We start from the raw sequence: 102,519 nt of genomic DNA on the forward strand, positions 1-102,519 counted from the left end.
GAAAAGCAAGAGTGTTAAAACTCTGAATAAGATCAAGTCATTTGACGAGATAGAGGCAGTATATCTCTGGAGATGCCCAGCTAAGCGAATGTAATTGTGTGGTCGCAATTAGAGGATAGGGTTAATCCTTGAAGCATTCGACGAACAGGATCGAGACATGACCATTAATGTCTCAAAGCCGTAGATTGGCACCATAACCTTTGACTTGTCGTCGTCTATGGAATATGGTTATACTAAACGGATTAAGATTCAAGGTGAAACATTCCATCTGAGTCCGATAGCCATTGAAGTAGAGAAATTAGGAGGGTTCAAACCCGGAAGGGTACCGACTCTGAAAAACAAGTCATGATGGGAAATTGATCACATTTCTGTATGGATTTGTGGGGGATTGTTAGAAAATTAGGATTTTAGAGCTTAATTTAATTATGTTCTTGATGTTAATCCTAAAATCTAATAATTGGAAATTGTTCAATGATATTTGAACTTAAATTTTCATGTATGGTTTTAGGAATTTTCTTAATGAAATCCATATGAAATGAGAGTTGAAAGTAGCTTGGAAAAGATTGGAAAATTTGAGAATGTTTGTCCCATATTGAAATAAATAAAGGGGGTTGTGTGCTTTATATGGTATTACCCACATGAGTAGTATACAACTACTAAGGTGTGTGATGGTCCATTGTGTTGTTGTGTGCTTCACGCGCACACACACACACACACGCGCGCCCCGCACCGCACCGCACCGGACCGGACCGGACCGGGCGGGTCGAAGGGCGATTTGGGCGAATGTCTCGGCGTCTCGCGTACGCGAGGCGACCTGGGCGATGATTTTATTTATTTGAGAATTATTTTAATTCGAATTTATTTATCGGTGATTGGATTATTGGGCTGGGTTCTGAAATAGGCTAAGTAGTCTAAATATATTGAACCTGCAAATAATCTGATCTGTAACAAGTTCTGATATAAGAATCAGAACTTAAGAACTGATGAATAAAATCAGAACTTAACAAGTTCTGATATCAGAATCAGAACTTAAGTACTGATGAGTCGAATCAGAACTTAAGTACTGATGAGTCGAATCAGAACTTAACTTAAGTTCTGATAATAATGTGGGTGTTAATGTGAAAAGCTGTTACAAATAATTTAAATTCAAAAGCTGTTCAGTTTTGATTTTTTCATTTATGAATTCAAAATCTGATCAGTTTTTATTTTTTATTAATGAAGCAGTTTAATTCAGACATTAAGTGTGTTGACAGTTTCATTTTTCCTCTCCTATAAATAGAGGCTAAACTGAATGAATAAATAATACAACACACTACATTCTCATCTCTTCTCTTCAACCTCTCTGCATTTCTCTCCCACAAGAACTGAAGTGCTGATATTTTCCGGCGACTGAGGTGCTGGTCGAAGTGGAGGTTTTGTTGCTGCTGTTAACATAAACTCCGAGCTGTTTTATCCTGGTGGAGATATTGCGCACATCCCAAACGCAGCAGGTAGGGGGCAATAATCTTTTCAAGAGCAGCCAGGACTTCAAGCAAGGCCTGGTGACTCAACTGTAATCATTTTCTTGGCGTTTTGTATCTGTAAACCTTTATTTCAGTCACTGTTGAAAACTATGGTTTCGGGTACATCTTTCTTTCTCTCTACGTTATTTCAGTTACTGATTTTGTTTACCTGCATGTTTTGTTTTGTTAACTGTGGTCTTGGCCTAAACTTGTTAAATTCTTTATACACTTGCCTCTATGTTGCTATACTTGTTAGTGAGATTCTCAACATAAGTAATATCCATGATGTTGTACTCGACAGAGAAATTTAAATAGTTCAATTTCCAATATTGTGCTTGTTGGAAATAATTTAGTAAAATAAGTAAATGTAGAAACTTAATGTAGTTAGAAGAGAAAAGATGAAAGAAATGTGCGGGTAAATTTTTTTGGATAAAATTTGTATACAGGGAAAGAAAGGAATGGAGCATATTTCACCTCAACAGGGGTTAATCCCAGGTTTATCTGGTTTGAAAATATTTATTCAAAAAAATAAAATTATCCTAATAAATATTTCCATAAAAGTTATTATACGTACTTTTCACTTTAATTCGATTATAAGTCATATTAGAAAAGTAATATTTTATCCAAATCTCAATAATCAATGCATAAGTGTATCCATTTTTCTCAATATTTTTCAGCTTTTCTATCATTTAGTTAAAGGGATTTTTTTACCATATATCCATGAACAAATAAGTACTCAACTTCGTTTCAAAATAATCGTATATTTTTTTTAAAAAAAATTCAAAATTATTGTCTGCTTACACTTTTAATGTCACTATTAAAATTATAAAATTTTAGTTTATATTTTAATGATGAATTCTACGCCACATACGATTATTGTATCACTAATTTTTATTTGTAAGACTAACTATGTACCATAAACAATGTTGCGGTTAATATTTCAATGCAATAAATATAATAACTAATATAATAATGTTAGAATTTTTTAATATATGTAATTTTTTAAAAGTGGGCTGTTATATTGAAACGAAAAGAGTATTATGTAGATAATATTTTCTGATCGATTTTTGGGTCATTAATAATGATAAACCCTTATATTAATTAATGGACACTGTATATACAACAATAACCCCAATAAAAATAAGGCAAAAGATGTATTCAGAGCTCTGTTATAGAAATCGGCCGATTTTTAAAAAATCGCCGATAAATCGCTCAAAAATCGATCAAAAATATTTATCCGATTTGACCGATTTTCGATAAATCACCGATTAATCATCGAATTTTTTAAAAATCGTCCGATAAATCGTAAATCAGTACCTCAACCGTATAGTTCCGATTTCCGAAATCTGTATCAGTGATTCAGAGTGTACCTTGAGCTGTAGAGAAGGGTTTAATTAATTGCTAACCGTGGTGAAAGATTATACTATTATTCTCAGCTGGCAAATCATTCAACGAATTTCTATATAGGCCCATTACATTAGAAGCCTAGATAAAATATACTCCTTAGGCCCATTCCTTATATGAACTTCATTAGAAGCCTAGAGAAGTTAGAGTTTTTCTTTGTCAAACAAAAAGATGATATTAAAAAGGAAGCTGATCCACGATTATTGATTGTGAGCTCTGTAATAGAAATTGACTGATTTTTCAAAAATATATATTACTTAAAAATCGATTAGAAATATCTTTCCAACTTGACCAGATTCCGATAAATCGCCGATATATTATCCGATTTTTTAAAAATCGTCTGATAAATCAAAAATCGGTACCTCAATCGAATAATTTCAATTTCCGAAATCTGTAATACTGGTTGTTAGCAATCATCTATAAGCTACATTTTTTGCAGATAGAGTATGTGTGACTCTCTTGATTAAAAAAAAATCGATGTTAAACTTATCCGCATTCAACAATTGACTGTCAGTGATGAAGATCCTATTAAAAAACCTAACTATTAATAATTTAGGTGGAGAGGAAATAAAGTTATAATTTGTTTGTCTTCAAACCCAAGCAATAGAGATGTGTAGTTGGTGCCTGGTTGCGGTGGTGTAGGTAAAAAGGCTGATGTCTCAGTATATGTAACTTCATTTGAGTTGGAGAGTTTTTTCTTTTTTTTGAAGCTAGGGCAATGAAGCTTAATTTACAATTTACATGTTATTGCCCTCAAATACTATTACTTCTTACTCCCTCCGTCCGTCCTACTAAATTCTTTACATACTTTTTACTCGTGTTTGATACGTATTTAAGACTCTTATAAAGTATAGTTATATAATTTATTTTTAAAATTTTCTTTTTCAGTATAAAGTTTAAATATTTTATTTTTATTTAAAAGAAAAAATATTTAAAATTATTCGTGTTAAGTTGTCATCATTGAGTTTTGGAACCAGAACAGACTGTCGGTATCTTACGGGAATCTTAAAATGCGTGTTAATTCTCCGTTACTAATGTAAAGAATCTAGTGGAACGGAGTTCATAATATATTATCAAACTAGCTAGGAATATTTGCTTAAGAAGTTTATGTGCTTATGTTAGTTTTTTTTTTTAAATGGAGTGCATGTACAGGGTAATGCCATAAAGGTATCTAACTTTTACATAAAGTTTACAAACTGAAACTGTTCAAGTTGTCAACTGTGTAGGATAGAAAGCAGGAAAGAGCAAGGGGAGGAGTACTACTAGCCTGGTTAATAATCAGCAGTCGCACAAGGCCATTCCACTAAGCACTGTGTGCCCTAGTGGTACTCCCCGTGGGCTGTGATTTTGTGATAAAAGAGACATGAATAGGTATCATTTCAAGTAGCCAGCCTATTTATTGTCATGACTCATCATTATGCTCAAACAATGATTCACCCTCCAAAAGCCCTCTTGCTTTTCTAAAGCCCTAGGTCCCCCAACAATGTCCTATTGTAGAGTATGATCTTCATCTCTTTCCCTTTGCCCCTCTTTCACCCTTTGTTAAGAATCCCGAAAATCTACTCCCGAGTCTCACAGTATTGTTTACGTTACTTCCGACATGTTTTTTAATGCTGGTTTCAAATATAATTTTACAATTTCTTTTAGAAAAAGTTATAAATAAAAATTTTATGTTTAAACTTTTATCAAAAAAAATATTATAAAACTATTTTATAGAAGTCTTGAAATACATACAAATAGTGAAAATAAACATTTCAGTTGGACCGAAAGAGTATGATTTTTGATTTTTATCGAGATCCGGCCATGACAAGAAAATGTTGGAATCATCTGTTCACGAAATTTTTTCATGAACGATATTTAAAAATGAGAAATTCATATTTAAGAGGGCACGTCACTTTATTTACACTTAAACTTTTGATTTTAGTATTCCGCTAATCTAGCGAAAATACTATGCGGACGGATAATTCAATAATCAATTTTTACGGATGATCCCTCTTTTTCTTATAGATGATCGGTGTTGCATGTGTTTAATCAGGGTTGATGATGCGGGGAACTTTTACACTAAGTATTTGCATATTATTAAAAGAGATACGGGATTCTTGTGCACTGGGTATATATTTGACGAACGTGGTGCGGGATCTAGGTGCAACCAACAACCAATTTATGTGACAGGTTGCTGATGAGAATACACTCACGGAAACTCTTCCCCATCACGAAAATGATTCAACTCTTTTTAAAAAACATTTTTGTTTAATAATTTCCCCATCACTTCCACCTCCAACCAAGCCCATATAACCGAAGCATCATTACTACATTCATCATCATAAAACGTAAATGAAAGGTGCAAAATTAAGCTATTATCAAAGTTTAAAAAGTTCATGATCTTTCAATCAGTAGAATGAAAAAGATGATTGCCTTTAAGATAGAGATCAGTAAATATTCGAGTAAAGTTTGCTACTTTGTAATTGTTAAAAGGAACTCAAAATCTTTCCCAATTGATTTTGTTCCCCATAGATTTTACCGTATCACCAATTCACCACCATACGCGATATTGATTCTCTTAATTCATGTAATCAAGCTTGAATGTGTCACTTTTCATAAAGGAAAAAAGTGCCACACATGACACGCCAGAAGAATCAATGAGAAACTGAGAGTGCTCTAAAAGATACTCCCTCCGAGAATCGCACTCAATTATTTATATTTGGTTTGAACTTCTTATATATAAAATGGTGAAAAAAAAAAGTGGATGAAGTGGTGGGACCCATTAATTTTTAATGTAGGCGATAGTGGAGTAAAAGTAGGGTGAAAAGAGAGGAAAAATGATAAAGTGATAGTACTGGCTATTTTTAGTAAGTTTTAAAATATAAACAATTAGATGAGACATCCCGAAAAAGAAAATCAGAGCGAGTATGATAAGGTTTTGCTTCAAAAATATTAGATTAAATACTCAATCACATATTTCTTGATTGAAATTTGGATTCTCCGTTTCTCATTTGTGTCAAATAACTGTTACGTTACCGTTTAATTCAAAATCTTAAGAGTATCAGATAAAGATTTCAATGCACGCATGTTAGAAAATGGGAGAACTCAAACTCGACCCGAGAACATCCTTATTTCCAATATGATATCATGTTACATCTAAAATAATAAGATGGTAAAGAAAGGTCCAACGCGACAATACATAACTAGCTAAGCTCAAACTTTAATTCTTGATCAGTCGTTTTGTCATTATCCATAAAAGGATATCCCTAGTGGTGACAAATTCAGAAACGACCCGAAATCTAACACAAACCCAACCCGCAAAAATACGAGAACCAAAATTTTTGTCAATTTTGGGTTGACCCGAAATACCAGAATCCGAGCTTTGTAATTAAATAATTAATATTTTATATTATATATGTATATACATGTATGGTTAAAATTTATAGAATATTTGTAATATTGTGTTTTATTATATTTCATTTTTATGTTACTTTGGCATTATGTTTTATTTTGTAATGTTGAAAATTAAGATTTATTAATTTTATTTTTATTGATTTATTTTAAATTTTAGGTCATTTCAGGTCAAATACAGTTTCGGGTAATTCCGCTACCTACAAGATCGGTTTCCTGTCACAATTTTTAAACCCGTTTTGAATCGGGTCATGTTGGGGTCAAACTAAAAAAAAGTCAGGCGCATGCAACACGTTTTTGAACCCCATTGCATTATCCATGTTAAACCACTTTGGTTTATGTATTACCAAGTAGAGTCAAGCTTACCAAAGAGCTCTCAGTTGCATCTCAAGTAATTTTTAGGTTAAGTTGAAGTTTTAGCGAGTCGTAGCATGTGAATTACAAAACCGTTTTCCATGACAAAACTACAGTGTATAGGGGAATGGATAAAGCAGATATAAGAGACTAGTCTACAGTCTATAGATGTAAAAGCTAGGTAGCTCCGTATGTTAAAAAGCCGATTGCATTAATGGAGGATATCTTGGAAGTAAGATATGTCAACGGAGTTGCTTCATATACAATTAATGTACATACCATGGAGCAACTATTTTCTTTATCTCTTGTACGACTATATATTTTATGTTACTTTGAGTTTCAATAATCATTTCGCATTTAATATAGAAAATGAGTAATTCTCCATGTATACGCAAATTACGCATCCTATTTGTTATAACTCGCAACTTGAATCTTCACGTGTTATAATAACCTATATCTAAAATTCCATTTGTAATAATTTGTAAACATGGTACATTTTCATTAATTATCTTATTACTTATACTCTCTCCATTCCATTTTAATAGTCAAATTTCACACATATTAAAAAATAGATAAAAAAAAATTCTCGTTTTCACACAACAATATAACTTAGTTTTTATATATTATATTAATTACATGTTCTTCAAAAGGTAAGTAAGTGTATATAAATATATATACACACACAAAAGTTATAAAATAATGTGCATTTTAAATTTCTAGGCAATGATATTTATGAGAAGGGTGTTGTGACTTAATTTAATCAGTATTGAAACTATAAAATTTGCATGGAATATAGAACATGACAAATATTTTAGGAAATATTTTTTTACAAAGTGGACTATTAAAATGGGATGGACGGAGTATGAAGGTAAACTGATTGTTCGTAGATATGACTAATTGAGATGTGCTCGTTCTGTCCCTCCCATTTGTTTACACTTTCCTTTTTGCGATAATCCTTCCAATTGTTTACATTTCAAAATTTTCCAAAAATAGTAAAGTTTTTATAATTTTTTAAAATAACTATATCCACTACTTCTCTCCACTATACCCACTTTATATATAAAATATTAATCGTTTCCACTACTTTAATCACTTTTTTAACTTTACTCCACTACTTTATCATTTTTCTTTAACTCCGTATTCAACCCAAATGTAAACATTTGTGAGGGACGGAGGGGTATATCATTCGCATGACCGCATGACGACATGACTTCTTAAATTCCAAAGATATAGTTCAAAATTATATATTTGTAATTTGCGAGAATGATTTTTTGTTTCCGAAAAATGACACTCCTTAGAAATATTTAAGTTACTATATTGATAAACGCTAAATAATTATCAAAATCGTTTTCAAATATTGATATGTAAGTGGCATCTTCTATAACTTTTTCAGATAATGAAACTAGATTTTTTTTCTAATAATAAAATGTGACTCACGCATATAAACATATCTATACCTCCACAAATTAAAATATTATAAATGTCGTGCCACAATATTAAGCAAATATTTTAACAACGGATACCTAACATTATTAATTTTATTCCATGGGATAACATTGATAGATATTATTAACCTATGCCGAAAATACCATAATTTAGTGAGATTGTTTTTCCACTTCAGAGATGATTTTTTTGGTGATTAAGTTACATTTATTAGATGAAATAATTTTTAAAAAAGTTAGATAATATTAAAATTAATAATGTAGAAGGATTTTCGATACATATTAAGGGTGTAATAAATACGAGAGGAGTAAAGATATAATTACGCTAAATATTGCATGATCACACTTTTGAGCATATATGATGACATGCCTATGGCGTCGAATGCCATGATCGCCAAAACAAAAGGTGCTTTACTTGGTCATTTGGAGATTTTATATAATTATGTTAAATACTGCATGATCATACCGCTTTATAAGTAATATATTATTTTAGATAGGATTTGTTTTTATTTCGTTTTACAATTTTTTATTTCTATATAAAAAATATTATGATGTAATATATGAATATTAATCTTTTATATAAAATCAAAACCCTCGAGGATTTTCTTTTATCTCGAGAATTTAAGTTTTCTCTTGTTGATTTAAGCTATTAATTTAAGTTGTTGTCTAAGAGTACTTGTAACAATTAGTGCTTGATTCTTGTACGCTTTCGTGTTGTGTCAATTAAAGTGCTAATAATTTCAAAATTATTCAAAAAAATCCATTCAAATAGCGGTCACGCTGTAATTTTCTATTTTTTTTCTTTAATAATTAATAATATACCAGAACTCTTCATCTTGATAAATAGGACAAAAAATCAACCACAACAAGAGACCATCCTACTCGAGACTAGCGTTACGTGTACTAGACTTGTTTAGAAAAAGGTACGTGTTTTGGCATTGCTTTAGTGCGGGGTTGAATTTCAAACTGATCAGATGATGCAAGTAGCACGCACTATAATACTTAAAATTAGCACTAAAAAAATAGTAAACTCAAACTGCTTTAGAATTTTGAATGAGAGTTCCGACAAATAAATGAATTTTGAATGACAGATTGCGGCGGCTAAAGCTTCCTCAAATCCCGGCGTCAATCTCTGCGTATTTCCCTATATCTTTCTTTATTCTTTTCTTTCATTTTTTTTATTATTTTTTCCACGCTTTGCACTTGATTTTTAGCCCAAAATGATCTTGTACAATTTAAAATTCAAAAGTCCATATTCAGAAATCGTTTTTTGACAAGTCTTCTAATCTTATAAATAAGTAGTTCATCTAGGATTAGTATTACAGATTTCGGAAATCGAAATTATTCGATTGAGATATCGATTTCCGATTTATCGGATAATTTTTGAAAAATCGATTGATTTATCGAAAATTAGTTAAATCAGACAAATATTTTTTAACAATTTTTTGAGCAATTTATCGGCGATTTTTGAAAAATCGGTCAATTTCTGTAACATGAAATAATAAAGGATAAACTTTTAATTATTTAAACTATGCAATCGTATCGTGCTCGTCAGAAGCGATTTAAATCAAAAGAATAACATGCCCTTAACATTTTGAAAGTAACAAACTATATTATTTATAAGAGTTTGAAAGTAATAAACTATATTAACTTCTACATGGTAATTAACGATCGACCAATACTACTTGCCACAAAAATAAAGATTTTAAAAATGTTTCCAAAAATAACATATGACATATATGACATGCAAGAAAAGTTCATCTAATCTACGAGAAAATAGCTAATAAAATTGTGACAATTTGGTATTTTAAAAAACCTTTTTGAGTTGAGAACGAATTCAATAACACTGGTATTTCTCTTAACGATTAGTTAACTACAATGCTTTTTCTTTGAAATAACCTTGCATTCTTTAAATTTATTTAACGGTATACATTAATTATGAAGATTGAACGAAAGAGGATGAACAAAGTTACAGCAACAAAACCTATTTAATCTATACTAGCTAGTTTGTACTGACTGTATTATAAACAGAAAATTACTAAATAACCAAAGCATTACAATAGGGATTATATATAGGTATATTAAACATTGGTTATGAAAGTTATGCAGGGTTAATTAAGATTTGATTACACAAACAAACTAATTAACCACTTGATTGACAAGAATTCATCATTTCACTGTCTCCTCCTCTATATGCTGTAATCATTTCATATTCCCTAATAATTCTTTGAAATGAAAAAGAGGAGTAATAATTAATCTGAAGAACATATCCATGGTTCCATTATACCCTCAGACGTACCTCTTGTTGCAGAACTCGACACGTCATCCCTCGTCCTTTTTCCGTCGTGAAAATTCGTTGCTGGATGATTATTTTGCTTCTCGTTTGTCACAAAATTGTTACGGTTTTCGGGGGAAATGAGGTCAGGTAATCCGGGTACTTGTGCATTATTGATTTGATTATAGCTTAAACCGAATTCTTCTAGGGCATTTATTTTGAGATTTGATTGTGAAGGCATTCCGAGAGAGAAATCTTGTCCCGTCTTTGACCCGAATATCGATGAATTCGAAAATTTGAGATTGGACTGAAGAAAATTCGACTGGTTAGGGTTTTGCATTTGAGGCTGCATAAGTTGTTGATGTTTTAAAAACCCTAGTTCAGAACTGTTGGAAAAAATAAGAGGATTATTGTTGTTAGCATCTTCGAAGAAACTCGAGGAAGATCGCGGGAGCTGGAGTTTTTGAGGAAGTGGCCTAAGGAGGAGAGTGTGATAAGAAGATGGAGTTTGAGTAATACTGATGTTGGATCTGATAGAGGAAGGTGTACTAAAAAGATCAAGCCGACTTCTAGGGAATGACGAAGATTGCATAAAAGGAGGCGCTGGAATGCCAGTGAATTCTTGAACCATAGCTCTGAAATTTGATGTGTCTGTGGTGAGTACAGTTGTTGGTGCACGTCTTGATGCTCTTGATCTTTTCTTGGGGTTTCGCGGTCCTTGAGTCGTTTGATCCTGATCATTTGGGGTTTGAGATGGCTGAGATTGTGAAAGTTGTACTCGTGTTGGTTCGTTTTGGGGTTTCGGGGTCTGGTTTTGTTTGTAAGTGTGGGGATGAAATGCAAGGGTTTGGGATTGAGAGGTGTAAAAAGAGTTGGTGAGTGGTGGGTTGTAGAAGTTGGATAAATTAGTGGTGGGATCGTAGATGGTTGGTGGTGGTGGAGAGAAATGGTTGTAAATAGGGTTGAAGGATGAATCAGCGGCGGCGCGTGGATCGTAGTCCTCCTCGCCCCCGCTTGATTGCATGCTTCCGCTGTTTCCGGAATCCATTCAGGGAGATGTGGCAGGGGGATCGGAGAGAGAGATGTTCAATGTTGAGGGGGGAGAAAGAGAGAGAGAGAGAGAGAGAGAGAGAGAGAGAGATGAGGGAGGGAGAGATGAGGGAGGGAGAGAGAGAGGAAGAGGGTGAGAGGGGAGAGGGAGAGAGAGAGAGACAGAGAGAGAGAGAGAGAGAGAGAGAGAGAGAGAGAGAGAGAGAGAGAGAGAGAGAGAGAGATGAGGGAGGGAGAGGGAGAGGGAGAGGGAGAGGGAGAGATGTTCTTTAGAACTTGGTATAAAAAATGTTGAAGATGTGGGAGTAAGAGAGAGAGAGAGAGTTGTTGTTGTTTAGAACTTGCTAAAAATGGTTGAATTAGGGTTTGATTTTCATATGCAGAGAGAACAGAGGAGGGAGAAAAGGGTAATAATATTCAACCAATAATCCAAGTGATCTCTAATCTGTTTTAGGAAGGAAGGGTGAGGCGGCTTCAACTCATGTTTCCCACTCAAAAGCTCAGATCAGTTCAGTAGGGTCCACATTAATACTACTTTTATCTAACACGTACATTTGTATTCGTATTCTCCTTGTTCTTTGTTCATTTTACTACTATTTCTTTGTTGATTATGTATTTAGGGTCCTGTTAACCACAGCCCTCGTGGCTCGTGTTGATAAAAACATAATTTTCAATACTTGGCAATTTCTGATTTGTGCTCATATTGTATATATAGGGGGTCCACTTAAATTTATGAAAGTAAGAGTAAATTTTGATAAAAAATACACATGTATTTAATGCTTAAACATAGTCCTTAGGGCTGTGGTTAGCATTTTGCATATATTTAAAGTGTGTTTTCAACATAGGATGTTGTTATTAGGTCTGTTACAGAATTCAGAAATTGAAATTATTCGGTTGAAATATCGATTTACGATTTATTCGACGATTTTTAAAAAATTGAATAATTTATTGATAATTTATCAAAATTTGATTAAATTAAATAAATATTTTTAACCGATTTTTGAACGATTTATCAGCGATTTTTCAAAAATCGGCCGACAGAGATTACGACTAGTTAGTGAAGAAATAGTGGGTACTACTTCAAAACTAAATCATGATTGCATGTTGTTGATAGAGAAAAAATTATTACTGCAGTTAAATATCGACGAATGAATACACCTTCATCACAAATTTTATTTATTTAAAGAAACTAATTATATTGAGATCATAAATAAATATTCAATTTGATGATATTATTTATTTATCAAATATTTATTTATCGAGTCAAACAATATAAAGAAAAGATAAGAAAATATAGCATTGTAAGAAGTTACTATTGTACTTTAAAGAAATAAAATTTATATTTTATTTAAGTTCAGTTCAGAAATAATATTTATATTTCACTTACATTTATAATTATGCTCCCGAATTTTAAAAAGGAGCGAAAGCAAGTGATAATAAATGTAAATATAACAAATTTATAATTATGCTCCCGAATTTTAAAAAGGAGCGAAAACAAGTGATAATAAATGTAAATATAACAAATTTTCACTCCAAAATTTTCATTTCAAAAATGGGATAAAAATATTTTAACTTCTTAACACTTACTTCCCTCCCTTTAAAAAACTCGGGAATAAGGTCTAAATTACGAGTTTTTCAAACGGTAACCCAAAGCTGTATATAACCGTTTACAGGCCATTAATAATAAACCAAGTAAATTAATTTGACCAAGTCAAAACGTAGAAAAATTGAGCACATAAAAATCATACCGCAGTTATAATTGAGAAGCCAGAGAAGAATCTCAGAGTCATCAACTGTAGGGCGTGTGAATAATGATGATCATGGTGTCGTTTACATACAACCTCCAGCTATATATAGCTGATTTATGTAATCTTTACTTTACCTCCATAAACCAATACAGTTTCGTTACAACATTCGACGAACTAGGTTTCGAATCGGTTCCGAAACATGAGTTCCGAAGCTATATACTTTTTCCGTTCCTTTTAGTTGTCATTTTTTTACTTTTAATTGTCAAATTAATCGAATTTTGACTGAGATTTAAGTATATTATATAATAATTGAAATTATTTTAAAAAATTATATTATTAAAAATTACATAAAATCTATTTTATGATGTAATTTTCAATTTTTTAAAATAATAAACAAATAAATTCTAATCATTGATCAAAAGTTGATTAATTCGATCACTAAAAAGCCGGATGTGACATCTAAAAAGAGACGAAGGGAATTATAAGTATAATTCATATTAATATCCGTATTAAATTATCAAATATTTTAGCTGATCAAGTTCGGACTTTTGGATTTTAACATATTAAAATGTTACTCCCTCTATTTTTTAATATATGACGTTTGACTTTTTGTCACACATATTGAGGATGGTTGACCACATAGCTAGAATTATTATTTTTAAGAATTTTTTTTTTTGAATAAAAATATGAGATCAAAACTTTTATTTATAAAAAGAATTTAAAAAAAAATATTTTAATTATACGGTCAAACCTCCTAAACATGTGTGTCAGAAAGTCAGAAAGTCATATATTAAAAAACAGAGGGAGTATGAATTTAAAGTGAACATTCAAATATAAGTAGGGGTTATAACCGATATGTTAATCGAACTGTACATTAATTGAGCCTAAGTCCTGGTTAACAACATGTAACAAATTTTTGCTATACAAATAATCATAGATCCAACTATGATAGAATGACGATGTTTAAATTTTGTTTTCAAAGAATCCTTGATCTACACGCGATGCATTTAAAGCTTGTGGTTTAACTGTGACCTCTTATAAACTTTGAAAGCCATTTGCAGTTCCTCGTGTCTTCAGAAGAAAACCAAATAGGAGTACAAGTGTAGAATATTGTCATGATGCTAGAAATGTCTTCCGTAGAAGAACTTGCTCCTGTAAACCGGTCAACATTTATGTAGTAAAACTTTTGACTGTCTTCTCTTGGACGATGTTTTCCGTGATCCACAAATGCATTTTGATCGTCAATTTATTGATATTTTTACAATTTGTATAATCGGGAGCGGAACTAGATTATGACATTGGGTGATAAGGATGTTAAATTTGTACTATAATTTTGTTTTAAATTGACTCTGACATCCGGCAGCAGCTAAGGACCTAAGATCACATTAGAGCACTTCTTCTAACCGGTCCAAACCTGTTAGCTGTGTGTGCATATAGATAATCAGATACAAACCATTAACCAACACCTGCACGTATGTTAAATAGTATAAAATTATGTTCGTTTATTTCTCTACCATCATAAAATTTCAAATGAATCGATTACTTAACATGATATCAGAGCTCGATTTAGGGAGGGGTTCGAGTTTGAGTCCTCTCACCCTCATTTCATTTATGTAATTTAAATATCTATTATTTGTATGAATATTAGTATTTATTATATTTATTGTTATCAATCGTAACAAAACGTATCGTATGATTAAGTCGGATAGTAAAAAAGTATAACATCATGTTCGGGTTTTTCTTTATCACTTTAATATTTTAGACGTATCCTTTACTTAACACAAACAACAGTTATAACTGATTCCTTTGTAATCAACATTTCATTTTAAGAATTACAAAAAGAATTTTGGTAATACCTCAAATTTAAGTTTTTCAAATAGTCTTGCTCTCTTGCAAGTTTTTTGTCTAGTTCATGTGATAAGGGTCTTTAGTTATTCATTTTTAATCTATTTGTCTGTTCCTATATCCATGGCGTCAACACAGATCAATTTCGAAGATTTACATGCAAACTTATCTTTAGAAGAGGGAGATGATGGAGGCATTACGGTTGGAAAGGAGGAAATTATAGAACATAAACAGGTATATATCTTGGTTCGGAGGCTGTTAACGGACAAGAATATCAATTTTCATGCAATGCATAATGTCCTGGCTGCATTATGGCGACCCAAGGAGGGGGTGGAAATATACGACTTGGGTGGGCAAAGGTACTCTTTTGTCTTCTATCACGTTCTGGATATTCAAAAGGTAATAGAAGGGGGACCGTGAACCTTTGAGCATAATCTTTTGTTTTTCATAAATTAGCCGAGAATGAAGATCCGCATATGGTTTCGTTGAATAAAATGAATATTTGGGTACAGGCTTACGATCTTCCGATAAGAATGCAATCAGAGAAGATTATACAGAGCATTGGAAATTTCATGGAAAGTTTTGTTAAGGCAGATCCGATGGATTTGAATGGAGCATGGAAACCATACATCAGGATACGTGTTACAATGGACATTAGTAAACCATTGAAGCGTCGAATGAAATTGAAACGGGAGGGTGGTCAGTGGAACTGGGTAAATTTTAAGTATGAACGGCTGAGCATGTTTTGTTTTGTCTCTGGCATTCTCGGACACTCTGATAGAGATTGTGAAGTTGTTTATGCGAACCCTGATAAAAGCATTGAGCGGGCATACGGAGTTTGGCTACGTACCCCAAATAAGAATGGGAAGAATCAAAATATAGGATGCAAATGGGTACGTAATAGCCAAAATACGAATTCTACAAGGAATTCCGGTAACTCAAACAGCCAGGACAACCATGGAAGTACAACGCATAGTGGTGGAGATGTGACAGCGAGATTTATGGAAACAGATGGAATCATGTCCGAAATTCCAATAAAAGAAGTTGGGGTGCATATCAAACAGCGTGTACAGGGGGATTCTGTTCCAAAACAGACTACTACATTATTGGGGGAGAGAAATATGGGTGAATTTGATATTCAAAATGAGATTATGATTTTGGAATAAAAAAAAGGAGTTTGGATAATGAGCTGGATACGGAGAATCAGGAAACTGATATAGTTGTTACGAAAAATATTAATGGGCCAAAAAATGATTTAGAGGCGGGTACTAGTCTCCAGGCCCGCCTAGAGCAACGAGCCTTTTATCTTGGAACTGTCGTGGGGTGGGTAGCCCACGTACAATTCGGTTCCTTAAAGAAATTACCCGACAAAAAAAACCAAATATTATTTTTTTATCAGAGACTCTAGCTAAAGAAAATAAAATAAAGGAGGTGTGCCAACAGTTAATTTTTGCTGGATATTGGAGTATTGACGTGGAGGGTCAAAGTGGGGGGTTGGCTCTGTTGTGGAAGAATGAAGGCAACTGTTAGGTGATTGGGGCTACACGTAACTTTATAGACTTCGAAGTTGAGCATCAAAAAGTGGGAAGATGGCGTTATACCGGGTTTTATGGAATTCCTGATCGGTCCAGGAGACGACAATCATGGGACATATTAAGAACCCTTGCTACAAGAACAGACCTGCCTTGGTGCGTAATTGGTGACTTTAATGATATGATGGCCCAGAAAGAGAAGAGGGGGGGAAGGGAGCAACCTCGGTTCCTACTTGAAGGATTCTCAGAAACGTGGTTTAAACGATCTTGGATTTGTAGGAGAGAAATTTACATGGGAAAGATCTAGGAGGTAGCATAATTGGATTCAGGAGAGGCTTGACCGAGGATTGGCTAATCAAGCGGGGAAGCATTTATTTCCGTTGGCTGGGGTGCATGTTCTGGAAGTGGCGACATCGGATCATTTACCTCTCTTTCTTCATTTGAATAAGCAGACATATGTGCCTAAACAAAAACGGTTCCGCTTCGAGAATATATGGTTTAGGGAAGAAGAATATAAATCTTTAGTTCGTAATAGATGAATAATGGCTGGACGATTGGATATAGTGGGGAAGATACGACTTTGTAGTATTAAATTACCGGAATGGGGTGGTGGCATGAGCAACAAGTATAATATCAAATTGCAGAATTGTAGAATGAATCTAAGGAAACTGATATCAAGGAGGGATATAAGGGGAATTCAGAGATATAATGAAATCAGGTGAGAGTACTTGAAGTTGCTAGATCAACAAGAGGTCTATTGAAATCAGATATCTAAGCAATTTTGGTTACAGGAAGGTGATAAAAACACACGGTTTTTTCATCGTTATGCCTCAACTCGAAAACAGAACAATCGAGTGGATAAAATAAAGGACGATGAAGGAAACTGGAAGGCGCACCTGATAAAATTAAAAGAGTTATTGATGATTACTTCTCTCAGTTGTTCACAACCTCAAATACGGATAAAAAGTTATGAGACAGGGACATGATTAAACGTATCTCGGATGCAGATAATGAGAATTTATTGGCAGAAGTGACTAATGAAGAGGTTAAGTAAGCAGTGTTCTCTATGCACCCGGATAAAGCCTCAGGTCCGGACGGCTTAAATCCTGCATTTTTTCAAGCTTTCTGGAGTATAGTGGAGATGGATGTGGTTCAGGTTTGCCGAATTTTTTTACACACAGGAACACTACTGGATGGAGTGAATGAGTCGATGGTGTGCCTTATTCATAGGGTTAAAGCTCCACAAATAATGGGGGACCTACAACCAATCTCACTTTGTAATGTCCTCGTAAGAATCCTCACCAAGGTAATGACAAATAGATCGAAAAATTGTTTAGGAAATATTATATCGGAGAATCAAAGCGCTTTTATTGAGGGATGTTTTCTGACAGATAATGCGTTAATAGCCTTTGAAATTAACCATTATATGAAAAGGCGTACTCAGGGTAGTAATGGAATGGCAGGATTGAAGTTAGATATTTAAAAAGCGTATGATCGTTTAGAATGGGCGTTCATTCGCAATATGATGGAGAAGTTTGGATTTCATCAAGTTTGGATTCACAGGGTTATGACTTTTATTAGCTCTGTGTCATACACTTTTCTTCACAATGGTGGGCAGTTTGGGAGTGTGGTGTCAAACCGTGGAGTTAGACAGGGTGACCCAATATCCCCATACATATACATTATGTGTGTTGAGTGATTGAGTGCTATGATTCAGAGGATTGAGGAGGCTGGCTTGTTACATGTATGTCGAATCGCTAGAGGAGCACCCGTGATCTCGCATTTACTATTCGCGGATGACTGCTATCTCTTTTTTAGGGAAACCACAGCTGAAGCCAATGTTATGAAACGTATATTGAGTAGATATGCTGACATCTCTGGTCAAATAATTTATTTTAATAAGTCAGCAATCACTTTTTCACCGAATACAAGAGTTATGGAACGGGAGGAAGTGTGCAGGCAGCTGGGGGTGCAAGAAAGTGATAGCCCATGAAAGTACTTGGGTTTGCTAATGCGCATTGAAAGTAAGAAAAAAGCAGTCTTTGATTTTATAATTGACCAAGTTGAGAAGAAGTTGCAAACTTGGAGTCTGCAAAATATTTCAAAGGCTGGAAAGGTGACATCGATTAAAACATCGGCTCAAACTATCCCAAATTTCTGGATGAATTTGCTGCTGATCCCAGTAGATGTGTGTGATGCAATAGAGAAAAAGATAAATGCGTATTGGTGGAGGGGTGGAAATAATAATAAAGGAATTAAATGGATGGCCTGGGATCTATTATGTGAAGTAAAGGAAGGTGTAGGATTGTGATTTAAAAAATTACGGGAATTTAATATAGCAATGTTGGCTAAGCAATCATGGAGGCTGGTGAATAACTCAAATCCTCTAGTGACAAAACTCATGAAAGCAAGGTATTATGCCAGCTGTGATTTCTTCGATGCTACGTTAGGTGCAAACCCAAGCTAAATGTGGCGGAGCATAATAACGTCTCAGGAAGTTTTAAAAAAAGGGGGGAGGAGGAAGATTGAGGATGGACGAGATACAAGGATCTGGCATATCCCATGGCCGCCTTGTCGAGAAAATGGATGTCTTACAAATAAATTTCAACCGGAGTTGGCAAAGACCACAGTGAGTAATTTGATTCATGATAATGGGTGAGAATGGGATGATGACATCCGAATAGATCTGTTTAGTGATAGAGACAAACAACTTATACATCAAATTCCATTACCTTCTAGATCAAGAGATGATTCTTGGTATTGGATTTTCAACAATGATGGAGTATTCTCTGTCAGGATTTGCTATAGGAGACTTCGGGGTGAAAGTGCTTGTGTGGATAGACCTTTCTGGAAAAAACTGTGGCATTTGAAATTGCCAGGTAAGGTGGTTAATTTTTTATGGAGGGTTTGCAGGGGCGTACTGCCAACAACAAAGGCTTTAAGGCTTAAACATGTTAATGTGCAACGACTTTGTTCCTGGTGTCGCCTGCATAATGAGGATACGATGCATGTACTGTTTAAATGTTGTTTTGCAAAAGAAGTCTGGCAGAAGGCAGGTTTACAGGGACTTTTCTCAGTAGGAGATGAAAATACAGTTCTACATGTTAGTGTTTGTGCCCTAGAGACAACACTATTATGAAACATTTTAATTATTAATTATGATTCTATGGATTATTCTTTAGTAATTTATTATATCTTTATTTTTTGCGATAAAATGTTAGATTAATAAATATCCTTGGAATATGATATGTAAATCTATATCTCTAAGTACGTGACTTAAAAATGAGATTATGAGAATAATATTATTATTCCTAAAGGTCATTAGTCAAGTATTGTTGTTAAGGGACGATAATAAATACGTTGAGACTAATGTGTTTGTTAACTGATGATCACATCTCATTGATCATAGGTATGGTGATACTAAAGTCAAAAACACAGGCACATGTATTAAATACATGGTGTTGGATTGACCCGTTGTAAGATACTACATGTTTAATGTGTTATAAGTTAATCTCACAGTGATAATGATGTATTGGTCCTTAGATCTGAAATCATTATATTTATATACGAGAATTAATATACTTTGATATTATTGAAAGTTATCATTGACCGGGTTACCATAAAAGTAGACATTGGGTATATTATGAATCGTATGAGAAATATGAATGATCTAGATGGGATTTAGCCCTCCTATATTAAAGGAGTGATATTATTGGCCTCTTGATTGAGTAAGACTATAAAATGCATGGTCGTGCTCAAATACTGATTTGTTTAATAGTTGACTCATTGATCAAGGAAAGAAGGATAAAACGTTTGCAGAGGATGACACATTACATGCCTCGAGTTTGATCTATAATATAAGGCTAAAAGGGATTATATTACATTGTATATTATTCACGAAAGGTTTAATTGAATCACCAATTATTATTACTTGGGGAGCAATGATGTATTACTAGATGACACTCATTGTATATATATTAGAATTTAAATTTAATAATAATATAAAACCAAAAATCAGAATGGGTCTTTTTAGAAGCCCATTAGGTTTAGGGTTATGCCTTAATCCTCTATCTCCCCTATATATGCTTGAAGATGTATATTTTAGGGGGTGCGGTTGTATCACGTTTTAGAGAAAAACCCTAGCAGATCTACTTCTTAGAGAGAGAGAGAGAGAGAAAAAGAGAGATAGAGAGAGAGAGAGAAAGAAAGAAAGAGGCAACCAAATCGGCTAGTACCGGCTCCGGTGATCGTTGGACGATCGGACGTTCGTGTGGATACCTTTGGAGAGCAGATTTTCGAAAGGAGGGCTTCTGTGTTGGTTGATCAAGATCAGAATGGCCATTACAGTCAGAAGGAAAGCTTTATTAAGGTAAATATCTATTATCCATAATTATCCGTTCATTATACATAGATCTTAAGGTAGGGATTCGAAAATTTAATATTTTCCGCTGCGTTTTATGCTCGAATCCCTAACAATGGTATCAGAGCTATGTGTATAATGGGATAATTTGGTTACGTGTTTTGACAGTTTTTCAATATATTAAGCATGAATCAGATCTGCCATGTATGTTTGTGATACCGTTATGTGAGAGATTTAATATGCATGCTGTTATGTTGATTTATGATCGAACTGTTATGTAGAGCTTTTTGGATATTCACGTGATGTATATGCATATGATGATACGAGCACGTTATATTTTGCCATGACTGACCAGTATGCGATTTGTATGTTATGCTTGATGTCTGGTTTAAAGATAGTGATCTAAACTGTTGGATAGATGGTGTATTGACATGATCTGTTCTACGGGGAATGATTAGTGTGTATATGGTACATACTTCTAAAACTGCATATGATGCAGTAGGGGGAGAGACTGGTTCAGATATTATCTATTATTTTGAAATTGAAATTTCTATACAAGACTGCTCTTCCGTTGATGCACAGAACTGATTATCCGTTGATGGAGTTATCCGTCAATGGTTTTTATCCGTTGATGGAGTTATCCGTTGATGGATTTATCAGTTGATGATTTCATCCGTTGATGGATTTATTCGTTGATGGAGTTATCTGTCGATGGATTAATCCGTTGATGGATTTATTCGTTAACAGATGGTTTTATCCATTGATAGATTTGTGCATTATCCGTTGATACTGCATTTGATATAGTAGTGGCTGAGGCTGGTTAAGATATGATCTTTAGTTCCGAAATAAAGATTTCTGTACTAGACTGGTCTTCTGAAATTAAAAATTTCTTTTTCGAGCTGACCTGGCAGCTCGACCGCAGTCGAGGTCTGCCGCTCCCGGACCCCGCCCGGGGGCTGCCGCCCCCGGAACCCCGCTATATTTTATTTTTCTCAAGTTCTTTATTTGTTTACTTGAGCATGGTGCTGGTTATGGCCTTAAGACCTTTATATTAAAGTTTAAAGTTTTGGTTTTAAAAATGCGACTTGCATGTCATTTTTCATTATTCTTGTAATTATTTAACCTCGAATGTAACTCGAGTTTTCTTATGTTAGTACATGTTATTCCTAGAAATCTAACAATGAGATTTACAGAAGGGGGGTTGAATGTAAATCTCAAAACTTTTTCAAGTTTTGAGCAGTTTATAAAGTTGTGTGTTCAAGAAGAACAAGTGTGTGAATTGCTTTAAGCTAATACAGACAGATATATATTCAAGCACAAATGTAAAGAACACAACAGACCTTAAAAACTTTTCTGGTGGATTTGTTGTTCCACCAGAGATGGTATATTAGAAAATCTGTGTTCAACAATGTTGATCACAGCTGCATCCTAGTACAAACTAGATGAATTTTCTCTCAAGATATTTCTTAACAGCTCTGGAAAAAATCTCTCTAATTACTAGCTTCTTCTTGGTTCATATATATTACCAAGTGTACAAGTGAAAAACAATATAAAATTACAATAGTAAAATAAGTTCTTCACTTGCTTCTTTTCCTGTTCACTCAAGTACTTTGTTGACTATTGCAACTTTGTACAAAAGAAGAACGGCTGCTTTTTCTGTTGATCCTGAAATTCGGCTACCACATCTCAGTTTTCTCTGTCAACCCACGTGCCTCTGCTTGTAGGTACAACTACCACTTATCAACGGCTGATTAGCAGAACATCCGTTGAAGCTTTCATCCGTTGATGACTTCATCCGTTGAAGGATGTTATCCGTTGAAGCTTTCATCCGTTGATGCTCTCATCCGTTGAAGGATGTTATCCGTTGAAGCTTTCATCCGTTGATGCTCTCATCCGTTGAAGGATGTTATCCGTTGAAGCTTTCATCCGTTGATGCTCTCATCCGTTGAAGGATGTTATCCGTTGAAGCTTTAGAGACATCCGTTGAAGCTTAGCTTCTCATCCGTTGAAGGTCTTTTAAGTCATCCGTTGATACCACTTCATTTATACAAAATTACAAGGCATGAAATATTTACAATTGGCCTTCCTATCTGCATATCATCTAGTAGTCAACATGACTCATAGTTTCTCTCAACTTCTAAGAATTACAATTTTAAATACAGAGACTGAAATATGCTACAATACTAGACTTATTTCTAAGTAAAGCTACACCATCAACGGATAGCCAAAGTGGTCTTATCCGTTGAGGCTACAGACACTAAATTTCTACTTAAGTGTTTTGTTAAACATATCATCAAACTAATGCACATATATTCCTAACAATCTCCCCCTATTTATGTCTATAAGAACTGTAGGCATAAATTCAGAGTTAACTTGATGATAACAAAACACTTAACAAATATTTGAATTGAAACTAAGTAGAAATATAAAAAGTGCTGCAAAAGTGTATGTACTAGGAGGTAATTGAAGATTTACAGTATTTCCAAGGGTGCTCCTCTAGCCTGAGCAAAACATCATTTTCTTCTTTGTTCCCTGGTTTTCTTTCCTAGCCCTTTGTCATTTCCCTCAATTTGGAGTTGGAGTTTTCTGAAGAATTCAGCTTCATCTTCATCACTGATATCCAACTTAGATTGCATTTCCTTGAGAGTTTCATTGCTGGCAATCTTGAGTTGGTCTTCAAGTCTGAAAAATCTTCTGACTCCTCTGTCATCTCTAAATTCCATCAACCAATGAGGTGATTTGTGAATTTTAGTTCCCCTTTCTTGTATGAGTAAGGTTCTGGGCAAAGCATTTGGTTCCCTCCAAGTCTTCCTTATGTTGGCAATCTTGTTGAGAATTTCAGTCTTGGCTGTTCTGGTAAAGCCAGAATCCTTTTTGATGGCTGAAAAGACTCTGATCAAGGTAGAGTAGCCTTCATTTAGAATCCTGTGGAGAGGCCATGTTCTTTCCCCAGCTCCTTTATATCTGAACACTAATCTTTCTGGTAACTGTCTGTAGGCAGCTATTCCCCTTACATCCTCCAGCTCATCCAGATAGAGTTCAATGTCTGAAATTTCTTTTATGTCACAGATGTGAACATAATCATCTTTAGAAATGGGTGACTTAGGTTTAGGTTTTTGTTTTTGAGTGAATTTCTTAGAGGTTGTGGGAGGTGTAGATTTTGGTTTTCTTTTCTGTTTCTTTGGTGGTGGAAGAGTGGTTAGAAAGGTAGGCAATGTGATGTTGTCCCAATCAATAGGTTCCTCTTTTGGAATGATTGGTTCACCATGGATATTTATAGAGGGATCAGTAACAAAAGGTTCAGGTATGGAAGGTAGTGGTTTAGATGTAGATTTGGTATCTTCAGGGTTATCTTCACTCCTTCTGTGTGCCTTGGCCTTTCTTCTGTTTCCCTTCTGCCATTCCTCTCTTTCCTCCATATTTTCACCAAATATGCTCCCAAGAACCTCATCTAAGTTAGCAATCTTTTCTTCACCCCTGACTTCAATTCCTTTCATTTCTTCAACTTGGCTTGACTTTAGCTGTTTTTCAAGCTTTGCTTGTGCTCTTTTGTCAGCCTTTAATTGCTTGGCTTCTTCTTTCTTAGCTATTGAGAATTTGGGATGTCCTTGCATCACACATATGCTCTTTCCCTCTCTAATGATAATAGCTCTATTTCTCCTTACAGCCTCATCCATGGACTTTTTGAGATAGGCAATACTCCTGCCTAAGATCTTGTTCTCATCATCTTTTGAAGGAGGAAAGTCCACTTCTTTTAAAGGATTCTTTGTTGAGTCCTTATTGGATCTTTCATTGGGCTTGAGGATTATAGCTTGTAGCTCTTTGGAAGAAGCTTCTCCATCCTTAAGACTCCCTACTGGCATGAGCTCCATGTTGATTGGTTCAATCTTTGTGCTAAATTTCACAGATGTTGATTTGTTTTGTGTAGAACCAAACACCAATTGCAACCTTTCATCAATTCTCCTCCATTGTTCTTTCATTTGTATTTCAGCTGCTGCTAGCTGAATCAAATCAATTCCATCAGATTTTCCCTTGATTTGAATGATTGGAGAGGTAGTGATGGCAGGAACTAGCACTTTAGATATCTGAATCTTTGTAGAGGGCTCTCCTTCCCCTTCCCTGTTATTCTCCCCCTTTTTGTTATCATCAAGGAGAGGGGTCAAGCCTTGTGCTTTTGCCAGCTGCATTAGGAGATTGGTTTGAGATTGTTGGTTGAGAAGAAGGGTGGCCACAGAATCTTCAATTCCTTGAACTCTGTCTTCCAACTTGGCCAGCCTTTGTTCAGTAACTGATTCCTTTTTCAATCTCGAAACCAAGTCCTGCAAAGTACCATAGGGCATGACTGAATCCAATTTTTCTGAAGTGAAGGATTTCAAGTCAGCAATATCTTTCCTGAGATCATTTAGACTCATATCTTGCTTTACTTTCTGCAACTTCATGAGATGCAGTGAGTCCAGGTGAGCTTGGAGGATAGCCTTGATATTTGCATTTGAAGTGTTCTGAATGGCCTGTTGAATAGTGATGATTTGTTTGACCAGGTGGACATTGAATTCACCTGTTCTATGCTCCTTAGTCAGGGCCCATTCAGGTAGATTAGAAATGGAACTAGGGTCTTCATCTCCCCCTATGTTCATGCTTCCATCAGAAGAAATAGAGTCATCATCATCAGAATTTACTCCAAATTCCTCAGATGGCTCACCAGCTGTAGAAGGCATCCTGTTAATAGCAGCTTTATCCCTTTGAAGAGATTCTGTTGAGTGCACTAGATGTAGTGTCCTCTCTGCCTCCTCATTGCCCTGAGCAGCCAACAGTTGATAGGCTGTCACAGGATGAGTAAAAGTGTCAGCATCCAAGGAAATGTTATCAATTACAGCTTTGTAATGTTGCTGAAATTGTCTTTCCTTTTCAGCATCATCCACAATCATTGACTCATGAGCAATGGCTGGTTCCACCCTTGTATCAACTGTACCTGCTTTTCTCTCTTTTTCTCTATGTTCTTGCATCAGGGGCTCCCCCTGGCTCACACATCTCACTCCCTCACCTTCACCTTCTAAGGTGGTACTCCACTCACTGACTTTTGCCATGCTGGAAGAAATAGCATGCATTTTTGTGCTCTCAATCTCTCCTTTTGCCTGGGAGCAACCCAGCCTCTCACTCAAATTTTCACTCCCTGCCCTCAATCCTAAAAGTGATTGCACAGTATTCATGTCTTCTACACTTGGAATCATTTCAGTTGTTTGTGTAGAGACTATCAACGGATGTGGAATATCCGTTGAAGTTGAAACTGTTGTTATCAACGGATAACTGCTGTTAAGCTTATCCGTTGAAGAGCAACCACTTGTCAACGGATGAGTGATATCCATTGAAGAAGGAAAAGAAGATGAAATTGAAAGTGATATAACTGTTGAATCTGTATAGATTGATTTGATATGTGTTGATACAGATCCTTCAATTATATCTGAAAGAATTTGCGGGTGATCCAACAAATCATCTAAAAGATGATGATCACCTGTATTTGAGTGGGGCTCCTCCCTGAGTTGTAAAGAGGGAGAATCAGGAATTGATGGGAATAGCATATCCACATCCAGAGATGGTGAAGAAGCATTTGGTGATTGATGTGTAGTTATTGTGAGAGAATGGGGCTGTGACTCCACATTTATTGGAGTCACATCAAACTGAGTTTGAGAAGGCACAGAGACAGATGGATGTTTCTGTGCAGTGTGTGCACCCTGTGTAGAAGATTGGGTTCTAGCCTTCTTTCTTCTAATAAAGGCTTTTGTAGGTGAGTGTTTGGCTTTAGTGTCCCTCCCTCTTTTGTTCTGTGTTCCTGGATGGGAACTCTTTTCAATAGTAACATCCTTTTGGGAGGATGCTACTAGGGATGTGCTAGAGACCTTTTCAACCACCACAGCTTTTTGAGAAACTGGGGCTTGGCTAGCTTGGGAAGCACTCAACTCTCCTTCCTTATCCTGGGGGTTTCTTTGATGTTCACCCCTCCCCTCACCACTCACACCCTGATCACTTCCCTCAGGGTTAATGGTTGTTGTTACAACTGTTGTCTTTTGAGAAACAACAGAGGTGGTTTTCTTTGTCTTGGATTTTGAAAGTTTGGATTTGGTGACTTTGGTAGAAATCTGTTGGGGCATTGACACAGATTTCATGGCCACACTAGAAGATAAAGAAATAGAGGGGTTGGAAGAAGTAGGAGTTGTAGAAGCAATTACCTCACCTACCTGGGGTGCATTCATGATTGGTAAATATACCAATTGCACACTGCTGTTAAGATCCATTCTCTTCAAGTCTGCAAGAACTCTTTTCTCTTGTGCCCAGCACTTGAGTTTATTATTCTCATTGATTATGACTAAACCTTCAGCAACATGGTTAGCCAATAACATAAAGAATCTAGCATAATAGATGTTATTAGGTCTATTAGCTTTGTTACCTAATCTAGTACCTAATTCTAGCATCACATAGTTGCTAAAGTTAAAGTACCTATCAGAAACAAGCATATAGAACATGTTAACAAGAGATGAAGTTATGGCATCAAAATTACTAATTTTCCCAGAGAAAACCTTTATGAAGGCATCCCCAAGAAAACTCCATTCTTTCCTAAGGCCTTTTCGTCTAATACCCCCTAAATTAGCAGAGTTAAGAGAGTAACCTATGGAATCTAACATGCTGGATACATCACTATCAGTGTGTGGTGTCATGGCATTGTTCTCAGGTAATTTAAAACATGCTTGTAAGTCATCACAGTTTATACAGTGATTTTTACCTTTGAGAGTGAAGGAGATAGTCATATCCATGGAGTTGAACTCAGCAGTTGTCCAAATCTCCTCAACTACTTCACAGAAAATCGTTGGGGCTTCCAGCATTGCATAGCTAAGTTTACAGTTTTTGATGAAGTCCATCATTTTGTGATAATCTGAGTGGGCTTCATTCTTCTCTACCAGAGCTATGAAATTATTCTTCTCGTAGATGAACCCAGATTGAGACATAATCTTCACGACTGGTGCCATTGTTGTGAGTAGAAATTGCAGAGAATAACTTGAGGGTTTTGCAGAGAGAAAATGGTAAATGCTTGAAATTCTAAGAAAGCGTAAAGTAATAATGAACAATCAGAAGGGCTTATATGCTTTCAAAAAAAAATAAATAAAGGATTAATCAATAAATAGGTGTTAGTGAATTTCAGCCGTTTAAGAATAAACTGTAAGTATTCTAATAACTACCTTTAAAACCAATACATACAGATGTATGTATGGTATCAACGGTTAAGAAAATAGAATCAACGGCTGTGAAACACCTCAAACGTCTGATGTGACATTTCAACGGATAATGTAAATTGTCATCCGTTGAAAGGTACTTCAGCTTTATCCGTTGACGGATAAAAGTTCCAGAGATATACTTGTCTTTCAACGGATAATGAATATCCGTTGATAGAGCAATTTTGACTTTCAACGGATAGGGAACATCCGTTGATGGAATAAACTTTGTTAAAAGTCAAATTTGTTCTAGCAACTAATATATTTCAGGCTCCACATCAAATTGCAAAGAAGACATGAATTTTAAGAGTAATTAAGCATACCTAGCTCACTTACCAATCTTGTGAATGTTGATTCATCAAGTGGCTTGGTAAATATGTCAGCAATTTGTTGTTCACTTGGAACAAAATGTAGTTCTACTGTACCATTCATGACATGCTCCCTGATGAAGTGGTACTTAATATCAATGTGCTTGGTCCTTGAGTGCTGCACAGGATTCTCTGTTATGGCTATGGCACTTGTGTTGTCACAAAAGATAGGTACTCTATCAACATGAAGTCCATAATCAAGGAGTTGATTCCTCATCCATAACATTTGAGAACAGCAACTTCCAGCAGCAATGTATTCAGCCTCAGCTGTAGAAGTAGAGACTGAATTTTGCTTTTTGCTAAACCATGATACAAGCTTGTTTCCCAGGAATTGACAGGAGCCTGTTGTACTTTTCCTGTCTATTTTGCAACCTGCATAGTCTGCATCTGAATAACCAATTAGATTAAAGCCAGATTCTCTAGGATACCAAATTCCTAAATTTGGTGTACCCTTGAGATATCTGAAAATTCTCTTGATAGCAATTAAGTGAGACTCCCTAGGATCAGCTTGAAATCTCGCACACAGACATGTAGCAAACATTATATCTGGTCTGCTAGCAGTTAAATATAAAAGTGAACCAACCATGCCTCTATAACTTGTAATGTCCACAGACCTTTCAGTCTTATTTAATTCAAGTTTGGTGGCAGTGGCCATGGGAGTTTTTGCAGATGAACATTCCATTAAGTCAAACTTCTTTAAAAGATCATGAATATATTTAGTTTGACTAATGAAAATTCCATTACTAACTTGTTTAATTTGTAAACCAAGAAAATAGGTTAGTTCTCCCATTAGGCTCATTTCATAATTGCTTTGCATTAGCTTAGCAAACTTCTTACAAAGATTATTATCTTTAGAACCAAATATTATGTCATCTACATAAATTTGAACAAGTATACTAGAGCCATTAACATTTCTAAAGAAGAGAGTTTTATCAACAGTACCTCTAGTGAAGTGATTCTCCAAAAGAAATTTTGATAATGTTTCATACCAGGCTCTAGGTGCTTGCTTCAGTCCATAGAGTGCTTTCAACAGATAATACACATAGTCTGGAAAATTTGGATCTTCAAATCCTGGAGGTTGACTTACATAGACTTCTTCCTCTAATTTCCCATTTAGAAATGCACTCTTGACATCCATTTGATAGACTTTGAAATTGGCATGGGCTGCATAGGCTAGAAAGATTCTGATAGCTTCAAGTCTTGCAACAGGAGCATATGTCTCATCAAAATCTATTCCCTCTTGCTGAGAATAGCCTTTAGCAACCAATCTGGCTTTATTCCTTATGATAATGCCATTTTCATCCATCTTATTTCTGAATACCCATTTTGTATCAATAGGACTCTTGTTCTTTGGTTTGGGTACCAGCTTCCAAACTTGGTTTCTCTCAAATTGGTTTAGCTCTTCCTGCATAGCTAATATCCAATCTGGATCCAATAAGGCTTCTTCCACTTTCTTAGGTTCCTCCTGAGATAGAAAACTACTATACAGACATTCATCTTGAGTAGCTCTTCTTGTTTGCACTTTAGATGATGCATCACCAATGATCAGTTCAAAGGGATGATTCTTGGTCCATTTCCTTTGAGGTGGAAGATGAGCTCTAGATGAGGTGATCTCAGTATTGTCATGATGTGAGATAGAGTTTTGATTAGTTGAAACTCCCCCTGAGTTGTTGGTCCTTTGCAGGGAACTTGGAGTTCCATCAATTAATGATGTAAATTGATTATCAGTTGATGAGCTATGATCAACGGATGTTTCATTAAGTACTTCAACGGATGATGCACAATGTCTTTCAACGGATGCTGAATTTTGTGCATTATCCAGGAGCAAATTTTGTATTCCTTTTGAAGTGTCGTCTCCATCAATCTCTTCTTCACTATCATCACAATATATTTCAATATTGTCAAATTTGAGTCTCTCATAATGTTCCTCATCTGTTAGTCCATCAATCTTTTTATCATCAAACACAACATGCACAGATTCCATAACAATGTTGGTTCTTAGATTGTAGACCCTATAAGATTTTCCAGCTGAATAACCAACAAATATTCCTTCATCAGCCTTTGCATCAAACTTCCCTTTATGGTCAGATTGATTCCTTAGTATAAAACATTTACATCCAAAGACATGAAGAAAGTTTAGAGTTGGTTTTCTTTTCTTGAACAACTGATAAGGAGTCATGCCTTTAGCTTGATTGATCAGAGAAATATTTTGAGTGAAACAGGCACAATTAACAGCTTCAGCCCAAAAATATGTTGGTAACTTTGATTCTTCAAGCATTGTTCTGGCAGCCTCAATTAAAGATCTGTTCTTTCTTTCAACTACCCCATTTTGCTGAGGTGTTCTTGGAGCTGAGAACTCATGCATGATTCCATTTTCTTCACAGAACAGCCTTAATGTCAAATTCTTGAATTCAGTTCCATTGTCACTCCTGATGTTTCTTACTTTTAAGTCAGGATGATTATTGACTTGCCTGATGTGATTGATAATGATTTCACTTGCTTCATCCTTTGATCCAAGAAAATAGACCCATGTGAACTTTGAGAAATCATCTACAATCACTAAACAATATCTTTTTCTTGCTATTGACAATACATTGACTGGTCCAAACAAATCCATATGTAACAGCTGTAATGGTTCATCAATTGTTGTTTCAAGCTTCTTCTGAAATGATGCTTTCCTTTGTTTGCCTTTCTGACAAGCATCACACAGACCATCCCTTGAGAATTCAACAAGAGGAATTCCTCTTACTAAGTCCTTTTTGACTAGATCATTCATTGTCTTGAAATTCAAATGGGATAGCTTCTTGTGCCATAGCCAACTCTCAACTGAACTTGCTTTGCTGAAAAGACAAGTAATAGATTCTGCATCTGTAGAGTTGAAGTCAGCTAAGTACACATTTCCTTTTCTAACTCCAGTTAGAACCACTTTGTTGTCTTTCTTACTAGTGACAACACAGGCTTCAGAATTGAAGGAAACTGTATTCCCTCTATCACATAGTTGACTGATACTCAGTAAGTTGTGCTTGAGACCATCAACTAATGCAACTTCTTCAATGATGACATTCCTTGTTGAAATCAAGCCATATCCCATAGTAAACCCTTTGCTGTCATCTCCAAAGGTTATGCTGGGGCCAGCTCTCTCTTTAAACTCTGTGAGCAGGGAGAAATCTCCAGTCATGTGTCTTGAACAGCCACTGTCCAAGTACCATAGATTTCTTCTATTTTCCTGCACACCACAAAATCAATCAATTTGATTTTGGTACCCAAGTTTCCTTGGGTCCATTCTTGTTAGCCTTTCTCCTAGACTTCATTCCTCCTGCATCTTTAGACTTAGGTGAGTTTGAGTCAACCTTGGTCTTAGATGTGGTTGGTTGAGGTGTAGGGTTAGTCACAACATTATCCAGCACATTTATAGTATTATTAGGCATGGATTGTGCATACATGTTATTCCACATTGGCATATTGTATGGAAATTGAGGCATACTGAATGCAGCAAGATAAGAATTGTTAAAATATGGCATGTTTGCAAAATGTGCATAAGGATTTTGTTGAGACATAACAGGCAGAGCATGTAGAGGTGATACAGACATGTTAGGCATGGAAGAGGGTACAGTTATGGGAGATTTCTTAATAGATTTACAGTTAGCAGATAGATGATTAACACTACTACAATGCACACAGCTTTTTCTAGGAGCATACTTGTCAGGTGTGTAATTGTTATGTTTGTTAACTCCTACCTTCCCATTTCTGTTGGATTTCCTTTTGGATTCCTTTTTATCCTCAACCATCTTGAGCCTATTGTTTAACTGTTCTAAGGTCATGTGCCCTACATTCACCTTTCTGACATCTTTGGATGTGCTTGCTCCTTCTTTGACAAAGTTCTTTGAAGTTGAACCAAACTTTTTGTTGAGTTTCTTTAGATTTTCTCTTTTAGAAACATCTGCCTGTTTTAATTGAGGAACCTTCAACGGATGTTCCTTTTCTTCCTTCAACGGATAACTTTCATCATCCGTTGATTCCACATCCGTTGACAGTCCATCAATTAATTCCAGTTTCTTTTTATTTTTATCCCAGGCAGTTTCACAGAATGATTCAATTCCTTGGACTTTGGCAATTTGAGCACTTACATCCCTAGATGTTTTCCAGGCTTTAATCACCTCTTGCTCTTTCTCTAATTGATTGGAAAGTATTTCTACTTTCTTAATAGATTCAGCTAGTTCATTTTCAACAGATACACAATGCAGCTTAGTCTTTTCTAGGTCAATTAACTTATCTTCTAACACAGCATTTCTATTACTTAAAAACAGATTGTTCTCTTTAATCCTACTATTTTCTTTAGCAAGAGATTTAAGAGATACACGCAAATGATACAGTTCAGTAGACATGTCATTAAAAGCATCATTGCACTCTTCTTTAGTAAGCTGTGTTATATCAGTAGTAATTACCTGGTTGCTTGATGAACTAACTTCATTCTCCTCAGAATCAGCCATGAGAGCCAAGTTAACATATTCCATGTCTTCATCCTCTTCTTCTCCATCAGCTGCCCAGTCTCTTTCTTGAGTAATGAAAGCCCTTTCCTTCTGTTTGAGCAGATCAAAATATTTCTTTTTGTAATCTACTTGTTCAAATTTCTTCTTTTCAGAGGTTGGCTTTCTGCACTCACTTGCAAAGTGTCCACTCATACCACAATTAAAACACTTGAACTTGGATTTGTCCACCATGTTCTTATGGGGTTTAGTGGCTCTAGTGTTTTTCCTGAACTTCATCTTTGCAAATCTCCTGGACAGAAATGCAAGATGCTCATCAATACCATCAGAGTCATCTTGACTGGAGTTGTCTTCATTTTCAGCAACTTGCCCTTTACCCTTGTCTGATTCTGGATTTCTTACACCATCTTTGGAGCTTGATGTAGATCTCACAGTTTCTTTTCTGCATTCTTTCTCATTTTCAGCTACCAATGCAACTGAACCTCCTTTCTTTCTCCCCCTCTCCAATACCTCATCCTGTTCCAACTCTAGTTCATAAGTCTTCAAGATTCCATATAATCTTTCAAGAGTAAAGTCCTTATAATCTTGAGAGTTTCTTAAGGAAACAGTCATGGGTTTCCATTCCTTTGGTAAGGATCTCAAAAATTTAAGATTTGAATCCTTCACCTGGTACACTCTACCATACAGCTTCAGTCCATTCAACAGTTTTTGGAATCTATTGAATGTGTCATTTAAAGATTCATTTTCTTCAAAATGAAAGTGCTCATACTGTTGAATGAGAAGCTGCATTTTGTTCTCTCTTACTTGTTCTGTACCTTCACACAGCAGCTGAACTGTGTCCCAAACCTCTTTGGCAGTTGAACAATTTATCACATTATCAAACATATCCTTGTCAAGACCATTAAACAAAATGTTCATAGCCTTCTTATCCTTGTGGACTTCTTCTGTGTCTTCCATTGTCCATTCTGCTCTGGGTTTTGGAATGGATTGACCAACAGCAATTGTGGCCGTAGCAACTGTGGCTACTTTGTGGGGAATGTGAGGACCATTCTCAATGCAGTTTACATAACCTTCATCTTGGGAGAGTAGATGAAGGTGCATTTTCACCTTCCAGTGGTGATAACTGTCTTTGTCAAGAACTGGGATCTTTACTCCAATATCCTTCTTACTCATCTTTGTTAGATTCCAAGATCTTTAAACTCTTTGTGTGTCAAGAGCCTGCTCTGATACCAATTGTTATTCCTAGAAATCTAACAATGAGATTTACAGAAGGGGGGTTGAATGTAAATCTCAAAACTTTTTCAAGTTTTGAGCAGTTTATAAAGTTGTGTGTTCAAGAAGAACAAGTGTGTGAATTGCTTTAAGCTAATACAGACAGATATATATTCAAGCACAAATGTAAAGAACACAACAGACCTTAAAAACTTTTCTGGTGGATTTGTTGTTCCACCAGAGATGGTATATTAGAAAATCTGTGTTCAACAATGTTGATCACAGCTGCATCCTAGTACAAACTAGATGAATTTTCTCTCAAGATATTTCTTAACAGCTCTGGAAAAAATCTCTCTAATTACTAGCTTCTTCTTGGTTCATATATATTACCAAGTGTACAAGTGAAAAACAATATAAAATTACAATAGTAAAATAAGTTCTTCACTTGCTTCTTTTCCTGTTCACTCAAGTACTTTGTTGACTATTGCAACTTTGTACAAAAGAAGAACGGCTGCTTTTTCTGTTGATCCTGAAATTCGGCTACCACATCTCAGTTTTCTCTGTCAACCCACGTGCCTCTGCTTGTAGGTACAACTACCACTTATCAACGGCTGATTAGCAGAACATCCGTTGAAGCTTTCATCCGTTGATGACTTCATCCGTTGAAGGATGTTATCCGTTGAAGCTTTCATCCGTTGATGCTCTCATCCGTTGAAGGATGTTATCCGTTGAAGCTTTCATCCGTTGATGCTCTCATCCGTTGAAGGATGTTATCCGTTGAAGCTTTCATCCGTTGATGCTCTCATCCGTTGAAGGATGTTATCCGTTGAAGCTTTAGAGACATCCGTTGAAGCTTAGCTTCTCATCCGTTGAAGGTCTTTTAAGTCATCCGTTGATACCACTTCATTTATACAAAATTACAAGGCATGAAATATTTACAATTGGCCTTCCTATCTGCATATCATCTAGTAGTCAACATGACTCATAGTTTCTCTCAACTTCTAAGAATTACAATTTTAAATACAGAGACTGAAATATGCTACAATACTAGACTTATTTCTAAGTAAAGCTACACCATCAACGGATAGCCAAAGTGGTCTTATCCGTTGAGGCTACAGACACTAAATTTCTACTTAAGTGTTTTGTTAAACATATCATCAAACTAATGCACATATATTCCTAACAGTACATTAGTATATGTTGTTTTAATGTAATGTACTTCAAGGAGGCATGTTCCAGGAGGAGAAGCAACTATCGAGATAAGAAGAATGAAGACCTGTAATTGTAATTGTATTAATATTATTTACCATAGATTGACCTTGATCCTTTCATTAGCTTGAAAGGATCACATAGTATAAAGGCCATAACCAAACACGTTTACATACCGCACTTTACATATTGACAAATGTTGTCTACCTTATTGAATCATGTTTTAGGAGTAAAGTCAAAGCTGAACTAAAACGTTGTGAAATTTGGATCTTGGCTTACTAGAAAGTATATAGAAGACGTTCTTTCTGAATTAATAGTTAGGACTATTCATTTGATAAAAATAGTGGGAGATATATATTTTGAATATATATGAATAATCACTTTAATATAACTTAATAATCATCTGTAGACTAATTTATCTTATGCATCTTAAACATTGTAGATAACAAATGACAAATAATTCAAATAACTTCTCTGTGCAATTAGTCCTTGAGAAGGACAAGCTGACAGGAACAAACTTCCTTGACTGACAGAGGAACTTCAGGATTGTCCTCAAACAAGAGCGCAAGCTCTATGTAATAGATATCCCTCGCCCTGCACCTCTCCCTGAAGGAGCATCCCGTGCTCAACATAATGTTTATCAGAAATATATCGATGATGACACGGATGCTCAATGTCTGATGTTAGCGACCATAAGTGCTAAACTTTAGAAACAACATGAGAATATGGATTCTTATGATATGATTGAGCACCTTAAACGTATGTTTGAAGGATAGGATCGTCAGGAGAGGTTTGATACTTTCAAATCGTTACATGCATGTAAGCAGGGAGAACGTGATCCGGTTGGACCGCATGTTCTAAGGATGATATGGTATGTTGAGTACCTTGCCAAGTTGGGTGCCCCGATTGCTGTGGAGCACCAGATTGATCTAATTTTGCAATCTTTAAACAACAGTTATTCTCAATTTGTGATGAATTACAATATGAATGAGATAGATAAGAACCCCACCGAATTGCTGGTTATGTTGAAAACTGCTGAGACCAACGTTCAGAAGGCGTCCCCTGCTCCCATGATGATGGTGAATAAGGGGAAGGCCAAAGGAAAGGGTAAATGGAACGGCAAGAGGAAGATGGGATTTAAATCTAAGGTCAATCCGAAACCTGATCCAACCAAGGCTTTGAAGCCTAAAGGTGGTGTTCCAAAGATTGGTGATTGTCACTATTGCAAGAAACCGGGTCATTGGAAGAGGAACCGTCATGCTTATTTGGAGGATCTGAAGAAGAAGAAGGCTGCTGTAGCTGCTTCTGATTCAGTTATTTATGTTATAGAAGTCAATTTGTCTACTTCTACATCTTGATATTTGATACTGGATGTGGTTCTCACATTTTTATAAATGTGCATGAACTGCAGGGAAGTAGGACATTGACGAAGGGAGAAGTTGACCTACGAGTTGGCAATGGAGCAAAGGTTGCTACTTTAGCTGTAGGGACTTATCGTTTATCGTTGCCCACTGGGCTTGTTTTAGAACTAGATAACTGTTTTTACGTGCCTGCGATTTGCAGAAACATTATTTCGGTTTCTTGTTTGGATAAATCATTTTTGACTCAGAACAATAGTTGTTCCTTTTCATTCAATAATGTTATCTATAGGGTTGCACGTTTGTTTAATGGTTTATATGTTCTTGATTTAGATACTCTTGTCTATAACATAAATAATGATAATAAACGTATTAAGATGAAAGACTCAAATCAAACATACCTTTGGCATTGTCGTTTAGGTCACATAAATGAGAAACGCATTTTCAAATTATATCAAGATGGTTATTTGGATAAGTTTGATTTTGAATCATACGAAGAATACAAATCTTGTCTCATTGGCAAAATGGCTAAAGCTCCTTTTACTGGACAAGGTGAAAGGGCCACCAAACGATTAGGACTTATACATAGTGATGTATGTGGTCTAATGCGTACGATGACAAGAGGTGGCTTTTACTACTTCATTGCATTTACTGACGATTTGAGTAGATATGGATATGTGTATCTTTTGAAGAACAAATCCGATTCTTTTGAAAAGTTCAAAGAATACAAGGCTGAAGTGGAAAAACAAATAGGGGAAAGTATAAAAGTTCTACGATCAGATCGTGGAGGAGAATACTTAAGCCTCGAGTTTAAAGGTTTCTTGAAGGAGTGTGGTATCGTATCACAGCTTACTCCTCCTGGAACGCCTCAATGGAATGGAGTTTCTGAGAGGAGAAATCGTACCTTTTTGGACATGGTGCGATCGATGATGAGTCTAGCAGATCTTCCAATAAGTTTATGGCGTTATGCTCTAGAAACGGCTGCATATACACTACACTGAGTTCCAACTAAATCGATTCAAATGACTCCATATGAGATATGGACTGAGAAACGTCACAGCATGTCGTTTATGAAAGTATGGGGATGCGAAGCTTTTGTGAAATGCTTGGTGTCTGACAAGCTAGGACCAAAATCAGATAAATGTTATTTTGTGGGATATCCTGAAGAAACTAAAGGGTATAATTTCTATAATCCTGCCGAGAACAAAGTGTTTGTTGCTCAAACCGCTTTATTTCTTGAAAGAGAGTTACTTTCCGAGAAAATTAGTGGGAGGACTATAGATCTCGATGAAGATCGAGTTGTACAAAATAATATTGAACTAGAGTTGGAAAGTGGGTAGGAAGTACATCAAGATGTTCCTGCTCCGGAAACACAGGTTGTTCGTAGATCTAGTAGGGCTCGTCACGAGCCAGAGAGATATTATGGATTTCTCTTGACTCAAGATGATGATGTAATTCTCATAGACAATGATGAGCGTCTTACCTATCAAGAAGCTATGAACAGTCCAGACTTCGAGAGATGGTTAGAGGCCATGAAATCCGAAATGGAATCCATGTATCAAAATAAAGTACGGACTTTAGTTGATCCACCTGAATGGGTAAAACCTATAGGGTGCAAGTGGGTTTTCAAGAAAAAAAGTGACATGGATGGTAAAGTACAGACCTATAAAGCGCGACTAGTGGAAAAAGGTTTCAAACAAATTCATGGTATAAACTATGATGAGACTTTTTCACCAGTTGCTATGGTCAAGTCCATCAGGATTTTGCTAGCAATAGCTGCTTACTACGACTATGAGATTTGGAAAATGGATGTCAAAACCGCTTTCTTAAATGGGAGCCTTGAAGAGGATGTATACATGATACAACCTGAGGGTTTTGTCGATCCCAAGTTTGCTATGATGGTCTGTAAGTTGCTTCGATCTATTTATAGATTGAAGCAAGCCTCAAGGAGATGGAATCGTCATTTTGATGAAACAATCAAAGAATTTGGCTTTATTCAAAATAAAGATGAACCATGTGTTTACAAGAAGGTTAGTGGGAGCCATGTGGCATTCCTAGTACTATATGTAGATGACATATTACTAGTACGGAATGACATACCTTCTCTACAGGTTGTTAAGACTTGGTTGAGAAATAGTTTCTCGATGAAGGACTTAGGCGATACTTCCTATATATTAGGGATCAAGATCTATAGAGATAGATCAAGAAAATTAATCGGCCCAAGTCAAAGTACATACATTGACCAAGTATTGCATCATTTTGGGATGCAAGAGGCAAAACGAGGATATGTCCCAATGTCTCATGGGATATTGATCTCAAAAGACAACTGCCCTAAATTATTAGATGATAAGGGCCTTAGAGCAAAGTTCCATATGCTTCAGCAATTGGATCTATAATGTACGCGATGATATATACTCGTCCTGATGTTTCGTATGCCTTGAGCATGACGAGCAGATACCAGTCTAATCCAGTTGAGGGTCACTGGACAACTATAAAGAATATTCTTAAGTACTTGAAGAGGACTAAAGATTCATTCTTGGTGTATGGAGGAGATGAGAAGCTGGTTGTAAATGGTTACACTGACGCAAGCTTCTAGACAGACAGATACGATTCAGTATCTCAATCAGGTTTTGTGTTTTGCCTTAATGGAGGTGCTGTAAGCTAGAAGAGTTCAAAGCAAGAGACTGTAGCTGATTCTACAATGGAAGCTGAGTATATTGCTGCCAGTGAAGCAACCAAGGAGGCTGTTTAGATACGGAAATTTATAACGGGACTTGGTGTGGTTCCATCGATCACAGATCCAGTTGATCTTTACTGTGATAATAATGGAGCCATTGCGCAGGCTAAAGAACCAAAGTCTCATTCTCGGGCAAAGCCTATACTTAGGAGATACACCTTCTTCGAGAGATTAAAGAAAGAGGAGATATACATATATGTAAAGTGCATACTGATGATAATGTTGCAGACCCACTGACTAAGGCTTTGTCGCAGCAAAAGCACGAAGGTCATACTAGTTCCATGGGTATTAGATACATGGGTGATTGGCTCTAGTGCAAGTGGGAGATTGTTAGTGTTTGTGCCCTAGAGAAAACACTATTATGAAACATTTGGATTATTAATTATGATTCTATGGATTATTCTTTAGTAATTTATTATATTTTATTTTCTACGATAAAATGTTAGATTAATAAATGTCCTTGGAATATGATATATAAATCTATAACTCTAAGTACGTGACTTAGAAATGAGATTATGAGAATAGTATTATTATTCCTAAAGGTCCCTAGTCAAGTATTATTGTTAAGGGACGGTAATAAATATGTTGAGACTAGTGTGTTTGTTGACTGATGATCACATCTCATTGATCATAGGTATGGTGATACTAAAGTCAAAAACACAGGCACATGTATTAAATACATGGTGCTGGATTAACCCGTTGTGAGATACCACATGTTTAATGTGTCATAAGTTAATCTCACAGTGATAATGGTGTATTGGTCCTTAGACCTGAAATTATTATATTTCTATACGGGAATTAATATACTTTGATACTATTGAAAGTTATCCTTGACCGGGTAATCATAAAAGTAGACATTGGGTATATTATGAATCGTATGAGAAATATGAATGATCTAGATGGGATTTAGCCCTCCTATATTAAATGAGTGATATTATTGGCCTCTTGATTAAGTAAGACTATAAAATGCATGGTCGTGCTCAAATACTAATTTGTTTAATAGTTTACTCATTGATCAAGGAAAGAAGAATTAAACGTTTGCAGAGGATGACACATTACATGCCTCGAGTTTGATCTATAATATAAGGCTAAAGGGATTATATTACATTGTACATTATTCACGAAAGGTTTAATTGAATCACCAATTATTATTACTACTTGGGGTGCAATAATGTATTACTAGATGCCACTCATTGTTTATAATTTTATTATTAGATAATAAAATTATTGCCAACGTAATAATAACCTAAAGGGTCACACACAAAGAACGTTTTGAACTGAGTATTATTCAAATTATGAATTTAAATATTTTATTATTATTAGTTCGAATTTAATTATTAAATTAATTAAGTGAGACTTGATTAATTGTATATATATTAGAATTCGAATTTAATAATAATATAAACCCAAAAATCAGAATGGGTCTTTTTAGAAGCCCATTAGGTTTAGGGTTAGGCCTTAATCCTCTCTCTCCCCTATATATGCATGAAGATGTATATTTTAGGGGGTGCGGTTGTATCACGTTTTAGAGAAAAACCCTAACAGCTCTACATCCTAGAGAGAGAGAGAGAGAGAGAGAGAAAGAAAGGCAACCAAATCGGCTAGTACCGGCTCCGGTGATCGTTAAGCGATCGGACGTTCGTGTGAATACCTTTGGAGAGCATATCTTCGAAAGGAGGGCTACTGTGTTGGTTTATCAAGATCAGGACCGCCCATTATAGTCAGAAGGAAAGCTTTATTAAGGTAAACATCTATTCTCTATAATTATCCATTCATTATACATAGATCCTGAGGAAGAGATTCAAAAGTTTTAGTTTTTTCCGCTGCGTTTTATGCTCGAATCCCTAACACTACAGACGTTCAAACATGTTTTTAGTACTGGAAACAGTGAACAGTGGGTGAGATTTGGTCTGCTTTGTTAGGCGTTGTGGGTTCGACGTAACTCCTGGGTATGGAACATGAAGAGTATGCCGATCTTTGGAGTTACTTCTATAGCTACCAACTTGCTACAGGATTGGGAAAGAAGTCAGAAAATACAAAAATCAGAACGGTCGGGTGTGCTGATGAAGAGGTGGTGTAAACCTCCACCCGAATGGGTTAAAATTAATGTGGATGCAGCTTGCCGGGAGGACACAGAATATATAGATGCAGGTTGTATTGTTCCAGACGAGCATGGTCAATTTTTTAGGGGACGAGCAGGCAAAGTTAGAAAATGTCTAGCAGCAAGAGAAGCAGAGGCATTGAGCCTACATGAGGCATTGTTGTAGACGAAGAACTGGAGAACAACTCGGTGCATATTCGAGCTGGATGCCAAAACAGTGGTTGATGCAATCCATGGAGCCCGTAAAAACTCAATCTTTCATCTCATTATTGATGAATGTTTAGAGATTCTTAAACACTTTGAGGAAGTGTTAGTGATTTTTAATCATATATCTGCGAATAGAGTAGCACATATGTTAGCACAGGCTACTAATTCTATGTCAGGTCCAATGGAGTGGTATCCTACTGCTCCAGATTTTATTTGTAACCTTATTGAGGAAGAGAAGTAATATATGCAAGTTCGATTTTTTCAAAAAAAACAAGTGTTATAACTGAAAAATAAATATACATAAGTTAGGCTTCTTCTTCAAATTTATCAAACCTAATAATGTATCTTCTTTCACGTCATCTCCCTCCCTTTCTATCTCCTCTCCCTCCACAACATTCCCCCCAAATTTCATATCTTTTCAAATAGCTTTTTCCTCTATTTCCCCCTTATCATCCTCCTTCCTGTTCTCGTTTCCAACAATCAAAAATCCTAAAAATCCCTTTACCTCTTCAGGTATAATTTTTATTTCTTGAATTTTTATTGTTTAATTTATATCTCTTTCTTATAATGATTGTAATTGTTGAAGAACGCATGCCTCAATATGGTTCTTTTTCTTTGTTTTGACCATTTTTAAATTTGTTTTCGATTTTATAACTTAGTACTTCAATGAATTTTTGTGTTTGTGATTAGTTGGTATGTTAACGAAGTATGAAATTTTGGTTATTTTGTGTATGTGTTGGGTTTTTACTTTTTTTTTGATGTTATTCAGTAATATATTTTAGCAAAATTTTGTAAATTTTTGGAGAAATTAGTAGCTGCCAATAGAGTTTTAATTTTTTTACCATCTTATGACTCTACAAATTGATTATGAAATCTTAGATTTCTAAAATATATCAAATGGTAATGCGTATAAAGTCCTAACAAGTATCAGTAGTTTGGTTTATATATTTTTTATGATGAAATTGATTAATAAGATCAGTTCTTCAAAACCCTGGATACATTTACAAAGAGAAGATCTCATATTTTATCAATTCTGATTATGTAAAAATATAGTTAATCTTTTATAAATTGGTGGCATTTAGTCATGGATTCATTTTTTGTCACTACTTAATGATGGAACATTCGATGATGTTGAAGAACTATGTTCTCAATCAAGCCAGTAAAAAGATTCAAGCGGAAAGAAAAAAGATCACCGATTAAAGAATTTTGGTGAATCTCTTTGATCTTCATGATCATGTTGTATGATATTATGCGAGATGTCATAATATATTTCATTGTGCACACATCCCAGAATCGTGATGGTGCACGAATTATTGCAAATCGGGATTGCAATACTCCAAATGTCATTTCAACATATTTTTTAACAGGTTATTGTGCATTTGTAAAATACTTTTTTTTGTTATCTTGAGATTTTGAAATAGTTTTGACAAAAGTTGGTCAAAAAGGATATATGTCGTCGACAAGATAATGTTACATGTTACACTTATGTATACTGATGGTATATCTCACATCAGGTCCCTGACTTTCTGCCAAATCTTTAAATAAATGAAATCGATCTAATACATTAATACTACCTCCGCCCCCCTCATTTTTTTTACATTTCTTTTTCACTACTTGACATATATTTAAAGGCGTATATAAATATAGTTCCATAACTTATTTTTGATTTTTTTTCTCAGAGTATATTTTTTTAAAGCATACTCACTCCATCCCATTTTAATAGTCCACCTTGTAAAAAAAATATTTCTCAAAATATTTGTCATGTTCTATATATATTCCATACAAATTTTATAGTTTCAATACTGACTAAATTAAGTCACAAGACCCTTCTCATAAATATCATTGCCTAGAAATTTAAAATGCACATTATTTAATGACTTTTGTGTGTGTATATATATTTGTATACACTTACTTACCTCGTGAAGAACATGTAATTAATATAATGTATAAAAACTAAGTTATATTATTTTGTGAAAATGAGAAAAAAATATATTAAATTATCTATTTATTAATATGTGTGAAATTTGCAAAGTGGGCTATTAAAATGGGATGGAGGGAGTATAAAGTATATTTTAAGGCGTATACTGATAGTTTTTTTTTTAAAAAAATAAGTTATGAAACTATATTATATAAGAGATTTAAATGTGTGCCGGACAATCACTCTCAAATTTAAAGAATTGATAGGGATGGAGGGAGTATCATTTAACGATCCCGGCAATCCAAATAAATAATGTCAAATTCAAAGGTTATTTGAAATTATTATTTCTAAAATGATAGTTGGTTCATGAATATCATGAATTGTAATTGTTTTTTCAATTCATAAGAACAATGACTTATCCAGAATCTTCGACGAAATCATGCTTATGTAAATGTGGGATTTACTGAAAAATAATCATGATATAATCTGTTGCGCCCTTCTTCTCTATTATGATCAATGCAATAGTGATTTATTATAGATCCACCATTACACGCGACTGAATTTTCTCTTTGACATATGCGATGAAGGTCAATAACACCGGTCATCGTCATCAGTGCTTCAGCTTTTTCTTCTTCGGCCTGCAATATCTCATTAATAATCACATAGAGTTTGCATTGGATTGAATTTTAGAGTGATAAATCAATATAATTTTGTGTGTTCTTCAGTTTCTAGTTACGTGGTCTATTTATAGAAAAATTAAAATAGATCTATTGTAATAACGCCGTTGGAATATGTTCATTCTAATATAACTATTGAAATATGTTTGTTGTAATATAGCCGTTATAAATTTAAATTTGATAAAAATAGTAAAATACTATTTTTCAAATATTGCTAACGGTTATAGCTAACATGGTTGGAGGAAAACATCTTTTTGATTATGTATAATTTAGCTAATTAATAATTAATTATATTTTAGATAATGATTATAGGTAACGTGATTGGAAATACTCTTAGAATATCTCCAATGCTCAAAAACCCTTACCTAAATATTTAGGCGGCATACCATATATATAATTAAATATTGAAATTAAATATTTTATCTATAACAACTTGAAATTAAATATTTTATTTATAACAACTTGAATGAAAATTAACATACCATTTTCAAACTATAGTCAATCATTATAGTCACCTCCGTTAAAGTACAATAGCTTACATGTTCGGTAAATTTTAGATATTCGGTATTTTATACCATTTTAGTCAACCATTTTAGCTAATGAGCATCTCCAACGGTACTCTTAAAACTGTTAGCTAAAATAATTTATAATATAGATTATCTAAATATTTACTCGACTTGTAAGGTTATTTATTTCGGTGAAATTGACTATAATGATCGGTTATATTTTAAAAATAGTATATTGTTATTATTTCAGGTTATTATAAAGAGAATGTATTATGTGAATATGGTAACATATTATGTGAAATTTAACTACAAGTTGTTACAGCATCTCCAATGGTACAAAACTCTTGGCTAAAAGTCTACGTGGCATTTCATAAATATTATTATAGAGATTATGTAAAAATATCATGCGCTCCAATGGTACAAAACCATTAGCTAAAATTTTAGCCAACCAATGTTGACCATATTTATTGAACCTTTGGAGACCCGTAGCAATGTGTCACATCACCATACTGAAATAAAATATTTTATTTATAACAAACAGAAATAATAACTTGTTATTTTTAAAATATAACCAACTATTATAACTAAACCCGCTGAAATACAATCTCTTACAAGTGCAGTAAAATTTAGATAATCGGTTATTATATTATTTAGCCAATCATTTTAGCCAAGAACCATTAGAGCATCTCCAACCACGAAGAGCCTTTAACTAAAAACTGAGTTGACATACCAAAAATAAAAAAAATATAGTCAATCTCTTCAAAAAGTCACACTCCAACCATACTCATCCCTTATCTATAATTATAGCCAACCTTCTATGGATAACTATATTTGTCGATCTACTACAAGTTACACAACATTTATTATCATATTAAAGTGATAGATTTTATTTATACAATCTAAAATATTAATAACATGCTATTTTTAAATTATAGTCAACCAATATAGCTAATACCATCGAAGCAAAATGTCTTATAGGTTCAGCAAATTTTTCATAATGTCTTACACGTCCAATTTAGCCTACCATTACAACCCCATTGGAGATGTTTTTAGAGATGTTCTTAGAAGTTCGACAAATATAGCCTACACGGAGAGATTGACTAAATTTTTAGTTAAGAGGAATGCACTATTGGAAGTGAATACTATTTTAATATAATATCTGAAACATATATTTATGGTATATTTAACAGATTTTTAGCTAGGGTTCATTCCGGTTGAAGATACTCCTAGTCCCTAATTCCGCGGCTCCGTAGAATTATTAATTACTTGAGACATAAGTTTCTTATTGTCATGAATGTTTATAAAATATTATGGGTGATGTTAGATATTTAAAAGAACAATAATAAATTCCAATGATCAGGTAGAGTTTACATGACAAAATACGGTTAAATTTCTTTAAAGTAATATGATAAGTCCAAGAAAAAAAATATTATTTTAGTGATTTTATTATTTTACCGGAAGTAAAAATATATTGTGTCCATTATGTTGTGACCGGATAAAAATATTATTTTAACGAAATTATTACTTTATCGATTATTAATTCTTCGAGATTTAACTGTAGAAGACTTTTTTGCTAAGCGAAATAAGAGATTTTAGTTGTTGCATTCGCACTGTCAAAAAAAATGTTTTCATTTTATTCATCATTTTTAACAAGTTTAAACAAGACACATGTTATTTGAGAAAATATTGAAATTAATTTGGAATCTTGAACATCTACCCAATATTATATGATCCTAGCTAATGTACCAATTTTTTCACAAAATTGAAATTTGGTTTCCATTAAGGATAAATTTCTCACATGTTCTTCAGTTTTGCAGTCTAAATCTTAGAGAGAAACCAAATTGATCTTCTCAACCTTCCTGATTACCAGAATGACACTAATACTTTTCAGTCGGTATCATGACAGGAATATAAACACGTGAATCAACATTTTATGTTACTTTGGACCCGGTCTAAATGAAGAGCATTCCATGTCATGTACTCTGTTTGAAATTGCTGTTAAAAATTGTAGTGTTATTAGAAAAAGTGTTGCTGAAAAAAGTGCTGTTGTAAAAATCAGACGACTGTTTGGTAATTTTTTTGATAAGTATATGTTTTGATGCAAAAAATTAAAAATAATAATATTTTTGGTAAGGTTTGATGATAAAATCAACATCTGCAAAGCAGTTTTTTCTAAAAGCATGGGGCACTTACTTTCTCTAATAGCAGCTTTTAGGCAAAAAACATTTTTCCGAAAAATAGCTTTTAAATTTTATCAAATAATATTTGAACTGCTTTTCAACGAAAAGCTGCTGTTGCTGTCTGCAACAGCAATACCAAACACACCCTATATATCAAAATGGTCAGAAGTTCGGATATCATTTTAGTCACTGATATCAACGGAGTATTATTTAAATCATTAAAATCATAGTAAATATTAAATAAATATCTCTAAATATGTACTCAAAAATTAAAAATTATTTTTATCAAGTACTATGCATTTTTTATGAATGCTACTACAATCAAATGACAAGTTATGGATTTTAGTATTTAATATAATTGATCAAGATTTTATTAAGTCTATGTTCGAAATATTTTTATTTAAATTAAATAAAATAGCTATAAATTTAAAAATAAATAGTAGATAAATTTTTATAATTTTAATAAATTAAATATAATTTCATTGTAATTGCTAACTAAAGTGATACATGGCCCTCAGTGAACATTTTGATATTTAGTCCCTCGCACTTAACAAAGTGGAGTTATGATTAACAAAAACAAGTATTTAACTAGACACAACACGTACCACAAGTTCGCTACGAAATATAATTTTAAAATGACACGTACTAAAATTTAAGACAATATGCGATGATTCACCACAATTTTTTTATTTTTTTTGAAACCAGATTCAACGCAAATTTGGTTTGTCTGAAAATACTTTTAGATTATCTTTCCGAGTATTTTAATAATTTTAAAGATATTTCGTACGTACCAACTTTGTCCGGTCAAGATTAACAAACGTAAAAAATATAATTCTAGATTATTTTAATTAGTGGAGTCATTGTAAATATAAAGACGCAGTTACAGGAAAGAAATTAAATAAGGTGCATTAAACTTATAAATTTTGATATTTAGTCGGACACGTAACAAAAAAAACAAAAATTGAATAAACTATACAAACAATTTTTAGATGAATACACCAAATCAGCCAAAGAGCTCATTTATATTGAAGATGACCTGCGAGTTTGTCAATATTTATATTGAACTAATCTGTATTTTTTAAATTAATAACAAAAATGAAAAATGGTCCAAGTCTTTCATAAATATATTGTAATTAAATACGTGCCACGAAGATGAAAAAGCAAAGTAAAAATAAATACGTAAAGTATAATTAAAAAACCATATACCACAATATAGGTTAAAAATATATATAACTTTGATTTTGATTTTTCTAATAATTTCACTTTATCATAATTTGAGCTGTCAATGTGTGCCCATAAAAACACATAACTAGTGATTGTATTTGTATCTGACAAAATCATTTTACAGATATTATTACTCCCTCTGTCCCTCCCATTTGTTTACACTTTCCTTTTTTGGATTTCCCTTCCAATTGTTTACATTTCAAAACTTTCCAAAAATGGTAAGATTTTTATAATTTTTAAAATAAATATATCCACTACTTCTCTCCACTATACTCACTTTATACCTATAATATTAATCGGTCCCACTACTTTACTCTTTTTTTTAACTTTCCTCCACTATTTTATTATTTTTCTTAAACTCCGCGCCTCACTCAAATGTAAATATTTGGGAGGGACGGAGGAAGTATTAAGTTTGAATTTGATAATTTGGGCTATACAATAGTAGCAGGATATTCAATACGCAAAGAACATGTTAAAGCAGCTGTTGAGAGAACAAATTACAAATGTAATTCATGCCTCAAGTCCATCGGGCTTAAAGCGAGGACCTCCAGCCTAAAGGCCCAATACAGGGAAATGGGTAAAGCCCGGAATAGAAATCAAGGCCCAGTTGTATCATTCGTCACCCATCAAAGTCTTAAGCTTAACCCCAAATCTTGACCAACACTTTTTTTGAAAAGAAAAAAGAAGGTCACAACAGTATTTCCTCAATTGTTCCCTAATTTATTTTTTGGATTAGGGAAGAAATTTTATTTACAAATCTGTTATTTGTTTTTCAATTTATGGAAAGATCGAAAGAGCAGATATTCTATTTTTTTTCTTTACTATCTCTAGTTCGGGAAAACATCGTAAGAGTAACATCGAACACTTATTTTTAAGTTCAGCTACAAAATAAACTATTGCGCGAACCCGTAGGTTTTACATAGTACGCACCCGAATGGTACCGGAACCCGAATGATACCGGCTGCGGGTTCACTACAATTAAAAAAAATCACACCGGCTAATGTGTACATTTCAATTTTTTTATTTTTAAGATTTATATAACTTATTTAAATATATATATATATATATATATATATATACAACTCTTTTACCTCTCATATTTATTTTTTATATTTATATATTTACCGATTATCACTTCGTTACTAATTTTTGAACTCAATTAGAATTTGTAATCGCAACGGAACCATTTGAATGGTTCGCTTTTTAGTTTTTCACTTCCCAAAAATGCATTTTTATTTTTTATTTTTATTTTTACTTCTACTTTTCATTTAAATTTTATGGAGGTAATTTATTAAAGATAAAATATATATATATAGGTTTACGAGATAAACGGACAACAAGTTACGTCATTATATCTCGTTAAATAATAAATTCTATCATATAAAATATATTGAGACTGCAGTCATAATATTTTTATTTATTATTTTCTGCACCTTTTTAAGAAACTCAATGATATCAGATGCCACAATAAAAGATGCTATGACTCGATTTGTATGAATTTTTGCTACTTTCAATTTTTATTACTTCCTCGGTTACACCCAATTGTTATCGTTTTTGAGGCAGTGTCTGTCACATATTTTAAGATAAATATAAAGTATAATTCTAAAACTTTTTTTAAAAATTTTCTTATTCTAAATAAAAATAAAATGTTTATACTTTTATTCAGAAAAAGAAAATTTTAAAAACAAGTTATAGAATTATACTTTTTATTCATCTTAAAATATGTATTACATACTCTTTTAAAAACGATAATAATTGGGAGGACGGAGCGATCAGATATTTTTTCTTGCTTGCCGACAAGCTGGCCTTTACCAGGAGAGGTGGGGGAAGAGTACAGTCAAAAGACACTAAATTAATAATCATTTCAAAAAACAGGTCGGCCAGCATGTAGTGTCCAAACACAATTGACAAAAATTAAATGCATTTTTTCCAAAATTGAATATGTGCCAATAATTGAAGGGCAATAAATAGTTTCTGCATACGTTATGGCCAGTATATTTTTTAATAAACATACACAATTTTCAAAAAATTTAGAAAAATTTAGAAGGTATATGGAGGCTTTCATTAGTAATATAAATACTTTATTATTCCGATTATTTTAGTCATCATGAATTGATGATTATCGATACGAAGAGCAATGATACAGATCTCAATTTCAAAAAAAAATAATCAAAAAACACGAATCATTTTGTTTTGTGACAGAATAACAAATACTACCTCTGTTTCTTTTTAATAATCTTTTGACTTTTTTACACTCATTTCTAAATGTTTTGTATAATTTTTAAAATTTTATTTTTTTAATAAAAATATATAACTTAAATTTTTATTTATAAAAAGAAAATTTTAAAAATGATATTTTTTACTATACGGCCAATGCATCTTGAGATGTGTGCAGAAAAGTCAAACGACAAATAAAATGAAACAGAGGAAGTGCCCGTTTGAGAAATCTTAAAATAAGTAACTTATGACTTAAAATAATTAAGTGCGAAATAAGTGATAAGTTGATAAATACTTATAAGTTCTATAAGTGTTTGGATAAATTTACTTATAAGTCAGAATTTTTTTTACTTAAATGAATTAAAACAAATAATTATTAAATATAATTATCTTAGTTCATAAATCTTAAATTATAAAATATTTAAAAATTTATATTTTAAAATCAAAACTTTAGAAAAAAGTGAAAAAATGAAAATAAGTTGAAAAAAAGTACGTCACTGCCAACTTTCAACTTATCAGCTTATAAGTTGTAAATTCAGCTTATAAGTTGGGTCGACAAACACTCGTCGATAAGCTGTTAAGGGCTTATAAGCCATAAATGGCTTATAAGTAGCGTGCCAAACAGGCCCGAAGTAACATGATAACAAGAGAGTACTCCCTCCGTCCCGTTAAACGTTTCCTCTTTTGACTTTCGATATTGTTTACGGTAAACGATTGACTACTAATTTACGTCTAATTTATAATATCAAACATAGTCACGAGTGATCTCTTTGAATTCGTATTTATCAGTACTTTAATATAGTGAAATTTTTATATTTAATATTAATACGAATTTAAAGATATTAACAATCAAAAATGTGTATTGGCAAACGTGTCCAAGACAAATAAAAAACGTTTTTAGGGATCGAGGAGTATCAAATAATACGATAATAACTTACCATTGAAAATCGTCTTAAGTACGTTTTTGGGAACTTCAACATTTCTTTAATACAAATTCGAACCACTAATTACCTAACCATGTGTGCCTTGGAAAAAAAACAGAAAGGTCATGTGCAATGCACCATTATTATAATCACATGAAACACATTAAGCCACACCATTATTCATGTAGTTGACCAATTAACATAGAACAAATCTACACGGTAAAAATTTAAACAGCAAAAACAAAATTACAGCACACTCTTTGCCCACACACAGGCATGTCACAATCCCTTCAGAAAAACTCATATAGAAACAACACCATCATCTCCAGCTGATCCCTTCAGCATTTTCCGTCCACCATTGGTAGTAGTAGTCCCCGAACAGTTGTCGCGAATCGCGGTGAGCTCGTACGGGGATCGATCATTGGCAAGCCATTGTTCGATAGTAAATAACTGTTGTCCACAAGGAATATGTGCACCAGTAGTGGTGACCTCAATGTAGTTACAGTACCAACCGTGACCTGATCCTGTTCCATCTGATGTTATGTTCATCAAACAGGTTGGTCCTGGTAGACACGGGCCTTTTCCGCTGAAAATGTCCAGGTTGCCTCGTTCAAAATAGTTGTACTCAGGTCCCATGAGTCCTCCCCAGGTTTCGAGATTTTTGATCCGGACTCCATAGCCTTCTGCGTCGTAGAGAGTCAATGTCATTATCGAATCTGTTCCTCCCTTGATCACTGAGCCTGTTCGGACGTAGACCGTGTATACACAGTCATCGTCCTGGAACATATTCGTGAATTAGATGCAGATTCGCAACAAAAAATTTATATATGATTGGACGTAGACTGTGTATACACAGTCATCGTCCTGGAACATATTCGTGAATTAGATGCGGATTTGCAACAAAAAAAATTATATATGATAATTGCATAATCGTATTTATTTAAAATTTGTGAAAATTTGACTTTCGGGGGAGGGGTATATTTGAAATTTAATTGGAAATGTAACGAGCTAGTGATTAGTGATTAAGTAGGTACTTACTGCTTTAGCGACGGCGAAGAAGATGAAGAGATTGAAGCAGAGATTGAAGAGTCTTCCCATGGCTATTGACAATCTAGTTTCTCTCTGTTTGCAGCTGTGTGAGATGTTGAAATTGTGAGGTTTTGGATTAGATCACACAGGGATAATGACATATTCATATTTGTAGAGGGTGAGGTGGAAATATCTAGATATCAGCCTCTTAAAAATCCTCGATTTGATGAATTAATTCCCCATTAATCTCGTGCAAAGTACCAATCAATTTGATTTTTAAAATCCGATTAATTAATACGAAATTTTCTTTATTGGAGTTTATATATATATTTATTAACATTAAAATAATACATTAATTTAAATATAAATAATTATAGAAATTATGATATAATAAATATATATTTGTTAATAAATAACTAATATAATCATGATAATATATTAAATATAATTTAATACTAGTATATAACCCCTGCGATTCACGGTCGGTTTTATCATTATATATTATAAATTATAATTTTAATAATATGTTATTTGTAGGATGGTCTTATATCATTTGAACAATAACTTTTAAAATTATATCTAACAGTTCTCATCAATTTGATCCGACGGCTCTAAATTGTGTAACCAAGGATCAACAACCAAATTTTATTATTTCATCTTTAACTAGCATAATAACCCGTGCGAGACACGAGTCATTTTCTATATTATTTTGTACACCATACAATTATATTAATAAAATTCTTGATCGTTTTCTTATTGATAAATATTGTATAATGTCTAAAATATATCAAATATAAGTTGAGTATCTATCAATGTGTATAATTTTCATGTAAAACATTAATAATGTTCATAACGTTTTTAATATATCTCATTAATCATAATACATATTTTCTTCTTTGTGTTGTATTTACAAAATGAATACAAGCAGAGTCGTGTTAAAGGAAAAGATTGAAGTTAATCCATCAAATATTGTCATTATGTTTATAAAAAAAACTAAAAATTAACATATATGTATATTGCAGAGTCGAGTAATTTTTTTGAGTTTTGGTCAAATAAACCCGGAATAATGAGATATTTTAAAATTAAAGTCATTACTAATTTACAATTAACTTGCTTAATTTAAAAAGATTAGGAATGCATAATTAAAGTGGTCAAGACCTGCAATCGTAATATTCAGCAAAGTAGAATTTACACTACAATTAATATAAGTTTATTTTTAAGAAAATTGTTTTTTTTTCAATTCAACGTTTATGTTGATTTAATATCATTGCTAATGTCTTAATTAATTAACTAAAGTTGGTATCAGCCGTGTACTTAGCTTTTAATCCTCTCTATTATACAAAATTAATTGTATAAGATGTCAGATAATTGTCAATTCATAAATTAAAGTTGACATAATATATTTAGTTTTTAACACATTAAAAAAAAACTTAAATTTATTTGATCATTATTATTTTCAGAACATAAAAGACTTTTGTTATTTTCTTCTAGTATATATATCAATAACTCTGAAATACACCATTAAAATTGAATCTTTTAACACTGGTAAAGATAAAGTCACATGTGTGTATATGTATATAAATTATTATTTATTATATTTTTGAGTAAATTATGTTGGTCTCGTTTATTTATATATTATCTTGGTCATGTATATATCTAATAGCATAATAACTCGTGCGAGGCACGAGTTATTTTCTAGAGTTTTTTTTATGCATGGAATTATAATATTTTTAGTTATATTTTTATTTATAAATGTTGTATAGTGCCTAACTTATTTATGTGTATATCATTTTCATACAAGACATTACTAAATTAAACAACGTTTCCAATATAGCTCATGAAGAAAAAATTTATATATTCTTATTTGTGTTGTATAATTGTATTTAATGAATGAATATAAACAGGGTAGTCACTGTACGTTTAAAATGAAACAAATAAACTTAATATGTAGAATGTCGTTGGTATGTTTACAAAGAAAAAGTTAAAAAATTAATATATATGTTGAATATAGAGTTGACCAACAATTTTGAATTTTATTTAAATGAAATATATATCTGGTCTATATTATTACCGAGTTCTCTATCAACTTATAATTAACTTACTCAATTTAAAAAGATAAAAAATGAATAACTGAATTCAGAATTACTTGCAATCATAAAATAAAATAATATAAAATTTACACTACTGTTAATATAAAAGTTGATTTTAATGAAAAATGTTAGTTTTTGAAACTTAACATATGTATGTTTGGAAAAATTATTTTCTAGAGTTTTTTTATGCATGCAATTATAATATTTTTAGTTATATTCTTATTTGTAAATGTTGTATAATGTCTAACGTATTTATCTGTGTATCATTTTCATACAAGACATTAATAAATTAAACAACGTTTCCAATATAGCTCATGAAGAAAAATTTATATATTCTTGTTTGTGTTGTATACTTGTATCTAATGAATGAATATAAACAAGGTAGTGAGTGTACGTTTAAAATGAAACAAATAAACTTAATATATAGAATGTCGTTAGTATGTTTACAAAGAAAAAGTTAAAAATTAACATATATGTTGAATACAAAATTGACCAAAATTTTGGAATTTTATTTAAATAAACTATATAACTGGTCTATATTATTACTGAGTTCTCTACTAACTTATAATTAACTTACTCAATTTAAAAAGATAGAAAATGAATAACTGAATTCAGAATTACTTGCAATCATAATATAAAATAATATAAAATTTACACTACCGTTAATATAAAAGTTGATTTTAATGAAAAATGTTAATTTTTGAAATTTAACGTATGCATGTTTGGAAAAATGTTAATTTTTTACACCACTCTTAACAAAATAAGATTAAGTTATTTGTGTCTATGTTAGCATGCGAATTATCGTATGTTACATTTCTTAGGAAATTACGATTGTTTCAATTATTTATATGCTAAATATCTGATTTATGTACATGTATAATCATTATTAATATCTAGTGCAACAATTGATTACTTAAATAACATGTATTTATAATTATTCAAAAATTAAAATTATGTAATAAATAAATTGCAATAATTTATATATGGTATTCACATTATCATTAACAAACCATCCATATCTGTTTTTTACGCGACTGAATATCAATCATGTAAAATAAAAATAAATTATATATTGTAAGATTTATTATTGATGTTCATGATTTTTTTCAAGAATTTGAAGGAAAAATTGTAATTATATTGTTATTTAAACTATTTTTAAGTTTCTTTCATTACAAATCTAATATTTCTTCCTATAATAATTTGATAATATTGTATACTATTCTCCTAAAATTAAATATTTTTCAATTCGATAAAGTTTTATAAATATTAGTTGAACTGATTAATTTCTTCAAATTATTGACCAATATATTTTTTTAAAAATAGTATAAAATGTATTGTATCAAATGCTACAATATAGTGTAGATATAACTTTTATTTGAATAATTCAAAATATTAAAATAATTCAAAAATATTTTTACAATATTATCTTGATCAATAAATATTATTTATCTAAAAGAATTCTTTTTAAAATGCTAGTTTTTTAAAGTGAAAAATGAAAAATAAATCGATTTAATATATCATCGTAGTCTTAACAAATCTCGTGAGATCTCATATCAAATTTCAAATATTTTTAAAATCGCGACAAGTCCCAAAACATTATTGTGCAACTAGTGAAGTTAGTAATTTTAATACAAATAATTAATTGACTTGATCCAATAAATATCTCAAACACATTAATTTATATTAATATAAGATATCAAAAAATTTCACATTATTGGTAAGATATTCTCGTCGAACTTCTAATTTAAATTTACTAAACGTAGAATGTGACAATGTATTTCGGCTAGTCATATCGACAAATTTCGAGTATTTTTTGAACAATGGGCCAAATTCTGATTTCAAATTCAAAATAAACTAAAATTCATTGACTCATTATAATTCGAACTTATCTAAATATTTAATACCAATCTAGATTATTTATATATAGGCGATTTTATTTTCAATATTTTCTTTAAAAATTATATATGTACATTTTAATTACTTTTTATAATAAAAAATATGTTAAAAATATATGAGATATATTTTCAAACTAAAAAATAATAATAAATAAGATAATAATCCATTTATGTACTATGCCTAACTTTATATCTGGAATTCAGTTCTTTAAAATTAATTGTACAAATATTCAAGTAACTATCTTTTTTTTTGCGGAATTCAAGTAGCTATCTTTAAAGTTAAATAAAATATTTCTTTAGCACACTTACATAATGTATGATAAAAAGCACATATGACAATATGGTGTAGTGGTAAGAGGTTGTATAGAAGAATGAAACAACTCGATTTCGATTTCCCACAAAACACAACTTTTATATAAATATTAAAAAAAGGGGTACTTTAGTCTTTTCAATGAGACTTTTTAATCTCAAAATATTATTCCCTTGTTGTGCTATTATATATAGAATATAGAATAGATATAATAGTATAAATAATAATACATCTAATTTTTTCTCTGATTAATCCTCGATTTTCAATAAATTTCAATCGATAGCTCGACCAATCTTCCCGATTCCCAATTTTTACAATACTACTTGATGGTGCTATATTTCCAGTTAATCAAATAATAAACAACATACTAGAAATTACTAATTAGGTTACCTAACTAATTTATATTAGGAGGGGTAAGGGTTATGATAATATACGGTATCACTATTTTTGATATATTGATACTTTTTTGTGATACTAATATGATTCTAATACACCGGGAGTTTTCTCTGATAATGCTTTTGGACCCAATCATATTGGATCCGGCTCTCTAACAAAACAATACAAAAGTCCACGTAAACAAATTAAAGTCAAGTTTTCGACCCAGCAAATAATGAACTCAGCCCATTTCAGCTTTAGTAATTTTAGGGTCGGATCTAGCATGCCGAACCCATATTAATACTAGCCTTTAGATAAGCAAAAGAGTTACATATGAGTGGGCTTTCGGATGGGTCTTCCAAAATTTCAATAAACATAAGTGTTCAAATTAATCTTTGTAGTTTATATTTTATATACTCCTAAATTTTAAAACATTAAACATAGGTAATAGTTTTGATGCTCCTAGTTTGTGAATTGCTCCAGATGTTATTATAATATTTTTTAATTAAAGAATTAAGATATTATGTAATCATATTTTAACTGACAGTCCGGAGATCTGTACCGGATGAGTTCTAATATTTCAATAAATCTTTCACTTGTTTGTAAAAGCAAAATAAAAAATTAATTACTCTTTCTGACGACGACGAGTCTAGTTAACAATAATTTGAACTTTATTCTCATAAATTAAATTTTAATTTATTTACGTTCGCATTATTCTCCTTCATTTTCATTTCGGATTCAAATTTCTGTAGCAGACTCAAAACCCCGTAAAGAGGACATTCTCTATGTTTGCAACAATTTCTAATTCTCAAACATCTAGTTTTAATCTTTGAAATATTTATAAACAAATGTGTAAAAACACTGTTCACTCGTTTTCAAGGTTATTCCACTACAATATAATATTTATTTAAATAATTATAAAAATAAAAAGAACGGCACCCAGAGAAGGAAAACAAAGAAAGGTGAGGTTTTACACAACACTTTAGCTTTCAACTAGTATGATACAAGATCTTCCAACAAAGCCTTTTACATCAAAGTAAAGATCAGATGAATGCCTACTAGTATCATCCTAGTGGTCTCAAATCTCAATCCAGTTATTTCTTAATATAAAGCTACTTTTACAATAGGCTGCCTAGTTATTATTTATTATGAGATACTTTAAAAGAGTGTTAGAGAGAGTATGATTTAAAGGTAGACCCGTTTGAGATGGAGAGTTTTGCTTTTGCTTTTCATTCCGTTTTATTACCGTGTCATAGAAGCGTTTGGTTTATAGAATATCTGATTTTTTTAAAAAATTATCGATAATTTGTTGATAAATCACTTAAAATATTTGAGAGAATTAATAAATTATTGATAACTTTTCGATAAATCATACTCCCTCCGTCCCAATAAGTGTTTACATTGGGGACGTGAGATTGACACGCATTTTAAGACTCTCGTAAAACATGGTTCTCTAAATAATTTTAATTTTTTTTAAATAAAAATATAATGTTTAAAGTATTATTATACAGAAAAAGAAAATTTTAGAAGAAAATTTTAGAAGTATATTTTATTGTAACCTTAAAATGCGTGTCAAGTATGAGGCAACATTATGTTTAAAAACCGGTAGGACATAGGAGTACAATTTTTAAAAAATCTCCGATTTTCTGAAATCTGTATAGAAGGGATTGAATTTTAACATCGAGCGTATTATGTTAAATTTATTTCATAATATTAATTTATCACGTTCCGCTGGATATCAATAACAACTCATATGTTATAAGATAAAGTCATGATATTAAGTGTAGTGTACCAGCGTATCATGATCTTTTGAAAACATGTGATGCGCCGATAAATCTAAATTTTTTATATCGGTGTATTTACAATTGTTTCAAACTTGGAACCGGACATGTTTAATTTTTAAAAACTACTCAAAATTTGATCCGTGTTTTCGATGTATCCATGAGAAACTAATTATCCTAAACATTTCAGATAGAAAAACAACAGATATGATTAGAGTACAACCGGGAAATGGATGAATATATATATATATATATATATATATAATGAGGCTGGAAAGCTAGGTTTCTTTTTCTTTTAATCGATCATTGTTAATTACTTGTACTAATTCGTTTTCTCTTGGATGCACACCTGCACATGGTTAGTTCTAAAGCATGCTTTTCTAACGAGACTCTTTTGCAAGATATATCAGATACATGATTCGTTTCTTTACCTTAATCATTATTAAACCTGAATCTTACTGTCACTACAACTGTCTTTTGTTTTCTTGCTCGAAACCCATCTGTACATTTCGAAGACGGCTTCGATTTGGCATATTAGGTACGCGTGCAAGCGAGTTTTCACCTTCCACTTGAGTGTTTGAAAAAATGTATCCTCTTTTTTAGTTATTACAATCAAATTTGTAATCATTGTTGGTCAAAGTGGGTTCGCCTTTGTGCTGGGCATTGTTGAAGTTCCAGATAGGGTTTTCTTTGCGCTCTAAGTAAACTCACGCACGCCAATCATCGAATCAGTAACCTTCTCGAAAGAAGGCAATAAATCCAATACTACAACAACTCATTGTGCTGTACATTTGTAAGTTTGACAGCATATTTGTTGGAAAATTAATCTAAACTTGTTTTATTGTGTTAAAATTTTATTTTATTTATTTTAGGATCAGGTTGTACATGTATGACTAGGTCATGCATTCAGTAGAGAATAAATATGGTCTCATTAATAAACAAAAGTATCGAAGAAAATCCAGGAGTAGTTGCTATTTTATAGGTCTAGTTGTATTTACTTGTAATCATTCATTTTATTATTAGTGAAATACATTATTTAATATATACACCATGAGTTTTTGTCACAGGAAGCTGTCTCGCTGATATATTTATATAAAGACACATAAACAACTATTGGTTTTCTACATTTGGTATCCGAGCTTACGGTCCTTAATGGTGACCTGTTGGTGTTAAATGTGAAAAAGAAACGGCCATACCCGATATGAGGCCTTGTCGGAGTCTAAAAGAGAAAGAGAATGCGGTTTCTGTTTTGCTTGAGGTAGGCGTTGCACAAGGATGGTGGCAAAGCTGCATGTGTAGTATGTGGCTGCCGAGAAAGATGAGATGGTACCGGAGAAGCCTGCAGAAAGTAGAAAACGAGATACATTGGCAGGATGTCATTCCAAACGAGATGGAACACTTCTTGGAGGTGATTGTGCCAGAAGGGCAAATAAGTTGAAGGGCAGACGAGCAGGAAGAGTGTTAGACGGGAAAACATTAGCTATACAGACTCAGTTTATTAGCCATACGAGCTCAACAATTTATTAGCCATATGGGCTCAGTTTGAAAGCCATACGGGCTGGGTGGATTGCATAAGACAAGTTTAGATTAAGGAGGAGATTGTTGGAAAATTAATCTAAACTTGTTTTATTGTGTTAAAGTTTTATTTTATTTATTTTAAGATCAAGTTGTACATGTATGACTAGGTCATGCATTCAGTAGAGAATAAGTCGTGGTCTCATTAATAAACAGAAGTACCGGAGAAAAACCAGGAGTAGTTGCTATTTTATAGGTCTAGTTGTTTATACACGTTCCACACTAGCTGCTCTATATTTACTTCTAATTATTCACTTTATTATTAGTGGAATACATTATTTAATATATACACCATGAGTTTTTGTCACAAGAAGCTGTCTCGCTGATATACTTATATATAGACACATAAACAGCGGCTGGTTTTCTACAATATTGCAAAATAAATTTAACAAAGATGAAATTTGTAATTTTGACATACGAGTCTATAATCCGTGCGATGCACGGATTTTTTTTAACACTCAAATAATTTTTAATAATATATTTTATCTTAAAATTATATATTAATATATTAATATAGATTTTCAATAGTTGAAAAAATTAAAATGAAGAACATAATAAGTTATAATAATATATGTTTTATGATAATTTAAAACCTGACTTAAAATAAATAATATAATATATAATATGTTGTTCACGGGTTTCGAACCTTGAACATGTAGAAATTGTTAAAAATAAAAAATATAAAAGTTTAAATATAATAAGCTGTTGACGAGATTCGAACCCTGAACCTATGAGAACAGTTTAAATATGAATATAATAAAATTTTATTATTACATCCAACGGTTCCCATCCACATGTTTTTAGATGTGGTGGTTGTTATTTACCGTTCGAAACAACTGTATCGAACAACCGATCAACTATTAAATAGAGCGTATTCTGCTTATAATAGTATAGTATAGATAGATATATTTGTTATACGATTATCTCGTTCATTAATAATTACTTTAATTTCAAAGTTCACTTCTCACTTCAATTTTAAAAGGATTTTGTTAAATTTTTTTGATATCTTTGACCGGTTGACAAATTTCATGATAAGCAATGTGCATTGTTCACAGGCGCAGTTTGGCTTTCACGCCCCAATCTACATCACAATTAATATTGGTCAACACGAATCAGTTATCTCTAGTTTTCTTGAGAAAATAGAAAGGGATAACATATATATGAAAAATTAATTTCATTTAATATCTGACCTAAATATATACTTCTTCACGACCAAAAGACATACTCCTTCCGTCCCGTTCGAATCTATATGTTTACTATTTGCACGTATTTCGAGTTTTTTATAAAGTATAGTTTGTTAATATTTTTAAAATTTTTTTTTTTTGAATAAAAGTTTAAACATGAAACGTTAATTCAGAAAAAAAATTAAAAAAAAATATTGTGGAGTTATATTTTAAATGAGTATTGTAAAGCGTGCAGAAAAGTAACGTATAGAATTAAATGAGACATAACTCCCTTAGTCCCCGTGGAGTATATATTGGGATGAAAAGCCGACACGCATTCTAATACTCTTTTATAATATATTTATATAAATTAATTTAATTTTCTTATTTTTTAAATGAAAAATTGGTATTTGAAGTTTAATATAAAAAAATTAAAAAAAATTATGAAAGTGTATTTTTTATTAACCTTAAAATAGCATGGACTCAAAACTCATTAACGGGTATAACGATATTTTTCTCACTTATTTTTACTCTGCATGATAATCGAGAAGATGATATTTAATAAGCCGAACGTGAGAGTGTGCTGAACTATAAAATTAAATAAAAGTGCAGTAAAAGCAAAATAAAGTTATAATTATGTATAATTTGAAAATGTCAATTATTTAATACTTCCAAAAATATAATATTTCAATAGTATCATAATAAAACTATGGCGCGACCATCTATGCAGGGAGCGATCTCCTAGATTGTCACACGTGTTAGTATCATCTTGCATCTTTTCTTAGTTGCAGTCTTGTAGACACGTGTATACTGGACCATTTCTTTAGGGCATCACCTCCGACAACCATCTCTGCAATTTTTTTTAAAAAAGCACTCTTGAGTCTTGAATCTCTTCTTCATTCCCATCTATTTTACTTTCTAAACATTATTACATCAAATTGTATGCTTTACTTCACATGAAAGTGGTGGAGTATAGTATAGAGTATATAGGTAAAGAAACACTAGTAGGGCTTAACTAAAATGATAAATATGAACTTCTGCGAATCAGTGTGCAGATAATCTGGCATGTATAGTTATTTATAGCTTTATAGTGCATGTATAGAAAATCAAATTAGTGCATGTATAGAGAAACATATGTAATAGTAATTTGTATGTTTCTTTATTAAAATCTTCCAACAGTTCTACTTCTGTTTACTGTATTCTTTTAGTGTATTTCCATTCATAGTTAAACTTACTAATAATTGAAGGTTTCTATATAAAAGTTGGTACTATAATTACTTGAGTTTAAGGCAGCAATGATGGGAAATGATTCAGTGGACTTCATCTTTCTGTCCACATCTAAAAGGAAGGGTTAAAATTTGGAGGAATGTGAGTAGTGTCCCAAGCTAGCTAATGCCAAAAATCTATGCATTTTCTTCACATAAAACCCCTCCTTTTAAGTGGATTCCAACTCCTCATTCAACCATTTCTATGTACACTTAGATTCCCTACCAAAAAAGACTTATTGGTTTTGTGACTGTGTGTGTGATCTTTTTAGCTAGCTTGCAAACCCTCACCAAAAAATCAAATTTAGAAATGTTAAACAACCCACTTTAGCTGATTGACACCGGGACTTTAAGAACTAGTTTCGGGATTCTATATTCGATTCTAACTGGATGCTCGAATTTAAGTCGATGATCATGCAATGAGATGTTGTGCTATGCATCCCCAGATTAGTCGAGATTCTCGTAAACGGCCTGAACACATGTTTTAAAAAAATGTTCCAAATTAATATGTGGGATGAGTTAGTCTTTGTTATCAAGCAATGGCTAAGCCTTCATCTAGATCTTAGCATGATAAGCCAATAAGGACAGCTTTCATGTGGGGATTTTCCTGTTATTATTACAACGAAAAGAAGGAAGATCATACACTTGCACTAATCAGAACACAGGGAATTAATTAATTAATGGGTTAAACCTAGCCACCATCAATAATTAGTGGTAATAGAGGTTTGGTACGTACCATGTTTCTTGTTTCAAGAACATGGGCACATCTTTATTGGAAGTGTAAAATATCTACTCAATTCATATAATTAGCACTTAACTTTAAATTAAATATTCATCTTAAAACTGTATTTTGTGCGGATCCAGCTCAGGTTTCTTTTAAGGTAGGGTTTTTACAATAAAAGCCTATTTTAAAATATTCTCTGATCTTCTTTATTTCTTGTCCGTGAAAAGGGTGTAGAGATATGTAGATCTATCGTACCAAGGCAAATATATAAGAATTAACTCACCCTATAGGTCTAGCAAACGGATAATTGGTGGTCCTGGTATTAAGCAGTTGATTAGTTATTGTGATTAACAAATTGTTTGATTAGCATGTACAAATGGAGACAGTAATGTATATGTTCCTGGAAAATGAAACAGATTTGTAAACATTGCCTCCTCCCTAATTACATTATGGGCTTCCAATGTTTTTGAAATTGTTTTGACTATGAATGATACTTGATACTCCGAAGTTAACTGATTCAGATTTAAATGAGTATTCAGTCCATAATTTGTATGTTGAAAATCAGTAATCGAAAAAGTAGTTATTTACTCAAATTTTTTAAAAATAACCGCATATAATAGTTTTTCTGGTGTATTTTGACTCGTGTAGTCTATACTACTAGCTAGTGAGTTTTTATGAGAATTTATTTTATCTTCAAGATATACAATGTTACAAAATCTACCTAAATATGATTGTCAAAAAATTGATCAATTAATTGTCAAGACATACGATGTTACAAAATCTAATTAAATCATGACAATAATTGTTTGTTTCGGTCTCTGTTATAAAAATCGCCCGATTTTTTAAAAATCGCCGATAAATCGCTCAAAAATCGGTCACAAATATTTGTCCGATTTGACCGATTTCCGATAAATCATCCGATTTTTTAAAAATCGTCCAATAAATCATAAATCGGTACCTTAACCGAATAGTTCCGATTTTCGAAATCTGTAACACTAGTTTCGGTAAGTAACAATCTCGTTTTGTTGTACCGTTCTCACTAGTCCTGACGGTATAATTAACTTAACAAATAAATTCAAGCACTAAAAAGACAGTTCGTACGATGTTGATTTCACCAACTGCATTCCCCACCGAAAGCTCTTGAATGGCAGTTGTTTTGACTAATGTCAGATAGTTAACCTTTTGACACGAATACAAACAATCTAAAGGACTCTAACTTATAAGTTATAAGACGATAATGAAGTTGTAGTTGTTGATTAAGATTGAAACTTGCACGACTTATATATCCGAATCTGAAGCTGTTTTAAAATACGATATTTCTGTATAACTAATCGTTAAAGCAGCAAGTTGAGGGCTGACAAGCATGTTACGAGACCTTGAACTTATCCCCCTTTGACTCGGCTTGGTTCACAGTTTACTTACAAATCGAGGAAATGCCAAGAAAAATATATACAGTCAAGGGTCCACCCATTATCAACATTGTGTTTTATATCAAGATGTTTCTCCCAAGTTGGAGTATTAAAATTCACTTAATTAATATAATATGGGCGGATTCACAAGTACGGTTTAGGAAGAATGGATAGTGTTCGGGAAGACTGAACTAAATTATTTTTTATATATATTTTTAAAATTTTAAACTAAAATTTCAGTAAAATTTGACAATTGATGGAGACGGGAACTCACTCCAATCCTCTTAGTTTCGTCCCAAAATACAATAATTAATAGGATTATGGTTACCCCAGTCATTTGTTGTTAGTACTTCACCTGTTTTTAAAAATGTTTCATGTTTATATTGGACGCGCTTGTCAATGCACACTTTTGATTGTTAATATCTTTAATTTCGTGTTAATATTAAATATAAAAACTTCATTATATTAAAATACTCATAAATACGAATCAAACAAAATCACTCATGACTATGTTTGATCTTATACATTAAATATAAATTAGTAGTCAATCGTTTACCATTAACACTAGAAAAAATTAAAATAATAAAAATATTTTGGGACAGAGAGAGTAATTAACTATCTCATCTCTTAAATTTTATAATGCACAAGTTGTATTTTTAGTATACTAAATTGACTAAAAACAATACTAGTATTATCTGTTTACTAGTCATCTATTGATCACACACTGTTTATGACATGGCTAACAAATAAAACATTTGTCGTTTAACTTAAATCAGGTAATCACACAGGAAAGCCTTGGTCCCACATGTGGGTAGTACACGTGGATACGGCATCAAACAAATGTAATAATCTTGTTAGTTGTATCTCCTAGAGCTGTAATTCGAGTCGGCGGCTCGCGAGCTCGCCCGGCTCGAACTCGTTTAAGTGAACTTGACTCGGCTTGTTTAATTAAACGAGTCGAGTTTGGGCAGAGGTTCCGCTCATTTAATTACTCGAACCGGCTCGGCTCGACTCGTAAAATTAAACGAGCGGAGTTCGGAGAGAGGTTTAGACTTGATTAAGTGTAAAATTAAATGAGCCGGCTTGCCCGACTCGTTAAACCGGCTCGTTTAGCAAACCGGCTCGTTAAACTGGCTCGTTTAGGCTCGTTTAACTAAACGAGCCGGCTCGACCCGATTCGATTAATCTCGGCTCAAATTACTCTCGGCTCGAAACTCGGCTCGCGCTCGGCCCGAATTACAGCCCTAATTTCTATTATCTGTTTCGGGTTTTGGTTCGATTCTAGTCATTTTGAACATTTCTTGATACAGATAATTATTATTTATAGCTCAATTTTAATTATTTTTAATATTACATGAAATAAATACTCATGTTTAAGGTATATTAGTCAATTTAATTATTAAAAAAATTGATCACCTCACCTCACGTGCACATGCATTTAGGTATAGGTCAAAATCAGTCCTCCGAGATTTCAGTCAATTCATGGTAGGGTTTCTTGTAGTAATTATTTTATGAGGTAATATATTGACAAGGAATTAAAAAAAATTAGGAGGTAATTCACTTAAACATCTTCTATTTCAACAAGACAATGACAATTAACTGATTTAGTACTTGAGTTTCATTTTCATTTTCATATTTAAAGTCAAGCATCACTATCTATGATTAAAAAAGACCAAGAAAATTGAACCAGATTTCATTCATTTAACAACAACTTGCATTAAAAAGTTTTCCCCATGTACATGACTAGTTACACACATGTACAAGGCCTTAGGCATAGGGAAATGAGCTCATAAATCTTCTACCTTGTTTATATTTCAACAAGAAGAAGTTACATACATATTACTTATATATATTTGCATCAACCATATATATTTATAGCTTCTAGCCTAAACATATTTGATCAGTTGGAGTTGGGATAATTTTTATCCCCTCAAGCTGTCTCTTGATCCTGAACTGTCTTCTCAGAGGCACTTGCTTCCAGTCCACTAATTTTTGCAAAAATTTCATCACCTGTCAATAGTTAACCAAAAAAATCATTAGTTAAACATTAACAGAAGCTATCGGTATACGAAACAGGGGCTATAAGCGACCGTCACGAGTTAATGACACTATAATACATTGTTAATTACTTGATTATGCATACCTCAGATGGTTCCTGCAGAGAGTAAGATGCATTTGTCTCCTTTGGAATTTTGGAAACAAGAATGCCTAGGCCCTGTCCTCTCTCTCTTAAGACCTGATTTTACAGCACAAATATGATATTGTAATCAGTCCCCACAGCTCAAACAATATAGCAATAATGAACCATATTTATTTAACATTTTACATATTCAATTAACTTGAGGCATTGGATACCTTAAAGGCATCTTCATCAGTTCTATCATCTCCAATGTACACCGGAAAAACATCGTCAAAATTTGTGTACCCTGTAAAGAAATTAACGGAAAGTTAATAATCGAAAATTAAATAAACTTATACTTAATATTTGTTCCATATTCATGAAACTTACCAAGTGATTCAATCAAGAACTCCAAAGCCTTCCCTTTGTCCCATTTAATTGTAGGACGGATCTCTAACACCTGAGATTATAAAGAAGTTAGAAAATGCAAATGCGATATAATTATAACCCGAACATATTACAGTTATTTCTCAAGAAAACTGGTTCTCGTTTGAGCACTGTCCTATATTATATAATACAAATAATGATAGTTTTTTGTCATGTATCTCACCTTTCTTCCTTGGGCCAGTTTGAGCTCTGGGTAGTCCTTCAACACTGACCTAACTTTTTGTCCCAGTTCACTCCATTTCTGTTGTTTACATCAAAACAATAGATTAGTTAAGTTGTTTCAAGTTGTCTATTGAGGATACACTACTCATATCATAGTATAGTTTTTTGGATCATGCATGTACTCTGTAATAAAAACAAATGCTATATATGCTGATATATAATGTATATTAAATAGATGAATAAATGTATTTTAATTGTATGACCATACCTTCTCCTCAACACAGCGGAAATGCACAGAAAGACAAAATTTGTTATTCTCCACCGTAGCACCTGGAGTAGATCTAGTTTTCTCCAATAATACATTGTAAACCTAACATTTCCAAGAAAATAAAAAAAAATTAATTACAAAAAAAACACCAGGTATTTGAAACATACACTAGCTAACTGTGTGAGAAATCTACCTCATCGATCATCGGAAGAAATTCACAGGCAGGTTGACAAAGAACGGATTCATCAGCACTCTGAAATACGAGCAAAAAAAGTGGTTCATATAAAATGAAAAGAACGAAGTGCATTTTAACCGTAAAATTACCCTATAAAAGTGGAATGAAATATATATAAAATTATAGGTGATGACTCACCTTTTTGTACTGGGAACCTTTGGATGGTCCCTGAATGTCCATACCATGGCTACCGGCGTAGTACAACTCGGGTAACCGTACAAAATTATACACCTATAACATACAAAAACAGGTAAAGAACAAAACATGTTAGTACTAGCAATAAAATAAAATCAGTATGTGAAATTAAGCAATAGTGACGTCATGTCGACGTACTACAGCCAAAGCAAATTAGTACAGTAGCATTGGATGGGTGGAAACCGAGTCAGAAATGTACCTTATCTCGGCCTCTTCCACTCACTATAGCGGTGGGGAAATATCGGGCTAGCTTTCTCACTGTTTCTCTCATCTACAATTCATAATATCAAAGACAATTAGTACCATGTATATATATGTAACCTGCATGTTACTTTTTGTTCACGTGTGTGCAGCGACGGAACCAGGATTCTAAAAAAGGTATGTATTGTTGATTTTGGGATGTAAATTATTTAAAATAACTTTTCGGTTGTTTAAAGCTCAAAATCAAGGTGTAGGAAAAAATGTATCGATTTTTGATGTTCAGTCAGACTGGAGTCTAGGTTTTGTCTGGAGAAGTGTTAGAGGGTACTTACGGAATCAGACATAAAAGCACGATCAGGGTCGTTAACAATTGGAGAAAGGGTTCCGTCGTAGTCAAGAAACATTACTATCGGCTTTCCTTTCGAAGCTTTTGTTATCTGGTCAAACATGTCCAGTGCCGAAGGGTGGCCAAGCTGTTACATTTTTTAAATACACATAGTTAGTTCATGAAAAAATATATACGGTTAAACCTGGATGAAATAATAATCGATAAAGTAATAATCTCGTTAGAATAATATTTTTCTCCGATCCCAACATAATAGACAGAGTGTATCTTTACTCCCCGTAAAGTAATAAACTCGTTTAAGTGATATTTTTTTTGGTCCCGATCCTATTATTTTAAAGAGGTTTAACCGGGAGCAACAAGGAGTAGTTAGAACATACCATCCATGAGTTAAGGTGGTCTTGAGCTAGTGAAGAGTTGGCCTTGTGATGAGTAGGAGAAGAGGCTCTCATCGAATCGACCCACGTATTGATCCTTTCGGTGCCACCACCGTTGATATCAAGATTGTGCAGCATCTTCTTCCGTGAAATGGTCATGTAACCGCCGGATGATGGCTTCTGCACCGCGGTGGTGAACAGAGATGAGTCGGAAACAGGCACCGTCGTCTCGATCCCGGCTTTCGTGTCAGAAACTACCACATTCTTCTTTGTCATCTTCTTCGTGGTTAACAAAACTTTGATCAACTTCTGCAAAACAAAAAAACAATATAACCCAAAATTAACATATAAATCTAATTTAAGTTGTTAAATCCGCTAAAGAAATAAATTATACGATCATTTGTCTGAGTAAATCCACTAAAACGAATCTTATAAATTTTACAGAAAACATACCTAAACTCTGGGAAAATTGTACCTAATGAACAAACGAGCTGAAGAAAGAAGCTGAGATTAGAAAATGAGCTCCGTTTAGGGAGGGATCAAAACTCGAAAGAACGGAAGGGAGGGTTTGTGTTCAAGGAGAGGAAGAGAGAAGAGTAAAAAATGAGTGTGTGAGAAAAGATTGAACTAGTTTGGTTTGTTTTATAGTAAACAAATGAATACCAACGACGAAACCCCATACTTGATGGACCCACCGTTTTGCTTAATTATTTTTGTGATATTTAGAGACTCTATCTACCCACTAGTGAGTTAATTATAGATACATTATCAATCCAAAAGATTTTACTTTGGTGTTTTTATAATTTTTATTTGAAATTTAAAATTATATATTTAAGGGAAGTACGAGAATACATAAAATCAGTTTCCAAAATAATTACAAAATGTTATGTTTTATACTTCAACAAGTACAACAATAGCACCCCGAAAATTTATTAGAACATATACTCAATTATAAGCTTATAAGTCATATTTGTCAAAAAAAATACAATGATAACACCAATTAAATACTTACATACACTCATCTCGTTCGATCATGTCACGTCATTTGCTAATAATAGCAAATTTTTTGTACCTTTTTTATACCTCGAATATTACTCTTAGTTTCGAGAATGTCGACCGTTTAATAATCGTCACAAAAAATGAAAAAACGGGTGTGCAAGTATACTTATTAATACAAAGTAAATAAAATTATTATGTTCTTGTCGTGACATACTATTCGTTTAATTAAATTGATCATGAATTTGATTGATTTTACTTTTAATGTCAGATAATATTTACAAATTTTATTTTGTTAAGACTTAATACCAATGTACATTTCAATAACCCGAATAATGTGGGTCCAATGGACCACGCGTACCCCACTCGCATCAACAATACCATCAAACCAAGTCTGTAACGTTTTTTATTTGCTCAAGCACCACAACTAATATGGAGCTAGCAATTCGAGCCACGCGTTGTACGCTGCTGTGCTGTTCATTTGACGTGGACATATTTTTCCACGTGGAATATACGCTCTTCCATTGACTCATCCGCGTGTAAGGAAGTCTCTCGACCATTTTTTACACTTTCCTTTTAAGGATGTTTTATCCAATTTTTTAAATTTCAAAATTTACCAAAAATAGTCAACGAGTTCCACTATTTTCCCAATTTTTCTTCCTTTTCACACCATTTTTACTCCTCTCTCTCTTTAATATATTAAAAATTAATGGGACCCGTCACTTCACACGCTCTTCTTTCTCTTTTTCATTACTTTATACATATTTCTTAACTTATGTGCTGAAATCAAAGTAAAGAATTGGACGGGATGGAGGGAGTAACTTGTAAGCTGAGGACTTAAGGGTTAGTTGGGGCATGTGTAGTATACACCAAAGAATGACACGGAAATGTATATTATATTCTACATTATAGATTATTATTGAATAAATTTTTTTAAAAACTTTGTGAAAATTTTTGTTACTTTCTTAAAGCATGTATCAAAGGAAAATGTTAAGGGTATAAAATTGGTTATCAAAATAATTACAAAATAATATGTGTCAAAATTTTTATTAGTAAAATAAAAATGAGCCATTCGCATTCACGTCAATAACACTGATAAATTTTTTAATACTATTTTATCAGCCGAGCACATTATTTGTTATCAATCTTTTGTACTTTCTGTTTTTTATAGCATTACTCGTGTGAAAATACATGCAAGGGTTATAATTATACTGCCAAATATATTGAGTTTGGTTTTTTGATTGTTGTACTCTTCACAAACAAATGTAAACTAAAAGTATAAAAACAATGGTATTATAGTCTCATAAATATCTCTTATCTTTGTATAGTCCTGCTGTATACTTTGTAAAATGTAAATCTAGAACATATCTTCTTTCCAACTTATTTAAAGTTTGATTATTTTAATAAAATATCCTAATTATAAATCTTCTTTTGTGCTTTATAGTGGGGTTGCATCAACTTGAGTAGTTAAATTGGTTAGTTGGTTAAACTATTGGCTTAATAATGCCTTTTGAAAGGTCCAGGAGATGTTTATTCTGTAGCATGTATGCTATGTTCAAATAATGTATGCACGAATGGTCGAAAAGTATAAGATTTTGTTAGGCCTGACTTTTCTCTCAGACTCGAAACTTTAGACGGACTGATTAACTAATATGATCTATTTAGTTCTTGGTTTTTGTAATAAGTTTCGTAATCGACTCCTCCCACCTCATATAGCTATAAGGCTATCTATCATTGTTTGGTGATGCATTGTGTTGATGTTGCATATTAGAAGGCAGTTGAGTAAATTTTTAAGAAATTTTGGCCATTTTTTCACTAAATTCAATGGTTCTAACCAAAAAAGCATAATATTCCAAAAGGGCTATGTCAGTCAACTACAAACTGCAGAGATAAACAGATTGAAGAGAGTCAGATTCTGAGAGGGTAAGTGTATGGTGCATTTGAAGGCAAAGTACAATTCATCTTTATGTCCATTGTTCACTTCTCTGAACCTAGCCTGCTTTTATTTCTCTATTCCTTTTATTAACTAGACAATGGGCATGGAATGGGTTCTGAATTTCATTCATATGCTCAAATGTACCATCTACTTTACAATAATTACATTTACATTTATCAGAGCTAAACTTTTGTGGCCTTAAGTAGATTGTACTAATATCTTTGGTCAAAAGGTGTATTTAGACTCTCCGATACCCAACACGTGACATGTATATCGGACACATCGTTGGCCTTTCAAACTGGGTGCGGGGAAAAATTCCCCACACCCCCGGAATAGAACTACTGTGCAGGATACGAAACATCTTGATTTGTTTTGATAAGAAAAATACATTATTTCTTGCTAGTTTACAAGTGAATGTGATTTCTTGCTAGCTACAACATTCTTGCCAATTTCTGCAGGGACGAAGAATGAAATGTTTGTAACACTGCTGCAGTGAAGCATTTACGGGTGATGTCGTGGTTCTCCTGCAACCTGTCGTGCCCAGAACCATAGCTTACAAGCTTAATGCTGTATTTAATCTAAGATACTTTAAAATCAAAGTTCTTATGAACAATATCCAGAACATAGCATAAAATCTCAGGTTTTCTTCTTATTATATTGTAACTAGCTAGATAGTGTACCTAATAAATCAAGATGGAATCTTGTAAAGATAATTTAAATCCAAATATACTTATTCACCTTAATTCGCTTTACCGCATAAAGTAGAAATCATGCATATAAGTTGGGTACAAGATCTTCTCGCATGCGCTGCATCAATTAATGTATGAAAATGCATGCAAATTAAACATTTTGTTGATCTTCTCTCTAGAAGAATTTGCCTATATGGGCTGTAATCGAGCCGAGCCGACTAAGTGTATACATATCAGGCTTGTGTGTCTAGATGATGCATCTGTAGTAGTTCTGTCATCCGTGACCTCAATAGGTTCTTCCAAATAGTATCTTGTTCAATTCCAATATTCTGCAACTTGATAGTTTAAACTAGCTAGCTAGATTGGTTCTTTACGTAGAAAGTTAGTTAGGAACCAATGTGACTCAGCACAAGAAGCTTCAACCGATCAATGATACATGGAAAATTTGTGAAAAGAATCTCGGATCCTTGACTGTAAATTAGGTTCGCTCATTTTTTCGTTAGAATCCAACTATATATATATTCTTGAAAATGATATGTATAGGTTTAATTTGTTTTTACCATATTTCAAGCTATCCTGGCATCTTAGAACATTCGTGCTATAATTAACTCCCAAACTAATTTAAAGAGGCTTTCCCTAAAACCAACGCACTACTTAACAAATTTTTATTTAAATTGTATTTGTAAAAATTTATATATCACGGAGTAGCAACAATTTTTCGATGTAAAGGAAAAAAGATGCTCAAACATTTGTATATCAAATAATTTGCCCTATATACTCATCATTATTGTTAAGGCATTGTATGAAGGAAACTCTTTTTTTTCTTATATTATATCTCGATACAGAATGTACCTTATTGGCAAAAAGATAATCGAGAATATTATTAATAGAAATGTATGACACGTGCAGAACAATATGTATTTCAAATGACAAAGTTTAATTTGCGACATAATTTGTTAATCACGTATCTCGTTACTTGTATTTTGATAAAAGATTGTGTATCTTGGCGGGGTAACTAAATAGAAAAAATATATCTTACGGAATTGAACTCAAGTCCGAAGAGATCTTTGTAGGAAAGAGAATAACTATCAAATGAGAAAATAACGATGAATAATCAAACAAGGAAACAAACAGTACAGTACTCTGCTCTTTGTTTACGGTTACATCTTGTTTGCTAGTTCTCATATAGTCATATTGACAACTAATTTGCCAGTTCCCGAGTTTTTTAATGGGAAGGAAGGAAGTGTTTAGGAGATAAAGTACTTTCATCCCATTTTGGGAGTGAAAGTTTTGGAGCGAAAAATTGTTAAATTTACATTCATAAATACTTGTTTTCGCTCCTTTTAAAAACTCGGGAGCATGATTACGAAGGGAAGTGAAACTAATTTACTTACCTTTCACTTGCTTTCGTTCCCTTTTAAAACTCGGGAGCAAGGGGTAAGTGTTTGGTCCCGAGTTTTTTAATGAGAAGGAAGGAAGTGTTTAGGAGATAAAGTACTTTCATCTCATTTTTGGAGTGAAAGTTTTGGAGCGAAAGATTGTTAAATTTACATTCATAAACACTTGCTTTCGCTCCTTTTAAAAACTCGGGAGTATGATTATGAATGAAAGTGAAACTAATTAGTTACCTTTCACTGGCTTTCGTTCCCTTTTAAAACTCGGGAGCAAGGGGTAAAACATGTCAATAATATATACTCATCTCAAACTATTCAAAATGTCTGTAGCCAGCTGTTTCTCCCCAGATTCCAACAGGAAGGAATCTATCTAATTGTGATGCAAATAAACAATAAATCTAGGGCTGGCTGGAACATCAATTATATGAGTCAAAGCTTGGTCTGATGATGATCTAGTTTGGCCTCAAAATGTGTGTAAGAGGGTTTTGGATTATGCAGTTAGCTCAACTCGAGAAGAGCACCCCAGTCAGAAAATTTGGCAGTTGATGATTCCCATTAGATGGGATCTGGCCCCCACTGTCGACATTTTTCTATACACTTGCCTCACCAATAATTGAAAATTACTATATTTTGCAAATTTTGTTTCCAGATTTCAAACTAGAGAAACAGTTATAAAGTGAGTTGTTTGTGTTACTAGTGGAAAGGTGTCAGTTAATACATAAAAAGAAGTCTCTAGTAATCACTCTTTTCATCTCATTTTATCTTAATTTTCTCTTTTCCTTGCATATATTTTATAGTACATAAAAAATTATTTGCGCAATGTTTTTGTAAAATTTTAAAATAAAAATAATAATGATACGTAGATTATATGTTTGAACCTTTTTTTAACATACTTAATTATAAGCGTAAATAATAAATCGGTCAAATTTAGTGCCGACACGGTGATGATCTATTATGAAAGAGTAGTGATCATTTGATATTTAATTTTATATGACACTTGATAAAAAATTAACTTACTGGCTTTATAAAACAAATTACGCTATCTTTACAATCAATAATGTATATCTAACATATCATAACGCTTAAAGTCGTATATAACAAATTACAACCAATAATCTAACATATTTTACTTTGTCTATAGTTTAGTACTTGATAATGATTAAACTACATGGCTTATAGCCTACAAATGTATCCAAAGTTCAAAGCCTATTTAAGTGTTCTTTTTTCTGGAAACTACTGTATGATGAACAAGACCTCACTTGGTGGAACTGGACAGTTGTGTCAGCGCAAGTGCACAATGCAGGGTTGCAGCATTGGACTGCTAGCCTTCTTCTTTAAGTATATGTGGAGGATACATAATTAGCTGGAGTATTTTTCCATTTTTAATCATAACTCCCTTGTTTTTCTTTGTTTAAACTAGAGTACAACAGCATAAAACTCAGTTGCTGAGATGCTGGCTAGTGTCAATCCATCAATCAAACTTTGTTCAGATTCACCATTGTCCAGTCACTATAAAGAGAAATTTAATCACAACCTGTGAACCAGTATGCTGTAGCAACAACTTGGTTTTATTTGTCCTTTTTATTTGGATAATTTGTTTCTATTTGTCTTTGTTATGATGTGTATTTTGCATATAGTTTATAGCCTAAAAACTCAATACTAATTTATTTTGTTAAGAATTTTTCTAAATTATACTAGTTATTATATCCTATATACAATTAGTGTAAGACACTTAAACTGGTACGTTTAGATGGCTTGGTCATTGCTCTTGGGTTGTACATAAGTTCAAAATAAAAAAAACTACTCAATTTTTCAACATATTAAATGACATGTTGAAATATATTTTACCCTCTTGTGTTATATAGTTATGTAGTTTGTTAAATAAAACTCATTTTAATCATTTATAATATGAAAAATTTATTCTATTATACTATTATAATAGTTAATAATTTGTATAACAAACACAATACATAAGTAATTAAGAAATTGAACTGTAAATATATATTCTTAATTGATATAAATAATAAAACTATTATATTACATATATATGTGTATAATATAAGCAACAATTATCTTGATAAAAATAAATATAAGTAACAATTAGGAAATTATTTGTTTATCAAGTTAAAATAATATCATATCTTTACAAAAAATTGAAATGTGCAAGTTTGGTTTTTAATGTTTTTAAATAGATTTAAAATAATTGGAATGGGTGAGTTTGATTAAAAAAATCTGTAAGAAGATCATTTTAATTTTTATCTTATAAAATAAGAAAAACATTGAAATTATATTTAGGTATAAATATTTCAGGAGTTTTGTTTCATTTTGTAAAAGGGAAAAATTATGGATTGTGTTTTAAAAAATTTAGAGTATATGAATTTTATAAAACATAAAAACTAGGAAGAAATATAATAATAATCATAAAAACTATTATAATTCAAAATTGAAAAATAAACTAATAATATAAATATAAAAGTACTATCACAAAAAATTGTAAAGTATTTTTTTCAAAATCATTACTAAAACCGAAAAATTATGAAATATTGTCGCAAACACGGCAAGATGCAAACTGTTTCAGATTATCTTTTAAAAAATTTAGAGTATATCAATCTTATAAAATAAAAAAACGAGGAAGAAATATAATAATAATAATAATAATAATAATAATAATAACAACTATTACAATTTAAAATTGAAATACAAATCTAATAAAATATATTATATACTATATTTTTTCATCTATTCTAATATTCCATTATTATACTTAATAATCTGAATAACAAACACATAGGTAATCAATTAAGAAAATTAATTATAATTACACATTCTTAAATGATATAAAATAATACTAAAAATATTTTATTTATAATACAAGTACCAATTATCTTAATAAAAATAAATTGAAATAAGAATTAAAAAATTATTTTTTAAGGGGTTAAAGTAGATCATTTTTCAAAAAATAAAAATATTTATAAAAAGAAAAAAAATAACAAACAACTTTGCAATTTTTGATCAAACTCTAAAGTATTAAAATATATATATATATATATAAACTACGTAAACATATTATGTGAACTATTGTTATATATTATTAAATGATATAAATAATATTAAACATATTATATTATATATAGTACAAGAAATAATTTGATTTAAAATATTTGTAAATAGATAATTTTAACTCTTATTCTATAAAACAAGGAACACATTTAAATTATATTTAGTATAAGTATTACATGTGTTTTGTTTTGTTTTGTAAGAAGGAAAAATTACAATTTGTCTTTTAAAAAATTTAAAGCACATGAATCCTATAAAACTTAAAAACAAGGGAAAAATATATAAATAAAATATTACTATAATTTAAAATTGATATACAAATTTAAAAAAATAGATTATATTTAATTTACTTATTATATTATTCTATTACACGATAAGTAATTAATTAAGAAATCAAAATATAATTATATATTCTTGAATATTATAAAATAGTATTTAATGTGTTATATATAATACAAGCAACAATTATCTTAATAAAAATAAATATAAGTAACAATCAATAAATTATTTGTTAATCGGGTTAAGGTACTATTATTTTCTTTAAAAAAATTGAATATGTAAGTTTGATTTAAACTATTTTTAAATAGATAATTTTAATTTTTATCTTATAAAATAAGGAACACATTTATATTGTATTTAGGTATAAATATTCTATGTGTTTTGCTTCATTTGGTAAAATGGGACAATTACGGACTTTTAAAAAATTTAGAGCACATGAATCCTATAAAACATAAAAATTAGGAAGAAATATAATAATATAAAAAAAACAATTCAAAATTGAAAATACAAATCTAATAAAATATATTTAAAAGTACTATGACAAGTGTAAATATTTTTTCAAAATCATTACTAGAACCGAATACTGTAAAATATTATTAGAAACACAATGGATACAAATCCCAAATAACTTTTTAATTTTTTATCAAACTCCACAAGATTAAGAAATATAGATATATATATACATATATAGATAATTATGTAAATATAATATATAATATGATTAAAATATTCTATTTAAAATTTATTATTTGAAATCAAACAATGGAAGAATAAAATAAATTATAACACATATGGTATAATTATGTTATAAATGTCAAATATAATAATAATACAATAATAACTAAATATATAAGTATAAAAAGTATAATTTTTTGGAAAATACATTATTGATGATGAACATAAAATTTATTTAGGAAAAAAAATTAATCTTATTAAAAATTAATTAAATAAAAAATAAATATTAAAAATGATACTCATCCCGTGCATTTGCAAAGCTAGTAATTTATAATTTTCAAAAGGGTTCTTTCTCCTAAGAGTGACCTCGGTAATTGCTTGACATTAAGTGCTTGTTTGGTTGCAATTTGAATACCGAGAAAATATGAATACCTAGGAAGTTTATTTTGGTTGACATTATTACGAGAGGTTGAGATTCTAAGAAATTTTCAATACTCACTGAACATGGGAAGTCACTTACCCCTCTTCTTAACTTACACTTCTTATGGAAGTTACATTCCATGTATCAAAACAAATACTCCCTCTTCCATTGAATTCTATACGTTATTTTTGGGCACGCTTTTTAATCTCATTTAAAACATAACTCCCCCATATTTTAAATTTTTTTTTCTGAATAAAAGTTTCATGTTTAAACTTTTATTCAAAAAAAATTTGAAAAAAACATTATCAAACTATACTTTATAGAAGTCTTGAAATACGTGCAAAGAGTAAACGTATAGAATCGAACGGGACGGAGAGAGTATATTTTACTACTTTTATTAATTTCAAATTCCATGATAACTATAATTTTTAAAGTGTTGTGCAATAAAAACTAGGGCACGTTAGTAATTAATGCTAGAGTTTGTGAGTTTCGAGTTTTAATAGATGTTCCCGCAGTGGGGACTAGCTATCCTTACAAGATGCCTACGTATCTCAGTGTTGTAGATTATCAAGGCAAAAATGTAGTTCTAATTTGAGGGGCAGAGCCCTTTATATAGAGATGAGTCTAGAGTTATACGTGTGTTGGTAGACTTGGGGGACAAGTATTTTACTTAGATGGTAATTAGGACTCCGGTAAGGGAAGGAATTTCAGATCCATCCTTGTAGGAATTTGTGTCCATTTTGGACACATGTCTCTGCTCTTCTAGCCATATTAGGCCTAGTTCGTGAACAACTCATGCTCGTGGACCTTGACGGTCTCTTTTAGGGGGTCTTGACCGTTTGGGTCGTCTCTAGTCTGTTACGAGCCTAGACCAGCATGGTCTGTATTGGGCTTTGGACAAGAATTCCAAGTGTAATTAATGCGACATTTAATGTGTTTTTAGGATGTATTTTCTATCCATATCATTTGCCACCCAATTTTCGAGGATATTACTCGAATTTTTGTGGAAGTTATAATGGTCTATTCGCGACTCGGGGTACCTTCGGCCCTTCCTAGGTATCGGCCCTTCATGTGTATCGGCCCTTCATGGATATCATTATTTTATCGTAAAGTGTGGAACGACCTACACGTTTACAATGACTTATATAGTGTGAGCATACACACTTAGGGCCTTTTCACAGGCTAATTGAATGGTGTTCTTGCCTTCGTGAACGTTCTGTACTTGTTCTAGTGAATGTTCTGTACTCGTTCTAGTGAACGTTCTGTACCTCACGAAACTTGTTCCCGTGGACGTTCTAGTCTTCACGGATCTTGTTCTCGTGGATGTTCTAGTATTCACGAAAATTGTTCTCGTTGAGTACTCAATTTTGCAAGATTTTTCAAAACAATTCCTAGGAGGGCCACCGAAAAACCTTTAGGAGGGTCTGGACCAATCCTACAGGAAGTTCTGGTCGGCCCTAAGCCTTCCATGTGGCCTACTCGGCCAAACTTGCTCTTGGTCGGCCATGGATGAGCGTGCGCAAGGGCCCGTAACGGCCAGGAAGATAACGTAAGAGGCGAAGTGGTTGCGCACCCTATTTAAACCACTAGCCCAGCATAATAGGGACCTACCTAGTCTCTGAGTTCCGGAACAAGTTTCATGGGATAGCCAAGAGAGTCGTTCTATGGAGATAGCCCGATCAGTTGTCTCACCAGGGATCATCCAATACTTTTATATCTCAACGAGATTTTATGGTTCTCGTAACGGAACAAATGGTTTTGGGTCCTCGTAACGGGATAAATGGTTTTATGGTTCCCGTAACGGAACAAATGGTTTTGGGTCCCCGTAACAGGACAAATGGTTTTATGGTTCCTGTAATGGAACAGAAGATTTGAAAATAAAAGTAGCATGCTAAAATTGAACTCTAGTATTTACACAACACAATTAATGAGATATTTTATAGAGCATGCTAGTTATTGATATTCAGTTTACATCGGTTTTCATCTGTTTTCACCTGTTTTACTCGTTTTCTATAAACGAGTTATGATTTCTGTTCCTATAAATATTTAGCATAAATTGTTTTTGATTATCATTCATATAGCGGTACTGCTGAGCAATTGATTTCTCACCCTTGCAGAATGTTTTATATAGGTATTGCAGATACCTAAGAGATTCTTCCGCGGTAGTCAGGGCATAGTTCCAGTTCCTTCCATGTCAGGCTCCTCTGAGGTAGTTGTGTCAGACCAAAAATGGTCTGTTGAGTTGTTGTATTAAGATAATATTGTCAAGGTGGTTGTAATGAGTTAGTTTTGTAAGTAATTATAACATAAGTCATACTTAAACCTGGAAAAGATCTTGGTAAGAGGGGTCGTGATTACGTTTTATCATTAAAATGGATTATGTTATGTTGGTTGTTGTGTTGCAGATGACGTCAACTCCTGACCCCGGGGTTGAGGTCGTCACAGTCACGGTCGTAAAGTTCAGTATTTGTGAGATGCAGGATGTAATGAGCACTGTCTACGGGATAGCTGAAATCGCGCCTGAAGTATACCCCTCAGTCGCCCTCTTTCCATTCCAAGACTAAAAACTTCTTGTTCCAATGGTGGATAGAGTCATCAAGAGAATACGTGTTCACGATGTGATGAACACAAGGCCTGTGTTTTAAAAGGACCCAGCCAGGCCTTTTGGAAGGAGATGCCTTCAACATGAAAATACTTCGGAACATTGAGACACTTAGTGGAATGCCCAGGTCATAACACCTCACTATGAAAATGATAAAAAAAGTCCACCCGTTGGGATAGAGCTGACACGGGTGAACCTACAACTCGGCACAGAATCTCGGGATGAAAGGGTGTAATGGAAATCTTAGCCCGGGTTTTAGAGCTGCCTTGTACACATATAACCTCTTGGTGCTCAGGTTATAGGTCCTCTCGTTGGGCTTGGCTTTGCAAACCTCTATACGGTCAGGCCAGAGGTAACTCGACCGGATCTCATCGACGTCCTCTTCAGCAAGCACGCTCTAATATTTGAATGCATCAAAGTGAATGGTGCTGGGATACTCATCAGACCGCTCGTTTAGCATACTCTTTAAGGTGTTAGAACAACGGTTAAGGGAATAAGGAGAAATGAAGGCTATACCTTTTCGTGATTAAATTGTAGCTCTCTTGTACATGGCTGCCTTGGCCGAGGGAGGGCTTGCTAGGACCTTGAGACATCTTGAGAAACTTAAGAACTTCTAAAACTTGAGAGAATTTTCAAAGTTGAGAAATGAAAGTGTGAATGAAAATGAGCACTTCTCATCTTCTTTTATAGGAGAAGAGGTACCTGCTACTGCAGGTCACAACTCTGCCTGCTTCGCGTTAGCAGGGGTCCCTCGAAAAAAGATCGAAGAATGATGGAAAAAATGATCAAGAATGAGAATAAAGGACATAATAAACGAACAAAATAACACAGAGCGTCGCTTATTGTATCAATCTTCCAAGAAAAGCTTAATCGAGGCTAAACGTAAGTCGTTAGCCTTAATTCGGCGATTAATTACACTAATCCGTAAATCGTTAGCCTTAATTCGGCGATTAATTACACTAATCACCAAGATTAGTTTAAATCATGAAGGTTAGAGCAAGATCAAGTTCCTAATATAATATAAATGGCCATCTATAGCCACGTCTCGATTACGGGAACGTTCTGAGAACCAAGTTTCTTGAAGAGTAGAGCATTCACGAGAACATGAGCAGAACGTTCATTAGAAAAAGAGTAGAACGTTCACCAAAAAAGAGTAGAACGTCCACCAGAAAAGAGTAGGACGTTCACCACAACAAGTTCAGAATGTTCACGGGAATGAGTACAAAAAGTTCGAAGAACGTTCGCCTCCCGGCCGACCAGGACCACAATTCTATCACAACACACTTTCCAAAATATTCTCATTTTATTCAAAGTTTAGAGATAGGTACTTTCAGAAGTTACTTTTCCCCCAAAACACAAGTTAACAAAATAATTTGAACCCAGGGGATACGTAACTTAAAACGTTCTATTCTAGTACGTAAATTTAAATCAACAATTATTCATATATTACTGAACCATAAAGATATGTGTTAGGAAATGAATAACATACGGGGGGGGGGGGTGAATGTGTTTTACTGTTTTTAGGATTTTCTTGAACGTTTTTGGTTGAACAAAGTAAATTAATTCTTGTAGTGAAATGTGTTCATGCAGAATTTAAGCTTGCAGAAAGTAAAGAACACAGATCTTCAAAACTCACTTAATTTTATATTAAAATTAAGACTGTTTTGCTACAAAATTTCTAGGCTCTTTGTTGATAAAGAGCTTAGATTCTTCTTGAGAGTGTTACAAGAAATTTGATCTAAATTTCTTATTGCTGACTAAGGACCAGTGTTAACTTTATAACTCAGTTAACTGCTAGTTTACACAGTGTGTAATAAGACAGGCTATTAGCTTTTCTAAACTGTCACTTGTCATTTCTATTTATAGAAAAGTAGATCTTCCATTTCTGGCTTAGAATATCTTTAGCATCCCGTGTTCACTTTAATCATCCTCTGTCAGTTAATCTTTACCATTGATCTTGCACATTTTTCAAGCTGCTTTTTGTAGACTTGTCAATCTAGCTGTTGGATTGTTTGTTGATTGTTTATCTTGGATATTGAACTGATCTGCAATTTTGTACTTTGAGATTGCACCTCGAGATCTCCAGTTTAAGTCTGTAGAACACTTGAAATCTTGATAAGTATTTTGGCTTATTGAGATCTCTAGTACTCTATATTTAGTTTGGCTTGTAGAGGTCTTCAGTTCTCTATAAGAGATTTTAGCTTGCCGAGATCTCTAGTCTTCACATCTTCACTTTGACTTATCGATAACTCTTAGTTCTCTAGTGGCTTTTTGACTTGTTGACATCCCAGAGTTCTCTAGTCAAATTTACCTTTTCGATATCTCGGAGTCCTCTAGTGAATTTTAATTTATCGATATCTCTGAGTTCTCTAGTGAATTTTGACTTATCGATATCTCTGAGTTCTCTAGTGGAACTTGACTTATCGATAACACAAAGTTCTCTACTGAATGTAGACTTTTCGATAACTCTGAGTTCTCTAGTGAAGGAATGACTTGTCGATATCTTCAATCTTTAGTTCTTCAATTTGGCTATTCGATATCTTTCTGAGTTTCCTAGTAGCTTTCCTGACTTCTCGATAAGCCATTCTGGAGCTCTCGAATGACTTCTCTATAACATTAAATCTGTGACTTGTAGAGATCTTGACTTAGAGTATTTTTCTCCAAACAGATTTATTAAACTCCAAGTTTCTTCAAAATTCTTCTAAGGCATGATCTTCTTGATCTTCTTCCAGATAGAATCCTTAGGTTTGATATTGTTTTAGGAAAAAGACATCAGTCTGCTCCTTTGCATTTTTATAGACTTTAAGTGTTACAAGTACAAAATACAGACTAAGATAAAAACACAACTTACTTAGGGTTGGCCCCAAGCGTAGCTGATTACCAAAAATAACAGTTCATTAATCTCCTCCTTAGATCAGACGTCCATTTGTTTTGCTTCATACTTTGATCAGGGACACTAATGATATTGTTATCTTCAGTAATCTTTGACATCATCACTTATATATATAACAATATGGTCAGGGGTACTTGCCTTGCAGAGCTTTACAATTATTATTGATTGACCTTGAGCCGACTCGGACGCTCAGGCGCCAACCAATAGATCACCCTGGACTCGACTTCAACACTCAGGTCCTTAGATTGGAACCTTACTGAGCTTGTCGACTGATCACCAGGCTATCCTCAGTCCAATGCCAACTCTCGGGCCTTCCGACTAGAACCGGAAAAAAGGACGGCCGGAAAATAGTGAGCAGCGGCGGGAAGCAGAAGAACATAGGGGAGGAGAGGGAAAGAGACGGAGACAGAGAGAGAAATAGAGAGATTGAAAGAGAGAGAGATGAGAGAATTTAGAGAGAGAGATCAGGGAGGTGTGAGACAAGGGAGAGAGAAGGAGATGATGTAACCAAAAACACTGCCACACTTCTTTCTTCTCGGCCGCGTGTCCAATGAAAAGGACACGTGGCTATTTTCCCGACTACAAGCCCATTTATAACGCCGAATCATAAAATTAACGATATATATTGCGCGCGAGAGTTAATTGGAAAAATTCCAAAATAGTCTCAAATAATCACAAAATAATCCAAAGTTATTAAAATAAAATTCTCATAATTTTTAAATCATTTTTGAAAAGCAACTTATACCCGTATTTAACGAGTAAACGAAACAACGCGCGGATAAGTTTAATCCCGAAAATTTCCAAAATAATTTTAAAATTCTTAGAATATTGAAAACTTAATAACATATGAGTTTCGTAATTTTTAAAACAATTATGAATTTAATACTGAATTTATAATAAAATACAATCAGAAAATCATTCAGGGCTAAATAATTAATGAAATATTGATTTCTAAATTTTATAAACTCCTAAAAATAATAAATAAAATTGTGAAGCAATAAAAATGATTTTAGAGATAATCCCTGTATTTATGAGAATAAATCTTAAATACAATCACCTTTAAATATACAAATAAAGCAACACAGCTTCACAACTAATTACACAAATAATCCTCGAACACCAATAATCACATATGATTAACAAAAAAATAATATCCAGCTGAATGAACCCATACACATATTTTATTTATTTAATTATTCAATAATTACACATTTAAATAATAAAAATATACGAGTCATTATATCCTTCCCCCCTTAACAAGATTTTGTCCTCAGAATCTGTTCTAACCAAACAAGTGAGGATATTTGTCAAGCATATCTGACTCTAACTCCCAAGTAGACTCTTCTACTCGAGGATTCATTCAAAGCATACTCACTATAGATATAAACTCATTCCTAAGGACTCGCTCATAACGATCTGGGATTTGGGTCGATCATTCCACGTAGAACAAGTTGGGATGAGAGCCCATTGGCTCCTAATCAACGACTTGATTCAAATCAGAAACAAATCACTTTAACATTGACATGTGGAACACACTATAAATTTGCTGCAACTGCGGCGGAAATACTAACTCATGAACAACTTCATCTATCTTCCTCGATACCTCGAATGGTTCCATATATTTAGGACTCAACTCGCCCCTTATAATCAAACCTAACCAATCTCTTCCAAGGTGAAACTTTTATCAATACCAACGATCATATTTCTATATCCATACTCTTTCGATGCACATCCGTCTTCCTTCTTTGTCTAGCCCGGGCTGCTTCAACTCTTTTCCAAATCAACACCACTACGTCCTTGGTGCGCTGAATTAGCTCAGGACCTAACAACATTTCTACTCCCACTTTCTCTCAATAGAGGGGAACCCACACTTATGTCCATACAGGGCTTTGCAAGGTAGCATTTCCCTACTAGCATGATAATTATTAACATAGAAAAACTCAATCAATGATAGGTGATTACCTTAGTTTCCTTTTTACATCCAAAATATATACTCTCAACATATCTTATATTGTCTGAATCGTCCTTTCACTTTGACCCTTCATCTACGGATGATAGGCGATGCTCGTTTTCAACTTAGTTTCCAAACATTCGAACACCTCCTGCTCCTTTCCATCAGTTAAGGCTGGAAAGTAATCTCATATCTTCACTTATTCTCACCTTCAGATATTTGAACTTCACATTCCACTTTTTCCAATTCTTTTATTAACTCCTCAGTGATTTTAATCACATTCAATCCTTTCCTTTTGCATAGGGCATCTGTTACTACACCGGCTTTGCTTAAATGGTCGTTAATGGAATAATCAGAATCATTCGTTAATCTCAGCCAAAATTCATACCTGGAAACTTAACATATAGTTGCTTCCTTTCTAATCTTCGTAGGGAAATCCTTGGGCGTTCCACATAGATATCCTTGGTCTTTGAATAGCTGAGGATGTTATCAATAAATACAATCATGCTTATCCAAGCACTCCTTATACACTATGTTCCCTGACTGATACACTTGTTAATCTAAATGACATTACCAAAAATTGTAATGCCCATATTTCGTTTTTAACCGCAGTCTTCGATACGTCCTCTGGATGGATCTTTAGTCAACCCTCGAGGAATAACACGCTTTTTAAATTAGGTCACAAAAGTAATCAGTTTTGAATAGGGGCTGCTTATTCTTATTCGTCGTTTTGTTAATCTCCCGATAAACAGTACATAATCTCATAATTTCATTCCTCTTTTCCCATGGCATCACTGGTGTGCCCCACGGGGATATATCTGGTATGATCGCCTCCCTTGCGATAACTTCTGTAATTACTTCATTCCCACTGGCCGCTGGAGAAACTCCAGGGCATTTATTCATTACTCAAACTTCTTCCAGCTTAAATACTTTCTTCTTCGTATCTCTACATATGGTGGATCTACCTTATACCCTTAGCTTATTACTCCTTTTCTCGCATGCTTGGAATAACCTTTTATCTTGCTTCTGCCCTTAGAAACTTACCTTACTATTGGCTTCCGTACATTTTACAATTCGCTTCTTTTGAAAATCAACTTTTGCCTTATGACATGACGCCCGATCCGTTACTAAAATCACATCAAACTCTTCTATATCGAAGGGTGTCAGATTAGCTGAAAAGAATACTCATGGATTCTAATTGACAGTTAGGACATAAGTAATTCACTGAAAGTCCATCCTAATTCACCACTTTCATGGTTAAAGGCTCGGTAGATCCACCATATGTAGAGATACGAAGAAGAAAGTATTACTCCTTTTCTCGCATGCTTGGAATAACCTTTTATCTTGCTTCTGCCCTTAGAAACTTACCTTACTATTGGCTTCCGTACATTTTACAATTCGCTTCTTTTGAAAATCAACTTTTGCCTTATGACATGACGCCCGATCCGTTACTAAAATCACATCAAACTCTTCTATATCGAAGGGTGTCAGATTAGCTGAAAAGAATACTCATGGATTCTAATTGACAGTTAGGACATAAGTAATTCACTGAAAGTCCATCCTAATTCACCACTTTCATGGTTAAAGGCTCGGCTAAGTCTTCTAATATCAAATTCGTTTTACTCACACATTTCTTTGTTATAAAAGGCTTAGACGCTTCTGAATCAAATAAAACTTTAACAGGTTTGGAGTTGAGAGAGAATGCACCTGCAACTACATCCAAGTCCTAGGCGTTCGATCTCTTGGTCACGCTGAAAGTTCAGCCTCTAGCTGTGCTGAATGTTGGCCCTTGGGATGTAGTACCTTGAGTAACCGTTCCACAACTCTTTGCAATATGCCCAACCTTCCCACAATTGTAAAAAGTAACTCCTGGATTTTCTGGATTGCATTCCGACGCGTAATGACCCTTATGACCACATTTGAAACATTGAACATTCTTTGTTTTCGGATTTGAAAATCACATCAGAATTTAACTTAATCTAATTGGAACCAACTTCTATCTAACTGACCATTAGTTGGTAAAATTAACCAACTCTCTCTTTTAATTGATCAATTGGAGTATCAACAGAAACATCAATAACACACAAAAGTATACATTATATCTTTAAAAGTAGGGTATTTTTTTCAAAAATTTGGGAAGCACCTCCTCTGTATTATTGACTACCAGTCGGACTCAAGCCGACACCAACAATCATATCAATCCCTCACCATCAACCAAACCACCAACAAGTATACTAACCAACTGCCACCACTGTTAGGAATATATGTGCATTAGTTTGATGATATGTTTAACAAAACACTTAAGTAGAAGTTTAGTGTTTGTAGCCTCAACGGATAAGACCACTTTGGCTATCCGTTGATGGTGCAGCTTTACTTAGAAATAAGTCTAGTGTTGTAGAACATTTCGGTCTCTGTATTTAAGATATAATTCTTAGAAGTTGAGAGAAAATATAAGTCATGTTGACTACTAGAAGATATGCAAATAGGAAGGCCAATTGTAAATATTTCATGCCTTGTAATTTTGTATAAATGAAGTGGTATCAACGGATATCTTAAAGACCTTCAACGGATGAGAAACAAAGCTTCAACGGATGTCTCCAAAGCTTCAACGGATAGAGCTTCAACTGCTAACACATCAACGGATAAAGCCATCAACGGATGAAGGCTTCAACGGATGTTCTGTTAAATAGCAGTTGATAAGTGGTAGTTGTAAAAGCAGACAGAGGCACATGGGTTGACAGAGATAACTGAAATATGGAAGCCTAATTTCAGGAACATCAGAAAAAGCAGCCGTTCTACTCTAGTACAAAGAGGCAATAGTCAACAAAGTACTTGAGTGATATGGAGAAGAAATAAGTGGATAACTTATTTTATTATTGTATTTTTATCTTTGTCTTCACTTGTACACTTGGTAATATATAAACCAAGTAGCAGCTAGTAATTAGATAAGAATTTTTCCAGTGTTGTTTAGAAAAATCTTGAGAGAAAAATTATCTAGTTTGTACTAGGATGCAGCTGTGATCAACATCTTGAATCACAGATTTTCTGAAATACCATCTCTGGTGGAACAACAATCCACCAGAAAAGTTTTTAAGGTCTGTTATGTTCTTTACATTAGTGCTTGAATATATATCTGTCTGTATTAGCTTAAAGCAATTCACACACTTGTTTATCTTGAACACAAAGCCTTTAAAACTGCTCAAAACTTGAAAAAGTTTTGAGATTTACATTCAACCCCCTTCTGTAAATCTCATTGTTAGTCCACTAGGAATAACAATTGGTATCAGAGCAAGCTCTTGACACACAAAGAGTTTAAAGATCTTGGAAACTAACAAAGATGAGTAAGAAGGATATTGGAGTAAAAATCCCAGTTCTTGACAAAGACAGTTATCACCATTGGAAGGTGAAAATGCACCTTCATCTACTCTCCCAAGATGAAGGTTATGTAAACTGCATTGAGAATGGTCCTCACATTCCCCACAAAGTAGCCACAGTTGCTACGGCCACAATTGCTGTTGGTCAATCCATTCCAAAACCTAGAGCAGAATGGACAATGGAAGACACAGAAGAAGTCCACAAGGATAAGAAGGCTATGAACATTTTGTTTAATGGTCTTGACAAGGATATGTTTGATAATGTGATAAATTGCACAACTGCCAAAGAGGTTTGGGACACATTTCAGCTACTGTGTGAAGGTACAGAACAAGTAAAAGAAAACAAAATACAGCTTCTCATTCAACAGTATGAGTATTTTCATTTTGAAGAAAATGAATCTTTAAATGACACATTCAATAGATTCCAAAAGCTGTTGAATGGACTGAAGCTGTATGGTAGAGTGTACCAGGTGAAGGATTCAAATCTTAAATTTTTAAGATCCTTGCCAAAGGAATGGAAACCCATGACTGTCTCCTTGAGAAACTCTCAAGATTATAAGGACTTCACTCTTGAAAGATTATATGGAATCTTGAAGACTTATGAACTAGAGCTGGAACAGGATGAGGTATTGGAGAAGGGAAGAAAGAAAGGAGGTTCAGTTGCCTTGGTAGCTGAAAATGAGAAAGAATGCAGACAAGAAACTGTGAGATCTACATCAAACTCTAAAGATGGCACAAGCAAATCAGAATCAAGCAAGGGTAAGGAGCAAGTTGCTGAGAATGAAGACAACTCCAGCCAAGATGACTCTGATGGTATTGATGAGCATCTTGCATTTCTGTCCAGGAGATTTGCAAAGATGAAATTTAGGAAAAACACTAGAGCCACTAAACCTCATAAGAACATGGTGGACAAATCCAAGTTCAAGTGTTTCAATTGTGGTATAAGTGGACACTTTGCAAGTGAGTGCAGAAAGCCAACTTCTGAAAAGAAGAAATTTGACCAAGTAGATTACAAAAAGAAATATTTTGATCTGCTCAAGCAAAAGGAGAGGGCTTTCATTACTCAAGAAAAAGACTGGGCAGCTGATGGAGAAGAAGAGGATGAAGATGTGGAATATGTCAACTTGGCTCTCATGGCTGATTCTGAGGAAAATGAAGTTAGTTCATCAAACAACCAGGTAATCACTACTGATTTAACACAGCTTACTAAAGAAGAGTGCAATGATGCTTTTAATGACATGTCTACTGAATTGTATCATTTGCGTGTGTCTCTTAAATCTCTTGCTAAAGAAAATAGTAGGATTAAAGAGAACAATCTGTTTTTAAGTAATAGAAATGCTGTGTTAGAAGATAAGTTGATTGACCTAGAGAAAACTAAGCTACATTGTATATCTGTTGAAAATGAACTAGCTGAATCTGTTAAGAAAGTAGAAATACTTTCCAATCAATTAGAGAGAGAGCAAGAGGTGATTAAAGCCTGGAAGACATCTAGGGATGTTAGTGCTCAAATTTCCAAGGTCCAAGGAATTGAATCATTCTGTGAGACTGCCTGGGATAAAAACAAAAAGAAACTGGAATTAATTGATGGGCTGTCAACGGATGTGGAATCAACGGATGATGAAAGTTATCCGTTGAAGGAAGAAAAGGAGCATCCGTTGAAGGTTCCTCAATTAAAACAGGCAGATGTTTCTAAAAGTGAAAATCTAAAGAAACTCAACAAAAAGTTTGGTTCAACTTCCAAGAACTTTGTCAAAGAAGAAGCAAGCACATCCAAAGATTTCAGTAAGGTGAATATAGGACACATGACCTTAGAACAGTTAAAGAATAGGCTCAAAGTGGTTGAGGATAAAAAGGAAACTAAAAGGAAATCTAATAGAAATGGGAAGGTAGGGGTTAACAAACATAACAATTACACACCTGATAAGTATGCTCCTAGAAAAAGCTGTGTGCATTGTAGTAGTGTTAATCATCTATCTGCTAATTGCAAATCTATTAAGAAAACTCCCATACCTGTGCCCTCTTCCATGCCTAATATGTCTGCATCACCTCTGCATGCTATGCCTGTTATGTCTCAACAGAATCCTTATGCACATTTTGCAAACATGCCATATTTTAACAATCCTTATCTTGCTGCATTTAGTATGCCTCAAATGCCATACAATATGCCAATATGGAATAACATGCTTGCACAATCCATGCCTTATCAAATTCCAAATGTGCTAAATGATTCTGTGACTAACCCTACACCTCAACCAACTACATCTAAGATCAAGGTTGACTCAAAGTTACCTAAGTCTAAAGATGCAGGAGGAATGAAGTCTGGGAGAAAGGCTAACAAGAATGGACCCAAGGAAACTTGGGTACCAAAATCAACTTGATTGATTTTATGGTGTGCAGGGAAAAAGAAGAAATCTATGGTACTTGGACAGTGGCTGTTCAAGACACATGACAGGAGATTTCTCCCTGCTCACTGAGTTTAAGGAGAGAGCTGGCCCTAGCATAACCTTTGGAGATGACAGCAAAGGGTTTACTATGGGATATGGCTTGATTTCAACTAGGGAATGTCATCATTGATGAAGTTGCATTAGTTGATGGTCTCAAGCACAACTTACTGAGCATCAGTCAACTATGTGATAGAGGGAATACAATTTCCTTCAATTCAGAAGTCTGTGTTGTCACCAGTAAGAAAGACAACAAAGTGATTCTAACTGGAGTTAGAAAAGGAAATGTGTACTTAGCTGACTTCAACTCTACAGATGCAGAATCTATTACTTGTCTCTTCAGCAAAGCAAGTCCAGTTGAAAGTTGGCTATGGCACAAGAAGCTATCCCATTTGAATTTCAAGACAATGAATGATCTAGTCAAAAAGGACTTAGTCAGAGGAATTCCTCTTGTTGAATTCTCAAGAGATGGTTTGTGTGATGCTTGTCAGAAAGGCAAACAAAGGAAAGCATCATTCAAAAAGAAGCTTGAAACAACAATTGATGAACCATTACAGCTGCTACATATGGATTTGTTTGGACCAGTCAATGTATTGTCAATTGCAAGAAAAAGATATTGCTTAGTGATTGTAGATGATTTCTCAAAGTTTTCATGGGTCTATTTTCTTGGATCAAAGGATGAAGCAAGTGAAATCATTATCAATCACATCAGGCAAGTCAATAATCATCCTGACTTGAAGGTTAGGAATATCAGGAGTGACAATGGAACTGAGTTCAAGAATTTGTCAATAAGGCTGTTCTGTGAAGAAAATGGAATCATGCATGAGTTCTCAGCTCCAAGAACACCTCAGCAAAATGGGGTAGTTGAAAGAAAGAACAGATCTTTGATTGAGGCTGCCAGAACAATGCTTGAAGAATCAAAGTTACCAACATATTTCTGGGCTGAAGCTGTTAATTGTGCCTGCTACACTCAGAATATTTCTTTGATCAATCAAACTAAAGGCATGACTCCTTATCAGTTGTTCAAGAGAAGAAAACCAACTCTAAACTTTCTTCATGTCTTTGGATGTAAATGCTTTATACTGAGAAATCAATCTGACCATAAAGGGAAGTTTGATGCAAAGGCTGATGAAGGGATATTTGTTGGTTACTCAGCTGGAAAATCTTATAGGGTCTACAATCTAAGAACCAACATTGTTATGGAATCTGTGCATGTTGTGTTTGATGATAAAAAGATTGATGGACTAACAGATGAGGGACACAATGAGAGACTCAAATTTGACAACATTGAGATATATTGTGATGATAGTGAAGAGGAGATTGATGGAGATGACACTTCAAAAGGGATTCAAAATATGCCCTTGGATAATGCACAAAATTCTGCATCCGTTGATAGAGGCAATGCAGTATCCGTTGAAAGACATAGTGCATCATCCGTTGAAGTACAAAATGAAGCATCCGTTGATCATAGTTCATCAACGGATAATCGATTTACATCATCAGTTGATAGAACTCCAAATTCCCTGCAAAGAACCAACAACTCAGGGGGAGTTTCAACTAATCAACACTCTGTCTCACATCATGACAATACTGAGGCCACCTCATCTAGAGCACATCTTCCACCTCAAAGGAAATGGACCAAGAATCATCCCTTTGAACTGATCATTGGTGATGCATCATCTAAAGTGCAAACAAGAAAAGCTACTCAAGATGAATGTCTGTATAGTAGTTTTCTATCTCAGGAGGAACCTAAGAAAGTGGAAGAAGCTTTATTGGATCCAGATTGGATATTAGCTATGCAGGAAGAGCTGAACCAATTTGAGAGAAACAAAGTTTGGAAGCTGGTACCCAAACCAAAGAACAAGAGTCCTATTGACACAAAATGGGTATTCAGAAACAAGATGGATGAAAATGGCATTGTCATAAGGAATAAAGCCAGATTGGTTGCTAAAGGCTATTCTCAACAAGAGGGAATAGATTTTGATGAAACATATGCTCCTGTTGCAAGACTTGAAGCCATCAGAATTTTTCTAGCCTATGCAGCCCATGCCAATTTCAAAGTCTATCAAATGGATGTCAAGAGTGCATTTCTAAATGGGAAATTGGAGGAAGAAGTCTATGTAAGTCAACCTCCAGGGTTTGAAGATCCAAATTTTCCAGACTATGTGTATTATCTGTTGAAAGCACTCTATGGACTGAAGCAAGCACCTAGAGCCTGGTATGAAACCCTATCAAAATTCCTTTTGGAGAATCACTTCACTAGAGGTACTGTTGATAAAACTCTCTTCTTTAGGAATGTTAATGGCTCTAGTATACTTGTTCAAATTTATGTAGATGACATAATATTTGGTTCTAAAGATAATAAACTTTGCAAAAAGTTTGCTAAGCTAATGCAAAGTAAGTATGAAATGAGCCTGATGGGAGAACTAACCTATTTTCTTGGTTTACAAGTTAAACAAGTTAGTGATGGAATTTTCATTAGTCAAACTAAATATATTCATGATCTTCTAAAAAGGTTTGACTTAATGGAATGTTCATCTGCAAAAACTCCCATGGCCACTGCCACCAAACTTGAATTGAATAAGACTGAAAGGTCTGTGGACATTACAAGTTATAGAGGCATGGTTGGTTCACTTTTATATTTAACTGCCAGTAGACCAGATATAATGTTTGCTACATGTCTGTGTGCTAGATTTCAAGCTGATCCTAGGGAGTCTCACTTAATTGCTATCAAGAGGATTTTCAGATATCTCAAGGGTACACCAAATTTAGGTATTTGGTATCCTAGAGAATCTGGCTTTGATCTAATTGGTTATTCAGATGCAGACTATGCAGGTTGCAAAATAGACAGGAAAAGTACAACAGGCTCCTGCCAATTCCTGGGAAACAAGCTTGTATCATGGTTTAGCAAAAAGCAAAATTCAGTCTCTACTTCTACAGCTGAGGCTGAATACATTGCTGCTGGAAGTTGCTGCTCTCAAGTGTTATGGATGAGGAATCAACTCCTTGATTATGGACTTCATGTTGATAGAATTCCTATCTTTTGTGACAACACAAGTGCCATAGCCATAACAGAGAATCCTGTGCAGCACTCAAGGACCAAGCACATTGATATCAAGTACCACTTCATCAGAGAGCATGTCATGAATGGTACAGTGGAACTACATTTTGTTCCAAGTGAACAACAAATTGCAGACATATTTACCAAGCCACTTGATGAATCAACATTCACAAGATTGGTAAGTGAGCTAGGTATGCTTAATTACTCATAAAATTTATGTCCTAATTGCAATTTGAATTGAAGCCTGAAATGTATTAGTTGCTAGAACAAATTTGACTTTTTAACACAGATTATTCCATCAACGGGTATTTCCTATCCGTTGAAAGTCAAAATTGTTCCATCAACGGATGTTCATTATCCGTTGAAAGACATATACATTTCTGGAATTTTTATCCGTCAACGGATAAAACTGTAGTACTTTTCAACGGATGACAATTTACTTTATCCGTTGAAATGTCACATCAGTCGATTCAGGTGTCTTACAGCCGTTGATTCTATTTTCTTAACCGTTGATACTCATACATACAGCTGTATGTATTTGTTTTAAAGGTAGTTTTTAGAATACTTACAGTTTATTCTTAAACGGCTGAAACTCACTTACATATATTTATTGTTTAATCTTTTATTTATGCTTTTTAATTTGAGAAAGTATAAAAGCCCTTCTGATTTTTCATTTTTACTTTACGCTTTCTTGAAACTTCAAAGCTTTTACCATTTACTCTCTGCAAAACCTTCAAGTTATTCTCTGCAATTTCTACTTACAACAATGGCACCAGTAGTAAAAATTATGTCTCAATCTGGGTTCATCTATGAGAAGAACAATTTCATAGCTTTGGTAGCAAAGAATGAAGCCCACTCAGATTATCACAAAATGATGGACTTCATCAAAAACTGTAAACTTAGCTATGCAATGCTGGAAGCCCCAACGATTTACTGTGAAGTAGTTGAGGAGATTTGGACAACTGCTGAGTTCAACTCCATAGATATGACCATCTCTTTCACTCTCAAAGGTAAAAATCACTGTGTTAACTGTGATGATTTACTAGCATGTTTTAAATTGCCTGAGAACAATGCCATGACACCACACACTGATAATGATGTATCCAGCATGTTAGATTCCATAGGTTATTCTCTTAACTCTGCTAGTTTAGGGAGTATTAAAAGAAAAGGCCTTAGGAAAGAATGGAGTTTTCTTGGGGATGCCTTTATCAAGGTTTTCTCTGGGAAAATTAGTAATTTTGATGCCATAACTTCATCTCTTGTTAATATGCTCTATATGCTTGTTTCTGATAGGTATTTTAACTTTAGCAATTATGTTATGCTAGAATTGGGTACTAGATTAGGTAACAAAGCTAATAGACCTAATAACATCTATTATGCTAGATTCTTTATGTTATTGGCTAACCATGTTGCTGAAGGTTTGGTCATAACCAATGAGAATAACAAACTCAAGTGCTGGGCACAAGAGAAAAGAGTTCTTGCAGATTTATTGAGAATGGATCTCAACAGCAGTGTACCATTGGTATATTTACCAATCATGGATGCACCTCAGGTAAGTGAGGTAATTGTTTCTACAACTCCTACTTCTTCCAACCCCTCTATTTCTTTATCTTCTAGTGTGCCCATGGAATCTGTGACAATGCCCCAACAGATTCCTACCAAGGTCACCAAAACTAAACTTTCAAAATCAAAGACAAAGAAAACCACCTCTGTTGTTTCTCAAAAGACAATAGTTGTAACACCTACCCTTAACCCTGAGGGGAGTGAACAGGGTGTGAGTGGTGAGGGGAGGGGTGAACATCAAAGAAACCCCCAGGATAAGGAAGGAGAGATAAGTGTTTCCCAAGCTAGCCAAAGCCACAGTTTCTCAAAAAGCTGTGGTGGTTGAAAAGGTTACTAGCACATCCCTAGCTGCATTCTCCCAAAAGGATGTAACTATTGAAAATAGTTCCCAACCAGGAACACAGATCAAACGAGGGAGGGACACAGAAGCCAAACACTCACCAACAAAAGCTTTTATTAGAAGAAAGAGGGCTAGAACCCAATCTTCTACACAGGGTGCACACACTGCACAGATACATCCATCTGTATCTATGCCTTCTCAAACTCAGTTTGATGTGGCTCCAACAAATGTGGAGTCACAGCCCCATTCTCTCACAATTAACACACATCAATCACCACACACTTCATCACCATCTCTGGATGTGGATATGTTATTCCCATCAATTCCTGATTCTCCCTCTTTACAACTCAGGGAGGAGCCCCACTCAAATACAGGTGATCATCATCTTTTAGATGATTTGTTGGATCACCCGCAAATTCTTTCAGATGTAATTGAAGGATCTGTGTCACCAAAACTCAAATCAATCCACACAGATTCAACAGTTATATCACTTTCAATTTCTACTTCTTTTCCTTCTTCAACGGATATCACTCATCCGTTGACAAGTGGTTGTTCTTCAACGGATAAGCTTAACAGCAGTTATCCGTTGATACCATCAGTGTCACCTTCAACGGCTATTTCATATCCGTTGATAGTCTCTACACACACAACTGAAACAATTCCAAGTGTAGAAGACATGATTACTGTACAATCACTTTTAGGACTGAGGGAAGGGAGTGACAATTTGAGTGAGAGGCTGGGTTGCACCCAGGCAAAAGGAGAGATTGAGAGCTCAAATATGCATGCTATTTCTTCCAGCATGGCAAAAGTAAGTGAGAGGAGTACCACCTTAGTAGGTGAAGGTGAGGAAGTGAGGAGTGTGAGCCAGGGGGAGCCCCTGATGCAAGAATATAGAGAAAAAGAGAGAAAGGCAGGTACAAGCAGATATAAGGGTGGATCCAGCCATTGCTAATGAGTCAATGATTGTGGATGATGCTGAAAAGGAAAGACAATTTCAGCAACATTACAAAGCTGTAATTGATAACATTTCCTTGGATGCTGACACTTTTACTCATCCTGTGTCAGCCTATCAGTTGTTGGCTGCTCAGGGCAATGAGGAGGCAGAAAAGACACTACATCTAGTACATACAACAGAATCTCTTCAAAGGGATAAAGCTGCTATTAACAAGATGCCTTCTACAGCTGGTGAGTCATCTGAGGAATTTGGAGTAAATTCTGATGATGATGACTCTGTTTCTTTTGATGGAAGCATGAACTTAGGGGGAGATGAAAGCCCTAGTTCTATTCCAAATTTACCTGAATGGGCCTTGACAAAGGAGTCTACACCAGGGCAATTCAATGTCTCCTTAGTCAAACAAATCAGTACTATCCAACAGGCCATTCAGAAAACTTCACATGCTGGTACCAAGGCAATCCTTACAGCTCACCTGGACTCACTGCATCTCATGAAGTTGCAGCAAGTAAGCCAGAATCAGAGTGTGGATGAACTCAAGAAGGATATTGCTGACTTGAAATCCTACAATTCTGAAAAATTGGATTCAGTCATGCCCTATGGTACAATGAAGGACTTATTGTTGAGATTGAAAAAGGATTCAAATACTGAAAAGAGGCTGGCTAAGTTAGAAGACAGAGTCCAAGTTATTGAAAATTCTGTGGCCAGCATTCTTCACAACCAACAATCTCAAACAAGTCTACTTATGCAGCTGGCAAAGGCACAAGGCTTGACCCCTCTCCTTGATGATAACAAAAAGGGGGAGAGAAAAAGGGAAGGGGAAGGAGAGCCATCTACAAAAATCCAGATATCTAAAGTGCTAGTTCCTGCCATCACTACTTCTCCAATTATGCAAATCAAAGGAAAGCCTGATGGAATTGACCTAATCCAGCTAGCAGCAGCTGAAATTCAAGTGAAAGAGCAAAGGAGGAGAATTGATGAAAGGGTGCAACAAGTGTTTGGCTCAACACAAGATAAATCAATATCTGTGAAACATAGCACAAAGGTTGAACCAATCATTATGGAGCACAAGCCAGAAAGGAGGAATAAGGTTGGAGAGACTTCTTTCAAGAATCTAAAACCTATAGTTCTCAAGCCCAACACTAGATCCAGCAAGGACTCCACAAAGAACCCCCTAGACTTTGCTCAGATGAAAGAAGTGGACTTTCCTCTTCCAAAGCCTGATGAAGACAAAGTTTTGGGTGCTAACATCAAAAAGCACAAGGAGACCAAGGACATAGTTGAAAGAATGAAAATGGCCATTATCTTTAGAGAGGGAAAGAGTATCTGTGTGATGCAAGGACATCCCAAATTTCCAAAGGCCAAGAGGGAAGAAACCAAAAGGTTGAAGAAAGAAGCTGAAAAACTCAAGGCTGACAAAAGAGCACAAGCAAAGCTTGAACAACAGCTAAAGTCAAGTCAAGTTGAAGGAGAGAAAGGAATTGAAGTCAGGGGTGAAGACAAGATTGCAAACCTAGATGAGGTTTTTGGGAGTATATTTGGTGAGAGTATGGAGGAAAGAGAGGAATGGCAGAAGGGAAACAGAAGAAAGGCCAAGGCACATAGAAGGAGTGAAGATAACACTGAAGAAACTAAATCAATATCTAAACCACTACCTTCCATACCTGAACCTTGTGTTGCTGATCCCACTATAAACATCCATGGTGAACTAATCATCCCAAAAGAGGAACCTATTGATTGGGACACCATCAAATTGCCTACCTTTTTAACCACTCTTCCACTACCAAAGAAACAGAAAAGAAAATCCAAATCTACACCTCCCCTAACCTCTAAGAAATTCACTCAAAAACAAAAACCTAAGCCTAAGCCACCCATTTCTAAAGATGATTATGTTCACATCTGTGACATAAAAGAAATTTCAGACATTGAACTCTATCTGGATGAGCTGGAGGATGTAAGGGGAATAGCTGCCTACAGACAGCTACCAGAGAGATTGGTGTTCAGATACAAAGGAGCTGGGGAAAGAACATGGCCTCTCTACAGGATTCTGAATGAAGGCTACTCTACCTTGATCAGAGTCTTTTCAGCCATACAAAAGGATTCTGGCTTTACCAGGACTGCCAAGACTGAAATTCTCAACAAGATTGCCAACATAAGGAAAACTTGGAGGGAGCCCAATGCTTTGCCCAGAACTTTACTTATTCAAGAAAGGGGAATTACAATCCACAAATCACCTCATTGGTTGATGGAATTTAGAGATGATAAAGGAGTCAGAAGATTTTTCAGACTTGAAGACCAACTCAAGAGTGCCAGCAATGAAACTCTCAAGGAAATGCAATCTAAGTTGGATATCAGTGATGAAGATGAAGCTGAATTCTACAGACAACTCCAACTCCAAATTGAGGAAAATGACAAAGGGCTAGGAAAGAAAACAAGGGAACAAATAAGAAAAAGATGATTTGCTCAGACTAAAGGAGCACCCTTGGAAATTCTGTAAATCTTCAATTACCTCCTAGTACATACACTTTTGCAGCACTTTTAAATTTCTACTTAGTTTCAATTCATATATTTGTTAAGTGTTTTGTTATCATCAAGTTAACCCTGAATTTATGTCTACAATTCTTATAGACATAAATAGGGGGAGATTGTTAGGAATATATGTGCATTAGTTTGATGATATGTGTTAGGAATGTATGTGCATTAGTTTGATGATATGTTTAACAAAATACTTAAGTAGAAATTTAGTGTCTGTAGCCTCAACGGATAAGACCACTTTGGCTATCCGTTGATGGTGTAGCTTTACTTAGAAATAAGTCTAGTGTTGTAGCATATTTTAGTCTCTGTATTTAAAATGTAATTCTTGGAAGTTGAGAGAAACTATGAGTCATGTTGACTACTAGATGATATGCAGATAGGAAGGCCAATTGTAAATACTTCATGCCTTGTAATTTTGTATAAGTGAAGTGGTATCAACGGATGACTTAAAGACCTTCAACGGATGAGAAGCTAAGCTTCAACGGATGTCTCTAAAGCTTCAACGGATAAAGTCATCAACGGATAACATCCTTCAACGGATGAGTGCATCAACGGATGAAAGCTTCAACGGATAACATCCTTCAACGGATGAGTGCATCAACGGATGAAAGCTTCAACGGATGTTCTGATGATTAGCCGTTGATAAGGGGTAGTTGTACTTACAAACAGAGGCACATGGGTTGATAGAGACAACTGAGATGTGGTAGCCGAATTTCAGGAACAACAGAAAAAGCAGCCGTTCTTCTTTAGTACAAAGATGCAATAGTCAACAAAGTACTGGAGTGAACAGGAAAAGAAGCAAGTGAAGATCTTATTTTATTACTGTATTTTATATTGTTCTTCACTTGTACACTTGGTAATATATAAACCAAGTAGAAGCTAGTAATTAGAAGAGAGATTTTCCAGAGCTGTTTAGAAAAATATTGAGAGAAAATTCATCTAGTTTGTACTAGGATGCAGCTGTGATCAACATTGTTGAATCACAGATTTTCTAAAATACCATCTCTGGTGGAACAACAAATCCACCAGAAAAGTTTTTAAGGTCTGTTGTGTTCTTTACATTTGTGCTTGAATATATATCTGTCTGTATTAGCTTAAAGCAATTCACACACTTGTTCTTTTTGAACACACAACTTTCATAAACTGCTCAAAACTTGAAAAAGTTTTGAGATTTACATTCAACCCCCCTTCTGTAAATCTCATTGTTAGTCCACTAGGAATAACAATTGGTATCAGAGCAGGCTCTTGACATACAAAGAGTTTAAAGATCTTGGAATCTAACAAAGATGAGTAAGAAGGATATTGGAGTAAAGATCCCAGTTCTTGACAAAGACAGTTATCACCATTGGAAGGTGAAAATGCACCTTCATCTACTCTCCCAAGATGAAGGTTATGTAAACTGCATTGAGAATGGTCCTCACATTCCCCACAAAGTAGCAACAGTTGCTACAGCCACAGTTGCTGTTGGTCAATCCATTCCAAAACCTAGAGCATAATGGACAATGGAAGACACAGAAGAAGTCCACAAGGATAAGAAGGCTATGAACATTTTGTTTAATGGTCTTAACATGGATATGTTTGATAATGTGATAAATTGCACAACTGCCAAAGAGGTTTGGGACACAGTTCAACTACTGTGTGAAGATACAGAACAAGTGAAAGAAAACAAAATGCAGCTTCTCATTCAACAGTATGAATACTTTCATTTTGAAGAAAATGAATCTTTAAATGAAACATTCAATAGGTTCCAAAAGCTGTTGAATGGACTGAAGTTGTATGGAAGAGTGTACCAGGTGAAGGATTCAAATCTTAAATTTTTAAGATCCTTGCCAAAGGAATGGAAACCCATGACTGTCTCCTTAAGAAACTCTCAAGATTATAAGGACTTCACTCTTGAAAGATTGTA

At 33.7% G+C, this 102,519-nt stretch overlaps 4 protein-coding genes across 4 annotated transcripts; 1 reads left to right on the top strand and 3 right to left on the bottom strand.

Moving 5' to 3' along the window:
* Positions 1-9,989: 9,989 nt before the first annotated feature.
* On the bottom strand, positions 9,990-11,850 carry LOC141670758 (uncharacterized). Its single transcript, XM_074476743.1, has one exon. It carries the CDS (start codon positions 11,416-11,418, stop codon positions 10,348-10,350), a length of 1,071 nt encoding a protein of 356 aa, XP_074332844.1. The 5' UTR covers positions 11,419-11,850; the 3' UTR covers positions 9,990-10,347.
* A 5,237-nt stretch (positions 11,851-17,087) lies between these two features.
* On the top strand, positions 17,088-41,805 carry LOC141674944 (uncharacterized). Its single transcript, XM_074481642.1, has 3 exons — positions 17,088-17,263; positions 19,459-19,648; positions 41,461-41,805. The coding sequence occupies exons 1-3, from the start codon at positions 17,088-17,090 to the stop codon at positions 41,803-41,805; spliced, it is 711 nt and encodes a 236-aa protein (XP_074337743.1).
* A 9,812-nt stretch (positions 41,806-51,617) lies between these two features.
* On the bottom strand, positions 51,618-52,688 carry LOC141671453 (PLAT domain-containing protein 3-like). The gene is made up of 2 exons (XM_074477708.1): positions 52,530-52,688; positions 51,618-52,268 (listed from the first exon to the last, which is right to left on the bottom strand). Exons 1-2 carry the CDS (start codon positions 52,587-52,589, stop codon positions 51,792-51,794), a joined length of 537 nt encoding a protein of 178 aa, XP_074333809.1. The 5' UTR covers positions 52,590-52,688; the 3' UTR covers positions 51,618-51,791.
* Positions 52,689-66,784: 14,096 nt separating this feature from the next.
* On the bottom strand, positions 66,785-70,062 carry LOC141671452 (putative trehalose-phosphate phosphatase J). The gene is made up of 12 exons (XM_074477707.1): positions 69,908-70,062; positions 69,458-69,763; positions 69,067-69,207; positions 68,733-68,804; positions 68,477-68,569; positions 68,297-68,356; positions 68,104-68,205; positions 67,837-67,914; positions 67,617-67,686; positions 67,463-67,533; positions 67,251-67,343; positions 66,785-67,117 (listed from the first exon to the last, which is right to left on the bottom strand). The coding sequence occupies exons 2-12, from the start codon at positions 69,728-69,730 to the stop codon at positions 66,989-66,991; spliced, it is 1,182 nt and encodes a 393-aa protein (XP_074333808.1). The 5' UTR covers positions 69,731-69,763; positions 69,908-70,062; the 3' UTR covers positions 66,785-66,988.
* Positions 70,063-102,519: the final 32,457 nt, after the last annotated feature.

This window comes from Apium graveolens, chromosome 7 (assembly GCF_009905375.1).
Source record: "Apium graveolens cultivar Ventura chromosome 7, ASM990537v1, whole genome shotgun sequence".
NCBI classification, from domain to species: Eukaryota; Viridiplantae; Streptophyta; class Magnoliopsida; order Apiales; family Apiaceae; genus Apium; species Apium graveolens.

Coding starts and splice junctions, on each gene's coding strand:
- LOC141670758 (XM_074476743.1), bottom strand. CDS start 11,418: ATGGATTCCGGAAACAGCGGAAGCATGCAATCAAGCGGGGGCGAGGAG.
- LOC141674944 (XM_074481642.1), top strand. CDS start 17,088: ATGGCTGGACGATTGGATATAGTGGGGAAGATACGACTTTGTAGTATT. Junction 17,264..19,458: donor CAGAGATATAATGAAATCAG/GTGAGAGTACTT, acceptor GAGGGTTTGCAG/GGGCGTACTGCCAACAACAA. Junction 19,649..41,460: donor ATGAAAATACAGTTCTACAT/GTTAGTGTTTGT, acceptor CTGCTTTGTTAG/GCGTTGTGGGTTCGACGTAA.
- LOC141671453 (XM_074477708.1), bottom strand. CDS start 52,589: ATGGGAAGACTCTTCAATCTCTGCTTCAATCTCTTCATCTTCTTCGCC. Junction 52,269..52,529: donor TCTTCGCCGTCGCTAAAGCA/GTAAGTACCTAC, acceptor AATATGTTCCAG/GACGATGACTGTGTATACAC.
- LOC141671452 (XM_074477707.1), bottom strand. CDS start 69,730: ATGACAAAGAAGAATGTGGTAGTTTCTGACACGAAAGCCGGGATCGAG. Junction 68,805..69,066: donor GTGCTTTTATGTCTGATTCC/GTAAGTACCCTC, acceptor TATGAATTGTAG/ATGAGAGAAACAGTGAGAAA. Junction 67,687..67,836: donor AACTGGCCCAAGGAAGAAAG/GTGAGATACATG, acceptor TTATAATCTCAG/GTGTTAGAGATCCGTCCTAC.